The sequence below is a fragment of the Engystomops pustulosus genome, chromosome 7 (assembly GCF_040894005.1).
Source record: "Engystomops pustulosus chromosome 7, aEngPut4.maternal, whole genome shotgun sequence".
NCBI lineage: Eukaryota > Metazoa > Chordata > Amphibia > Anura > Leptodactylidae > Engystomops > Engystomops pustulosus.
Genome location: NC_092417.1, coordinates 151,868,983 through 152,013,161, shown reverse-complemented (window position 1 = coordinate 152,013,161; position 144,179 = coordinate 151,868,983). Strand labels below are relative to the sequence as shown.

The window sequence follows — 144,179 nt, the reverse complement described above, 5'->3', positions numbered from 1 at the left end:
AGTTGGTTGTTCTTAAGTAGGGACTACCTATTGTAGTATCATTGTTTGGTATTAGTATAGCGGGAGTATTTTTTGGGTTTGTCATGGACCAAAATTGGAATTGATGTAGTTACCGACTGGTTTATAAATTCCTACCTATCTAAAACTAAATATACCAATGTTTCTAAAATCTCTAGAGCTTGGGCTGATATTTGAAACAGTATAAGGCCATGTTCATGTGAATGTAGTCTAAGTATCTGGTATCTCGTTACAAATATTGTTTTGAGAGGGGCCCCGCATTGGGTGCCAAGCTGGGGGGGCCCTGTCCTAAATGAGGTGCTCCATACTGCTGGGACCCTTAATCTGGCCCTGCAGACACCTGAAGCTATTGCAGGTTCCTCCGTTTGCAGAGCTGCCATAGCAACGATCAGCGCCCCCCAAAAACGGTGCGGGGGGGGGGGGGGCTTGTGGGGGAAAGACCCCCCCCAAAGGCAAGTTAAATGCCGCGGTGTTACCCGGGGATGTCAGCGATAGGTGGGCCCCCAGAATCTATTTCACTGGTGGGCCCTAGGCCCCCCAGTCAGACCCTGGCACCACCGAGATGGCCGTGAATGCGTGGGCTGCCCTGTTCATCACTATGGAGCTGATGGAGATTGTTGGGCGCTGTACTGGCATAACTGATTGTTACCAGTGGATGTCTGTCCACAATCTCCATGTACCCTTACAGGACATAATGACAGGGATAGGATTGTCTCTATAACATGTTGTGTACCATATGACAATATGCATCAGGTCTTAATAGAAAGTTTGGAGGATGTAATTTTCCTTAAAGAGGAAATTGTGGGTAAAGATTGTGAGGTTGAACTCTGTGGATGAAACTAAATGGGAAGTAAACCTTCAAGAAAATAGGATCCCTGAATTTTACCAATTTCTCACTTCTGTTATTCCCCTTCCCTCGTATATCTGGATGGACTTAACATAAAACAAAAAAGTCTTTAATAGAAAACTTTAAAAGGTCCTGTGAACCACCCAATGTATATTCTATATCAGCCTTCTAAGACTTGCAACTTTACCTGTTAACCATAGGGGGCGCACTTTCCCTCATGCCAACATCTATTAATGATACTATAGCACAGTACCCTGCTCAGATTCCCCCCATGTTAACCCTTGTGTCACCAAAACACCAGCCCCAAATTAGGTAGTAATCATTGTCCCACTTCAGAGCCTATATGCTAGTTTGTAGCTGGCTCCAACCTAGGGCACACAATTTTGGAAATGGCACCAACATATTTCCTCTCTGTCCTCACATATGATAGAGATTCATCAGTGGTTAAGGTAAGATTATGACAGCATTAAATATGCCCTGCCCCCCACCAAATTGCATGGTTGAAGTATCACTAACTTGCTGGCTAGCATTTGCCCCGTTATTATTTTATATTATTTAAAGGGACATTCTCATCTAGACATTCACATTTTATTTCATTCATCTGTCATACTCAAACATTTCTTCAACTGGATGTTATTCAAAAATGTACCCATGTAGAGATAATTTCATATAAATGGAGTCATGGCCTTGGAAACGAATGATCTGTCCTTGGATACGACCCCCCTCTGCTGGTGTATTTGCACGAAGAACCAAATTGCTTTTACATATAAAATGGATATAAAATAGTTTTTACATATAAAAAGAGTTACAACCATCCTGTGGTAACTACCTTGAGATGGTCGGGCAGGGCTCAATAGCAGAATTCTGGTGACTGCTGCCAGACTGTGGGATTGGTCGTATCCAAGAACAAACATCTTGTTTCCGAGGTACAATATGGTGAGTTTTTACACAGGTACATTTTTTTTTTAACATGCAACATGAAATGTATGTAAATGACATATGAATTAAATAAAATATGAATGTCCAGATAACTAGATAACTATGTTATGTGGATTTCCCTTTCCTCCTTGTGGACTGCAAAAAGTTACAAGCAGCACAACTTTACAACTCTACTGGCTGATGCAGGAAGCAACACAGTCTGCAGTATGGAGAGAATTTCAGCTTGGCTTCCCCATAGCTTGCCTGTGGCGTGCCATCGGACCGAGCGTCGCATTTAACTTGAAAATTGTGTAGTATGCCGAATGTTAACCCCTTCCCGCTGCAGCCCTTTTTCCTTTTTGATTTATATCTTTCACTCCCCACCTTCAAAAATCTATAACTCTGTTATTTTTCCACATACAGAGCTGTGTAATGGCTTATTTTCTGCGTAACAAATTACACTTCAAAATGGTGGCATTTAATATTCCATGCCGTGTACCGGGAAGCGGGAAAAAATCCCAAATGCAGTGAAATTGGCCTTGTGGGCCTATGAATTTACGGATTTCACTGTGCGCCCCAAATGACATGTCTACTTTATTCTTTGGGTCGGTGCGATCACAGGGATACCAAATTTGTAAAGGTTTTATAATGTTTTCATACATTTAAAAAAATTAAAACCTTCTGTACAATTTTTTGGGGGGGGATTTTGCCGTCTTCTGTCGCCAATAACTTTTTTATTCCCTTCCCTTTAGCAGTGCAGAAACATATACATTAGGAATCCTTAGAATAGCATAGTAACTCAGTACCGCAATGGGCAGGATCATTGTCTTGAACTGTTCTGAGCTTTCCAGTATCGAAAAAGTTTTGATGCAACTCTAGTTAGAAGGGAAGCGGGGTGGGGGTGGGGGAGGACTATGCAGAAATATTTTGCTATGTCCTCAATTGACTCTGAAGAAGCAAAAAATTCAGGTAGATTTACTCATCTTTTGTGCTTTGTACCGTATTTTTCGGACTATAAGGCGCACAAAAAATCCTTTGATTTTCTTATAGTCCAGTGCGCCTTATATATGAACCCTACTTACAGACAACAGCCGCCTTGAGCTTTGCACAGTTCTGCCACCTGCTGGTCATTCATCCTTATAATCAGGTGCGCCTTGTATATGAAACTAGATGTTTTAGCAGGCATTTATTGATGGTGTGCCTTATAATCCGGCGCTCCTTATAGTCCGAAAAATACTGTAATAAGGTTACTTCTGGTTCATAATACGTAATGAGCTGGATCCCAATGTGGTATGTAAGTACATGTGTGTGGAGACTTATTATGGTGCTTTATATAAGTTCTGGTGACATATTTATTTTACCCTATTCATATACTGAGCTTAGTATATGACCTTGTCTTTTTGTCCTTTAATTCTGCCACTTTCTCTCTGCTGCCTAGAGTTAAGATTATTTACATGACACAGATAGGGGAGCAGAGCCCTTCTTCTAATGACCGGCACTTAGGAGTTAATAGGTATACATATTACTTTACTGACAATTTCAATATACAGTTTATATTACAAAACACTATCCTTCTTGGATTGCTACAATAAATGATTGACTTTATGGGGAAGGTAAAGCACATGTCATATAATAATTGCTGATAAGAGACTATCACATGTCCGCACTCACTATTATCACACTGTTCACAGTGAAAATGAATATATAATGTGCAGACACAGGATTAGGGAAGAGGAAATCTGAAACCTGGATTTGAACCTGGTGGACCTCATCACCTTGTCAACTATGCGATTATATAAGTAGTCATAAGAGAGTGATAGAAAAGTATATTCATTTTACACATCTATACCAATACATAAGACTTACCTTATATACTCGAGCATAAGCCTAGTTTTTCAGCACAAAAAAATGTGCTCAAAACCCAAACTCGGCTTATACTCGAGTAAAAAATATATAGGTTTTACCAGGTTTTTGTGGTAAAATTAGGGGCCTCGGCTTATACTTGGGTCGGCTTATACTCGAGTATATACGGTAGTACTGGAACTGGATATTGAAATCTTTTATTCAGTTTATTATTTATATTTTGTATGTTATGGACTTATTTATGTCTTATGATATGATATATACATACAGTACATAGTATATATATATGCACTGGAGATCAAAATTAAAGAACAACACACAATTTCAGGATCATTGTGTAATCCTATGTGAATATATCTCAAAATGAGTAAAATAGAATTATTTTAAGCTTATCCGTCCCTATTCACAGCACTGTGTATGGGGGCCGGAAGGTTGTCGAGTCCAGCGCTGCTCCGGCGGCCATGTTTGTTTACATGGCGCCCGGACCGGAGCGAGAGCAGCGCTCGATACCGGAGGGCACCGGAAGGTAAGTAGGACTTTAAGCAGCACCCTCCCGGCCTACCTTAGTTTTTTTTTTCAGAACTCGGACAACCCCTTTAATTAGATAATTGTAAAAGAACACTGGGGCAGATTTATTAAGCTGTCTAAGAGTAAGAATGTTCTTAATGGCCCATGGAAACCAATTACAGCTCAGCTTTCATTTTACCAGTGCTCATGAATATTTTAAAGGGGAGCTGTAATTGTTTGCCATGGGCAACTAAGAACATTCTTACTCTTAGACAACTTGATAAATCTGCCCCACTGATCAAGTGAGAACACTTTCAAATACCTGCAAGTTATTGGTGTTAATCTAACAACTGGCGCCTATTTCCTTAATTATCTGACAAATCTTTTTTAACTGGCGCCTAACTTTCCAGTTTTCACTTTGTAAAAATGATGTGCTGTTCCAAAGTTACTGAAACCCTCTGGCAGCAGGTTGTCCAGATGAAGGTGAAACAGGTGACCCTATCAGCCATCGCAAGAGAAGTTGGTTGTTCTAAGTCTCTGATTTCTAGAATATTGCATCTTAACAGCATCAAAAACTCATTCAAGTCCCCTAGAAGGCTGGTCACCCTTGAAAGACAAATCAAGAGAGAACAGGATAATGTAGAGAATCTCCATGGGTAATCATTTCAAAACTGCGGCTGGTATTACTTGTATTCAGTACTCAACAGGGTAAGAATCTGTCTTGTCATAAATGTTTAAGAGCATTTGGATGAAACCCCACTCTGCAGTGACCAAACATTACCAGACAGAATCAATAGGCTAGACTCACCTTTGCTGAGGAGCATGTTGTGTGGGCAGAGGAGAAGTGGTCCACAGTTCATCAAACTGGGGAAAGACTGAACTCAAAGTGTGTAAAGAAGTCAGTGAAAGGTGGTGGTGGAAGTGTCATGGGTTTGGGTAATGTTTTCTGCAACAGTTGGACCTCTAATACAGATACATAGATACATAGCAGAGTGAATGCAAGAGTGTATCAGAACCTTCTTCATGTGGTTCTTGTACATCAATCAGCCAGTAATTTTCATGTAGGACAAAGTCCCCTGTCACACAGAAAAATGGGTAAAGCAGTTACTTTAAAAAGAGAACATTGCAACAATTAAATGGCCACCTCATAGTCCTGATCTGAACCCAATAGAAAATCTCTGGAAAATCCTTGTTGTTATGGCCAAGAAACCCACGACTGTGGAAGAGACTTAAATTAAACCAGAGCAGTGTAAGAGACTAGTGATGACCCGTGGATGTGCTGAAGTTATTCGGAGCGAAGGCCTGTGCACTTCCTACTGATTGGTGACCATTGTGACCTTTGTGACCTTTAAATATACATGAAATATTCTTCACACTACTGTAACAGGGTGCATATTGTTTTCTTCTGAGTTGTTGTGACTCTTCTTCTCTTTGTTACCTGTTGTATTATAATTACTGGACCTTGGCTGACTACACTCCTGAGCTATCTTTTACAATACCACATATCCGGCCAAACTCAATTACTATTACATATACTTGGCTTATCTGAATACTAGCTTTTTGACCCCAGATACTGTTGCTATGCATGTTTGACTCTCATTATTGATTCCTGGACTTCCTGATTATGTTCCTGTTTCTATCACTTGTGTATCCTTCCTAGTCTGTTTTCATATCTCATATTAATCTGTTCCCACATCTTCTAACATTGGCAGGAAATGTAATCAAAAGTTTGAGACCCAAACTCTCCAGGAGCTAGAAGGATATCTCATGAAAAAATGGGGGGCTGCTGATCACTCTGTGCCATATGATTTGTGAATTGTGGGAATTAGAACATTCTAAGAATGTATATAGCGGTTGTGATATGTCCATCCTGGAAACCTTATTTGCACATTTCCCAGAATCCCCTAATGGAGAATCAATGATTATTAGTCTCCACGCGTCCGCAAGGCGACCTTAATCTCCGTAAAGAGAACTATTACTGACCATAAATATCTATGTAAAATTATGTTAAAGCACATGTAGTACGTGTTTAGTGATTCCAAATATGTGTACTTTGTCCAAATGACATACTTGCCATAATGTACCCTGGTCACATGATGCACTATAGAGCGCTTTCCAGTAGTCAGTCCCTAATTGGTCACTTATCCCCAATCCTTGCTTTCAACATGTTTTTATATGTATTTGTTAATAGTTATCACATATGGGTCTTGTGTTTGATGAGTGTTGCTCGTGTTTTACAATTAAAGGGGCATAAAAAACCCAAGGCAGTTTCCCCCCTTTTCTGTCAATGTCATGTGTATTCTAATGGGCAGCAGGTTGTGGCTCTAGGTGGATCTAAGTTTGGCCTAATGTTTCCCAGAGAGGTTATCTATTTGGACCTATGGGCATTCACCCTTTTACCCATGCATAGGTATCTGGAATATGGTCACCAGGTCATTATCATATGGAGGAATCCCGGTGTAGCTTGTAGCTGACTTTACTGATCATGCCAGAGTGAAGCAGCAGGGGCCTAACTTCAGGTGTAGAAGCCATAGCAACTGCTATGGGGCCCGCAGTGACAAGGGGCCCCGGAATCTATTTATCTATGTTGAACGTGTGTCTAGTATGTGTTTGGCGTGTACATACTGCGTGTGTATATGCTCTATGTCTGGATATAGTGATGCGTATATGGTCAATGTGTGTGTGCATATGTGATGTGTATGTGCTGCATGTCTGTATATGGTGCTGTATGTATGTGCTGTATGTGTGTAAATGGAGTTTTTATGCTGTATGTATATAAGCATATAAATGTGTGTATATATGAGTGTATAAATGTGTGTGATTGTAACTCACATGTGTGAACGTACAAATATATATTTTGTAAGGGGGAAGGGGAGCCCCATTCAGAAGTCTGCTATGGGGCTTTGCCTCTCCTAGTTACACCACTGTGAAGCAGTAGTAGTAGTCAGGAGCAAGCTGGGGTCTGTGCAAGTGGAAATAAAACATAATCATCAGTCAGGTTGACGTAAACAAGCAAAAGTGTGGAGTACATTTGCGAGATACGGCCATGAATTTATACTCCTTCACCTACCTATAGAGTATAACCATGATCTGCTGGACTGTTGGGGGTGGTGGATGACCTAGATTGCTCTCGCTATTAAAATACAGATGATGTGCAAAACTACACATTAGAGTACAAACACATATTTAAAGGAAACCAATCACCTCAAAAACATAAAAAAAAACATGTTGGGAAAGGGAATTGACGTCATGGGAACGGCGTGAATTCACCTTGCACTCCCATTTTCCCAGCATGGGAGAGAGATGGTGTATGTGCATAATTAACAGCCCGGAGCACCGGACATCTTGTCCCCACGCTCCATGCTGCTAATTAAAAACTTTCTTTTCTAGGTGATCCCGGCATGTCAAGAATAGCCACTGACAATGCCAGGATCAAGGTGAAGTGGAGTAAAGGGGAGTATTAATTTTTTTTTAATGTTTTTGAGGTGGTTGGTTCCCTTTAAAAGAGAAGATCAAGCCCACAGGGTAAGCGGTAGACTTCCTGCTATGGGGTCCAGCAATTTAAGCCGTTTTCCAGGTGCCTGGTATGATGACCTATCAACAGCTTACTTGGGAAACTCTTCCATTAACTGATTTTTATCTTTAGTCTGTCATCAGTATTGCAGAGAATGAACAGTGAAGACGGATCTCTTGTAATTTGCACCAAATTTGCAAAGGGGGTGTAGCTTTGCCAGAAAAAGTTTATGTGCCAAAAATTATGCTAATGGACCTGAATTGTGGTGCAATTTTCCGGTGTAAACTAAGCCGAATAATAGGAGGTGAATAATACAACTAGATTGTGTAAGAGTAACCCAATAATCAGGCAGAGAGTAATCAATTAAATAAATCAATCGGACGATAACATAGACAAACGCAAAATATTGTTGTATCCACGGAGATCTGATCTAGACCTCTGTGTATCTTTATTTTATACCCTTTTCAATATAGGAGGGTTCATGGTTACTGCAAAAATCATTTTGGGTGGTACATTACATAAAATTTTGAAATCACAGTTATATAATTACATACAACATATTGGAAACATCATAGGCGTGTAAGTCAAACGTCTTATCATGGGAATTCAGCTAAAGTTCATTTTATTGTTATTAGACCTAAAACTGGACATCTGGATCCTGATATTACCAGAATAGATTATCAATTTCCAAAAAGCTTTTGACCACATCAATTTCTCAATGTCAACCATTGTATTTTAAATTGAGGAGTTCACTCCCACATCCCAAACTTCTAACAATTATACAATACCTGTGGAATGTCTTCCACTAGCCAGGATGTAACGAGCCTGTATCTTGTTATTTTCCGTAGTGGAGAAGATGATAAGTTCATCCATAGCAGACAGAAAAGGAGTTGTGCAAAGATAACTAAATGACTTTAACAGTCATTTTAAATTTCACCATATACATATATATATATATATATATCATATATATATCTCATCCAGCATCAGACCCTTAACTGTGCACCCTTCCCTTTGCCTTACCTCACAAAACTTTTGATTAATCTGTCCCGGAGAGTTAAAAGTTAGACCAGATAGTCTTATTCAGCTCCAGATGTATCAAGTGGCATAGTTTAAAGGGAACCTACTACCACGATTCTACCTATAAAGATAAAACAGGTGGTAGGTGGATATATGGAACGTGAAGATAGCGCTTTTCAGAGCTAATCCACACGTCCCCACTATCTTTTTCAAATCTTTAATACCCTAATATGTAAATTTTCTAAAGCGGCTACTGGGACGTGGAGTAGCTGGACATGAGGCTACACGTCGCGGCTACTCCACGCCCCAGTAGCCTCTTTTCTTCTCCTACCCTGACATCTTCGTCGCGCAGCTCCTGGTGGCTGTCCGCCCTCGTCTGAGAAGCCGGCGTTCTGCGCATGCGCAGAACGACCAGCCCGCAGCTCCGAGGCCACTGCTCCGAAGCCGGAGCTACTGCGCATGCTCAGAACGCCGGCTTCTCAGATGAGGGCGGGCAGCCACCAGGAGCTGCGCGCCGAAGATGTCAGGGTAGGAGGAGAAAAGAGGCTACTGGGGCGTGGAGTAGCCGTGATGTGTAGCCTCATGTCCGGCTACTTCACGCCCCAGTAGCCGCTTTAGAAAATTGACATATTAGGGAATTAAAGATTTTAAAAAGATAGCGGGGACTTGAGTATTAGCTCTAAAAAGGGCTATCCTCATGTCCCATACATCCACCTACCACCCATTCTACCTTTATAGGTAGAATCATGGTGGTAGGTTCCCTTTAAGTGTGTCTAATATAACATTGCGCCTGAGTTGGCCTAGTTCATGCCATAAAATTGAGAACCCATGACCCCCTTTATGAGGCCACAACCCTCACTACAGTCATAAAAGTGTCTAAAGACTCTCAAACCCATAGAAATATGGTGCGGACAGCTTTTTGGTTCAGATCAAGACATAATGCAGTTGTAAACAAATTCATAAATCTGCCCCTATTTGTTTTTTCTACATGATCTATTACATCACTGTGTGCTTATTTTTCTATAGTATAACATCATAGGGGCAGATTTATCAATCTACCCTGTATCCCCTGAAAATAAGACCTAGTACAATTTTGTTCAGGCTTAGAAATATAAGGCCTCCCCTGAAAATAAGACCTTGCAACAGTCATTGCAGCAGCTCCCCCATACATATATTAGTATTAGGAAATCTTTTAGATGTTGCAGAAGATTGTGACATGGGGAAGAATTCATGGAAGTAAATCACAGGCTGTTGTGCTGCAAATGTGATACCAGCAGCTTCCAGGATAAGAAGGGGTCATTTATGGAAAGTGCTTTTACTTAACATGAGAGATTGGGGCCAATGATTCCTATAGAAATGGAGTCACAAGAAATTCAGCATGAAATTCAGAGTTTGGAGAGTTATAAGGATGTTAGAGAAGTTCATTTTTTGTTCAACGATAAATGTAAATTCTTGTTCATGGAAAAATAAGATATCCCCTGAAAATAAGACCTAGTGCCTCTTTAGGAGCCAAAATTAATATAAGACACTGTCCTATTTTCGGGGAAACAGGGTATGTACAACACTTTTAAGTCCTATCATGTGCCAGGAATAATTAAACAGATTTACAAATAAAGTACGCCAAAAAGAAGAATAGGTTACTACTTGCTCAACACTAGAAAGGGCATGGCGTTATAGCGTTGGGTAGATTTACCAAGATACAAGTAAAAAAAACTTTAATAAACTAAGCCAACTAATAGAAGGTGCAAAGTAGAACTAGAAAGTCTTACGCTGTGACAGATTTGTCATCCAGCATTCGACACAATGATACATTTGGTGTAGCTTAAGACTTTCTAGTATAACTTGCCACTGTAGTTACCTTACAAACAATTATGTTTCCCAATGTGTATTTATTTTTTATTAAGACCACAGTCTACACTTTTTATTGTTGTGCTGTGATATTACATTGTCCATTGTTAGTTAGAATGATGTAAAGTAAAATAAACTATAATACTTTTGTGCTCTCTACTTGCTACTGAAAAGTGGTCAAATTAGAGTTAGGTCCCATTGCAAATTTTTTTACATCCAATGGTTTCCCTAATGGTTATGTAATGGCCCTTGTGATGGGGCATTACGAACCAAATTATCTCCAGTTGGCTTAGTGGCAGGCTAACAGAATGGTGCTCATTTACTAAGGGCTCCGCATTCGCACTTTCGTCAGGTTTCTTGACTTTTTCCGTTTTGCAACGAATTCTGCTGGGAATTCACGTGACAGAAATCGGGGGGCTTGGCCGTTGGAAAACCCAACGGATTCTGAAAAACCGCGGAATTTAAAAAACGAAGTGTGTCGCAAAATCAAGCACTTACATGCACTGGGGAGAAGATGGTGAACTCCGGTGTACCTCAGCGCAGCAGCGACACCTGCAGGAAGTTGGACGCACGAGCTTGCTGAATCGCTGGAAAACATGAATCCTCGTCGGAGAACGCGCCGCTGGATTGCGACAGGACCGGGTAAGTAAATGAGCCCCAATGTGTCTGGCTCTGTTAAGCCTAGAGATTTTATCTATTTCCACTTGACACCTTCCTTATCCTATACTACAGTGATGGCGAACCTTTTAGAGACCGAGTGCCCGAACAACAACCAAGAACCACTTATTTATCACAAAGTGCCAACACAGAAATGTAATTTGTGATTTATACTCGCTTCTCTGTCACAGCTTTCATTGATACCAGCCCCCTGAGGACACCAAAAAAGCTGAAAATAGAAGAAATTTGGATGATCATTGTAGCTTCCCTCCAGGGTCCCATAAACAGGAAGAATTGTCAGGGCCGGAGCAGGAGCTACAATGATAATCCAGATCTGTCCACACTTCCCACTCCTCCAGTAGTCCCAGTTAGCACTGTCACTTTAAAATAGCTCTATGCACAGCAAGTCCTGGGCTGTCTGGGACTGCAGGAAGATACCTGGAGTCATCTCTGGTGATGGCCTGAGTGCCCACAGAAAGGGCTCTGAGTGCCACCTCTGGCACCAGTGCCATAGGTTCGCCACCACTGCTATACTACAATCAAGTTGTGCCGTTTTACATAAGTTGTGCCTGAGTATTAGAGATTTAATGTTCACACTGTTTATATTAAATGTTATATTTGTACTTCTTCCTGTAGAATCCTCAGGCACCCATTGGTTGGTAAACCCAGACTACCTAGCAATGAGCTCCTGCTAAAGTTTATAAAAGGAAACTCATTGCAAGACTCTGGGTCAAGTTCTGGGTCTTTTAATCCTTTCATACAGTGCAGTCTTTACTCTTTACCTGAGTATAAGCTATATCTAGCCCCTATCTACCGAACCATGGCTAAGATACTCTCCCAAGCTACAAATCCAACCAATCCACTGTCTTGTGGAAATCTGCAAAGAGGAAGCTTTACAGCCTGTTACTTGCTGCTGCGTTGGACTGTCTGCCTAATAAAGAGACTCCTCATCAACCCTGTCTCCATGTGTGATCCCTGGCTGCTGCTCCTAACACCAGGGGCCTCCCCTTTAGCATCTGCCTGGGGATCCATCACTACACATATACTGGGAGTGCCCCCTGGGGACCCCCCACTACATTGTGCTCTCCCCTACTCCCTTCGCTGGTCCGAACAGGTGTGAATGACGTTTGTTCACCTGGACCAAACCACCCATGACATATTCTGGTGCTAGGCCTTACTACAAGCCAGCCACGCAGGTCTCAGAGAATCCAGCTGCCCCCACACTGCGGTCAGGCCCTGGTGGGTGGACATTGCAGTTACCATATATTATGCTGATAAAAACCTAACTCAACTCATACTCGAGCCACTAAAAAAAATCAACACTGTACTTGCCTTTCCGACGACCCCACAGGTCCTCTTCTCGCTTCCAAAGCTCCGGTGCCTTCGGGTTCTCTTCGGCTCCTCTTCGGGTCATTCGGCTCCTCTTCGGTTCCCCTTGCAACGCCAGTGACTTAAAAACAATTACGTCAGCAAGTGTCCCAGCACAAAGGCCTGAAAAGAGACGAACGACCCGAAGAGGAGCTGAAGGACCAGCAGAGGATCCAAAGAGGCTCTGAGCATTTGAAGCAAGAAGAGGACTTGCAGGGGTGTTGGTAAAGTGAGTACAGTGTTCATTTTTTTCAATTAAAGTCTTGGCATATTTGGAGAAGAGGCTGGTCGGCTATATACTGGGGGGATGGGCTGGCTACATACTGTGTGTGGCTGGCCGGCTATATACTATGGGGACTGGCAGGCTATATACTGGGGGAGGGGCTAGCAGGTTATATACTATAGGGGCTGGCAGGCTATATACTGGGGGGACTGGGGCTGGCAGGCTGTATACTGGGGGCAGGGGCTGCTGGCTAGAAACTGGGGGACAGGGGCTGGCAGGCTGTATACTGGGGGGACGGGCTGGCAGGCTATATACTGGGCGACAGGGGCTGCAGGCTATATAGTGGTGGGCGGGGACTACAGGCTATAGACTGGCTGGAGGCTGTGACCAGTGCATTTTCCACCCTCGGCTTATACTCCAGTCAAGATGTTTTCCCAGTTTTTTTGTGTTAAAATTAGGTACCTCGGCATATACTCGAGTATATATGGCATTCATTAAAAAAGGTTACTTTTTTACACATCTGCAGGTATGTTTCTTGAGATTTGCTGCTCATAACTTGATCTCTAGGACGGCTTCATAGATATCCTAATAGATTCATTCACCGTCTGGTTAACTAATAATCTTTCGGATCAAAGTCTTGTGGTTGAATGTAAAGTGAACTCAATAAGCTGTTATAAAGCACAGTCTTATGATACAGGATCACATACATTTTAGCATGTTCTGCAGTGTCCTGAGCCCTTCAGTATTTTACCTAATTGTGAATGGTAGTGTGTAATAAAACTTAACTCCGCCCTATAATAAATACAGTGATAACTATATTCTGATTGGTTTACCAAGGGGCAAAGGCCAAATTTTGGTCCCCATGACTCGAAAACAAATGCGGCAGAGTTGTAAACTGATAATATGTTACTTGACCTATCTTATATGGTGTGAAGGCATGTTATGTTATCTCAAGACAAATCTAACCCGAGGTCATGATAAGATAATAGCTGTATAAAAGGTTCGGAGAAAGGGAGTTCTTCCTCTTTTGATTGTTGATCAGCAAAGAACGATGAATCTGTGGAAGATACTTGGTGGTGTTTTGGGGGGAGCTTTGATATTAGCCATTGGATTGCTCATTGGACACTTTGGCATCTCAAAGTCTCCATCGTGGGTCAGCGACCTTTCTCAAGATGTCGATGAAAAATTCATTAAGGAATTCATGAAAGAAGTTGACAACAAAAGAATAAGGGAAAATCTGAGGTAAGGTTTTGTAATATATATGTCTCTACCATATCTGTTATCAGTGATCACCAGTTATTGAGAAGCATGTGCAGACTGGGTCACTCTTGAAACTGATCATTTTAAGGTTGAAAAAGACTTGTTTCAGGCAAGTGTCAGGCAAAAAACTTTCTATCGTATGTAAATATATCCATGTGACTAAAATATTTGACAGATAAGGGACATCATTTTTCTAATACATTCAATTTAAATCTTTAAAAAATTGTAAAATAATTTAATGTTCATTGGATGGAAGACAACAATTTATTACCCTAGATAATACACACTGTATATCTGGTTATATTAAAATTTTGCCAGTACAAAATTCGACTAGACAGGCTAAAACATATCTCAATGGATAATTGTAAATGATAAAACTGCATCTTTAGCAGATCTTTAAAAGGGGTATTCTCATCTGAGCATCGATATTTTATTTAATTCATCTTCCACATATATTCCCATCTGGGCATTCCCAATTTCATGTAATTCATCATTGTCATATTTTTACAAATTTATTCAATTTGATGTTATTAAAAGAAATGTACCAGTGTGAAGATTATTACCTTGTTTCTTAGAAACAAGATATCTGCCCTTGGATACGACCCCCGCTGCGGGAGTGATTGCACAAAGAAAGAAATATTTTTTTCATAAAAAAATTAGCAAGAGTTACTGAATGCTCGGCAGCCATCCTATGATAATGAACACTGCGTTTAGATGATTGGGTAGGACTCAATAGTGCATGCATAGACACTGCTAAAAGAGTAGACAATATAACCTGGGATGGGGAGGTGGGGAGCGGAGCCCCAGTGCCCCAAACAAGCAACAAGGCAAGGGAGCAAGAGGAGAAGGAAAACTAGCGCAGCTATCGTGTGATATTGTCAGGTGCGATTATAGAAGCATTGTTGTAAGTCAGGACTCTCACCTGATCTCAAATGGTAACAGCGTGTAGAAATGTGGAGAAATCCAGCTGCCACTCCTAGACGACCACGTTCACCGATGGACCAGGATTCCGGAACAATGTGGAGGATGTGTCACAACCCGAAGGAGATGTCCGCGTGAGTCTTAAACACGGCGCCGTCCTGACATCTCCTTCGGGTTGTGATACTGCTAAAAGAGTGCGAGTTTTTTTGCGACATTTATGGGAAATTATCTTCACAAAGGAACATGTTTCTACTAACATCAAATTAAAGAAATGTATATATATATTTATAGCAGATGAATTAAATGAAATGTTAATGCCCAGTTGGGAATACCCCTTTAAGGAGTTGTGCAATTTTTGAATACACAGCAGCTTTCTTCCGAAAACAGTTGAGCTACTATACCAGAACAAACCATGATCAGGTGTGGTGCTGTTTTTGGAAGAAAGCAGCTATGTTTTCAACCCCTGGAAAATACATTTAAACTAACCACATAATAAAGGTACATTCCATGTATGTTTTAACCAATGCAAATTAACCCCTAAGTGACCGCCCATATGGATTTCTCCCTCGGTCACTAAGGGGCTTTCGGGCCAACAGGTTTCTCCATCAGCCTAACCAACTGTCTGCACGGGCCCCCCATGCAGGGAAAAGCAGTGCCCAGCTGGGAACCCTGCTCTAACTGTCCGGAACGGAATGAGTTCCGATACGGCCTGTTTAACCCGTTAGAACTACATACCTTACTGCATCCCTCCCGCTTCTCCCTCTCTCCTCCGTCGGACAGTCGGGGACCTAGTAAAGATCCCTGGGTCTGTCATCGGCATCTGCCTGTTCATTATGCAGATGCAAAGGCTGACACTTCAAATGCACTGCAATACTTGGTTATTGCAGTGCATTAGTATGAACTAATGGTCACATGATCACTAGTTCATATGATAGTAAAAATAAAAAAAAGTTAAAAAAACCCACAAAAAATAAAAATTAAAAATAAATTTCATTAAAATGTCCCAAAAGTCCCTAACACATATAAAACAATAAATAATAAAAAAAAAGTCAATAAACACAACATTTTAGGTATCACCGCGTCCCAAAATTTCCAATCTATAAAAATATAAAAACGGTTATTCCCGACGGTGAACCCCATAACGCAAAAATGCTCTTAAATGTCCGAATTGACACTTATTTGCCGTTTCGCAAACACATAAAAAATTTAATAAAAACAGGTCTAAAGGTTGCAAAGTCCCCAAAATTGAAGCAATGAAAATGTCAGCTCATGCCGGAAAAAATGACACCTTAACCATTTCCGTACTCCTAAGTATGAAAAAGTAATTGGAGTCAGAATATGGGAAAAGTAATAATTGTTTTTTGGTACAAAAGGTTTTCATTTTTTATCAAATCTATTTACACCTAATAAAACCTATATAAATTTGGTATCCCTGTGATCGTACCGAACCAAAGAATGTATAAGAGATGCCATTTAGAATGTACAGTGAAAGACGTAAAAACAGAGCTCACAAGAAAATGGCGCAAATGCAGGTTCTTGTCAATATTACCAGATTTTGAATTGTATTTCCACTTCCCAGTATAGGTGATGGAATATAAAATACCGTCACTAGGTAGTACAATATGTTATGCAGAAAACAAGCCCTCATACAGCTCCATACATGTTATTCAAAAGTTATTCATTTTTGAAAGTGGGGAACGATAAACAGAAAGTAAAATGGAAAAAGCCCATTAGGGACAAGAGGTTAAAATGCCCCAATTCCACATGATAAAAAAGTTTACAAATTTTCTGGGATAAGGATTTGTGGTACCTGAGGCCACGTTCACACACAGTCTTTTGGTTGCATTTCGAACCACAGTCCAAATGCTCCACTCGTGATCACATATTTTGGTAACATTCGGGCAGATTTACTTACCCGGCCAATTCGCGATCCAGCGGCGCGTTCTCTGCGCTGGATTCGGGTCCGGACGGGATTTATGGAGGTAGTTCCTCCGCCGTCCACCAGGTGGCGCTGCTGCGCTGAAAAGCATCTGAACGCGCTAGAATTCACCGAGGCCGGCTGAGTGATGGTAAGCGCAAGCTTCGCGACACATTTTCGGTTTTTAAATGCGGCGGTTTTTCCGAATACATCGGGTTTTCATTCGGCCACGCACCCCCGATTTCCGTCGCGCGCATGCCGGCGCCGATGCGCCACAATCCGATCGCGTGCGCCAAAATCCCGGGGCAATACAGGGAAAATCGGCGCAAATCGGAAATATTCGGGTAACACGTCGGGAAAACGCTTAGTAAATGACCCCCAATATGTTAACTAAATGCAAAGTAAATGCAATCTTACCGCAAGATATGATCGCAGATGGAGCCTTTGGATTCCATTGCAAAACGCAACTGAAATGCCACGTGTGAACGTGGCCCTAGGGGCTCTACAAAACATGTTATGGCACCTGAAAACTATTCTGCCCTACAAAAGTTTAATGGCTCCTTCTCTTCCGCGCATAGCCAGGTTCCCTGACAGTGGGTTACATCCACACTTCTCTTACTCGGTAAAAAATGCACAATATTATATTTGTTGATCCGATTTCTACTTTTATTCAGTTTATGTGGGTAAATTTTGCAGCTAAATGAATGTATTAATAATAAAAATGTGTGAATTCCAACTCAAACCTTCATTGTGTTTGAATTTCTGTTATATACATAAAGGGTTAACAAGCTTACTACCTGCTGTTTAAAATAGTTTGAGGAGTGAATAAAACGGGGTGATATGTGGGGGGTTTCTATTAACAGAACTTCCAAAACCGCTATAGAAATTAGATGGTCCCTAAAATAATGGATTCTTAAATTTTCTTGAAAATTTGATAGAATGCTGTTTGATTTGTGATCTTTCTAGCGTCGAAATAAAACATAAAGGACATTTCTAAAATGACGCCAATACAAAGCTGAGATATGGTGAATGTTAGTTAGTAACTAATTTGGCTAGTATGAAAACAGAACACTTTGAAGCAATTTTTTTCAAAATGTTTACCAAATTCACTTTTTTTTCATTAAAAAATGCTAAATATATCAACCAAAATTTCACACTAACCTGAAGCACAAAATGTCACGGAAAAACTCAAAAACACTTGAGAAAGTTTAAGCCTTCTAAAGTTATAACCGGATAAAGTGACACATGCTGGTTTTTTAAAAATAGGCCTTGGTCATCAAGGGCAAATGAGCTTGGTCACTAAGGGGTTAAGCTACAATTCAGATGCATTTCACATACATGCACAGTAGTTAATCTTCCCCCAAGTGTTTTGCAGAGATGGTACATAAGGAGGTTAATAAGGAGCTATTCATTGCTGAGGTTGATGTGACTGTTGTGACATGTGCTCCTACAGGTCTGATTTATGACAGAATGATGTTGTAAATGGATTGAGAAATCTGCCCCTTTGGTTCTACACCTATGTTCAAATTTTCTTGAACTTGGACAGGGGTTTCTTAGTAGACAGTGGGAAGAGCTGCAATATGCAGCAAACACCGGTGCTGTATGGGGAGGGTTCAGTCTGTGAGCCCCCTCCATACTCCCGCCAACCTACTGTTATGGTGGATGGCAGCAAGGGGTTGATGTGACAGAATTGGGTTTTTGTTTGTTAGTTACTGTGATCAGTAACTCCCCCTTAGTTTTATTAGGAGGCGCCTACACAAGTGCAGCCCCCTCCATATTATGATTATATGGACATCACTGGTTTAAAAGAATCTATAAAAAGCTCTAAATAAATCACACACCACGAAAAAACAAAAAAGATTCCCCCTTCTTTCCCAAGAAGCTTTGTTCTGGTACCGTATGAAGGCAGTAAATGTGGGGAGCCCACTATTTCCATAGTAGTCTCATGTCCTATCATTCCCCGTAATACGGCGCCGTTCACCGTACATCGCTGTGCTCGCGGTGCTCACCTCCTCCTGCTCTCCCAGGTGCCGACGTGTGCCCGCCATGCTACGATACGGCTGGCACACATTCGTGTGGATGTAGCCTTAATCTGCCCACTGTTATAATTCACCTTGACCAATCCTTGTCATTTCTGTGATCAGACTAACATCCGCTATCCTTCCCTTCTGTACAGGGAGCTCAGTAAGTCTCCCCATTTGGCCACAAGTAAGGGAGATGAAGAAACAGTAAAGTTGATCCTTGATCGATGGAGAGACAAAAAATCTGGACTTGATGAAGCAAAGGAGGAGAGATACCATGTCTACCTTTCATTCCCCAATGCTGACAAGCCCAACAATGTTCAAGTTGGTAAGATAAAAGATTCTTGTACCTTGTTAGCCAGTGGTTAAATAGATAAAAGTTGAGAGTCCTCAGTAGTTGATAGATAGTAGTTGGACATGATAGAAATAAAGACACAGAGATCTTTAATACATAGATTTATATTCTTAGCTTACACACTGACACAGGGAGAGTTGTCAATCACCGTGTGTGGGCGGAGTAAATGGGACCCTCCCTGTCAATCACTGTGTGTGGGCAGGGTAATCAAGACTCTACCTGTCAATCACTGTGTGTGGGCAGAGTAATCAGGACTCTCACTGTCAATCACTGTTTATGGGCGTGGTAGTCAAGACTGTAACTGTCAATCACTTTGTGTGGACAGAGTAATCAGGACTCTCACTGCCCATCACTGTGTGTGTGCGAGGTAATGAGGACTCTCACTGCCCATCACTGTGTGTGTGCGAGGTAATGAGGACTCTCACTGTCAATCACTGTGTGTGGGCGGATTAAACAGGACTATCACTGTCAATCACTGTGTGTGGATGGGGTAATCAGGACTCTCACTGTCAATCACTGTGTGTAGGAGGAGTTATCAGAACTCTCACTGTCAATCACTGTGTGTGGGCGGAGTAAACAGGACTCTCACTGTCAATCACTGTGTGTGTGCGGGATAATGGGGACTCTCTCTGTCAATCACTGTGTGTGGGTGGGATAATGAGGACTCTCACTGTCAATCACTGTGTGTGGGTGGGGTAATCAGGACTCTCACTGTCAATCACTGTTTGTAAGCGGAGTATTTAGGACTTTCACCGTCTCTCTTATGAGTTCAGTCAGAAATATTGCTCAAAATGATATTATGTAGAGATTGTCCACTATTTCCTAAAACATCTGTAGAGATTTATGATAGAGATCAGCCTTTTGCTTCTTTAGGATACATTAACTATTCACTAATCAAATATTAATTTTTTTTATTAACTCAATAGTTTCGCAAAGTGGCATAAAGCAATTAGAAACAGACCACACTGAAAAAAACCTTACAGATGATCAGAAGGATCCTGAGGTAGTAAAGCCATATGCTGCCTATGCTCCTAGTGGAAATCCTAAGGTAAGTAGAAGAGATTTGTAATACTCTTACATGACTTTCAGGGCCTATAATGAAATGAACTGGAAAACAATATAATTTGACCACTAACATTGTTGTTATGCAACTCTTTGGGGTACATGTATCATAGTTTCAGCTAGGCAAATAGTCAAATTTTAGTGAATTTTTTTGCGACTTTTAACTCTGTTCTTTTTCAATTACGCCTTGTCTGCACCTTTTTACAGTGTGCCTCATGTATCATTGTTTTCCAGATGTTCCGTGCAACTTTTGCAGTTTTTGCGTCATTTTGCGCCTCTTTTGGCGCAATTCTGCACCTGGTCCAGGGCAGGTGCAAAGGAAGTTTTTTTTTCATGGACCCGATTTTAACATGTAAATTGGAATTATTTCACATGCTTTAACTGTTTAACATTTTGCACAGTAACCTCTTTTGTCAAAATTTTTTAATTTTTTTTTTTTTATTGGTTACTTCTAAGGGTGAGGTCACACGTAGCTGTTTAATTGCTAATTACAACAGCTGAGGATAGGTGATTTGCCTTTTTTTCATGTACTGTTTACAAAACGCAATATAAACACCACATTAATGTATGTGTTAACATTGCGTTTACTATGCGTTTTGTACATTCAAATATTAACAGTAATGTAATTAGAAAAATCACCTCTCCTCAGCTGTTGTAATAGGTTTCAAAATGCAGTAAAAATGGAACATGTTAAATCCCAAATTAACAATAGTGTCCACTCCTGTATATATCCCCCTTACGTGGCTTGTGTCCCTTCCTTTATTTAACCTCTTCACGTGGCTTGTGTCCTCTCCTGTATATAACCCCCTCTTGTGGCTTGTGTCCACTCCTGCATATAACCCCCTCACATGGCTTGTGTCCACTCCTGCATATAACCCCCTCACATGGCTTGTGTCCACTCCTGCATATAACCCCCTCACATGGCTTGTGTCCACTCCTGTATATAACCCCCTCACGTGGCTTGTGTCCACTCGTGTATATAACCCCCTCACGTGGCTTGTGTCCACTCATGTATATAACCCCCTTACGTGGCTTGTGTCCCTTCCTTTATTTAACCCCCTCACATGGCTTGTGTCCTCTCCTGTATATAACCCCCTCACGTGGCTTGTGTCCTCTACTGTATATAACCCCCTCACGTGGCTTGTGTCCACTCCTGCATATAAACCCCTCACGTGGCTTGTGTCCACTCCTGTATATAACCCCCTCACATGGCTTGTGTCTACTGCTGCATATAACCCCCTCACGTGGCTTGTGTCCAATCGTGTATATAACCCCCTCACGTGGCTTGTGTCCACTGCTGTATATAACCCCCTCACATGGCTTGTGTCCACTCCTGTATATAACCCCCTCACATGGCTTGTGTCCACGCCTGCATATAACCCCCTCACGTGGCTTCTGTCCATGTGGATTTGAGACATTAGCAACAAAAGTCTCAAAAAGAAGCCGAAATCTGCGCTTGCCAGGATAGGAAAGACTGAACATATATCACAAGTAAAAAGCCAACTAGCCACTGCTCCGATCATAGCCGTAGGGTCTGCAAGTGTATTCCACTGTGTTAGGGGAAGAAGAGCTTGAGCAAGCCAACCTGTAAAAGTAAATAGAAAAAGTTGAAAAAACACTAAATAAAAACACATTTTAATTAAAAGAATTAATTAAATAAAGTTAAAGTCCCCTAAACACATACATTCCCTGTACACATCAAATAAAATTCAAAAAACCCACAAAATCGCCAAAAACCCCCACATATTTGGTATTGCTGCGTCCGTAACAATCTGTACAGTAACTCAGAAACATCATTGGACCCACTCGGGGAACGCCGTAAAAACAAAACCCGAAAAACTCGCCAAAAATGTAAATTTTTCAGAAAATCCCTTCACAAAAATGATACAAAATGTGGTCAAAAAAATTTACGTGTGCCAATATGGTACCACTGAAAAGGACAACTCAACACGTAAAAAATAAGCCCTAAACTAGCTCTGTCAAACAAAAAATATTAAAGTTACGTCTCCGAAAAGATGGCGATGCAAAAACAAATTAGATTTCCTCTGTATTAGTTTTTTTCCAGTAAAATTGTAAAAATATATGAAAAACTATATAAATGAGGTATCACCGTAATCATAGTGATCTATAGAATAAAGATAATATAATATTTTTAGTGTAGGGTGTACGACCCCCAAAAAATACAAAAAGAAAGGAAACCAAAATTGACAATTTTCTTTTCACCCATATATTCAAGAGTTCATAAAATCTCATCAATAAGCTAATGACCCACTAAAATGAAATATTTGTAAAGTGCATCTCATGTTGCAAAAAATAAGCCCTTATATGTTCAAATTGCCAAAAAAATAAAGATTGTATAGCCAATAAAAAGTGACAATCCATAATCTGCTCTAAATGGCGCAGCTTCCCCTCCATGCCCTGGCGTATGCCCATACAGCAGGTTACCACCACATATGGGGTATTGTTATACACAGAAGAGATTGGGTATCAAATTTTGTGGAACGTTTTGGTATTTTATCCACTGAGAATTTGTACATTTTATGAAAAACACATTCATTTAGACAAAAAAAATGTTACTTTCAAAATTGCATCCGATTTTTTTTTAACCCCTGTAAAACAATTAAAGGGTTAAAAAACTTCATAAAAGTTGTTTTATGTACGTTGAGGAGTGTAGTTTCTATAATGGGGTAATTTATGGGGTTTTATTTTTATTTAGGTCTCTCAAAGTGACTTCAAACCTGAGCAGGTCCCTCAATAGCAGGATTTTGCAGTTTTTTTGTAAAAATTTGAAAAAATTGCACCTGACGTTCAAAGCCCCATAACATCCTACAAAAATAAGAGTATGCATAAAAAACCATGGAGGCATAAAGTAGACATATGGTGAATATTAGTTATTAGGTACATTTTTTTGTGGTTATGACTATGTGTGGAAAAAGTAGAACATTTTGAAGTTTGAAAATTGAGAATTTTTCCAAATTTTCACCAAATATCTGATTATCTCATAAATAAATGCAAAACATACCACCAAAATTTTTCAACTAACATGAAGTACAAAGTGTCACGAGAAAACAATTTCAAAATCACTTGGATATGTTAAAACGTTCCAAAGTTATAACCACTTATAGTGACACAGGGCAGATTTTTAAAAAATGGGCCGTGTCATGGAGGTGCAAAGTGGCTTCGGCGTTATAAAAAAAAAGGGAGGATTTTATTGGAAGTGTGGCAACGTTTCCTCACTTTCAATAAAATCCACCAATTTTTTCAACCTGGAACCTGGAGTGCTATCTGCATTTCTACATAAGCATATTCGATAGATAGTCTAAATGTCCAAGAATTTTTCCATAGTGAGAGCGGTGAGATATTCCATGGAGCACCAGTCTCTGATCCGGGTATAAAGATCCAGCATGGAATGCGGAGCAGTTTGCCACCAAAATTGAGATATTAAACTGCAAATGCTAATAGTAACAGCTTCAGGAACAAAAAGGGCAAATGTAAAAATCAAAATACAACAGATTACAAAGTAATTTCTTGGGAATTAATACATTTAAAGGGGTTGACCAGTGATAGCAAGTTAGGTCCTCGTCTATGTTTGTCAGCTCTATCGAGATTTACAGAGCAGCTGGCGAAGGCACAACTGGCCGCTCCGGACATTTTGGTAGCAACAGGGATACAGGGTCCCCGTTCTCTTAAACCGTGGGGGTCCTATCACTAGATAGGACCTTACTCACTACCACCGAACAACCACTTTATGTAGTTGCTTATGTAGAGTCAAAGCCGTTCTTTCAACGTATTGCACACATCCACATGTATTTCTATGGGATCATGCATGTCTGTCCTTGTTTACAGCTCGGCCAGTCTTTTCTTCTGTCATTGGAGCAGGTCCTAGGTCTGTCCTTGTTTACAGCTCGGCCAGTCTTTTCTTCTGTCATTGGAGCAGGTCCTAGGTCTGTCCTTGTTTACAGCTCGGCCAGTCTTTTCTTCTGTTATTGGTGCAGGTCCTGTTTCTGCCCATGTTTACAGCTCGGCCAGTCTTTTCTTCTGTTATTGGTGCAGGTCCTGTTTCTGCCCATGTTTACAGCTCGGACAGTCTTTTCTTCTGTTATTGGTGCAGGTCCTGTTTCTGCCCATGTTTACAGCTCGGGCAGTCTTTTCTTCTGTTATTGGTGCAGGTCCTGTTTCTGCCCATGTTTACAGCTCGGGCAGTCTTTTCTTCTGTCATTGGAGCAGGCCCTACAGTATGTCTGTCCTTGTTTACAGCTCGGCCAGTCTTTTCTTCTATTACTGGTGCATGAGTGGACCTCCCACACTAATGGCACACGGGCCAAAATCAATGGACCATGGGTCTCCTTTTTGTATCGAATAGCAAGTGTTCTTGTAGCTTAAGATTGAATGATGTGTCTCCCTTAAAGGGGACTTAACCTGCCCAACAAGTCTGATTCTTTTTTTGCCTTATAGGGAAAGCTGGTGTATGCATATCAAGGTAAAATGAGTGACTTTGATACCCTTAACAAAACCATCGATCTAAGGGGAACCATTGCTATTGTGCGTTATGGAGGAGCTGGCAGATCAGCTAAGGTAAGTCACCCAATAGGTCATTTACTCGAGAGCAGTGGGTTCTTCATACTAGGTTTTTTATCTGCTTAATATAAAGGTTTGGTGGAAACATTTTTAGTAATTTCTCATCTCCATGGCATTTGACAATTTCAAATTGCATGTAAGTTACGTGGCCCAAATTCTTTAGCCAGTAGTACCCCTTGTGTAAATAAGGGATGTTCTGCAGACAGCATGCAAAATATATAGAGAGTTCATAGAAAAATAACATGTGCTTACCTGGATACCTGGATAAAATGTACTTACCTGGATACTGCATTAAAGCGGTTGCCTGTTCATGCCACTCCAGGAGGTGTCGGGGGACATGGCACCCAATGCCCTCAGCAGTTTCTGCTCCTAATCATATCACCCTCTAATTCTCACTGCTCAGCATCTCTCTAGGTAAAATAGCAGAATTCATCTGACAGTTCTTCCTAAATGTGATATACGTTTGAAGACACACCTTCTAATTAGTTTATTACTTACAGGCCATAAATGCTGCCAAATTTGGAGTGATCGGCCTTATTGTGTATACAGACCCCAAAGACATTAATGATGGTAATGCCGCGGAGTCTCAGACATATCCTCATTCTTGGTACATGCCCCCATCTGGGGTAGAGCGTGGAGCCTATGTGGAGGACTTTGGAGATCTGCTCACTCCATATTATCCTGCTAAAGGTAAGAAGATGTAATGGTAAACCTGTGTTATATGTACTATCTTATATATAGTAGATAATTGTTATCAGATCCTAGCAATTTTGGTTGGATGGACTGATGTATCATTTGTACTATGATATTTTGATTCTTTTCCCACATAAGCCACCAAAAAAATGTGTCCGCAATTTAATTCCTCCCTGTTAAATGTCTATGGGGGGAAATGGGAATTATAGATATGAGGTGAATGAGGACTCAATCATCTGTAATCATGTACGGCCATCCTTAGACAATTCTTCCTATTTATATAATTCCCTAATACTGTTTTTATAATACGGTATTTTTAATTCTAAAAATGTGTTTAAAGAATTTTCCTACAGAATAAATGAGAGCGACATTGGAGGGCTTCCCCCAATCCCAACTCAACCAATTGGATTTGGGGATGCGGAAAAGCTTATATGGTAAGAGGGAGTATTGCTCAAAATATAATTTAATAGCCACTTTAAATATCTTTTAGTATCTCACTTTACATACATCAATCAAGTAATACTGAAAGAGCTGCAGATAGTAGAGATGTAGGTGCTGTGCAGAATCCTTAGAGTAAAGGATTTTTCCAATATACTTTCTGTATCAAGTCCTCCTGGTTTTGGAGATCTCTGCTTGCTATCATTCTATTGGAAGCTTCATTGTGGATTAAAAAAACAGTCCCTGGTCATGTGATGTCACACAGGTGTACGGCTTATTATATCTCTGATCATGTGATGTCACACAGGTGCACGGCTTTTTATATCCCTGGACATGTGATGTCACACAGGTGCACGGCTCGTTATAACACACAGCTCTAATTACTCTCTGTGATCGTGCACAAGTCGTGCATCTGCGTGACATCACATGACTAGGGATATAACCAGCCGTGCACCTGTATGACATCACATGACCAGGAATATAACGAGCCGTGCACCTGTATGACATCACATGACCAGGGATATAACCAGCCATGCACCTGTGTGACATCACATGACCAGGGATATAACAAGCCGTGCACCTGTGTGATATCACATGACCAGCGATATAACACGCCGTGCACCTGTGTGATATCACATGACCAGGGATATAACGAGCCGTGCACCTGTGTGACATCACATGACCAGGGATATAACAAGCCGTGCACCTCTATGACATCATACAACCAGGGATATAATGAGCCATGCACCTGTGTGACATCACATGACCAGGGATATAACAAGCCGTGCACCTGTGTGATATCACATGACCAGCGATATAACACGCCGTGCACCTGTGTGATATCACATGACCAGGGATATAACGAGCCGTGCACCTGTGTGACATCACATGACCAGGGATATAACAAGCCGTGCACCTCTATGACATCATACAACCAGGGACTGGTTTTATCCACAGGAAGTAAATAATGAAGCTTATTATAGAATGACAACAAGCAGAGATCTAGAAAAGCAGGAGAAATTGATATAATGAAAAATTGTATAACTTTTCATTACACAAACAATATCAGATACTTGCTTAAAGTGAACAACCCATCTTAAGGCTACCTGCTCACAAACTTGTAGTCCGTTGTTTGCTGCCTGTGTGGCAGTGGCATGCAAGGTTTGCTAACATGCTACTCACAGAAGAAAAGACTGCCATTGTATGAGCCGACTGCTCAAGCCACACATTATAGAGCCGGTCCTATTCCTGCCTCTGTTTGCGGCTCAACAATCGGCTCCTACTCCTGGTTGTGGAAACATATAGGCCCAAATATACTAAAGCCCTTGCGCCAGTTTTCTGCACGTTCTTTCATGTGCAAACTGCTTGCACAGGTATTTAAGAAGTGTCTGAGAAACATTTGTGTCGCATATGACCCTTTTGTGTCACCGCTGCACTAGTCTTCACGCAACACAAATTTCTGCACTGAATTGGCGTTCCGGTCTACAGTGCGCCACATTTACCATTCAAAGTCCGACAGAAATGTGTTTCACGTCCTATGTTAAAGGTGCACCAACCCAAAAAATTGTGCACTCTGTCAGAGCAGAGGACGCCAGATTCATGCAGAACGGATGCCAGAAATCCTGAATCTGGCGCCCCCTGCACACTACACAGACAAACTGCACATAGTACAGATTCCACTGTTCTTAGTAAGTCTGGGCTATGCAAACAAGAGCCAGCACATGTCCCATTTATAAACGTGATGTATCGACCACCTTGGATACTGGTGCCCAGATAATTTCTTTGCTTCCCCATAAGCTACACCACAGTGATACAGGACATATTACCCTCATTTATGCAATTTTATATATTATGATCAGAAGAATCAAACTGCATCTCACTTACTACAACATATATGAGATCTCCTATACGAGGCTTGTTTGATGGGTGCAGAATTTCAGGCGTATTTATGTTTTGTGCAATAACTTACATGCAACCCATTTTCTCATATATTTTGCCTCCTATTCCAACAGTCAACTAGGCGGGCAAGAGGCTGATAGTTCCTGGCAAGGGGGTTTATCATGTAAATACAACATAGGGCCTGGATTTCGCGAAGGAACTTATAGCGGCAGGTAAAATTTTCTTATTTTACAAGATATTATGGTATTTCCGGATTGTAGTAATAAGATGAATTCCTTGAAAAGAGTGTTTATTTGTTACCATGTTTCTGCCAGGACATTATTACTAGCATAAGTAAGACATCAGGTTATTTTTTTTATTATGTAGGTTCTCCATACATCTCTTATCCTGCGAGAAGAAACACTATTTTTACTTGTCAATTCCTGCTTTGTAGCAGGTGACTGGAACCTCTTGTAGTTGGTACTGTCTGAGGCAAGAGGCTCAAGTCGCCTCATGGGAACACGTTGCCTTAAACTCTGACCACCAGTTGGCACTTGCAACACTAATAACACTAACGTTAATAATTGTGACATAGCTCTGACCTCACATCTCAGTCAGTCCAACATACGTAACACAGCTCAGCTTTAGGCTGCATTCACACTAACGCAAGGGGGGCGTATATACGGCTGATATACGTCCCCCATAGACGGCAATGGGCGCACGGCCGTTGCCCACCGTGCTACGGTGCGGCGGGCAACGGTCTTACTTATATTAACACTTGGTGAGGTGGAGGGGGTGCAGAGTTTAGGTTACCCCTGGTTGTAACCATCATGTTAGTTGCCTCATCTGAGAACTTTGTAATTGCTGAATTTGTTGCCTCCTTACTACAAAAGTTTTTTCACTTTTGTGTCTACCTATTTAAGAACATCAAAGGACACAATAAAATATGTATATCCAATGAAAGTTATAATACTGGTATCTTCTTCTTTTTTCCACCAGCGATGTTGTGGTCAATGTATATAATCATGCAGAAGTTAAGTCTTCGGCAAATGTGATGGGCATTATCAGAGGAAGCGTGGAGCCTGGTAAGAGAATTAAGACTGGACCGCCTTCATAAATAGAACAAAGGAATTAAGGTTTTGGCAATGAGGAAGAATCTGAATGAAGCTATGTTTAAGCAAGTATCATATAGTCTATGATACAAACTAGAACAGCCATCCCCTGTGGTTAGGTAATACAAAGGATCCAACAGTGCCTTGTCGTACTATTCTATCATCCTGTCATACAGTAGGTGTGTGACAAAGTTTAGTATTAGAATGCAAATAATGTAGCATGTTGTGGTGGGATGTCTCTTAAAACAACAGATCCCCTATTCCGAGCACCGCAGCTTTAATGGAGAGTCAGCTGTGCATATCCTCTATTCCAGTGATGGCGAACCTATGGCACTGGTGCCAGAGGTGGCACTCAGAGCCCTTTCTGTGGGCACTCAGGCCATCAGCCCAGGACAGAGTTCACCAAACAGGACCAAATCCATTAAATTTTCCCACAGTCACAGGCAACTTATAAGATGTTGCTCTCAGCACTATTTTACAGCGACACTTCATTGACTGTTTGGAACTGCTTGAAAAGTGAGAAGGTGTTGACAGAACTGCATTATCTTTGGAGCTCATTCTGCTGGACCTAACATTCTTCCTGTACAGAGAGACCCGGGAGGGAAGCTACAATGATAGTCTGAATTTGCCCTCCTTCTTTCAACTGTATTGGTGGCCTCAGGCGGCCGATACAATTAAAGAAGTGGAAGAACAGGTAGCAATAAGTTACTGCTTAAAATGGCACGTTGGCACTTCACGGAAAATAACTGGACTTTGGTTGTAGTTTGGGCACTCGGTCTCTAAAAGGTTTGCCATCACTGCTCTATTCCATTGAAGATGTAGTTGTATCTTCATTTGTCCCCTAGGGGGAGATTTATCATACACCAGTGCCCGTGCCCTGGGGTATGATAGTGGCCGTAGCCGCCAAGCAAAACTACGCCAGGTCGCCAAAAGAACTCAGACACAGTTTGAAAGAACGCAGGCACGGGGTGAAAGAACGCAGGCACGGGGTGAAAGAACGCAGGCACGGGGTGAAAGAACGCAGGCACGGGGTGAAAGAACGCAGGCACGGGTTGAAAGAACGCAGGCACGGGTTGAAAGAACGCAGGCACGGGTTGAAAGAACGCAGGCACGGGGTGAAAGAACGCAGGCACGGGGTGAAAGAACGCAGGCACGGGGTGAAAGAACGCAGGCACAGGTTGAAAGAACGCAGGCACGGGGTGAAAGAACGCAGGCACGGGGTGAAAGAACGCAGGCACGGGTTGAAAGAACGCAGGCACGGGGTGAAAGAACGCAGGCACGGGGTGAAAGAACGCAGGCACGGGGTGAAAGAACGCAGGCACGGGGTGAAAAAACGCAGGCACGGGTTGAAAGAACGCAGGCACGGGTTGAAAGAACGCAGGCACGGGTTGAAAGAACGCAGGCACGGGTTGAAAGAACGCAGGCACGGGGTGAAAGAACGCAGGCACGGGGTGAAAGAACGCAGGCACGGGGTGAAAGAACGCAGGCACGGGGTGAAAGAACGCAGGCACGGGGTGAAAGAACGCAGGCACGGGGTGAAAGAACGCAGGCACGGGGTGAAAGAACGCAGGCACGGGGTGAAAGAACGCAGGCACGGGGTGAAAGAATGCAGACACGGGGTGAAAGAACGCGGGCATGGGGTGAAAGAACACAGGCACGGGGAGGCAAGGCCCCATGCATGGAGCCCATCAGGCTCATTTGTATAATTTAAAGCCTTTTATTCTTAAAAACAAGGGTATAAGAAGCTAAAAGAAGGGCGGATCCTGCCAGAGGGGGTGCACACCAGTATGTCAGTGTGCTTGGTTTACAATCCTTCATCCTGGTGGTAGATGTCCTTTAACATATTCAAATACGACACAATAATCCTTTAGCAGTCGCATGCAGTGTGAATATCTTGGCAGGACAATCGCTCTACTTCACAGGTAGGAGACTCCAGCACAATCACGTTGGATGTAGATAAAATTCAAGTTTTCTTTATTCCAACATTAAAAGCTTAGTCACAAGAAGTATGCAGCAAATGGACAGTGGTAGACAGACCTACGCGTTTCGTCTATTCAGACTTAATCATGGGGAGTTGCCTACCTGTGAAGTTCAAGCTTGTTCGTGTATGTCTTACATGTTTAATCCGGGCACCTGGAGGATTGCTACAGGAGCCTGAACGGTGAGCTGGCGTTTTCTTTGTGTGTTTGCGACAATCGCTCTACTGCCTTGCAAATTTCTAGAGGGAACATAATCATAATTATAGTGGGTCTCAACAGTCGGACCCACGCTGAAGTACACGATATATGTGCATCAATCTGATGCTGTACAATGATCTGTAGAATAATCAACATAACACAGAATAATGGCACAGTGTAGCTAATATTTCAATACTTTGTGTTCTTACAGATAGGTATATCATGTACGGTAATCACAGAGACAGCTGGGTCCACGGAGCAATAGACCCCAGCAGTGGTACCGCAGTCATGCTGGAAATTACACGGGTTCTTGGAACAAAGGTCAAACAAGGTAAAAGTTTAACATCATCAAAGACTTCACTGTTATATGGAGTCTACACTTATCAAATTCTGGAATGAACTAGGGTACAGAGAACTCAATGTTTCTCATTGTTCTTTCATATCAGGACAATCTGATAATTGAATTTTATAGTGTATGATAACATGAGTCCAGGATGCGGGGTGGACTTTGAGGGGTATCTTCTGATATGATATCTTGCATGATTAATAAATGTATTTCTACAAGGCAGTAATTAAAGATATAAAATCTTGGTATAAAATACTATTGTGCAGCGGGCAACAGCAGTGTGAATGTAGCCTTATGTGGGTCCCCCAGGAACCCTGCGCCCTGGCACTTGCCCAGGTATGTCCAGTGCTGGTGCTGGCCTTGACTGCTATATACATGTCCTTCACTCACCCACTTCTGCCAAATTCTCAAAAAAACGTATTTACCGTCCCTTCAATGCAACCTACATGTACATGTATAGTCACCAGTACAGAATTAATAGGGGTTGTCTATATCATATGTATTACCGTATATTACGTATCTCATGATATTTAATATTAATAGGAAAATGGCGCCCACGCAGAACCATTATTTTCGGAAGCTGGGGAGCAGAAGAATTTGGTTTAATTGGATCTACAGAATTTGCAGAGGTAAAAATCTTGTGTTGTCTCTTGCCTAGCAATGATATTAATCTGAATATTGAAGGACTTTAGGAGCATAATACACAACAAACAAAAGTGCAATGATATTTGCTTATCCACATTTGCCTAAATCCTGTCTGCAGTTAAAGAGATTGGCATCAGAATTCTATTTACAAGGGCTCAACATGGGGACCCTAAAATAATAAAGTTTCTTACCACCCCCCGATTCGTTGCCACTCCCATTCCTGCTACACACCACTTACACAGTATACATCGCATCTAGCAGGAAACACAGAATGGATAGACAAAGAAAGCATACTGTTTTCTACTGCTGAGCGATGTAGGCCATAATAGCTTATGGGGGACGGATGCAACAGTGTTGCATCCACCTCCGGCCTCCGCTGAGCATATGGTGGGTGAGGTTTTCAATGATTTAACTGAGCATATAAAGACAGTTACATCACTAGGGAAACAACCTGAAGATCAGTATCAGCCAATGTAACACCTCCTCCTTCTTTTAGGGGGGAGAGGTGAAATAATCCAACATATTCAACTCTATGAGAATACAGTGGGATCCGGGTTAGTGCTTATTTGGATCATGCGCCACAATTCTGTCTGACGTGCGCCAAAATTGTGTCTGCGCAACAATTCTGCAGCATGAACAAAGTGCAACAAAAAAACAATGGTGCACACTTCCCAAGCAGTGCGGGGGGCGCCAGATTCATGAATTTGGGGAACCCTGCACACTTCACAGGCAAACAGCACATAGCACAGACAGCACTGTTTTTGATAAATGTGGGCCTTTGTGTGTTACATTAACAGACAACTTTCCTTCCTTTCCTGCATAGGACTACTACAGCAAACTAAGGGACAGGACCGCTGCATATATCAATGTGGACATTTCTGTGTTTGGTAAGGTGCAATTACATGATGGTTACGGTCAACATGTTTTAGTATATTATAGTATATTACTGTGCAGCAGCAGCATCATAGAAAATATTAAAGTATAAAATATTAAAAGTATAACAAATGTAATACAATAAAACCAACTTAGAAGGAGTCTACCACTTACCATTGCACCCAACAAGTAAATTCACCATTTTACGGGGCCCTTTATAAATGTTCCTGTTTCTAAGTGTCCAGTCCGTAAAGGACATCGACCACCAAGACGAAAGACTTATGCAAATGAGCATGAGGGGTTCCAGGTTCCATTAACACCTATGGAACTTGAAGCCCCTCAGGCTCATTTGCATACAGTCCTTCACTCTGGGGGTAGATGCCCTTTAAAAATAGAAACCAGTTTGTATATGGATGGTCCCATCACCTGGGGCATCCATATTCTTCTTCTATACTGACAAAAGGCACCATCTCTTTACACTAATATTGACTCCCCTTCATTGATGTAAAAACCTTTGTTTGCATAGACCTCAGTTGTGCATAGACTTGTTCCTGTGTCAGATGAATGTGACAGCTACTGAAATCTTCTGTGTGCGCAGAGGACACATACTTCAGTTCAGTTTACTAATGTTTTCTCTTATTCCCGTCTCTAACCAGCAAACGCAACCCTAAGAGCTCAAGGGACACCGCCAGTGCAGAATGTCATTTTCACTGCTGCAAAACAGGTAATGTTACCTAACTTAAGCTTAAAGGACATCTACCACCAGGATAAAAGATTGTATGCAAATAAGCCTGAAGGGCTCCAGGCTCCATTAACACCTATGGAGCCTGGAGCCCCTCAGGCTTATTTGCATACAGTCCTTCACCCTGGTGGTGGATGCCCTTAAAAAGGTGTTTTCCAGGAGGTCTGAAAAATTGTGCAGGAAGGGGGGCCAGAATAAAACAAAGTGTATTTACCCTGCACCAAATCACAGGTCACTCTGGTAATTCCAGTTTTAGCGCATCCAACCAGCTTGAACTGCAATGGGGTCATGAGATCTGGTTTAGCCAATCAGTGACCTCCTCCTTCCACGGGATATCACTTATGATGTAAGAGGAATGCTGGATATACCCTTTAAGAAGGCATTATGTCATAAGATGTGTTACCATGTGTGCAAAATACAAATATAGAGTGTTAACTGGTCATCACATAATAGTAGAGGTTAATATGTAATTTATTTTGCATTGCATAATATATCATAACATGTAATATAACATAATGGCACACATTTATGAAAGTGTTTGCACCAGTTTTCTGTCTGACTTTGCACTATAAATAACTTGCAAACTCCTTGCACATGTATTTATAAAGAGACTGCGCAAGTTTTGATGCACGGCTGCCCGGTGTCCGAAAGACAGTAAAAAATGTGCACCTAGAGGGGCTGTCAATGCTTTGTCGGACGTATGCCACTATTCTGCAGCATGAACTAAGTGCACCAAAAAGAAAAAATGGTGCCCACTTCCAGAGCAGTGCAGGGGGCGCCATATTCATGAAGACCGTGCACCATGATTCTGGCGCCCCCTGTACACTCCACAGGCAAACTGCACATAGTACAGTTTGCACTGTTTTTGATAAATGTGGGCCAATATCTTTTTCTGTCTACAATCTTCATAGGTGGCAACACCAGTCAGCTCATCTCTGAGCGTCTACGACAACTGGATCCGTTATTTTAACCGAACCAGCTCGATCTACAATGGGTTAATACCTCAGTAAGTCCTATAGATTATTGTATGTATACATGTATTCAGATATCTAGTATCACATCAGATTTGTCTTGTTGTGTTGTTGCCTGAATAGTGTATGCTGTGATATCATAGCTAGTAAGGGGAAAAAAGTCACACAGAAGATCAGTCGAAAGATTTAATGGGGCCGTCTGGCTAAAACAGAACTGGTTCTTGAGGTTGCATTTAGAGGTCCAGCATTCTAGTCCCTGCAGACTTGATGCTTGATGACATCTTCTTGTGACATTCTATTCGGGTCCCAACTACAGGTAACACCCTTGCACCCAATGCACAATGGGGCACATTTACTTACCCGCTCCAGCGAGTTCCCCAAAAGTGACAAAAATCACTAAGATCGTGCTAATATCCTGCATGTGTCGCTTCCCCACTCAGGTCTGACAGAGTTCACCTTCTTCTTCCCAGTGCATGTGAGTGCTTGATCTTGCGACACAATTTGAAAGTTAAATCCTGCGAACAGTCCGAATCCATCGGTACGTCCGCACCCCCCCCCCTGTATCTGTAGCATGAAAGCCAGCGTAGTTGCGAAACAATCCCAGCGCAGACCCCTTTTAAATACCTGTCAAAGCCGAGCAAACCACAAAAACAGCGCAAAGTCCAACGACCTTAGTAAATAAGCCCCGATGTGTTCTGCTGGTGCTGTTTGTTTTCTTATGACAATGAGGCCACTGATGGTCTTGAGTGGTGACTTGAAAAGAAACCGGTCAAGTGGAGGAACACCAGATTTATCAAGCTGTCTAAAAGTAAGAATATTCTTAGTTGCACATGGTAACCAATTACAGCTCCCCTTTAAAATATTCATGAACACTGGTAAAATGAAAGCTGAGCTGTAATTGGTTGCTCATGGGCAACTAGGAACAGTCTTACTTTTAGACTACTTGATAAATCTGCCCCAGCTCTTTCCGTCAAAAATACTGGAATCTCAAAGGGAAAGATTGACTTCAGAGTTCCTTAGGTTATCCTTAAGCTGGATTTGTTCTATTTTGTAACTGTCAGTGTTAACAAGTAATAAAACGTAACATTTTGGTAAATTCTACTGCCATACAATTATATATTCATCACATCACCTATGTTTTATCTTATAGGTTGGGTACGCTGGGTGCTGGCAGTGACTATGCTCCCTTCATTCATTATTTGGGCATCACTTCAATGGACCTTGCATACACCTATGACAGGGTAACTGAGACACACTGATCAGAAAGATCATTTAGATTGTTCTTAGCACTAATTCTGAGTAATTGCATATATGTATGTGACCACTTGGATTCTGTCCCTCTCGGCAGACATCAGGTCTCTTGCAGTTAGATTTAAAAGTGTCGCTTTGAAAAAAATCTACCATCAAATTCCAGGATGATAATCCCGGGACACATACTCATAGATCCAGGCACCGTGACTGTGGTAATCTTCTTATATTTGTTATCCATGGCCTCCTTCCTTCTAAAAATCAACTTTTAAATGCTAATAAGTCTGTAGGGCTCCGGGGGGCATCACCAGAGCCACATAGTGCTGCAAATTCACAGGCTGTGACAATGAGCGGTACATGTCTAACCCGTCCCTCTGCTCTCTCCCTTCTCCCTCTGCCTGTGTAAACTAGAAGCATCAGAAAGTTCAGGGGGAGAGGAGACCTGCTCATTGTAACAGCCTGTGAAGCTACAGTACTAATGGGCTCTGGAAACTACCACCAGTGCCCTTTTGGATCATTAGCATAATTACAAAAGTTGTTTTTTGAAGGAACACATTTATGACAATTACCGCAGTCACTGTGCCTGAATCTATGGGTTTATCATGCTGCATTTTGATGGTAGATAACTGTCTGGAGGCAATCTAGTCGGATCCCTGGTTATTCTGTGGGTTATACAGAAAAAATAATTTATCAATATCAGGTTAGTGGGGGTCGGACACTCAGCATTGTAGATCTTTTTGAAGCAGATACAGCCTTTCATAGACCAATGACCTCATGTTCACTCATCACTGGTCCTGGTTGTAGGATGGTCTTTCTCACTGTGATACTCCCCTTTAAGGCACTTTACCCCCACTAGAAATTGCTGAGCATAAACAGCACCTTGAGCTATAGTTTGCTGTTGGGTGTCCAGACCATGGCTGGCTTGTTACCTTTTTTTTTTAATGTGTGATGACCCAAGGTGTTTGTTTTTTTTTAAATAAACAAGTCTTTATTAAATACATATAATTCCAAAATCATTTTACATAATTCAGATCGGCATACATAGTAAGGTACAACATACAATATACTCCCCATTTCTACACTATAGAGCTGTATGATTCACATGGAATCTCCCAACTTTTCCAGTTAAACTATAGAATTTGGGATCTAATCATCGGATAAGACTACCCCTCTACCAACGCACAGATGGTAAAAACAAAAAAAGCATCAGATTTTTTATATGTAATTTTTATAAATTAAAACCTTCTGTACAAAGAAAATCTTCATTTCGCCATCTTCTGGCACTAATTATTTTTCTATACTCCTGGATACGGAGCTGTTTGAGGTGTAATTTTTTGTGAGATGAGATGATGCTTTCATTGCTACCATTTTGAGGACTGCAGGGCCTGTTGATCACTATTTATTATTTTTTTTAAAATAAACAAGTCTTTATTAAATACATATAATTCCAAAATCATTTTACATAATTCAGATAGTACATAGTAAGGTGGTTTAAATCTAAAACTAATAGTCCTAACCGTCGACTTCATGATAATTCTGGCTGCTTGTTATACTTAACCTTCTTCTGCCCCCTGGTGCTCCGCATCGACATCTCTTTAACAAAGCAGCGTAGCTACTGTAATGTACCACTTTTTGAGTCTTTTTTGTATCAGTTGATATTTTATGTCTCAATGAAGTAGTACAAGAAACCGCAAAGTGGTTATAGATTGCCCCCAATGTAACAATGCCAGTAATCCTATAATCTCTTTATGGTAATTCTTGTATGATTCTCGTAATTCTCTCCACAGAGCAAAACTTCGGCCCGTATCTATCCAGCTTATCACACTGCGTTTGACACATTCGACTATACAGATAAGCATATTGATCCAGGTAAGAATATCATTCCCATATCCCACATAGAGGCATTTAAAGGGAATGTAGCAAGTTTTTAACATGTCATCTATCCAGTTGAGATGTGATGTCTAAATATTTAGGGTCTACCATCCATTGGTCATATCAACCAGCTTGAGCCAGAAAAAACGCAGAAAAAAGAGGCAGAAAAAACGCAGCCAGCGACTTTTCACGTGTGAGAAGTCGCCGGCAGCAGCGAGTGCGCACTACTGTCCCGCCGCGCCCTCCGCACGGCTGGCCGCGCCCCCCCCCCCTTCACGCCCCACTGGCGTGAAGTTGGCGGATTGGGGCACCATTGAGTAAGAGGCTCCTCTAGCCCTGCACAATAATAACACTTTGCAGTTACATAATATGGTAAGTATCTGTAATATGGGACTGTAGGAGAATGTTATAGGACAGTGGTGGCGAACCTGTGGCACGGGTGCCAGAGGTGGCACTCAGAGCCATTTCTGTGGGCACTCAGGCCATTGCCCCAGGACAGAGTTTACCAAATAGGACCAAATCTTCCTGCAGTCCCAGGCAACTTACGCGACACTTCATCGGCTGTTTGGAAAAGTGAGAAGGTGTTGACAAAACTGAATTATCTTTGGAGCTCATCCACTGGACCCACCATTCTTCTGCTACAGAGAGACCCTGGAGAGAAGCTACACAGTCTGAATTTGCCCTTCTTCTTTCAACTGTATTAGTGGCCTCAGGGGGTCGATACGATTGAAAGATGTGGAAGAACAAGTAGAAATAAGTTCCTGTCTAAAATGCCATGTTGGCACTTCCCGGTAAATAAGTGGAGTTTGGTTGTAGTTGGTTGTAGATGTCTCTAAAAGGTTCGCCATCACTGATATAGGAGATAAATGGTAGGTAGATTGATGATAGAAGATGAAAAATATAGATTGATAGATGGATGATAAATTGATAGATGCATAAATATAAAGTAGATTATACATAGATAGATGATAAAAGAAAGATGGATATATGAGATAGATAGAGTAGAAGAGAGATAGAAGATTGAGTCATTTTTAGATGGAAAGATAGTTAGATACATAGATAAATAGAAAAAAAGCTAGATCGATAAATGGTTAGATAGGCAGATATATAGACAAATTATAGGAGATAGTTAACTAGACAGATAGAGGATAAGCATATTCACCCAGGCTTTCAACCAAGGGGTATTAAAGGAGCAATACATCCTCTACCCACAATAGTCCACATGGAGGGGGCCGCTTTAGGACACTGGGCAAACGCCCAGTTTGTCGCCCCCTAACACAGGCCCTAAGTGGTTGTATTTATCCTTTTTCTTCACCCGGATCCATCCTTGTACAGTGTAGAGCATGATCTAGGATGTCTCCTTCTGCTTTCCACAGACTCATATCTTCTACATTTCTCTTAGGATTCACCAGTCACCAGGCAGTGGCCCGCACAGCTGGTAACGTTCTGATACGACTTGCAGACAGTCTCATCCTTCCACTGGGGCCAAGAGATTACACAGAAACACTGGAGAACTTCTACAACACTGCTGAAAGGGAGTTTACTACCCAGCTTTCAGCCAAAAACATCACTCTGGGTAATTAGGATTGATACCTGTATAAAAAAAAATGTGCATTTGTTATACGGATATACACTAGATAGGGGGAGGTACAACGTACAATATACTCCCCATTTCTACACTATAGAGCTGTATGATTCACATGGAATCCCCCAAACTTTTCCAGTTAAACTATAGAGTTTTGGATATACCGTACTTGCTGGATAAGACTACCCCTCTATTAACGCACAGATGGTAAAAAAAAAAAAAAAAGCATCAGATTTGATTTTAACATGGTAATTTTTATGAATTAAAACTTTCTGTACAAAGAAAATCTTCATTTTTCCATCTTCTGGCCGCTCATTACTTTTCTATACTTTTGTGTACAGAGCTGATCATTTCTAGGAATGGGGGGGGGGAATTGAAATTTTTACGTATTTTTATTTTTTTCCTTTTTTTAAAAAAAAAATGCCTTTACTATTTTTCAGACCCCCTAGGGCAATTTAACCCTAGGTTGTCTGATTGATACTATTATATATTTCCATTCTACAGTATTGCAGTATATGGGGAATTTACTGATCCTTTGGCACATTGTAACAAATGGGCAGAGAACATACAGCCTCTGGTCTCACAAAGACCCGAGATTGTCATGCAGACAGATCGTTGCTTTTTACCGCATGCGGCAGATTTGCCCGTGGCAATGAAGGGGTAACACCTGCGGTGATTTCTGCAAGGGTTGGTGTTTGCTGCCCAGCATATTAGACTAGTTCTGGGAAGATTTTGAGGGGTTAAAAAGTTGTCTTATACGCTGAAAAATATGGGATATGGAATGCTGAGTAATAATAAAAATTTGGGTTCTCTCGTCTGATTTGTTAAGGGGGAGGAGTAGGTTATTCATGTCATTCTGTTTCCTCTCATATTGATATATATAATTAATCAGCTGTTATTAACTGACTAAAGTTAGTCCCCGACTTAAAGGGAAACTGTCATCACAAACAGGCACAATAAACCTTACTCACCCCCACTTCCTGTCTGCTTAGGCCGAGATTTGAAGAAACACTGAGTTGTCAATCAAAAGAGGGAGGTGTGGCTCACTGGCAGCCTGGATAAAACATGAGTCTTCTCTTCAGAAGCTGACTCATGTCTACTCATTTGCATATCATAAAAACAGCTAGAACTAACAAACAGTGTCTCGGTGGCAGATAATTTTAGGAGCTATGGAGAGGTCTTTTCACCCTTTACCAGTAGGTATGACTGGTGTGAGCGGTAACATTCTGGTGACAGGTCTTACAAACAAATCCTAGTAACAGACAGGCCTCTCTGTCCACTGTAACCTCTAGTAAAGGTCTCTGGATGCTGGTAATTTACTGATCTTTAGCTTCAGCCTTCAATCATCAGCATAAATCATCAAAGGTCACTAGAATGAAACGGTATTAAACCTTGTTCACATAAAAGCCCAACATTATGAAAATCCCATTTTCACAGGTGAAAAGGTAATTTGTTGGGAGTTACACTTACAAAATATACCAGTTCTGACTTACATACAAATTCAACTGGAAAGGAAATGTACCATCATGATCAAGCATGGTAACTAGGGGGGCTTACTTAAAGATTATGAAGTTCATTTTATAAGGAGGCCATTCACGGTGCCTGGATCTATGAGTAAGTGTCCCTGGTTTATCATGAAGGATTTCGATGATAGGTTCTGTAGATTTCTTATTAAAGGAAATCTATCTTGTGCATAACTCGAGGACTGCCTGTATCTGTGTTTCAGAACCATTAAAGAATGCAGTCGCAAGATACAAGAAATTTTCTGAGGAGCTTGTCAAGACAATTTCAGAGCTGAAAAAAGGAGAAGAGACGTAAGTGACTTCTGAATGAGGTTAAATCATTATAGGAGGCAAGTGAATAAATATTTCTTAGAGTAAAATAAAACTATTAATACAAAGAAATGGGGGGTACCGCACAATCAGTTGTCAATAGTGGGTATATGGACACCGTACAGACATGTAAACTCACAAGAAAAGATGTGCCATAACAACCCAAAAATAAATATCAAAGTTACTTTATTAATTTACAAACAACAAAGACCAGACAAACAATATAAAAGCAATTAAAAGGTATAGTAACTACACCAAAAACTCAATGTGGTGAGTATGATAAACTCACCAACAACCATCCCTGGTTCCACTGGTCATAAGGGTTACTGCTCAAATGCACACAGAAATGGGGTAAATGTAGGCATCCCCAATTCATGTAATACAATAAAGTGCATATGGACAAACAGTAATATTAAAGTAAGTATAGTCAATACAAGTACAGACAATATATGCTCAGCATAGCCAGGGCATAATAACCACATTGACCATCCTAAATGCAAAACCTGAAGTCAGCACGGCTGTACAAGAAGGAGCAAAGAAACCCAGGCAACCAGGGAATGAGCGTGTCCACCCCACGCGTTCCGTCACTCACGGTGACTACCCCTGATGAAGTCACCGTGAGTGACGGAACGCGTGGGGTGGACACGCTCATTCCCTGGTTGCCTGGGTTTCTTTGCTCCTTCTTGTACAGCCGTGCTGACTTCAGGTTTTGCATTTAGGATGGTCAATGTGGTTATTATGCCCTGGCTATGCTGAGCATATATTGTCTGTACTTGTATTGACTATACTTACTTTAATATTACTGTTTGTCCATATGCACTTTATTGTATTACATGAATTGGGGATGCCTACATTTACCCCATTTCTGTGTGCATTTGAGCAGTAACCCTTATGACCAGTGGAACCAGGGATGGTTGTTGGTGAGTTTATCATACTCACCACATTGAGTTTTTGGTGTAGTTACTATACCTTTTAATTGCTTTTATATTGTTTGTCTGGTCTTTGTTGTTTGTAAATTAATAAAGTAACTTTGATATTTATTTTTGGGTTGTTATGGCACATCTTTTCTTGTGAGTTTACATAAAATAAAACTATTGATATTTCAAAACATTTTCCGATTTTAATACATTATTGCCTGTTAGTGTTACACTCACAGGTATTCTATACATCTATACGTCTTCATGGTCTTTATTAGGTTTTTAGCGTAGCTTTTTTATTAAACAGAAACAGCTGATACAAGAGAAAGATTAAATACCAATTATCAGAAGGAGGAAGACAAACCACATTATTATTGGTCAGGAAATTCTGTTGGACAGCCACTGTTAGACAATCGCAATAAGTTTTCTATAGGATGCGAGTCGCTTGCTTATGCTACTGACTGTAGGATCTAAGGGGTTGGATGGTCAAATCAACCTGAGTGAAGTTGGCCCCCCCACCTTGTTCAAATCAAACAAAATTGGTGTCAAACGTTTGTGCTACGTTTGTGCTGGTTTGTGCAGCAGAAATTTTTGTTTGTGCCGCCATCGTTTTCGAGATTTTAATGAAAGTTTTCAGAGGTCATCAGAGGTCAACCAGCCCCCCCACATTGCCCAAATCAAACAAAACTGGTGCCGAACAATCCTGCTACGTTTGTGCTGGTTTGTGCTGCGCAAATTTTTGTTTGTGCTGCTTTTGTTTTGAATATATGAACAAAAAATTAAAGTTCAAAAGTTCAAGCAGCCCCCCCACATTAACCGAATCAAACAAAACTGGTGTCAAACGTTAGTGCTCCGTTTGTGCTGGTTTGTGCAACGAACATTTTTGTTTGTGCTGCTATTATTTTTAAGGTATGTTCAGGTATTTGAGGTGTTTAGGATGAACTGGTAAAAAACAAACCTAGTGACACTTCCCTGGTTTGATCACCAGGGGGAGCTAGCAAACACATTGTACTTTGGAAGAAATGAACTCTGATGACCTCTGCAAAAAAGTATGAATATATTAAAAATGATAGCGGCACAAACGAAAATTTTTGCTGCACAAACCAGCAAAAACGTAGCACTAACGTTTGACATAAGTTTTGTTTGATTCGGATAATGTGGGGGGGCTGCTTGAACTTTTGAACTTTAATTTTTTGTTCATATATTCAAAACAAAAGCAGCACAAACTAAAATTTTTAAGAATTGTTCGGCACCAGTTTTGTTTGATTTGGGCAATGTGGGGGGGGGGGGCTGGTTGACCTCTGATGACCTCTGGAAACTTTCATTAAAATCTCGAAAACGATGGCGGCACAAACAAAAATTTCTGCTGCACAAACCAGCACAAATGCAGCACAAACGTTTGACACCAATTTTGTTTGATTTGAACAAGGTGGGGGGGGCCAACTTCACTCAGGTGTCAAATCAGAGTAATTTCCAATGCCAACCATTAGGCCTAATTTAGTAGGTTCGGTTAGTTCCACGGATGCTTCACAAAGCCATTGATTTCTATTGATGTTTTCACACTGGCTTCTTGTCCGTGGAAAAAATTATTAAACATGTTCTATTTTTTTACTAGAAGGCAATAGAAGTCTATTGGTCCGCAAAAAAAAAAGGTTGAAACATCTGTTTTTTTTCACGTATGAGGCTGAAAAACCAGGTGTGATGTTATCAAAGCAATGTTACACCTTCTGTTTTTTTTGCAGACACGGAGACAATACTGATCTGTTGTCAATGCACACGCAGCACCAATGTCAATGTGAAAGAGCCCTAATATGGATGTATTGTACAATTATTAGAGCTAATTCAGACAGTCCGTAATAGGTCTTAAAATCCAGACAGCTGAATGATCAAAACTAGCAGAATCATAAGGGTCTGTACATAATGGGGCAGATTTACTTACCCGGTCCTGTCGCGATCCCGCGGTGCATTGTCCGACGAGGATTCGGGTCTGCCGCGATTCACTAAGATCGTGCGCCCGAGTTCCTGCATCCGTCGCTTCTGCGCCGAGGTCCGCCGGAGTTCACCTTCTTCTTCCCGGTGAATGTGAGTGCTTGATCTTGTGACACAATTCCTTTTTTAAATTCTGCAGTTTGTCCGAATCCGTCGGGTTGTCCGATGGCCACGCCCCCGGTTTCTGTTGCATGCAAGCCAGCGCCGATGCGCCACAATCCAATCGCATGTGCCAAAAACCCGGGGCAATTCAGCGCAAAACGGAAATAATCACGAAACTCAACGAAAGTGCGGCGTTCGGACCCATAGTAAATGTGCCCCAATATGTGTGATAGTCTCAGAAAAAAAATACAAAAAACGATACGGGTGCCACATGTGTAAATTCTGCATAGATTGTTTACACGTATCTAAAAGGCAATTTTGTTCACCTTGTTTGGTTGTGCGATCGGTACAGCACGTTTTTAGGTTTCAGAAGTGGTCCGAGCAGTTTAGGCAGCCTCTCCAAGATTTCCTTGCGGGTTTTGCCAGGGAAATGCTAAGCCGTGGTTGTGAGTTCCCAGGATGTTCTTGGAGCCAATCACTCAAAGTTGCAGCTTTGTATCAATCCAACTTCTTTATTGGTTTGCTCAGTAAAACTCGTTTCGAAGCCAGGTCCAGGTTCTTCATTAGTTACATAAAGCATGTGGAGTGGTTTGAGTGGCCGTGCAGCTTATATACATAATTGTTTGGCAGAATAACATTTTTTTTTAAATTGCGTCAGCTTTATGCCACTTGTTAACAAGCAACATTTGTCGTAGCTTTCATTGATAAAAAATAGTTGGAGTGGGTCGTTGACTGTCTGTAGGATAAAGTTTTGTTTTTTTTAAATTAAGTCACTTGTTTTTGCCACTTGTTAACAACGTCAGCTTGACATTCTAATCTTGCATCTCGATCCTGGAAGATTACAGTACAATACTTCGGTTTGAGCCCCACAGGCCTCCGTAGCCCTCACGCTATGCAATATAGTTTAGATCTGCGCTTCACATCATTGTAGCAAGAGAATAAGAATAGGCATATTCCGCCCAAAGAGTATTTCCTACCTCATGCACACTACAAACAGGAACAACACAGTTTTATATCCTTGTTATTTTAAATATTTTAGGTCTTTTATGTTTGTATACATATTTGTCATTATGAATTTATTTATCTTACCATAAATCTGCTATTGATATATTAATGTTTTTATCAAGGAACCGCACGCTGATTGTAAAAATTACAGACAGTCAACGACCGGCTCCAACTATTTTTATCAATGAAAGCTACTACAAATGTTGCTTGTTAACAAGTGAGATAAAGCTGACGGAATTAAAAAAAAACAAACAAAAAAAAAAACTTTATCCTGCCAAACAATTATGTATATTAGCTGCTGATGAAGAGCCCTGGGATCGAAACGCATTTTACTGAACAAACCAATAAAGAAGTCTGATCAATACAAAGCTGCTACTTTGGGGCTTATTTACTAAGGTCCCGCAGCCGCATTTCCATTGGGTTTTCCAATGTTTTTCGGGGATGGCGCTGGGGATTGCGGTGCACGCGATCGGATTGTGTCGTCACGCGACACAAATCGGGGGGCCTGCTGCGATTCAGATTTAACATTTAAAATTGTGTCGCAAGCCAAGCACTTACATGTACCGGGAAGAAGGTGAACCCCGTGGACCTGATCGGGGAAGCGACAGATGCAGGATATCGGGCGCACGCTGGTAGTGAATCGGGGACAGGTAAGTAAATCTGCCCCTTTGAGTGATTGGCGCCAAGAACATCCTGGGAACCCCCATCCACTGCTTAGCATAATATGTGTGAGTCAGACAAGTTGTTCATTGGAGTCTCTCTGGACTATATTTGTTGTTTAAGTCTGTGGTTTAAGATTTTTTTTTATATTCGGGGGACACTCCCATTAATGGAATAAGTAGGTTGCTGCCTTGTGCATTTGCCTTGCATTTAAAAATGTAAAAGTTTGATACTAAAAAGCTACTCGTGGGATGTTCTATGGAGGTGGCAGGGAATAGGGATACAAGTTCAAGCAGCTAGCTCTCCATCCACCAGCTCAAGTCAAACTAAGAATCAAAACCTAAAGAGGGAAACATTTCTTTAAAGGAACACTCCTGCCAAAATTCATTGAACAATACCTGGTGCAGGGTCTGAAGGGAGGAGCAGGACTCATTTTCATTTCTAACCTTGTTAGAACCTGGAGTCCTGCTCCTCCCTTCAGGCCCTGCACAAGGTATAATTCATGAATCTGCTGTGACTGGAGTGTCCCTTGAAATGCAGAATAATAATTGTCCTTGAACTGTATTTCCTTCTTTCCATTTAGGCCACTTAGAATTCGCATGATCAATGACCAGCTAATGCTGGTGGAGCGCGCTTTCATCAATCACCTTGCCTTTCCAGATAAATTGTATTACAGGTAATGTATTTTATACACCACATTTAAGGGGGTTCCAGTTTCACTCACTATTATGTTCCATTTGGATCTTTGTTAAGGCAGCGATAACCATGAATCCAGTCGTACACGCTGTCCATAAATTATAGTCATTTACCTGCTTACACCCATTTCCTTCATCCCCGCAGTCATGTGATCTGGGCATCCCGGAGTTCAGGTTATGCCACTTTCCCAGGAATTGCAGATGCATATGCCAAGGCAATTTCTACAGGACTGAAGGAGGACTGGGACCACGTGCACCACCATATCACCGTGGCTACTACGGCAGTGGATAACGCGGCATCAACCCTGGAAACAGCTGCATCTCTTTAACTAGAAGACTAAAATCAACTGCGCTCTGCATTAAGGCTCTATCCCTGGGATCATTTAAAGTTCATTACAACTGTACTATAAAGTTACGTATGAGGCTTCTCAGAGACAACAATAGCTAGTTGGAAAACATTCAGAAGAATATTTAATGCCCTTAAACAGTGCGAACCAAACACTTATATATAAGGCATAAGCCCCATCTCTTTCACTTACTCTGGTGAAATTAAAAAATATGTCTAAAACATAAAATGAAAGTGGTGCACAGCATGTACATTTTTGGTGCAAATTATGGCACAAATTGTAGCTTTGTGACCTGCCCCCCATTGTTCATTTTGCTTACAATTGTTTTAAAAAGCATAAAAAGTTTAAATGTACATTGTAGCGGTAGAGGATTTGACTACAGATTATGTGGTTGAGGTCTACATAGATCTTAGTGTTCCTTACACAAGTACTATGGATGAAACCAAAAGTATAGGATGTTTAATATGATTTTAAAGAGGTTGGCCACTTTACCTCATGTTTTTTGCATACAGTCCGAAGCACCGCTTCGGGGGAACGTGGAAAAGATTCTGCTTCTATGCCACGCTCGTCGGGAGGTAGAAAAGTACACAAGCCAGAAGGTGATCATTTGTACCACTGTCTTAAAGCAACATTGGTACAATTGATCCAAGGGCCCAAGTGGGCCCCTCCAGCACTCCAGGGCCCGGCATTTGCCCGGGTTGGCCGGGTGCTGGCGCCAGGCCTGCTTGATTGTATAGTAAATTTGCACCTAAAAAATGTTGGTGCACACATCCCGACCAGTGCAGGGGGCTCCATGATAATTGAAGACTGTGCACCAATATTCAATAATCTGCAGCACTCTGCACATTGGAAAGACAAGCTGCATGTAGTACACTGCTTTTGATAAATCGGGCACAGTATGTCAGGAGATTTTTTCAGCATAAACACAAACATTATAGAAAGCCATATTCTCTACAGAAACAACAGCTGAGATATCAAGTTCCCAGTAAAGTCTTTAAAGTGACCCTCTGGGCAAATATTAATGACGCTATATTGAACCGATTTACTAAACAAGTAACAGCCGTCGTTGCTGTTAGCAACCAATCATATCACCGATTTATTTCATATTATTCTTTTACTCAACTGTCTGTGATTGGCTGCTACGTGCAACAAAGACCATTTTTGGTTGGTCAGTCTTTTAAAACTGCCCCATAGTTTGTTGCCACTAGCTAAGAAAAGGGCATCATTTTTTGTGGTGCCACTACAGGAGAACCAAATTGGCTTCTCTTAAAAAAAACAAAAAAACAACCTTTAATAAACAAAAATCTTGATAACTATCAGAATTATTGTGTAATATGAAAATTTAAAGACTTACAACTTTCACTGTATGACCAGCTAAATTAAAGTCTATTTCCAACAAAAATAAAAGTCCTCTTCTGTAATCTAATATAAGGAAACTTGGTAATAAAGAGGGTTATTTATCATAGGCTGGTGCTAGTGCCCCACCGCCGATAAGGGTCCTGCTTAGCGATTATCTCTACACCAGACACTGTCTAGCATAGAAATAAGTGCATATGAAAAATTTGCCGGCTGCAGCGAGTGCCCAGGTGCGGGGACAGGGACGTCCTGCCGACCGTGCCCCCCCTCTCGGCCAGGCCCGCCCCCCCTGGTGGATAGGAGACGGATTGGTAAAAATAATCTAGTGCTATCAATAAGGGCTTCTATGCTGGCGTCTAGGCGCAAAAAAGTATTTATTCACCCATGGGTTAGAATGGGTTCAACAGCTAACACACAGAAATATGCTTTTCCATGGGCTAATACACACTGCGCCCCATGTCCCCGTGTGTGAGGTGGCTGTTAGAGAAACAAATGTACAGCAGGTCCTATTCCTGACCTTGTTTGCGGCTTGACCAGTATTTTCTATGGACATCAGCGCACAAGCGGACCTCGTACCTTGATGACACAAACCGCAAACAATGGACTATGGATTGTGGCCAAAATTGTAGTCATTAATAATCAGGTAGTCAAAGGCTACATGCACATGAATGTTTAATCTTTGCGAGTCACAAACAAAGGAGCGTGATCCATTGTTTGAGGTCCGTCTGTCAGACAAACAGTTCTCGGGCCACAGACGGGTTGGGATAGGACCTGCTCTATCTTTTGTGGTCCAGCCCAATGAATCATGCATGGGACAGTGGGATGCATAGCTGTTTGGATGAACCCATGTAAAGTGTTTAGAAAGAGATTGTACATGAAGCCTTAGGCCTTATTCACATAGCCGTGTGCTTGCTCGGGCTGCATCCCGGGCGTAACACACGGCAGGGAAGAGAAGGGAGGATGAGTGAGCGCTCCTCTATCCCCTCGATTGAAAGTCCAGCAGCCGTGACACAAATCCTGCAAAATGTAGGACATGTCCCATATTTTGCAGCTGATCCGCCTGGCTCGTTCACTGTTCGCCAAGATACTGCGTGCTCACTGCAACTTGACTTGGTGCCATAGACCTCTATCTTAGGGTGATGTAAAAAGCCATAATATATGGCACATTTATATCATTCCTAAATCAAGAATAGCACTTTTTATTAGTTTATGTACGATTCAGGTATTTTGCACTAGAAGCACAGCTTCTGCTGTGATACTGAACAGTACAAATCTACGTGCACCTCATGATTATTACATGGAGCCTTAGAGGGGTTGTCCAAACATAGATGACATACTGTACATTCAACCGCACAGTTGAAAAAAGATGGGTGAGGAGGCCTATGCTGGAATAGCAGGTTTAACATTTTTGCCATTTCTCCCGTCTTGGATGAATACAGGCAGTCCCCGGGTTACATACAAGATAGGGTCAGTAGGTTTGTTCTTTAGTTGAATTTGTATGTAAGTCGGAACTGTATATTTTATCATTGTAACCCCAGCAAGAACTTTTTTTGGTCTCTGCGACAATTAGATTTTAAAAATGTTGGGTTGTTATAAGAATCAATATTAACAATAAAGCTTCATTACAGACACCTGTGATAACTGTTATAGCTGCTTATTGTAGCCTAGGACTAAAGGGCAATAAATTACCAATATCCAGAGGTCCGTTTGTAACTAGGGGTCGTATGTAAGTCTTAAGTAGGGGACTGCCTGTATTCTGGAATTTTGATGAGTCACCGACCTCCTCCATTGCCTCGCAGAGAAGCAAGTGGAAGAACAGAAACTTAATCCTATTATGACCCGTTTTTTTTTTCCTTAGGATAAACTAATCATGTGTGGTGGCTCTTTGAGTTTTGGGTCACCAATATTAGAAAGTTGGGATTGCAAAATTTCTCATCTATTAGCACAGAAAAGTGGCAGCAGAGCTTCACTAACCAGAACTTAATGGGAAATCATTTACTTACCTGGTCCAGTCGCGATCCAGCAGCACGTTCTCCGACGAGGATTCGGGTTCTGCCGGGATTAACGAAGGTCCGTGCATCCGATGTCCACCAGGTGTCGCTGCTGCGCTGAGGTCCGCCGGAGTTCACCATCCTCTTCCTGGTGCATGCAAGTGCGTGTCAAGAAACAAATTCTTTCTTTAAATACCGTTTTTTCTGAATCCGTCAAGTTTTACGACGGCCACGCCCCCGATTTCCGTCCCGTGCAAGCCGGCGCCGATGCGACACAATCCGATCGCGCGCTCCAAAAATACGGGGCAATTCAGGGAAAGACGGCGCAAATTGGTAATATTCGGGAAACCCGGCGATTCGGCCCCTTAATAAATGAGCCCCAATATATCACTGCTGCCATCCATGTCACGGTTTAGGTGCCACACCATTGATACACCCAAAGACCAGTAATTTCCTAGAAATGTTCCAGAATCAGGTACTTACTACATAACACGATACCCATCAATGACATCCCACAAGATCACCATACCAGCTCCCCTGGGTATCGCAATTTTTGGAATTTTTTTTGCGTGAATCCGTTTATTTGAAGGAACACATTCTAATAGTTGTCCATCTATTCTACACAGGTAGTTATAGGCTTTCAGCCTGTCTACGTATTTTGTTTGCACAACCAAGTTTTAGTTACGCTTGTATTTTTTCATTTGGGTGGCAAAAAAATACTTGTTCCCTTTCATCTTTTATATTCTTATGAAGATTCACGAGTTCTCCGTACCCCACAAAGAAAAGGATATACTAAAACTTGTGCAAATATTTTTAGACAACATTTTCTATAGAGCATTCACTTTTTCAAAGTATATTTTTTTCAAAAAATGTACACATTTACTAGTACATTAGATACGGTAAGGATGACAGGTTTGAATTTCTCAGAATAAAACATAAAATAATTATGCAATGTAATGACTTGTTCAAAATGGCAGATTAGAATATGGGTGGTATGGATGGCCAAAGACTTCCAGACCAATGCATGGAAGAAGATCAGAAGTTTGGGGTTAGGGTCTTCCTTTGGACAAGGAGTGTCCTCCTCGTACCTCGGGCTGTACTAAGTGTCCTCGGGCTGTACTAAGTGACATCCGGTGATCATTAGCTGAAACTGGTCCAGTGACAACCCAGAACTTCCATCTAGGTGCAGGCACTAAAAACCATAAGTACTGGAGCAGCACAGGCAAAAGAGCAGGATTCCCACTTGGTTTTCCAGAATTCCAGGAAACCCCTTTAAAGTTTTTTTGCATTGAATCACAGCTTTGTGCAGAACCATAAGGCTTCACAGAGATTCATTTCTGAATCAGTGATACATTGTTACAACCCCTCATTCCGGGTGAGAGTTATAAAGACATTTAGCGGGTAAATGTAAGAGATGCACATTGTGCTTTCATCACTCGGTTTTAGCAGCAATTTACCAGGATCTTCCTGTTATGATACAGACAAATATTATCAGGTAAACTAAAATTACATTGACATTAACATCAAAGAAAATTGTGAGAGGAATGTTCATTTTTAGCAGTTGCTTCAGAAACTTTTTCTGTGGAAAATTGAGAAAAAATAAAAAAGTAATGTAAAAGTAATGGAAGCACTTGGATCAAGATTCCTCTGAGGAGCAAGGGATCCTTTGTTCTCGGTCAGATAGAAAGTGCACAATGACCATTGTGGCAAATTTCAATTACTTTTATAGTCACTTTGTACCAGATCCTGGATCTTCTGTGCTACAATGAGAGTCAGTGCTCCCACCCATGTGATCCTGGAAAATTTGTTCTGCGTGATGAAGATATTCTGCTGTTCTGCGCCTCACAGCATCTCGCCTGTCCGGACAGCGGTCATCTGTGGGAGAAAATAATACTGGCAATAAATAGTAATATACATTACTCTATATTCCAACAGTGCTCCATTGTTAAGGGAAAGATCATTTTCTGTCACATGCCAATAACTAACATTTTTATGGGCCCTGCATTACTACGGCTTTGGATTTTAGTTTATATTACCAATATGCAATATGTTTTGCAGCATTTTTCTAGTGTTTTTTCCCCCACAGGCTTTTTTATAGGGCTTTAACCCTTTCTCTGCGAGGCGATGCTGGAAATTTTGTTACGTTATTGACCAGAGCAATTTTGACAAATTTGATGTTTACAAATAAAACACTTGCCCCATTTATAAAATTGCATTAAAAGGGGTTTTCCCACAGGGGGTATTCACAGGATAGGGCCCAACTTGCTGATCGGTGGGGGTCTCAGTGATGAGACCCCCACAGATCACGAAAATGAGGGATCCGATGGGGTCCCAGTTACCTCAATCAGACCCCTCGTTGCTCTGGGAGAGTAATGGAGCAGGCGGCCGCACATGACGGTTCGCTCCATACATCTCAATGGAGCCGACGGAAATTGCCGAGCGCGGAGCTCTCCGTCCCCATCAAGGAGGACCCCACCGATCAGCAAGTTAGGCCCTATCCACAGGACTGACTTAGATTTGTGGGAAAACCCCTTTAAGGAGTTTATGGACAAAGGCACCTTTGTGCGATTAATAAATAACTTTAAAAAATGCATAAAAATTTACTTTGAATGGCAAGAAATGGGCCCCAAACAGAAATGATTTGATTCACAACTCCTAAATGTAATAGATGAACAGGAGTAGAGTTCATAGATGCGTCCTAGTCAAAAATACATCATCATAAAATCACTAAAACTGAAATAACCAAAAATCTAGTGATTAAACAGATTAAAACATAAAGGCACCCTTAAAACGTATATATATTTTTTGAAAGTCTTGATTAACAGTTAACATCCTGGACCACCATCATGCAACTTTGTGAAAAAAACGAATTATTATTTAAAGAAAAAAATGCATTAAAAATGCAAAGAACACATACATTTTTACATAAAAATCACATCAGGGATATAAAATTAATAGGTGAGTAGATTCATATATACCACAAAACAAAACATCAACAAGAATTTACCCTCCCAAGAATGCTAAAACAAAAGTCTATGCAATATTTGGATGCAATCTACAAATGGGTTTAAAAGATATGGCGAAAACATAAATAAAATACATGGCGTGATATGGATGGCCACCCAGGACAAAAGACTTCCAGGCCAATGGAGGCATAAAAATCAGAAGTTTGGCCAATGAGTGGCCTCCTCAACTATGAGTGAACCAAGTGATGTCATGTGCACCCAGGGGCCACTCCTTGGCTGAAGAGGTTCCCTTGACCACCACTTACCCCTGCACCCCCGCCCCCCCTCCCCCCAGAAACTTACAGGTAGATCGGAAGTTCCAGTCCAGTACAAAGTGTTCAGTCCATGAAATCTGACCAGCGCATGTGCTTTTAGCTATGAGCCTGTTGCCCAGGAGGGAGATTGGACTGAGAAACTCACTCTGTGAACTTACACAATTTCCCAAAGCGGATCTCGAATCCCTGAACTGTGCTCCGTATGTTGGTCCAGCAACTGCTGAATCCATATTTATGGCGCGCATAATCACCAGCCACCGGGGGAAGGGAAGGGTTTTGGGGAAAAGAGGGGAAATACTTGATACTAATCTGTATCACGACAGCTTTTGAATTGTTGAGGAAAGCCAAATATGTAGTGATTTTGTAATGGAATTGTATATTCGCTGTGTTTATTGCTGTTATGGCAATTCTGAATTTTATGTCTATGTATTTTGTATAAGATGATTTGTTTAAATAAAGTAAAATTTATGGGAAAATTGTTGGTCCAATTCAGTGATTTGGTCAGTGAAATCCCGCAGGTGCACAAAGTGAGTTTCTCGCTTTCTGGCATTTCACCCATGCGGAAAGTATCAGACCTGTGGCAATGGACTCCCTGGTCACATAGAACATGTATTATCAGACATAGGAATCCACAAGCTTTCCTTCATATTACACCGGTCTATATTACTTGTCAAATCCTTATACTAACCTTTCACTCCTTTTAACAAGATATCCACAGCATTTCTGAAGAGTCGGAATGCTTCCGGGTATTCTCCCGATGACTCCCTCTCCATTGCCCTCTGGACTTCAGCTGTTGCCTGTGACAGATACAATCCCCCGTCATCTCCTTCAAGGGGAAGGTCAGGTGTCGGCTGCTCTCCATCACACCTCAATGACAGCAGGTTCAGAGAGGACTCTGTCTCCAGGGAGGCACCATCTACATTCACCACAGTACAACTGATTATAGACAGTACAGTATATACATACATTTATCCATTATAGTCTATGCATTATTTTGCTGGTATGTAATGGGTGTGTATACAGAGATCAGAAGAAGAATGAAGAAATCAGGCGATACCTTTTTGAGGCTAACTGAGTATATTTGATGGTGATACAGAGATCAAGACGATTGGAAATGTTACATTTACCTGTAGGTTTACAAATATATGCACAGTCTTACAAATGAAATATATGTATACATCAAATATGAATGAACTAAAAGGTTCTTGTTACTCGCTTGTCAAATACTATTCAAAATTTAATACATTTTTTACCACTAGGTGTCAGCAGTTTCCTGTAAAAAGATATTCACTCATCCTAATACAATAAACTAATATACCAGAATATACAGGACATGGAAAGAGTTATACAAGTGGAGACGTGAGATGACTACTGAATATACAAGCATCTTGGTGGGCCATTCAGTTATTCAGTGGGCCACTAGTGTAATATATATTGTGATAGTCCCAATTATTGGTTTACTGATTCTGTTGTACTAAGACTAACAGCAGGGTCGGCATTAGGAGGCGGCAAGCTGGGCATTTGCCCAGGGCCCACTGTCCTAAAGGCATGTGGACCTTTGTGGGCAGTGGATGTATTGCTCCTTTAGTACCCCTTAGTTGAATGCCCGTGTAAAGATACTTATTATCATCTATCTGTCTAGTTATATATCTTCTATAATTTATCTATTTCCCATTTATATACCTGTCTATCTAACCATTTATCTATCTTTTTGTCTATATATCTTCTATCTACTATCTCCTATCTATTATTATCTATCCATCTATGAATTGATCTTCTATCTCTCTTCTACTGTATCTACTTTATATTTCTGCATCTATAAATCAATATAATCAATCTCCTACAAAAAATTTTCACAGATCTTCATAAACTTTGAATGATCTGCAAAAAATGGTTCTAATTAGTAGATATTCTACCTTTTAAAAAAAGTGCTGTCAGCCCAAATCCATTAAAGGGAACCGGTCAGCAGAAATTGACTAATAAACCACTACCAGCATGTTGTCAAGCTGCTCAACACCTTCTAGATCATGTCTATTTTATGGCCCAATGTGGTGGCATCGTCGAGAAAATCAATTTTGAAGTGAGATGTAATTTGGCTGTATAAATTCAAGGAGGCGAAGAATTTAACACTGAAGTCAAGCTTTCCTCACTTCAGTATACCCTCCTCACTGTAATTGATGGCCCTGCATGCAGACACATCTCCTTCATTCTGAGTCAGGGAGAGCTTGACTTCAATGCTGAGCTCTCCTCCTCCGTGACTTTATACAACCAATGTACTTCTCACTTCAAAGTTGATTTTCTGGATGATACAACCACATTGGACCGTGAAAGAAACGTGATCTGGAAGGTGTTCAGCCAGCTGGTAGTGGTTAATTAGGCCAATTTCTGATGACAGCTTCCCTTTAAGAAATATTGTATTTAGTGAAGACTTATGTTGTCCGGTAGATAATAAGTCAGAAACCTAATTTCCTCTGATATCTGGTGTCAGGGATGTGTCTGGATGAAGGTAAGAGAACTACAGGATCATCCGCTGGGTCCAAACTCTGGCCCATGGTCCAGCAGCAGATCAGCCCATAAATGGTCACCTCTAAATGGGTTTATTAACAAATATTATAACTTTCTAGGTAATTAGGGATAAATCCTACATGGACATGTACAAGTAAAGATGAAGGGTGAGCCCTCAGCATCATCCTGGGTGGACCTCAGCACCATCCTGGGTGGACCCAATGTGACCTAGTCTGACATAAATCAAATGACTGCATATACAGACACATATCAGAGAATTACTGTATATGAAAACTCCTATATTAAAACAACAGGCTAACCAATGCAGAAAAACCATTTATAGCATCCAGGGCATAGCATAATGTAACCAGTGCTGTAATCATAGATACCTTCTGCATAGCAAGGGTCAAAGAGCGCCAGGTCATTGGGAGCCAAGGTTTTTGGTGCTATAGTTGGATTTGTTGTCTCTTCTTCTCCTATCAGCTGGCAAATATCCTCCGTCAGATCAAAGAGTAAATCAAACTGACTGGGTTCTGCAAGAAACAACATGTTCTAGGGTTATCTGGTTCAGGTACAGGAATCTGTCACCAGGTTTATTCTGGCAATGGCTCCCATCATTTGGTGGGTAAATAATGTAAAACAGAAAATAAAAGTAATTTCATATGAAATTCAAGAAGTTGTACAATTTTCCAATTTCTTCATTGTTTTGAACTTTTCATCAGAGAAGAAAGCAGCCATGTTTATTCAGCCTCCAGAAAACCCCTTTAACTTTGGTTACATTTTCTGAATCTCAATCGTCCATCAACAGAAAGTGCCCTAGTAGGTCTGTGTACTTTGCTACAATACCCTTTACACTACTGTGCCCACGGTCTACAGTAGGTGTCAGATGTTATACTTACTTGTTAAACCTATAAAGACTAATGCTAAAACCATCCCTTTAAAAGACCATTTTTCTGGGTGGTCTACTCAAAAGGAGGATTCATTACACAATAGGGAAAAATGTGTATCTGAAAGTCTTCTCAAGTTACTACAGAGCAGATAGATAAGGACAGGAGGCTAAGGATTAACTCTTTCCATAAATCTAGAATAATTCACTGAATGATTATGCTTTGTAAGGAGATAAGCTTCCCCAGTGGATTTTGATTTTTAAGGAAAACTAGCACTACGGATCTACCTTTTAAGGTAGAAAAGGTGGTAGGTGCATCTAACGTATGTAAGGATAGCCCTTTTTAGGGCTAATCCTTTACTCCCCTCTATCTTTTCTAATCTTTCTAATCGGGGAATATACAAATTTTCAAAGAGGCTACTGGGGCGTGGAGTAGCCAGAGTCGAGGCCACATGGTGCGGCTACTCCATGCTACAGTAGCCTCTTTGATCCTCCTACCAGTTAGCTTCAGTCCGCAAAACCGGAGTTCTTCGCATGCGCGGTAGCTCAGGCTTCGGAGCCCAGATTGCGCAGCCGCCGGCCTGCGTTCTGCATATGTGGAGAACACCGGTTTCACAGGCGAGTGCGCGCAGCACCTCGTAACTGCGCGCTCAAGCTATCTAGTAGGAGGATCAAAGAGGCTACTGGGGCGTAAAGTAGCCGCACCGACTCCATGCCCCAGTAGCCTCTTTGATCCTCCTACCAGATAGCTTGAGCGCGCAGCTACGAGGTGCTGCGCGCACTCGCCTGTGAAACCGGTGTTCTCCACATATTCTCCAATTAAAGATTAGAAAAGAAAGAGGGTAGTAAAGGATTAGCCCTAAAAAGAGCTATCCTTACATACGTTAGATGCACCTACCACTGGATCTACCTTAGTAGGTAGAGCCGTGGTGGTAGGTTTCCTTTAATATACCAATACTGTGACCGTCCCTGTAAGAAATCAATATCAAGTTCACAAAAGGACAGCCAACAACTAATAGAAAGGATTTTGGTAGACAATGCCAGAAAACTCGCAAACAAGCCCTGATAAATGTCCCCCCAATAGCGTATGCCAATAGACTTACCGCTACTACTGATGGTCTCTTCCACTTCTGGCAAGACTTCTGGCGAGACTGGTGGCTCTGTATCCTCAAAACTATCTAACTCTTCTTTTACATCGGCTACTTCTGTAGAGGAGCTTCTTACTGGTTGTGGGATTAATGGTGGAGGTAACACTACTGTATCTGCAGAGTCCGGACCATCCGATCGCATAGTAACGTCTCCTGTCTGGTTAGAGGACATGTGCACAACCACTCAAGTAGTAAGTACATAGTAAATCACTAGCAATGGATTATTAATTAAATCCTAAATCACTTACCCTGAAAAACTCTTTCAGCTGTGGACTATTATTGAGGGCCGGGATGTTTACGGTGAACCTCAGCATATCTTCTGCGGCTTGCCTCCGCTCTTCTATAACCGGGGCTTCAAAACGTCCTGCAAAGTACAAACACTATTATATACTAGATCATGAAATAATATATCAAGGGGCACTTGGCAATGCTGTTAACTTGTAACTTTTTCCTGCCGAACACTTACAGATAAGCAATGATGTCCCCAGGTCGTGATAACGATGCACCAACTCTGGTCCATGTGGTTTCCCCCTCCCGAGGCGCATCAATAGATCATGTGACTGGGAGCATGCAGAGATGCGCATACGTCTTTAGGGACACAGTACTGTGACTGAGGGGACTGGATCTCCGCATTACAGCAGCTTGAATCCAGCCCCCTCAGTCACAGCACTTTGTTCTGAGTCGTCTAATTTCGCATGGGCATCTTTGTATGCTCAACTGTAGTTCTTGACGGGAACAGATTCTAACATTTGGAAATGCTACCATGCAAATGGGATGAAAGCTGCAGTGCCCTGGCACCAGGACTTTGATATTGATGACCCATCCTCATGGGCAGATCACTGGCTGTTTGACACCTGGAACTAGGAATAACATGTGCCAAAACTACACAGTAAATGGAGCCAGAAGTCAACAGCTCTGTCCACACCAAACCTAACAAATAATAGAACTGAATGGGGGACAAACAATTGCAGTGACATCCTCCTCCATACAGGTTGCACTTAGCCATGTTAATGGGAACTTATCACCAGATTTTACCCCATTCAACTACCAGCCCCAGCTCAGGTAGGGTATGAAATGACCTTTCTAGAATTCCCTCTGAAATATCACACATTTACCTAGAAAAAAAATCTCTTCCAAAGTAAAAATGAGAACAGTCATGTGAGATGGGCCAAGTTTAGAGGCTGTAGGGAGAGAGTCACTTCAGATGACCCTATGTCCTGTTCTATAGTAGGTAGAGGATAGAAGCTACAGATACAAATTCAATCCCCGCCTTTCTGGTTCTGTAGATCAGTGATTTTCAACCTTTTTTGAGCCGCGGCACACTTTTTATACTTAGAAAATCCTGGGGCACACCACCAACCAAAATAGCAAAAAATTACACTAAAACAGTCATAAAAGGCCTCCCTTTACTAATAAAAACCTCTAGCGGCCTCCCTTTGCTAATTAAGAGCCCCTAGCGGCCTCCCTTTGCTAATTAAGAGCCCCTAGCGGCCTCCCTTTACTAATTAAGAGACCCTAGCGGCCTCCCTTTACTAATTAAGAGACCCTTGCTGCCTCACATTACTAATAAAAAGCCCCTAGCGGCCTCCCTTTACTAATAAAAAGCCCCTAGCGGCCTCCCTTTACTAATAAAAAGCCCCTAGCGGCCTCCCTTTACTAATAAAAAGCCCCTAGCGGCCTCCCTTTACTAATAAAAAGCCCCTAGCGGCCTCCCTTTACTAATAAAAAGGCCCTAGCGGCCGCCCTTTACTAATAAAAAGGCCCTAGCGGCCTCCCTTTACTAATAAAAAGGCCCTAGCGGCCTCCCTTTACTAATAAAAAGGCCCTAGCGGCCTCCCTTTACTAATAAAAAGGCCCTAGCGGCTTCCCTTTACAAATAAAAAGCCCCTAGCGGCCTCCGTTTACTAATAAAAAGGCCCTAGCTGCCTCCCTTTACTAATAAAAAGGCCCTAGCGGCCTCCCTTTACTAATAAAAAGCCCCTAGCTGCCTCCCTTTACTAATAAAAAGGCCCTAGCGGCCTCCCTTTACTAATAAAAAGCCCCTAGCGGCCTCCCTTTACTAATAAAAAGGCCCTAGCTGCCTCCCTTTACTAATAAAAAGGCCCTAGCGGCCTCCCTTTACTAATAAAAAGGCCCTAGCGGCCTCCCTTTACTAATAAAAAGGCCCTAGCTGCCTCCCTTTATTACTTAAGAGCCCCTAGAGGCCTCCCTTTACTAATTAAGAGCCCGTAGCGGCCTCTCTTTACTAGTTAAAAGGCCCTAGAGCCCCCCCTTTACTAATTAAAAGGCCCCAGAGGCCTCCCTTACTAATTAAAAGGCCCCAGAGGCCTCCCTTAACAAATAAAAAGCCCCAGCCTACCTTTACTAATAAAAAAAGACCCTAGCTGCCTTCCCTATACAAATAATAACATTATATACTTACCCTTGATGTCTTCTTCCACGTACCTTCACTCCTAATGGCGATCCGCCCATCTTCTGTAGCTCCTGCACCGCGCGCCCCTGGTCACGTGACTTACGTGACCTGACGTCAGGTCGCGTCAGTCACGTGACATGGGCCGCGCGGTGCAGGAGCTACAGAAGATGGGCGGATCGCCGACGTGGGGCTTGGAGGTAAGTATGGGCGCAGAAATACGGGGCAGCTCTACACAGGGGCAGCGTAGTTCGGGGAACTTTCCCCGCGGCACACAGGTTGAAAATCACTGCTGTAGATCACAAAATCAATAATTAATATGACACCAAAGCATCTTCTGAAGTGACAATCCTCGAGTAGCCCAGGGGCAGCACCACAGCAGCCGCTATGGGGCCTCCAGTGTCAGAGGGCCCTGGTATCTGAGGTATTGGGTGTGTATCGAGTCCGAATATCCTGTATGTGTGTGTATATACTGTATTTGTATGTACATACTGTATATGGTATTGTATGTGTGTGCACATTCGGTATGTCTGTGTATATGTGAGATAATGGGGCACATTTACTTAGAAAGACGGAAACTGCACTAAAAGTGCTCTTTCCATGTATAATGCTGGGTGGGACACATTAATTAAGAACATGCGCCAGAAATCATGAATCTGTCGCTTCCCCCCACAGGTCCGACAGAGTTCACCAACTTTTTTGTGGTGCACCTATAACATAGGGCGTGTGACACAATTTGCAAGTTAAATACGGCGCTTGAGAAAAGGAACGCCCCCTAATTTATGTCGCATGGAGGCTAGCACAGCAGTGCCACAAAAGGGTCGCGTGTGACACAATAGCGGCGCAAACAGTTCTTAAATATCTGTGCAAGCAGTTTTTCCCTACAAGAACGTGCACAGTCCAACAGAAGTGCGGCGCAAAGCCCTTAGTAAATGTGCCCCAATATCGCTCATGGATTGTAGTGCTAAAGTAGGGATTCTCACTACAACTTTAGTAAGTCATAAATCCCAGCACACGTTTTGTAATATGCAAATTTATAAATCACACTGCATATTACCAAACGGGTGCTGAATTTTTGACTTACTGTGTGAGTATACACTCACCGGCCACTTTATTAGGTACACCTTTCCAACTGCTCGTTAACACTTAATTTCTAATCAGCCAATCACATAGCGGCAACTCAGTGCATTTAGGCATGTAGACATGGTCAAGACAATCTCCTGCAGTTCAAACCGAGCATCAGTATGGGGAAGAAAGGTGATTTGAGTGCCTTTGAACGTGGCATGGTTGTTGGTGCCAGAAGGGCTGGTCTGAGTATTTCAGAAACTGCTGATCTACTGGGATTTTCACGCACAACCATCTCTAGGGTTTACAGAGAATGGTCCGAAAAAGAAAAAACATCCAGTGAGCGGCAGTTCTGTGGGCGGAAATGCCTTGTTGATGCCAGAGGTCAGAGGAGAATGGACAGACTGGTTCGAGCTGATAGAAAGGCAACAGTGACTCAAATCGCCACCCGTTACAACCAAGGTAGGCAGAAGAGCATCTCTGAACGCACAGTACGTCGAACTTTGAGGCAGATGGGCTACAGCAGCAGAAGACCACACCGAGGTGCCACCCCTTTCAGCTAAGAACAGGAAACTGAGGCTACAATTTGCACAAGCTCATCGAAATTGGACAGTAGAAGATTGGAAAAATGTTGCCTGGTCTGATGAGTCTCGATTTCTGCTGCGACATTCGGATGGTAGGGTCAGAATTTGGCGTCAACAACATGAAAGCATGGATCCATCCTGCCTTGTATCAACGGTTCAGGCTGGTGGTGGTGGTGTCATGGTGTGGGGAATATTTTCTTGGCACTCTTTGGGCCCCTTGGTACCAATTGAGCAGCGTTGCAACGCCACAGCCTACCTGAGTATTGTAGCTGACCATGTCCATCCCTTTATGACCACAATGTACCCAACATCTGATGGCTACTTTCAGCAGGATAATGCACCATGTCATAAAGCTGGAATCATCTCAGACTGGTTTCTTGAACATGACAAGAAATGGCCTCCACAGTCACCAGATCTCAATCCAATAGAGCATCTTTGGGATGTGGTGGAACGGGAGATTCGCATCATGCCGACAAATCTTCGGCAACTGTGTGACGCCAACATGTCAATATGGACCAAAATCTCTGAGGAATGCTTCCAGCACCTTGGTCCAACCTGTTACTAGCATGGTGTACCTAATAAAGTGGCCGGTGAGTGTATATGGTACTGTAAGTATGTGTGTATATGCTGTATGTATATATGGTGTGTATATACTCTGTGTGATTGTAAATATATATGCATTTTTTTTTTTTAGGGGAAGGGCCCCCATTCAGAATTCTGCTTTGGGGCCTTGTCTCTCCTAGTTACGCCCCTGGAGTGGCCTATAAACAAATATGACTCTTCTCTGCTCATTTTCACGTGACTTTGGGGGGAGATATTTTATAGGTGAGCAGGTGAGATTTCACATAAAACAGCACAATTCTTCCTGATATATCCGGCGCTCCAGAAGGGCTGGGATTTCATAATCCGCTGGCGCACCTATGGTTTTCAGATCATGACACTCCATTGTTTGGTGAACAGAAACTTTTCACTACAACTCACCAAAAACCTGAGCGCGGGGAAATGGTGGGAATTCCTGAGTGCGCTGGAAAAGATTCCTATGAGTATATGAGAGTTCTCCATGAAGTTTCTTAAAGTCGCTGTACCGTTTCCAAGCTACAATCTGAAAAAACAATGTTTCATCATATAAAATAAGGAAAATAAGAATTTAATGTGCTGTCATGGCTGAAGTGTTCTACTAGCCAATAATAACTCTTTAAACATAGAATATTTATACAGTACTCTTTATAGATTATATCATACTCAGAGTCAAAATACAATATTGTTAAACCTGAGACTTTCTACAGCCGCCTATGACAATGCACATGGACATCAGTATCAGTATTTGTACACTAAAACCCAGTATGAGTCTATGACGAGACGATTTATACATTTTTCTATTGTGTTTATTTACTTTTTGCAGAATACACCTATAGGTTGTGACTTACAAATACTCATAGAATATACTGACCACAATACTGCAGTGTGAAAGTGGCATCCAAGATACACAGACAATGCTCCGAAAACTTCCTTTTTGCTTCCGCCTGCTCAGTATATGTTGCGTCGTGCAACAAACACTGGAGGAAAACGTGCAGCATACTGCACGTAATCATCCTGATTTCTGCTAAGAGCGCAGTATACGCTCATCGGAGGCCAAACTGTTTGGCATCCATCCCCAGCCTAGGCTGAGCTTGCTCTCTGGGAACCAGTAATTTTACCAGTAATGTAGGTGACCATTTAAGGACAGTTACGTCACTTGGGAAATACCCTGAACATCAACATCAGCCAATCACTGTCTACAGCTGATGTTCACTCCTCCTCCCACTTTCAGGGGGGAGGGGCCAACTTATATGACCCCAGAGTGGGATACGCTACTGCCCTCTTTTGTAAGGATAAATCAGGAATCCTCTGAGAACAATGTGATGTAAATGTAGCCGTACATGCATGAGTTACATGTGAGGACCATATGTTATAAGAGTATATAAGTGACAAAATACCTCTTTAACATCCTGAGGGTTCTTCTTTGATATAAACTGTAGACAAATGGAAAGATAAATAAAAAGATTGTATATAAATAGTAAAATAATAACAGTATTTGTTTTCTGGGGTCGTCTGCAGTGTGGCCAGCTAAAGTCTGGGTGGAAGGGACAAATTGATTTTGCTCTGTCACTGGCCAGTAATGTGATTCTCTGCTGAGGCTTCATGGGATTGATAGCAGAGCAGAGAGGGTTAAAAAAAGGGGAAAATCTGAAAAAGGATTGGAGTCTTTTTAGGATAAGAGTAGACCAAGTTACTTGTAATCCAAGGTTCTGCTGTAAATAGTGATGCAGGGGAGGAGTCGATATTTTGATTAAATATGGTTATTTCTGCTGCTTGTTTTTACTTTTGCAATGCAAAGGGTACAACGTATTAGGAAACATCAAGTCATCTACTGTTATCCTGCTGCTGGATCAACTGTTCACATATTCCAGTAGGGACAGTAATATGGCATGAATAGGGTCATGTGCTGCTTGTCATCTCCTTCTAGCATGATCTACAATGACTGCTCATGTGAGAGGATCAGCATTCCTCACCTCACACTCTGAATGACATGAGCTCAAGAAAGAATACAAGAGAGACGTCATATTTACAAGGAGTCGGTCACAAGGAAATTTACCATATATATTTATACTTGAATCACAAGTTGGACCACAAACTGGTATAAATATATAGTGAAGGTAAGTGTAATTTTCGCGACACATTTTTTGTTTTAAATGCGGCGGTTTTTCCGAATCCGTCGGGTTTTCGATCAGCCGCGTGCATGCCGGCGTCGATGCGCCAAAATCCGATCGCATGCGCCAAAATCCCCGGGCAATTCAGGGAAAATCGGCGCAAATCGGAAATATTCGGGTAACACGTCGGGAAACCGCGAATCGGGCCCTTAGTAAATGACCCCCATTATGTACATTCTGCTCCGCTCCTCCTGCTCCATAACATACTTCATGCAGAAAATAAACTATGTATAATTTGCTCAGCTCCACCAGCTCTATGACATGCTGCCTGCAGAAAGGAAACTATGTGCAAACTGCTCATCTCCCCTGCTCTAAAACATAACTACCTGCATCATTTCTAGTTTTCTATGTGCAGTTGATTTATCAGGCATGTTGAGTATATGGAAGAGTCCTAATAGAATGCCAACAGCTCCTCCTGCTCTACAACATGCTGCCTGCAGAAAGGACACTATGTATAATCTGCTCAGCTCCTCTTGCTCTATAACATGCTGCCTGCAGATAGGACACAATGTTTAATCTGCTCAGCTCCTCTTGCTCTATAACATGCTGCCTGCAGATAGGACACTACGTATAATCTGCTCAGCTCCTCCTGCTCTATATCATGCTCCCTGCAGATAGGACACTATGTACAATCTGCTCAGCTCTTCCTGCTCTATATCATGCTCCCTGCAGATAGGACACTATGTACAATCTGCTCAGCTCCTCCTGCTCTATAACATGCTCCCTGCAGATAGGACACTATATACAATCTGCTCAGCTCCTCCTGCTCTATATCATGCTGCCTGCATCGTTTCTAGTTTTCTGTGTGCAGGTGATGCATCAGGAGTGCTGGTATATGGGAGAGTCCTAATAGTGATAAGAGTGGCAGGAAGGAGGCACTCTTTTTATTTACCTGCCTCCTCCTCCAGGACTAGTGTCAGGAATCACTCTCCATACAGATCCATCATACACAGCAGTGGGAGGAGGACAGGCACTGACAGCTATGTCTCAGGTGTCACTTACTTCAGCAATGACCTTGTACTCTGTGAAACCCTTCGGGTGAGTTCGGGTCTCGGTCACGTGATACCTCCGGTCATACTGGTCCCGGACAGCCCGGGACATTATAGATCGATGTCGCTGTCACTTCTTCCTCTTTAAGAAAGCCAAAGCCCCAGGTGATGACAGTGAGCATGCGCACACTTGCCAACCAGTGAATACGTATCAGGGACCAGTGCTCGCCAAGCGGAAGAGCTTCTGCCAACCAAAGGCGTGCGCGCATGCGTATATTAGATATCAAGGCAAAGCCTGTAAAAATAAAAACGGTGTAAATCTGGATTTATGTGCATCCTGCTGTTGTAAATATAGTAGGAGGAGAGTAGATATGCCGTGATTATGAGGGATTATAACGCGGGAAATTTTAGTTTCATTGCAGTTCTGTATGGCGGGGGCGTGGCTTGGTCATATTGACAACTTAAACATTGTAATGCTGTGTGACTCCATAGAATGGGGCTAAAACTACAGTATGTCAATCCATGGCAGAAATATGTGAGTCACCCTCTTGTTTCAGCAACAAATTATGAGATAAATCTTTTCTGACAGAAATGTGCCTTCTACACATTCCCCACTGGTACCTGTACACATGTAAATACATTTGCAGTCAGAACTGCATTTTTTTTTTTAGGAAAGCCACACCCAAGGTCTCATGTACATGAATGTGTTTGATTCAGCAGCTAGCACACTGCCCCATGTATTTCTATGGGATCATACACAGTTGTGGTTTCCGTCTCCTTGTGTATGAACCAAGCTCCTACCCATGTTTTTGGCTTGGCAGTCTTTTCTTCCCATCATCAGCACATAAACGGACTTTGGGCCTCAATCAGACGGTCGTTGTGCTGACGTACACTCACCGGCCACTTTATTAGGTACACCATGCTAGTAACGGGTTGGACCCCCATTTGCCTTCAGAACTGCCTCAATTCTTCGTGGCATAGATTCAACAAGGTGCTGGAAGCTCCTCAGAGATTTTGGTCCATATTGACATGATGGCATCACACAGTTGCCGCAGATTTGTCGGCTGCACATCCATGATGCGAATCTCCCGTTCCACCACATCCCAAAGATGCTCTATTGGATTGAGATCTGGTGACTGTGGAGGCCATTTGAGTCCAGTGACCTCATTGTCATGTTCAAGAAACCAGTCTGAGATGATTCCAGCTTTATGACATGGCGCATTATCCTGCTGAAAGTAGCCATCAGATGTTGGGTACATTGTGGTCATAAAGGGATGGACATGGTCAGCAACAATACTCAGGTAGGCTGTGGCGTTGCAACAATGCTCAATTGGTACCAAGGGGCCCAAAGAGTGCCAAGAAAATATTCCCCACACCATGACACCACCACCACCAGCCTGAACCGTTGATACAAGGCAGGATGGATCCATGCTTTCATGTTGTTGACGCCAAATTCTGACCCTACCATCCGAATGTCGCAGCAGAAATCGAGACTCATCAGACCATGCTCAGAGATGCTCTTCTGCCTACCTTGGTTGTAATGGGTGGCGATTTGAGTCACTGTTGCCTTTCTATCAGCTCGAACCAGTCTGCCCATTCTCCTCTGACCTCTGGCATCAACAAGGCATTTCCGCCCACAGAACTGCTGCTCACTGGATGTTTTTTCTTTTTCGGACCATTCTCTGTAAACCCTAGAGATGGTTGTGCGTGAAAATCCCAGTAGATCAGCAGTTTCTGAAATACTCAGACCAGCCCTTCTGGCACCAACAACCATGCCACGTTCAAAGGCCACAAATCACCTTTCTTCCCCATACTGATGCTCGGTTTGAACTGCAGGAGAGATTGTCTTGACCATGTCTACATGCCTAAATGCACTGAGTTGCCGCCATGCGATTGGCTGATTAAAAATTAAGTGTTAACGATCAGTTGGACAGGTGTACCTAATAAAGTGGCCGGTGACTGTATGTGCAGATAACGTTTTTTCTCATGGGAAAAATTTATTCTGCATTTATTGCGGATGTTTCCCTTTGTATTATAATTTACCAAGTACACACGTGGGTTATCCATGCTGTTATATACCAGTATGTGTGCCCTAAGTTTTATCTAAGATATTTATGACATTTCCACAGAAACACATATTTTACCACAACAAATTCTCTACAGAATAACTTACCCTGAACTATATGTCTACATCATTATTAACATGATGAATGTTCATGTGTTTTTTTCCCCATTTTCTCCTTATCTTCCATTTTGAACCGTAGCTGCAAATGACGCATGTGCTGACCACCTCTCCATGTTCACTATAGGCCAGTCTACTAATGCTTCTGTGACTGCTTTACTACTGCTTGACGTGCTCTACCTCTAATCTCTTGTTGCTTGTATATAGAGGCGCAATATTCCTATTTAGATGCACTGCATCAGCCAACCCCAAGCTTACGGTCACCAGGCATTGGCCCACAAACCACATTTATCCACAGAATAGATAAAAAAAATAACATGTTCTCTGGTGGTCCACATACTCTGTTGGAATAGACTGCTGTGTGCATGGAGGACCGACTCTCCATTGACTTGTATGACACTGACAGATCACAAAGCAGGGCACTCCATCAGTACAGGAGTGGTGGTCATGCATACACACTACATCTCCCTTTACAAAGGGATTCTCAGATCTACGTTCAGATGTTGGATTTGTTCAAGGGCCAATCTTTTTCGGACCTGGTCATAAATGAATCTAGTAATTTATTCAGTGAAGCAAAAACACAAATAAGATGTTCCATGTGCATTTTAATAAACCAGTCATGAAATGGTTGGTACTTTCAGAAAACTTATTTTTTTTGCCTGATTACGTTTTAGGTTTAATAAATATTAGGCGTTAGTTGTGTCAATCCTAGTCCTTCCAGGCAGAGCATGGCTGAGAGTCATGTATTTCATCTTGTGGCCGTCAGGTTGTCCTGGGCATGTAGCATGGACATTATTGGCATCAGTAGGCACAGGCTAGCAGGTCTTGCAGTAAACGTTAGGTGTTAAGAGGCATCATTTCTTAAAAAGTCCCTTCATCCAAATTCCAATTTCTGCCCCTTGGTTGGCTCATCACGTCATTGTGTCTGACCGCCATGGACATGTTAGGAATTGTATCAGTAAAGGTAATAAATAATAGGCCATAGTTTCCACCTTCCCCTTCACTCCTTATTATTTTTCAGTCTGCTGTAAAAATACGAGAGGAGATATCATCCAGTAACCAGTCTATTCCTATAAGGAGGTTTTCTCCAGTCACTGCACTGCATCCTTGTATGCACCAATGATGTGTCTTTATGTTATCCAACTCCAATGCCTACAGGATAAAAATAGAGAGTAACAATAAGATTATTTCCCAAAATCACATCCCATATCAAAAAGTCCCAGTTATACACTTGTGTTTATGATAATGTTCATACACACATGATAAAAAGAGACTGTCAGAGACTTCCAAATTAGTATAAGTGCATCTTCATCCTCCATTATACAGCCCAGATATTGTCACTCTCCAGGCTTCATCCAACAATAGGGCACATGTAACAAACCTTTTGCTTGCCTTTTTCTTTAATTTTTGAGACTTTTCATGGTGCTTGTGCTCATTTGCGACTTTTTTTGCACCTAAGGCCCGTTCCACACTTGTGATGCTGAGTTCAGTTCCGGTTTGCAGCGTTCAGGCCGGGAGATCCGGGCAACACATGTTGCGAGTGTGATACTAGTTCATCGCATCACACTAGCAAGTGTGGAACGGGCCTAAGACAGTCTCCCTTTGGCAGTTGGCAAGGACTGATTTTCTGCTGTGTTCTCCGAGTTATCACCCAAAGCCAGATGTGAAAGTTGTGCCTTTTAAAAAAAAAGTCAAATTTTGGCGCAGCTCTATGGCTACCCCTGACCAGGCCTACAAATTAGCTTAGAAATAATTGCGATTGGATACTTTCTGCAACTTTTGTTGTGAAAAGCCGCAAATTCACTAAAGACCAAATACCAAATGTATCAATAAGGAAAAACTGCTAAGATACATCTGACCAGCAGAAAAGTCCCCAAAACAGACGAAGCCGACCTTACAATGTGCCCCATGTTTTGGGTTAATGGTTTAAAGAGGACCTGTCACCCCCCCCCCCCCCCCACAGAAATGTCGCTGCCGGCTCTTTGCAATACGGCTACAGAGGGGCTCATTCACAGCGCCCTCTGCGGGGGTATCGCAAAGAGCTGGCAGCGATTGCACAATATATGCGCTGCTGCCGGCTATTCTTACAGGTCCCCGCTGACAGGGGCATGGAGAGGGTGTGTCGGTCAGCCCCCTCATGAATACGGCCAACTGCCAGGGGACAGGATCCAACCTCTCATTTGGTAAGAGGTCGGATCAATTAAAACTAACTTTGCCAGCCTAAATGTAAAAAGAAAATGTCATTGCTAGAAAGGGGCTGGGGGAGGATTATGGGGGACATATTTGGTGGGGGGAGGGGTGACAGGGCCTCTTTAAAGTCCATTTGTGCAGAAATGTTTTACAAACACATTTTATACTTTGAAAACCCGTGAAGTGGTCTCCCAATAGTCTCCCGTTGCTGGACCTGCTTGAGCCAGGCACTAAGCCGAGTGGTTTCCGGAGAAATCATTTGCAGTAGAGTAAGTGACGTCTCAGAACCAGTCCTGCGGCCCCTGGCAGTGTTGAAGAATATGAAACCACAGAAAAGCTGGGACCAGGAGCCTTCACAGGGCAAATACAATTTTTTTTTGTTTCAGGAGGGTATTTCAGGATTAACAATTTTACATTATGAATTACTTATATGCAAATAAACCAGATGACTTGTATAATACTTATTAGTTAACTATAGATGTTCTGGGGGACTATACTCTACATAAGAAATCTTACCTCTCGGATGGCATCTTTGGACAGTGCACCAGGCAAATCTTGTTTATTGGCAAACACCAATAAAGTAGCTCCAGCCAACCTCTGAATAAGGAAAAAAAAAAAAAGACCTGATCACAACCGGTATCGTGACAGTATATGGCTAATATGAACCACTGCGACTCTTTTCTGCAGACAGTGAAGCCATATGGAATCTGAATTCTTCATAGCTTTTCTGCTATCTTTACCTTGTAATACTGCATGAATAGCAATGTATCCCGATACATCAGTTTTAGAATTTACCCCTTAGAAAACAGGGGCTTATATGTCAGAATATTTAGGGTAACTGCATATGCTCGCAGAATGGCTGCAGCATCTATAACATCTGTAATCTCACAGCCATTCCACAATTGGCTTGTTTCTGATAAGGATTATGCCGTGGTTGGAGAGACAGAGGTCAACTCAACCGCTGCATTCCAAAGGTACATTTCCACATTGGTATCTGCATTTTTTTTTTTTTTTAACTGCGAATGAGAAATTTCCATGACAGATTTTTTTCCCCACAATGTGTGTATCAGATTGTAATCAATCCCACACACAATTCACAATTCTAGTGCATTATGCTGCAGATTTGATGAAATCACACAAGGAAGAAATATCATCTTTCCACCAAAAGAGGTATAGGACAGATTTTCATTCACTGAAATTTCGGCAGCATTTAGACAACTGTAATGCATCCTTATTGTATCCATCATATTACATCCGCAAATCCTGTCCATCTTATATCATAAATGATATGATCTTCAATCATTACAAATCCCTAAAAGTCTGGTAGCTTGTGTTATCCGACAAAGATTCGAAACATTGCAGTTTTTTCATGCCAGTGTGAATAAAGATTTATCACCTTTTTCATCATATCGGATGCTGTGGCCTTTTCCTTTCTACATTGGACTTTGGATCCTACACACCAGGACCCAGCTGCATGCATCACCCAATTTAATAACTGGTAACTTTTTGGTTGCTGTTTCTTGTCTGCTTTTCCTTGTGTTATCCGACCCACGATCAGGACTTGTAGCTGTGATATGGCTCTTTGATATGAAAGTATTATTCCCGTTTGGTTGGGACCTTAACACGCAAGCGTATTGCAAGCCAAAACCAGAGACCAGGTACAAAGCTTCCAAAATACCTGATCTCTGTATAGTCTCTACTTATGGTTGTGGTGCTCAATAACTGATGCAAAAACCTGATGTGTGAATAAAACCTTAAATTGAGGTTTCACAAGATTTTCCAACTTTCACCATCAATCTTCAGCTACTATCTCAGGGAATAGAGGTGTTACATGCGGATTATTGCACTTGTGTGAACTCCAACAATCAATGATATGTAACCCTAGCTGAATGTGTAGGAAGGGACAAGACCGTGCACATTTTCTTACCTCTTCCAATAAAAGTCCAGCTAGTTCTTGCGCACAGTCTTGTAAACGTGCACGGTCTGCGCTGTCTACAACCCATATCAATCCATCTGTGCTCTCAAAGTAATTCCTCCAATACGATCGCAAGGATTTCTGGCCTCCAACATCCCACATGTTCAGTTTAAACCTATAGGAAAATACACATATAGCACAAGAATAAGTAATGAAAAAAGGAAGAACAAAAACACAAGAAAGAAAATTTACATGGGGACATGAAAAAATGTAACTGCAGCTGTCGTCAAAGTGGTCACATTGGGGCTTATTTACCAAGGTTCCCGCGGCCGCATTTTCGTCGTGTTTCCCGACTTTTCAAAGAAGGCGCCGGGATTGTGTCGCAATGGCGCCGGCTTTCATGCGACACAAATCAGGGGGCGGTCCCCTTGGATGATCCGATGGATTCGGACTACAAGCGGGATTTCACAATTCAATTTGTGTCACAAGTCATGCACTTACATACACCGGGAGGAAAATGGTGAACTCCAGCGGACCTGATCGGGGAAGCGACACATGTAGGAAATCCGGCGAACGATCTTCATGAATCGCGGCAGATGGCCATTCCGGCGGACATTCCAGATCGGGGATCGCGCAGGGACCGGGTAAGCAAATGTGCCCCATTATGTTGGCCCTTCCACGTACAGTGATTAAATCCACTGTGGGCGACTTTACAGCACAGTGTAACTGAATGTAATAATATAAGAGGTCACATAAGTAGTCCGAGGTCACATTGGTTTCATGGGAAAAAAAAATCTAAAATTACAACTGAATCACTATTATGGTACTTTACCCTCTGTGCTCCAGAGTTTTGATGTTGAATCCCAGAGTCGGTGAAATCGTGTTGATATCTTCACCGTTGAATTTCTTCAGGATCGTGGTTTTACCAGCATTATCTAGACCTCTAATATGGGGTTAAGGAAGAAGGATGGAAGGAATGCGGACTACGACTGTACACACGAGAAAAGTAATGACACAGATTAGCCCTTTTAATATTCTTTACTTTTTATATAAATCAGAAATCTGATCCATTTATAGGAAATGGCTGTAGCATTGCATCCATGCGTTTGACCTCTCCACATTTTTATCTTACTATTCGTGGCGACTTTTGTGAGCCCATCAGTCAACTGTTTTGGCGGGCAGAAATACATAGCATTGAGCCAGAAGCAGTTGGCTCTGTGTAATGGCCTTATTTCATGTTTATACTAATTACCTTCAGAAGCTACTCGGAGTGTGGAGTAGCCTCTGTGACCTCAGGGGCTTAGACTACTGCACTTCGGGACACGGCCCACGCTAGGTAAAGCCAGCAGAGGACAAGGAGCTTCTGCACACTCAAAGGTGGTATGGACATGCAGGGGGTGCTGGTCCTCCGGGGCTCCTCAGGTTTTGGAGTAGTCATAGCCCCAGAGTTCACAGAGGCTACTCCACACCCAGAGTAGCCTCTGCAATTAGTTAACATAAACGTGAAATAAAGTTTAAAAACAGATAGGATACATTTTATAAAATTAAAAAAAAAAAATGTATAGGGAAAGGGCATATTAGGGGAATCTACTGCCAGGAAATAGATGCCTGACAGTAAGTTTCCTTTAATGGTTTGTCCAAACCCTGATTTGTAAATAGGAACGAGGGACTTGTAGGATAATGTGGTAAGTAAAGTCAGCCAGTCTTTTTTATTTAAGACATTACAAATCCGCTGACAACTCTCCACCTATAAATCGACCATCTAATTCCATCATGATAAACCAGGGACTCTTACTCATAGGTCCAGGCACCGTGACTGTGGTAATCTTCTTATATTTGTTATCCATGGCCTCCTTCCTTCTAAAATCACCTTTAATAATTATGCTAATATGTCTGAAAAACTAGTGGGGTGGTTCCCAGAGCCCCTCTATGCTGCACATTCAGTTTGCAAGGAGCACTTCCCCCTCCCACTGTGTGCTGAACGGGAGTGCCAAGCAGGTGCAGAGGGGGAGAAGGAAACAGTGTAACAGCCTGTGAATCTGCAGCACGGGGGGTTCTGGGAATCGCCCCAGTAGCCTTTCTGGCTTATTAGCATAAAGTTGATCTTAGAAGGAAGGAGGCCATGGATAACAAATATAAGAAGTTTACCATAGTCACAGTGTCTGAATCTATGACTAAGTGCCCTGGTATATCCATGCTTGATTTTGATAATAGATTCCCTTTAAAGGGGATGACCCAGAATTTAAACCTATAAACAGGACAAGCAGAAAGTGTCTCATGGCAAGGGCTCTGACCCCAGTATGAATGGAGAAGAGATGTCAGAGGCGGACTGGTATTGATAGCTGAGCAGTGCAGGCTGCTTCTCTTCCCCAGTCCTGTAGAGATGAATAGAGCGATAGAGGGGAGGTTTATCAGAAGTGTCTGAGAGCAAAACTGTTCTAGTTCCCATGGAAACCAATCAGAGCTCAGCTTTCATTTTGCCACAGCAGCTTATAAAATGAAAGCTGAGCTCTGATTGGTTGTTTTGAGCAACTAGAACCGTTTTGACACTTGTGATAAATCTGTGTGACCTGTGCTCCGCGGAGCCCCCAGCTCTCACGATCAGGGCTCCCACCACTCACACATTTATCACCCGACACGTGAAGAGGGGATAGGGTGTCTCCTCCTCCTGATGCTGCACACATCTCCATTCATTTAGTAGTCACCCGCTCCCATAGGATACAGCATAAGCAGCCGGACCTCCCGCTCCTTCTGCTTCATCTTCTTCAGGATGGTCAGCAGCCCCATGTTGCCAAAAGATGGATATCCTGACAGTCGTGCGAGAAATAAAACCAACCAATCACATGCAGACCGACGAGCACGTGATCAACCGACCGCTCTACTTCCTAGACTGCGAGGACCAATCGGATAAGCCGTTATCATGGAGACGGAAAGTGTTTTTTTCTCTCAATAACTTTATGTGTAAAGAGACATTTCACTCTAGGTTCACCAAAGCTAAATTGTGCCGTGGCCATAGAATTTCTCTGTAGAATTGTATATAGTTCTGATAAATCTTATATATTTTTTCTCATATAAATTTAACTTGTTGTTTGCCAGGTCACTGGGAAGCCACTGTGGTGACTTACCTTATACCCTGCAGTGTTCTATGCTATTACCCACAGTGGCAGATAGTTGGTGACTGGCTCGGAGATATGGCATGACCTGAGTGCCTCAATAGTAATTAAAGCGTTCATGTTCAGATTTCAGGTTCGCCTGCGCAATCCAGATAGATTGACGTATTGGCGGCCGAACAGCCAATACGCCAAATTGATGGCTATGATTGGCCAGGGGTGTTCTGGTTCTGCCACCAATCCGGCAATATGTCCAGGTCGCGCAACCAAACCCCAACATTTGCCTCTACTCATAAGTTGCCATAACAAGAATGTGGCAATAAATCATCAAGTTTACTTGTATTTCAACCACCTTATTGTATTTGTGAGGCAAAGGCATCCACTTTCATAATATCAAATTAAAGGGATTTCGCCTATTTATATTAATGACTAATGATGATGTAGAATAGGTCATCAGTAGCAGGTCAGAGGTTGGAACTCAGTTCCCCCACAGACTAGCTGATCCTAATGGCATAATCAATACTTCCTAACTTTTAGGAGATGGAAGGGTTGAAAAAAAAACAGTTCCTATCTGTAAGTAGCTACCATATAGAATGATGGACATTAGCTGTTTTGTCCCCTCTCATGGCCTGCAGTCACACCCATAACATAATGCACCACTCACTTTTACCCCACAGCCCATAAAGTCAGTAAAATTTAACACCATTCCTTCTTCCCTTTTTATTTCACCAGAAGCGGCACTGGGTTGATGGTGGAGCAGGATGCTGATGGTTCAAAACTGTGTTCTGCTCCGAGGACACAGATGAAGTTGCCCGCACCCAGAACAGTTCTGCCAGAATTAAAGGTAAAGTGGCGTATAGACTGCATTAGAAAACGAATCACAGCAGGGCGCCTGGTGTTCTTACCTCTCCAATCTCATAATTCATAACTTTCATATCTGCATTGGTGGGGACCCTGATGACCCATCCTCATCAATATACTAAAAACCAGAAATGAGGAGAACGTCACAGTGATTACCCAGGGACCACACTGATTTGGGGGTGAGTGCTCTTTCGGTAACGTATATAAAAGTACATAGAGTGGTGATCCCCCTCATTCACTAGCACTCTGTTCACACAGTAGACTTTAGGATCCCTGTTTTTGTGACAGATAGGGGTCAAAGTGATCAAACAACCAGAAGTTATTTATCAGCTATAAATATAAAGCCCAGTTCACACTTGCGTTCTGACTTCCATTATTATCTTCCTTCACTAAGATGATAATAACAGAAGTCTAACGGATCCATTGAAATTTGTATTGATTTCAATAGACCTGAAAAAGACTTTGGCTTCGGTGAGTGTGTGTCTGTACCACTTCCGTTAGGAATCCATTAAAGGCAATATAAATAAATGGACATTTTAACCCATCCGTTTTATTGGTAGAAGATAATAATGGAGGTCCGCACACAGGTTTGAAATGGGCCTTACATGGATGATAACCCTTTAAAGGTGATGATGCAGTTTTTGTGGAGGGACGTTATATACCAATTACCTGGTAAAAATTGTGGGGTTGTCTGTTATGACATAAGTGTGTTATTGTTCCTCACCACAAGCGATGGGGCCAAGCGTGTAACTTAAAGAGGTGCAGAGGGTGCAGTCACTCCCGGACCTAGGAGCCTTAGAACACTCATAAAGTGTCTCTGAAAAGAATAGTATTATAAATAATACATTATCGTTTGGGGCCTGGTTCAGATTTTCCATCAAGGGCCAACATGTACAAGTTATGTCTCCGGCTGCGGAAACCCTAATATTTAGGGTAAGTGTGCGCTAAACCCTAAAGTGGTCAACCTATTACATCACTGGTTGTCCATGCAGCCATAGAATAAAGCTAGGGCTACTTGATGACTTAGCAAAAATAAAGGTTCATCTTTATTTTAAAGGCGTTGCCCCAAATTCTTTGTTATTCCATATCCACGGAATCGCCGGTTCATGAGTATGAATACCTCTTGACCAGGTGCTCCATCATTTAGTGAGAACAGGATCCGACACTTACGAACCACAGGGGTCTGTTCTCGTAATAGGTGGCGAACACCTCACATTGTTATAACCTATCCGTTATAAGGATGAAATCTGGCCCAAACTCTTTAAAGGGGTTGGTCACTTTACCATGTAATGTAATGTGTGTGTAAGTGACGAAGAGCAGGATATTAGGTAATTTACATACATACACACATATATACATACACTCACCGGCCACTTTATTAGGTACACCATGCTAGTAACGGGTTGGACCTCTTTTGCCTTCAGAACTGCCTCAATTCTTCGTGGCATAGATTGAACAAGGTGCTGGAAGCATTCCTCAGAGATTTTGGTCCATATTGACATGATGGCATCACACAGTTGCCGAAGATTTGTCGGCTGCACATCCATGATGTGAATCTCCCGTTCCACCACATCCCAAAGATGCTCTATTGGATTGAGATCTGGTGACTGTGGAGGCCATTTGAGTACAGTGACCTCATTGTCATGTTCAAGAAACCAGTCTGAGATGATTCCAGCTTTATGACATGGCGCATTATCCTGCTGAAAGTAGCCATCAGATGTTGGGTACATTGTGCTCATAAAGGGATGGACATGGTCAGCAACAATACTCAGGTAGGCTGATGCTCAATTGGTACCAAGGGGCCCAAAGAGTGCCAAGGAAATATTCCCCACACCATGACACCACCACCACCAGCCTGAACCGTTGATACAAGGCAGGATGGATCCATGCTTTCATGTTGTTGACGCCAAATTCTGACCCTACCATTCGAATGTCGCAGCAGAAATCGAGACTCATCAGACCAGGCAACGTTTTCCCAATCTTCTACTGTCCAACTTCAATGAGCTTGTGCAAATTGTAGCCTCAGTTTCCTGTTCTTAGCTGAAAGGAGTGGCACCCGGTGTGGTCTTCTGCTGCTGTAGCCCATCTGCCTCAAAGTTCGATGTACTGTGCGTTCAGAGATGCTCTTCTGCCTACCTTGGTTGTAATGGGTGGCGATTTGAGTCACTGTTGCCTTTCTATTAGCTCGAACCAGTCTGCCCATTCTCCTCTGACCTCTGGCATCAACAAGGCATTTCCGCCCACAGAACTGCCGCTCACTGGATGCTTTTTCTTTTTCGGAACATTCTCTGTAAACCCTAGAGATGGTTGTGCGTGAAAATCCCAGTAGATCAGCAGTTTCTGAAATACTCAGACCAGCCCTTCTGGCACCAACAACCATGCCACTTTCAAAGGCACTCAAATCACCTTTCTTCCCCATACTGATGCTCGGTTTGAACTGCAGGAGATTGTCTTGACCATGTCTACATGCCTAAATGCACTGAGTTGCCGCCATGTGATTGGCTGATTAGAAATTAAGTGTTAACGAGCAGTTGGACAGGTGTACCTAATAAAGTGGCCGGTGAGTGTATATTGTAAGTTCTCCACCACTTTCTTGATATATAAAGTGAAGTCTCCTGTCTTTTGCCTTATCAGCCAGAGATACTTGACCATAAAATGGCTGCAGATGGAGGGTCATGTGGTCTCTATCTGTCCATGAGCAATTACCCTGGCATGATGCTCCATCTGCTGCCATTTTATGGACAGGAATCTCTGGCTGATGAAGTAAAATACAAGAGGCTTCACTTCACATATCAAGAAAGCGGAGCATAACTATTAAAGGAAACCTACCATTTAGAATGGTAGGGGTAAGCTGTGAGTACCGAGCACCAGCTCAGGGTGAGCTGGTGCCGGTACTTACTTTCGTTAGTGTTATAAACCGCGGTATGTGTTTTAACACTTTTTAAACTTTAGAGCAGAAGACGCTTCGGCGCTGCGCGCGACCATGCGCGCGCAACATCTTCGCTATTTCCTATGGAGGCGCGCGCACGATCGTGCGCACGCAGCGCCGAAGCGTCTTCTGCTCTAAAGTTTAAAAAGTGTTAAAACCGCGATACCGCGGTTTATAACACTAACGAAAGTAAGTACCGGCACCAGCTCACCCTGAGCTGGTGCTCGGTACGTACAGCTTACCCCTGCCATTCTAAGTGGTAGGTTTCCTTTAAAAGGGGGCTGTATGAAAAGCCAAAAAAAAAACCTTGGAGGCTGGGAGGGGTCTGCTTTAAAAAAAATAAGCATTTAGTTATCTTTGTGGTCCCTCCTGGGGTCCCGCGCTGCTCCTGTTAACGACTAGGGGCACAAAACCTGTGATGCCTTTAGTTTCCAATGCGGGAGGAGTGAGTGTGACCTGCCACCTCGGCCGGAAGCTGAACGCATCGCAGAGATGACTACAGAGGGTGCCGGGAGGGACCGCAGAGTTCCTGGCCACCAAAGTGTTTTTTTTACGGTCTCAGACAACCCTTATGACAAATATATTGGTAAATTACCTAATATCCTGCCCCCCACACTTGCAAAAAACATAAGGTAAAGTGGCCAACCCCTTTAAGTAATGAAATTAGAGGTGGCCCTGTTGCGACACAATGTTCACAAGAAAGCCAAATCTTTTTGGAGAAGGTTGCATCATGTTTTCAACAATTTGCTGAGCCACCACATGACCCTATTTAATTTCATGACTAAAGATGAATGTACATATTTGTGATTGTGTGACTTATGTCATGACCATAGTTTCTGGGTAAGTGCTGACCCATGTATTTGATAGCATGGCCACCAGCGCCCCAGCCCATAGATGTGAAAGTGAAGGAGTGCAATGTGTGTAAGTGGAGAACTCCATTTAGGAACTTTATTTAGGTGAATTAGAAAGCGTCGAATAATTGAGTGTTACATGTTGAGGTAACTGAGCCTGAGCGGTTTCCCGCCCGCCGCCCGGTCACGTGACTCGGGGCCGCGCGCTGCCTGTAAGGTAAATAGAAGAATCAATGAGGCCGCACGGCGTCCATCAGCCGGGTACCGGCAGCCTGTGATTGGCTGAGCGTTGCTATAGAGATGCAGCGTTGCCGGCGTGTGACCAGGCTGCCCGGCCATCTTTTGTGTGTCGGATTGTGTGGAAGCGCTGAGGAGAAGAGGGAGCGGAGGAGCGGGTGAGTGATCCGAGGGGAGGGAATCTTCCCGTCACTGTGTGCCCCAAAATGAAGCCGTGTTTAGCGCGATGCCAGTGTGAACAGGAGACAAGCCGCCATGGCGTCATGATGAAACGTAGGAGACACAAAGGAGGCGGCGGAGCTGGCAGAGGGGGGGATCAGGGCTGGAGAATTACACCACAAAAACTTAGGATCGACACAAGGACGAGCGGCGCTAGAACAAAGGAGGGCGGGGAGCTGCCAGGTATGGATGGGAGGTGGGCACAGGGCAATGCCAGGACAGCATGGGGATGGCTGGGGCATGTTCACACCTAGTGCAAATGCCGCAAAAGAGCAGATGAGATGTACAACACATCATCAACATCACAATCGGGAATGTGCAAATGAGAAAGTCAAAAAGAAGAACTCCAGCGCTGTACTCATCAGTTGTAGGGGGGGGGGGGTCTTGTTATTTGCAACAATTTTAATGCTTTTTAATTTCTGTAAAAGAACATATGAATATCTATTCAGTGTTTTTGCTTTAACCCTTCCAGTTTTTTTTCCCCCATTTCTGTTTTTCTCCCTCTCCCCCCCCCCCCCCCCTCCTTCTTAGATTTTTCTGTTTACAAAGACATAAGGTGGGATGGTCAGCACTGTCTTGGGGCACCATTTAATATCCAGTGCCAGTGCCATGAGCTTTTTTTTTTTTTTTTTAACATCTTTCACAGTGAACTCCAAAGTTAAGCCTCCTGCACACATGTTTTTAGTCCGGGAGCATGTCTACAAACTACGGCTGACACATGGCCCCATTACATTCTTTGGGCATGGTGCAGCGCATGTACTACAAGGCACTGTGCATCAGCGCATAGTGATCGCCTGCACCATGAAGTTTAGGGGATGTCAAATTCCTGCCCATGCAATGGACCTTGTCGGGCAGATGGGCCCAAGCAACGACACAAGGCCCTTTACTTGGAGTGCGTCAAATGTGCATGTTTATGCGCATGAGGCCTACCCGCAACAAATGCTGCAGATATCTGCCCTGTAAGAAGAGGGCTCAGCTTGTGATCACTCTCTATACCACCTTGATGACTAACTGATGTGATTTTACGTTGACTGGTTACGAAAGGTTAAAAAAAGTAAATACAGGCGGTCCTTCTTAAGAACACCCGACTTACAGGCGACCCATAGTTACAAACGGACCTCTGGATGTTGGTAATTTACTGTACTTTAGCCTTAGGCTACAATAAACAGCTATAACAGTTATCACTGGTGTCTGTAATTAAGCTTTATTGTTAATCCTGGTTCTCATGACAATCCAACATTTTTAAAAACCAGTTGTTAGAGACCAAAAAATTCTGTCTGGGGTTCTAATTATAAAATATACAATTCCGACTTACATACAAATTCAGCATAAGAACAAACTTACAGAACATATCTTGTACGTAACCCTGGGACCGCTTGTAGCCGCTGCGGACGTAGTGTAAATCAGCTGATTTAGTTACTGCCCATTACTGTCATGACTGAACTGTGCAGGACTGGGGCGTCACAGTGTCTTTAACTGCCGCATTTACCCTGGGCCTGAAGAGGTTTTCCAGAAAAGGGGAAAACCACTTAAAAAATAATATGTATTTATCAGACCCTGTTCACACTGTCATCAAGTTTATTATGTTTCATTTCCATCATAGATAGACAGGTTCATCCATGAGACGGAGAACAATAGTATCTGAGGAGCTCTATTGACTTAAAGGGAACATGTCACCACATTATCACAAATACTGAACATTAATGGGGCTCTTTGGGAATCAAAATGCCGCCCTTCTTATACCTCAAATCCCCATTAAATTAGCCTTCGTTTTATGTTACCTGGCATCAGGGAGGTGCTTCCTGCTTGGCCAGTCCCTCCCATTTACTCCTCTCCATGTCTTATGCCTCCTCACTATTCAGCACTTCATGTCATGTGACCAGGGTGATCTTATCTAAGGTACTTTTCCCACTAAAATTAACAATTTCTACCTTATGTATCTGATCACATCAAATCACAGTAGCCTCCACGGACTTCTGGTTCTCCTCATCCTCCATGGAGGCTGCTGTGATTTCATGTGATCCGATATGTACAAGGGATTGATATGACAAATTTAAGGACCTTAGACGCCATCATTCTGGTCACATGACATGAATGTAACATGAGGGCACCGTGTAAAACAATTGACACAATATTTCCTATAAGTTAATACAGCTTTGTAGCGGAATATTGGCAGATGGTCTCTGAGTACTAGATCCATACAGCAGCGTGTCCTAGCAGTGAGACCTGTCAATCAGTAACAAGGAGGAAGGGCAGTGCCTGAGATTTGAAGAAACACAGAGCTGTCAGTCAAAATAAGGGGGCATGGTTCACTGGCAGCCTGGGAGAAACCCAAAATCATATCCAGGATAAGAGTCAAGTATACTAATTTGCATATCAGAAAACCGTCTGTAATTAAGGTACCACCGGTGGTTCAGTGTCTGAAATTGCCCAAAACAAATATACAGATCAATTTGGAACTGTAAACAACAGATCTATTCAGACATGTAGTTGGTTTAGGGTCCCAAATAGATTGACAGGTCACATTTAAAATTGGGGTATGTATTTTATATGGTATTTATGTAAATTACTGCCACATGGGGCACCATTTTTCATGTCAAAGTTGATGCAGTATTCCACGGAGGTTGTGAACAAAGCCTTAATTTCTCTAGTAGTACAAATGGCGGGTTGGTCTTCTTTTTCCTATGGTGCTGTTAGATCTAGTTCACACCTAAAAGTCCATTGAATCTAAATAATTTTAAATTTTGATGAACAAATAAGGAGGATCTCAATATTCCCACAGGATCCAAGGTGGCAAAAATCTTGTGATATGTTTAGGAATTTGGTTTGAAATAAAGTTAGAATACAGAAAATGTTATTGTTAATCTTGTCGGTTAAATTTATATATTTGTTTTCTTTGTTTCTAACTTAAAGGGGAGCAAAAGTATTGGTATATACCTGAACAGAACCCCAAGCCATGGTGAAGATTTTTGTGGGTGGTGTATCACCATCTGCTTCCCCCGAAGAACTAAAGAAGCTCTTTGAGAGGTACGGCCAGGTAAATGAGTGTGATATCCTCAAAAATTATGCCTTTGTTCATATGGAACGTGAGCAAGATGCCCATCGTGCCATTGGTGAGCTGCATAAGCAAGAATTTTATGGTTCTCATCTCACTGTGGAATATGCAACATCAAAGATACGGAACGCCACCAAAATATACGTGGGCAACGTGTCTAGCAGAGCTACGACGTCACAAGTAAAAGAGCTGTTTGAAAAGTTTGGCAAAGTGGTAGAGTGTGATATCGTCAAAAATTACGCTTTTGTACACATGGCCAAAGAGAGGGAAGCCATGGATGCCATCTTGCACCTTAATGACACTCCCCTGGAAGACCAGAAGATTTTCGTCACCCTGTCTAAGAGTAACAATGCTCCAAAGAACTCCAAACTGTCTTCTGCAACTGTGGTGGCAGCTTCATCTGCGGCCCCCCCTCCACCTCCCCCACCACCACCGGCTTATTATTTCCACCGGGGACGCATACCACCACCCCCAGCGACTTTTTCCCCATTCCCACCTCGTTCATGGTATGAGAGGGAGTACTATGAGAGGTACACATATGACTTCTACGACAGAAGCGGGCTCGGTGCTCGGGCTACATATGACAGAACCCTGACTCCAGCCGCCGTGGTGGCTGCAGCAGCTGCAACCCTGCCCACTGCCCCCGTAGCAGCCGCTCCTCCAGCACCAACATCAATCAATGCAACCTTGGCTCCTGCAGCATACAGGGACAGAAGTCCTGTAGGGAGAAGAACAGCAGCAGCCGCCGCAGTCATGGCACAATATACAGATCCATACGGTGCATCTCAAGCCTACAGCCAGAGCTACAGCCAAGCCTACGCATCTGCATTCTCCCAGTATAGTCTGGGAGCAGCAGGTTACAGTCCCGCCGAGTACTACGAGAAATATGCTAACGGGTATGCAGGCCAGTACAGCCAAACTTACTAAGCCACACCAATCCACCCCACACCTTCTTTTCCCAGTCTGCTTCTTCCTTTACCCCCAACAGAATGAGAGAAGTCTATAACCAATGGGATATTATCCTGTGTCTGCTCATAAGAAAGGGGCGCAGCAAGTGGGGAAATGGCTCATATAGTGTTTTAACGATAAATCAATTTTACTAGTTTCTGTACTCCACAGGTTAGAGAAACTAAAATAGTAGCATGTTTCTCCAGAATAAGGACCTATCAATTATCAAGCAGTAGTGACGTGTGTGTATATATATATATATATATATATATATATATATATATATATTTGTTGTGTGTCTTTGTATTAGGTATACAAGTTTAGGAAGGATTAGGAACCAGGGCACATGGGAAATGCTAATTAGGTATTACATATGATTTATTAAGCTTGGTATTAACAAGCCCCGAGGAACAGATGAGAGATTTGGTTCACGCAACCAGAGTTCCATATTTATAGAGTGCGCTGCTCATAAATAATGAGTCGGAGTCTAATATTTCAGATTGTATAGAGCTAATATTAGCACATTATAAATTTCGGGCTTATTTTTATATAAGACACAAGAATGTAAAAAAAAAGTAAAACACACATTTTGAGTCTTTGATATGTCTTAGCTACTTAAAGAGTAATGATGGAAAATTTCTAGTTATCCACAAATAGGAGGAATCAGATCCTATAATGACATATAGAGTATAGTAATCATCAGTATGGCATCAGGCCACAACATATGTAATATATGTGACATGAAAATAGTGAAGTTTTAGTCATCCAGGTCATGGTGTAGGAGTAGTAAGCCAACATCGACTGGACTGACAACCTATTTCCAAAGGCCTATGCTAGTTATAGAGCGGGGGCCTCCAATCTTATACCCTCCCAAAGTATACAGCCACTAGGTATCGAGTCCTCCACATTGGCAGACTTGGTTCATCTGTCTAATACCATGCTTCATTACAGAAACTGGGATGAATGAGGGCATGTTGTATACTACACACTGTGAGACATTTCAGTGAGCAACATTATACGGTAGCATTGTAATGCAATTCAATGGTTGAGCTCTGCCCCTGTAGGCAAAATTGCAGGATTATAAATCAACCCATTTTGTCTGGCTGTGGTATCCATTAGGGTAAATTCTGCAACTAGTACACAACATGTGAATATCCCCTGATATGACCCACCAACTTGCATCATTTAATTCTGCGTGAATTTAAAGGCGATACCTACCAATCCCCATTACAACCCCTTAAAAAGCTTATTGGACGTGTGTATACACCGCATTGTAAGCTGCAGGATGCCGTTCACTAGCCAAACTACAGTTTCCTGCCTTTTTTTCTTTACTACGGAACAATTTTCTAACCTGATTTATTCAGCAAAAATCAATAAAGGATTAACCATGTAAATACCTGATGATCTGGGTCTGTAACAATAAGAACCGCTCTTTATGACCCAACTGCAAAAAGACCCTTCATTTTTCTTTTTTTATGAAATAAGACTGACCCTTATTAATAGAATAGCTGAGAAGTCTCCCCTGATACTAAACAACACTTTAGTCTAGTGGATTTTGGGGTTATTACTGCTAAAAAAAAAAAAAAAAAAAGACTGTTACTTATTTTTCAGAATTGTAAAATATATATAAAAAAAATAGCCAAATAATATAAATGCACTGAAGCACTCGGCAGGGTAAAGTGGTCCTCAGTCAGTAGGCGAATACTTCATCCTGTGAGGAAGATACTTGAAACCCTCTAATCTCCATTAATTCCAATGTTATCTGATCTCCCTGTAGGTCATAGTAATGGATGAGAAGAGTCTTAGGCGGACAGTATAGAAACGACTTTCTGGGTCTTCATTGAGCGCATTGATCCAATTGATGTCGCATTTGTCTTCGTTGTAGGAATTCTTTCTTTTCTTAGCATGAGCTTCTTCTGGCTTTAGAATCTACAAACCATTTACATGTTTGATTGCGATTAGGTTGACGCTGCTTTTACACATATGTTTTTTGCTGCAGGACCTGCACTTCGGTTTTTAACCGTAATCTGCTTTACAATTTTGGTTTTGGCCTAAAAATTTACAATAAATTCCACCATTACCCATTAGGAGAAATCAATTTGGTAATACGGTAGTACTGTTTTTTTCCCAAAATTGGAATATCAATGATTCCATCAGCCTGAATAAGATATAGAGATATCATAGGTTATGTAATTTATACATATATTCTCTGGCAAAATCTTGGGGCCTGTTTTTCATGGAACTCATTATGGAGGTGCCTCAGTTGTTCCTCTTGGAAATCTACAAGTCACTATAAATCAATGTGGCATGTCGCTGCATACTAGGATGTGCATATACATTCTCAGAAGGAATAACAGAGGACTAAATTCCATGAGAAGATTCTTCAGATATTTACTTATATCAAAGTGAAAGCCTCCAGGTTCTCCGGGAATAATTCTAGGATTGCTACTAAATGTATTATAGATTATAAAGGGGTTTTACAGGAATTAAATTTAGTGTCCTATAGGCATCCAGTTACTGGCCAGACATGGGATTTATGGCTGCAGTTACAGCTTGCAGCCACTATATAGAACAGTGGTTAACCTGGGCCAAAAACACATGAATGTTGCAAGAGGTGGATCAGATATTAATGGCCACTTAAATTAATTCATGGACAACCCCTTTAAGTTCTTCATCCACATTAATAGTTCAGGAATAACTCTCATGATTTACAGAAATATTCCATTTTGGAGTCTGTCAGAGCCTAAGAGGCAGATGCACAGGACCATTAAAAATGCTGTGTGACTCCTGTTTGTTTTTACAGATGACACACAATTGCACTAAATGCAATACTTATTATTAGAGATGAGCAGACTGCATTTGCCTTTGGGTTCGGCCACACGACCTGGACATATTTACGAATTGGCGGGCAAACAGCCAATTCGTCAAATTGATGCCCCTAATAACTATCCATGGCTATTGCCCAGGGGCGTCCAATTCGGCGATATGTCCAGGTCGCGGGGCCGGACACAAATATTGGGTTTGCTCAGCTTCACTTATAATGGATTCAGGCAGATATCCGTTATTTTAAGGAAAGCAGTGTACGTCCTGATCAGAACCTTTTAGTGGATCACTGACAAAACTATATATTTTATGAGGATTCCTTAAAAGAAAACATTGTCAACCGATGCAAAACAAACGTTAGCTTCTGATTTTTGCAATGTTCATACGCTGGTAGCCTAAGGTTCCAGTTCTTTATTTATTTACGTCATAGACGGAAGAGGTTCCTGCCTTTTGTAAAATTCTGATGTGTCCTTACAAGTATTGAATTGACAAAACACTCTGAAGCTATAAAGCGGTTGTCCAACCCAAAAATTAAATAAAACACGAAGAATTTTCTAAAGTTCTAGAACAAGTCATGCAGATCATACCGATCTACTGCCGCATTGGGATCATCTTGGCTGGACAACCCCTTTAATTTGATTGTTTCTTTATCCGGAGGCCTCACTTACGCAGCTATAAGTGCAGTAGGTCTCTAGACATTAATGGTAGAAGCACATAGCACTCGCTACTTACTAAACAAGTTTCTGAATGTACAATCTACATACGGACAATTGTCGCTATAGTAGTCTATAAAGAGCATGCCAGCGGAGCGCACTATTTGCTCGCACAACAGTGTAAACTATAGTGGAACTATATTCCATTTTACAATGATATGACCTATTTTGATGCATCAGCACGACTTATTTCCTAGTTTGTGATATGTTCCAATCTACTGGTTGTTATAATATATAGATATCTAGTGTCGCATAAAATATGTACAAAGACGTGTAAGTCATATTAGCTTACTCAGAAACAAAACAAAAAAAAATATGATGATTTTATGTGTAGGAAACAGAATGCACATATATATTAAAGAATAACTATATAAAAATAGGGCAGATGTATTTATTAATGTCACTGTTTTGATGTGTTACATTGCCAGTTTTTTTCCGCTGAGTTGTTATATGAGTGAATAGATGTCTTCAGGGTAAAATTTCAGTCCAGATACAGGAATGCATTATTATTACTATGTAGTTTGTATAGTCCATGTGCTGCCATAAAACGCCAACCCCCCACTCCCTATTGTTTCATTTCAAGAGGCCGTTTGATAGGATACATTACCTAATGTCATGGCGGATGGACAGTAGTAAAGGAGACATCTTCTCTTATATTAGCCTGAAAAGCAGTATATAATTCATTGGTCATTCATCATGTTTTATTGCAGTGTAGGTCACCTGACAAAGCCTCACTAGTCTAGATATCATGTCTGTAAAAAAAAAACGGAACATATGCATTTCACGGACCAACCACAGTGAAGAGGATGGGACTCTGTGCATCATCCAATGTGCTGTGGTTGGTCTGTGAAATCCAACCAGCTCATGGTCCGTTTTTTCACACACTGACTACGACTGTAAAATGGACTTGCATGGCAGAATCTAGAAGTGATTGCTTAAAGTTGTAAAGAAGCAGAAAGTCTTTGGTAACTTTCTTCCACACCTGCTTGCAAGTTGTATCTGATATTGTAGCTCCATTCCTTACTCTAGAGCTGATCTACAATGCCACGCATGGTGCCCTATTTTCCTAATGTGGGTAAACTTTTTTTTTAAAAAGAAACCCGTCATCTCATTTATACTGTCAAAACTGAAAAGAAAGCATACGATTCTGAAAGGTTTCCTCATGGCTTTAGACCAGCGTAGCAATGATGAAAGGAGTTCCTGCTTCCCCACTGAACAGCAGAGCCAATGATTACAGTTTGGGAGTGCTGTTTTGCAGGGAAGCAGGGACTCCTTACATCGTATATATCACTATGATGCTCAGAGTCCCATGCTCTAGACTCTCTGAGAAGTCCAGGTGGCGCACAGTTTGTGATTCATGGACCAACTATGGCTGTGGGCGTAAAAAGAAGTGTAACCTGGTGAGATGAGTTACACCATCCTCACAGTATTGGGTATGACCGGTCATTCAGGCTGGGTGGTTAACCATGGATTTATCTCATTCGGGGCTTATTTAAAAAAAAAAAATAATAATAATTCTCTGTATTGAAGAACTCTGCTGCTTAGGGTTGGGGAAGCACAAACCTGAGGTTCAGTATAAAAGGGTTAAACTTTTGATATATTTCTTGTCCCCCAGATAGATAAAAACATGCTGATGTGTTGAGGTCGAACACTGAGACCCCCACAGTCATGAGAATGGGGGTCCTGTCACCTTAAAAGGTTAAGTATGTGCCCTGCTGCTCCTTTCTGAAGAAAAGTGTTGTAAATGGCCACAGCTGAAAGTCTCATGTACAGAGCATGGAGTGGTAGGTCCTTTAATTCAGGTGGGGAAACAAAACAGGACCCCTATTCTAGTGATAAGTTTGGGTCACTTGTTGGCTCATGTTAACTCCTATCCTAAGAATTAAAGATAACATAAAACTTTGGGCCGTTTAAGATATATATCGAAAAGGAGTTCATCCATGTTCACTTGTGTTTTGCAAAAAATCTGTTAAATTCTAGGCAGTATTAATGTATAATAATCAGAGCAGGTTGCCCCTATAGGCGATATTACTGATACTTCAATGTATACCCTGCATGCCCTATTTGTCTAACATCTTTTCTATGAAGTTATTGTCTCATTTGCAAAAATTTCCGGACTAACGGTTGCTTCCATCGTTGTTTGCCGAAAAAAAAAATAGTTTGCTTCCCCCCCTCCGTCTTTCCTCACCCTTATTTCTCCCTTGCCTTTCAACAACGGTTTTCCATATTTCACAAGACTCTGACGATAAAGATGCAATAAAACATAATTCGGAAGGACACCACACAGTGCTTTTCCTCTCCCGTGACGCTGCCTTGTATGAATATGACATTGCATCCGGTCTCTGTCGAACTTTCTGCACCGTTTCTCCTATAACTGGTTTTCCTCCCGTTCCTTTTTGCCTGTCAATGTGGAAAACAAAAGGCCATTCATTCTTACTCCAGAAATCGCATTGTCCAGTTCCCTACACAATGGTTGCCATTTATAACTAATCTTCTTCTACAAAATTATACTGGTAATAGTATGCCGTGTGCACAGCCCGGTGTATAACATACAAGAGCGGAGTGAAAATTACCCATTGTTACCAATCAGAATCCATCTTCTTATAAGAGTTGCAAGATAACAGAAGTGGTCTGATTGGTTGGCTGTGGTTTTCACTTCTAGTATATATTTTATACGTCAAATACAATCTAAATTTAGGTTAACCTCCACTAAAGGGGTTTTCTAGACTAATTTTTTTCTGTATTTTGGCATAAAATTTTTAAAAAGCAACCAAATGTAATTTAGGGGTATGGGAACTGGTTAGACACCCTTTTGAAGGAAAATTCCCTTCTGGACAACCCTTTAAGAAGGTTGAACAAAATGATATGATCCAAATTTATAGGTGTCAGTGTCATGAGAATTGGGATGTCCAGAAAATGGCTGCCTCCATCATGTGTATGGACAAGACTCGCTTCCAAATCTACCAATGTGTTCACACAGGGCACACGGTACTAGAGACTGTTAGAAACTGGGCCGGATCAACTTAAAATTAACACTTCTATTCTGAAAAACAAAAAAAAAAGATTTTTTACCTCAGAATAGTTTGGTATTTTTTCACTCTCACCCAGATTTTAGATAATATATACAGTACTGTATTTCCATCATAAATATCGGTAATGCAATATATATATATAAATGAAACGATGGGATTAAGAATGAATGGACCTTTATTGAATAACTTGGTCGTTGAATATCCTATGTTGAAGTTGAAGTGAAATGTGACAAATTGCTTTGTAATTAAATAGTTGAGTCGTGTACTGAACCGTGTTTGAGGATTCCGTGTCGCTCCTCACCCACACCCTTCCGCTCTTATTCCGCCTCGTCCACGCTTTCTCCGCTTGAAAAGATGGATGCAACAACCTACACCTTTGTCTTCTTTTGCAGACAAATCTCGAAACTTTTAAACCCCTTTGTCCCCCAAAAAATCATGGTTGAATGCGTGAAATAGACAGCAGATAAAGTTGGGTTCTAACAAGAGGGGGAAAGAGAGTTTGTGGGAGTCGCTGAAAGGTGAGTAAACAGGCCACTAAATCATTGAATTATCTGTATGATTGTATTATCACAGGTACAATGAATTGTATGACTATACCTTACAACAAAATCATCACTAATGGCTTTGCCATGCTGCCAGCTGTAAGGCCACATTCACACCCTGCGTTTAGAATTGCGTTTAGAAACACTATTCATGCAGAGTGAGGAGCTTGTTGTGATCGCAGATGTGTTTGGACCCTTTCATTCAGGAACAAGTAACATGTGTTTTGCATTTACAGATGTGTTTTAGTCCCTTCTTACCCTGAGGTTCCTGAATTGAGTTTCTAAACGCAATTCACACGGTGTGCGAACATGGCCTCTGGCCAGCTGCACTCCTCCATTACACTACAACTATAATAGTATAAAACATTTTTTACATTTTATATACAACTTGTGATGCAGATTTTGTTCAATCATGGCCTGTCTAGATTTTGCACCGGATTTGAACGTCAGAAAAAACCTCACCAAATTTTGGCAGTTTCCTTTTTGATATGGATCTTTATGTAGTTTCATCACATTCACATTATGTGCAGCTGGCCTAACAGTCACACTAGGTAGATTTGTTGTAGAAATATCCGTGGCTGAAAATCTGGATAAATGGTCCGGGAAGGCTGCCTTGCAGGCATGTAGAGACTTGCAGCCACTTATGCACCACTGGGGGATTCTGGGAAATATGCAAATATGTTCTCCAGAATGGGACAAGGAAAACAATGCCTCTTGACTATCTTGCAATGCAGCCCCCTTAAAAATTTTGCAGGAGGACTGGGGTGGACATTGAAGGGAACACTGTCTGGTCCCTCAGACAGTGACATGGCAGCTCCTCTCCAGCAACTTCCTGTCGGCCTGGCGGTTCCACATATCTCCTGATACAGCGCTGGGATATAGGGACGTTGGGTCCCTATAGGGTAGGGTAGCTGGAAGTTGCCGGAGCAGAGATGCTTTGCCCCTGTTTGTTTACAACAGACCGCGGTGTGGGACACTGGAAGTAAAGGTTTATTTTTTAGTAGGCCCCCTTACTAAATTTTTCTAATAGTCGACCAACATCAAGCAAGACTTTTTTGGAAAGTAGATAAATGGTACAGCCACAGATATGTCTCCAATAAGTCTATATCCTGGTGATACTACATAAAACATAATTGTTTACAGTGCGGTGACAGATTTCACTTGGCACATTAGCGGTGTTGGTATGATGCATCATATGAAGCACATTATAGCACATTAATGTGTCCAAAGAAAACAGTAGATAGTGCTTGGTCATGGATGAAGTTTTTATCCAGGACTACACCTACTGTAAAGGCTCAGAGGTTTAGGCCATCAGCCTGAAGGGCTTTACATTATAGTAGACCATAAACCGCAATAGCTAAGATGACCTTGGTCATCATGCAATCAGTGTACTAGGGCTCTATACAACACGATGCGTTGCGTTGCGTTTTTGACCCATTCCACTGGCTTCAGCCTTGATCGCATGCTGAGGTTACATTGTGTTTCCACTGCTTCTGCTAAAACGCAATGTAACCTTCGCATGTAATCAAGGCTGAAGCGTGAAAAACGCACGCGACGCAACGCATCGTGTGAATGCGCCTTGAGGGTGCGTCCACACGTTCAGTTTTTAAGATGCTGTTTTTGAAGCCAAAAGCAGGTGTGGATGATAAGGGGGGGGGGGGGGACTTTTCATTGAAATTGCTGCTTCTCCTCTATTTTCACTCCTGGTTTGGGCATCAAAAAACTACAGCTGAAAAACTGAACATGTGGACGCACCCTTAGGCCTTGTTCACATTTGTGTTGGGTGTTTCCATCATTTTCTTCATGTGAGGAGAATGTAAAGGAAACTAAGAATGGAAAGTCTCCATTCCCTATTGACTTCAGCATATGGAAGGTTGCCTTCCGGCACAATTTTGTTATGATGGCTGGAAAAAAAGACGCTGACTGCTGCGCTATTTCATAACAGAAGGGGGAAAGGAATCTGCTGATCGGTGGTGTGAACTGAGCCTTAGAAATCTATAAGCCCTTATGGTACCTCCCATATTTCACATTTAACATGATCATTAGAGTCAAAGGAGACAATCTTTACATAAAACATAACCACAGAAACCCCTCAGTGTTGGAGTTCACAAAGAACTTCCGGTCACTATGGTTTTCCATCACAACCAGAAGAAGCTCTGGTGCCCTACTCGCTCTTACACATAACAAGTGGGTTTTTATGTCTGACCCATAGACATCAATGAGAGGTGAATACAGGCCTCCTGTTGATATCTTTGTGCACTGAATACAGATCAGACCCTCTACAGCGGCCAAAATTCCTTTCATTATGTAAGAAGGGGAATGAGCCACCAGAAATGTTATAGTAAGAAAGGGCAAGAACAACCTATAGGGGTAAAGCTGCATGGTGTCACATGGCTGTGCATGCTATACTTCAGTATATACACTACTAGGGCCTCACCTTACATACATATCTAAATTATCATTTTATTACAAATTATCATCACAATTCCCCAAATGATGCGACCGGTTGCGTCATGGACCCACCATCTATTCATACCCTACGGATAAGTCTTCTTTCAGTCAGAATAAAGACCCATTGTAGCCTTTACATTACTGGTACAGGCAGTCCCCGGGTTACATACAAGATAGGGTCCGTAGGTCTGTTCTTAAGTTGAATTTGTATGTAAGTCGAAACTGTATATTTTATAATGGTAGATCCAGACAAAAAATTTTTTTGCCCCAGTGACAATTGGAGTTTCAAAATTTTTTGCTGTAATGGGACCAAGGATTATTAATAAAACTTAATTACAGACACCTTACAGCTGATTATTGCAGTCTGGGACTAAAGTAGAGCATTCAGAAAGCTTCATCAGAGGTCAGAGGGGTCTGTCTGTAAGTCGGGTGTCCTTAAGTAGGGGACCACCTGTATAACATACCAAATCCCCACAATTCTACCGTGCTGAATATATACATCACTATGCGTATATTGAGGATTAAGAAAGTGGTCCAGGTGTTGTATCTATAGTATGGTCTACATGACAGTTCTTCTTATCAAAGATTTCTCTGTGACCCAAACCTATCGCTAAAACAAATCACTGAGACTGCAGTAATTGAGGCGTCCTACAACTATTCAGTAATTAATAAAATAGGGCAATAATGTTTCCATATTGAGGTCATATACAAGGTTCAAGTTAGTGTACTGCTCAATATACAGGCCGTCCCCAGGTTACATACAAGATCGCTTCTTTGGGTTTGTACTTAAGTTCAAAATGTATGTAAGGTGGAACTGTATATTTTATAATTGTAGATCCAGACCAAATTTTTTTTTTTTTGCCCCAGTGAAAAATTGGATTTTCAAAATTTTTTGCTGTAATGGGACCAAGGATTATGAATAAAGCTTCATTACAGACACCTTACAGCTGATCATTGCAGTCTGGGACTATAGTAATACATCCAGAGACTACACCCGAGGTCACTGTGGGCAGAGGGGTCCGTCTGTAACTAGGGGTTGTCGTTAAGTAGGGGACCGCCTGTACCTGTAAACTTAGTACTGATCAAAACACTGTATAACACTTAATAATAAGAATAACTTTATTATCCCAAAGGGAACTTAAAGTGTCGCATCCGCAAATACACAGTACAACCAGAATGGCAAAAACAATAAGACGTAAATACAACCACATGCACGTGAGGGATCAGTTACCTATCTGGACACTTATGCTTTGGTGAATACTTAAGTTGTCCATAATATATACATATACATCTGACAATGCAATAGTTTTACCTTTTATTGTTGCTGCTTGCATTTCTTTTCCATCGGGCCCAGACTGACATGAGGACTTACCTTGACAAAACAATTCAACGTAACATGTCGTTCTTGACATGTTACGACCAAAATTAGACCCAGACCAGATTACCAATCCAGGCCTGCATTTAATAGTGACGCAGATGGGCCTATGTAAATATATATTTTTTTAATTTTCAAACAATCTCTGTAAAAAGCTCATTGGATGCCAAACACCTATATTGCAGAGCAATATACCTCCCTTACAGCACCAGACACCACAGAACAACCGCACAGAAGTAAATAGAAGCTAAATACTACCACTGTGCAGTATAACTAGCAGAAACATATCAAGGTAGGTCACTTTAAGTTTGTGTCTACCTCTTTAACAAGCTTTGGAAACATACGGCTTGACTACCCTGCCTAGGTATGTTCCAAGGCTTGCTGAGGGTTCACACATTGACCCTTAGGGTGAAGACACACATGGCGTTTTTGGGCCGTTTTTACTAAGTGCATTTTCAGATCATTAAAAACGCATGCGTTAAAAAACGCATCCGTTTTTTTAAAAACGCATGCGTTTTTGAAAACGCATGTGTTTTTGCCCGTTTTTCAGAAATTGCGCAATGAAAAACGGACAAAACCGCATGCGTTTTTAAAAAACGGATGCGTTTTTTAACGCATGCGTTTTTAACAATCTGAAAACGCACTTAGTAAAAACGGCCCAAAAACGCCATGTGTGTCTTCACCCTTAGGCTGTGTTCACACGATGCGTTGCGGCACGTTTTTTTTTACGCATTCCAAAGGCTTGAACTGTGGTCACATGCTGAAGTTACATCGCGTTTCAGCAAAAGTAGTGGAAACCTTAGAATGTGATCATGGCCGAAGCCTTTGGAATGCGGCAAAAAACGTGACACAACACATCGTGTGAACGCACCCTGAGGCTGCGTCACACGTTCAGTTTTTTTTCTCATGCAGTTTTTGATGTCCAAACCAGATGTGGAGGAGCAGCTTCTCTCAGCAATAAGTACTTACCCATCATGATCCACACCTGCTTTTGGCTTTGAAAACTGTATCTGAAAAACTGAACGCAGCCGGAGAGAAAATGATAGAAAAATGTTAGTACAGAGATGCTGAATATCATTCATGTCAAGGAAATCTAATATCCATATGTATTGTGAGCTAATATGATCTCAGTATAAATAAAGCACATACATATTTTATTACAGATGACAAAGGGCTGATTCAGCATTTTACAAAGCAAAAAAAAAAAACCCAGACAAACAACGGTGTAACATGAATGACTTACCCACTAGACCATATAGTCAACCTATTACCAGGGTACTAGATGTGATTGCTTTGATAGCTTTTATATACCAAGTATTTGTAGAATTACACAAGAGGTTTTTTTTTGTATTTTTTTTTTGTATTTCCAGTCAGATTAGATTTGAGGGGATCTAAGCAATGTACCTTACACAGTTGTGGCCGAAATGTCATCTACACATTGAAAAAAATGTTTAGAAGATTTAAAGGGGGTTTCCAGGGAATGGAAAATATATTCAAAAATATTAAATATGGGATACAAAGATTAGATATGCTCAACATATTCCTCATCATCACAAATGGGTGACCTGTGTGGCTTAGGGTGAAGACACACATGGCGTTTTTGGGCCGTTTTTACTAAGTGCGTTTTCAGATCGTTAAAAACGCATGCGTTAAAAACCGCATCCGGTTTTAAAAAACGCATGCGTTTTTGTCAGTTTTTCCGAAATTGCGCAATGAAAACCGGACAAAAAACGGATGCGTTTTTTAACAATCTGAAAACGCACTTAGTAAAAACGGCCCAAAAACGCAATGTGTGTCTTCACCCTTAGGGAGTCGCTACTGCAGTTAATAATGGCAATAAGAGGTGTTTTCTGTGTGTTCAACCTGAGTTGGGAGATCAGTTGGGACCTGAGCAGCAGAATATTAGGCCCCTTTCACGCTTGCGTTTTTCACGCGCGCTTTCTGCGCATGCTTTTGACGTGCAGAACTTGCATTGCACTCTGACCCATTGTAACCAATTGGTCTTTTCAGACTTGCATTTTTTTCACGCACACATGCGCTTTTTTTTTAACACGCCAAACCTGGTCTCCAGCTGAGGCCTGGATCATGTACCTCATGTGTCCTGGTCTACACAAGATGGCCAAGTTCGGACACAGAGCTTCAAAACCTTGAGATGAGAGCACAATACAAAAACGCCGCCCACACCAGAATTTTTTCACTTGAAAAAGGGGACCTCAGTTCCCCCGAAACGCGTTGTGATGATCTGTGACCTATCCTTTTATTTATAATAAACCCATTTGGAGAGAATATATGCCCGGCCTCATTGCACGCCTACCGTTTCTGCTATTCTCGATTTGAAAACATAAAAATGGTTATTCCTGGCAGTGAACCCCATTAGGGAAAATCACTGCAAAATGCCTGAAACGCCACCTTCTTGCCATTTCGCAACACATAAAATTTTTAATAAAAAGTTGTACAATCCCCAATATGGTAGCAATGAAAATGTCGGCAAAATTGCCCAGCAAAATATGACAAGTCAATACAACAATCGAACTATCAGAATATGGTAAAACTAAGACGTTTTTTTCAAACAAAAATTTTAAATTTTTAAACAGGTCTTATTAGGTTTTTGTAACTATGTAAATTTGGTACCTTCATGATCATACCAACCCGCAGAATGAATTAGAGGTGTCATTTGGTCACACAGTGAAAGCCTTAAAAAGAAGCTCACAAAATAGCTGCAGCAACCTGTGTGCCTGTGTCTCGGTCTCCTCATACATTCTTTCTCTTCTCCACACTTATCTGGCTCCCTATGCCTGTCCCCTCTTCCTGTCATGTGGATTTGAGCAGGGGAGGGAGGAGGATGGTATGGAGGAGAGGACTGAGAAACAGGCTGCTGCAGCTGCCCCCTCCCCAGGGACTCGCCACACACTTTTGGCAGGGAGCCAGATAATGTGAAATAAACTTTTTTTTTTTTATAATTGTATTTTTATTAAAAGTTTAACAAACAGTGTGATGACACATGTCAGCAAATAAACAGGCAGTAAAAGATTTTTTTTTTAACAATATAGACAAATAAAGAAAGACAGGATTTGTCGGGTCTGAGAATACAAGCTTGCAACAATCTGCTTCTTTAACTAGGGATTAACCCTTCATCAAACATAGTAATTATACAGCGATTCTCCGGTCTATGACCGTACAATATAAAATGTAAACAGGGCTGAGACCTGAACATATGCAACCAAGAACCACATATGGTGTCTGAAGTTGTTGGCCACATAGCTAAGGTTTGCAGACATATCCGCTTATGTGCTAGCACCTTCCTAGCAGAAGTCCTTATAAACAAGAAAGGAAAAAAGGACCAGTAGAAGAGACACAGGGACCTCAGTCATACCCACAAGGACAAAAGACAACATATAAATCTCGAGACAGAACCTCCCCAAACAGTTGGGCGCCCACTTCACTCCTCCCCGCGCCCCAGCTCCTCCGTCCAGAAGCGATCCCACTGTTCCCACACCTTATCAAAAGCCAAAATGCGATTATCCAGGGAGGCAGTTAGGGACTCCATAGTGCGGATACTTCTCACTCTGGAGAGGAGGTCAAGGTGGGAAGGGGGAGCCTGCCTCTTCCAGAACTGCGATATCAGGCATCTGGCTGCAGTCAGAATGTGTAGGCACATCTTTGTGGTTGTCTTGGCCAGGGGCTGGGGGAAACATTCAGTAGGTAAAATAGAGGGGAAAGTGGGACATCGACCGCTGTAACTGCTTGAATAAGGGTCTTCACCTCTTGCCAGAAGGGCTGTATGAATGGGCAGCTCCAGAAAATGTGCTGGAGGGTCCCGCCGGCGAGACCACAGCGCCAGCAAATATCGGGTGTGTCTGGAAACAGTCTATGTAGCAAGGAGGGTGTATGGTACCACTGCATCATTAGCTTGTACTGGTTCTCCTTGTACGTGGCACAACGAGACGTCTCCGCAGCCCTCCGCCAAATCAACTGCCAAGTCTCCTGCGTTATCGTCTCCCCCACTATGGTCTCCCACTTGGTCATGTATGGATGTGTGATCACTTCTTCTGGATCTGGGTGCAATAACACCATGTAAATGTCTGAAATGAGACTAGCCGTGTGGGTAGCGTTTTTACAAATGTGCTCAAAGTGCCTAACCCGCATGTAATATAAGTTGGCGGAGGGCGGAAAATTGAACTTATCTCGCAAGTTCTCAAAGGGTAAAACCTTCCTATCTCGGTAGTCCACAATATCTGCAAATCTGAATAGACCCTTCTCATGCCAGGGCTTGGAATCCTGTGCACCCCCTGGGCATTGCAAAGAAGGAGTATGTAAAAAGGACTGCATTGGGGAACACTGTGACACCAAAGGGAATTTGTTCATACAAGCTTTCCAGACTCTGATTGTGAAAGCAATGGGACCTAGCAAGGAGCTAGGTGTCGGGGGCGGTTTCTTGGACCAGAGGTAGGAGTTGGGATGAAAGGGGGCTAACCACAATTTTTCAATCTTCATCCATTTGGAGAAAGCCCACAAAGTGGACCAAGCCGGAATTCGTCTCAGGTGGGTCGCCCAATAATACTTAATTATGTCTGGGACTGACAAGCCTCCTCTGGATTTATGGGATAGCAAAACTGATTTGGAAATCCTATGTCTCTTTTTGGCCCAGATAAAGTGCAAAATCATCGCCTGCGGAGATCGCAGAACGCTCAACGTCTCGAAACTATAAAGCAGCTTGGGCAAGATGGTCATTTTGACTGCAGCTATCCTACCAAAAAGAGACAGGGGGAGGGGGTTCCACTTATCCAGCAGGGTTCTTATCTCTTGGAAAAGACCGGGGAAATTCTGCGTGTAAAGGGAGCCATAGGAAGGGGTCAGTAGTATCCCCAGGTATTTGATGGCATCTGTTTTTCAGTTATATTTAAAGGTCAATTTAAGGTTGTCCACTAGGGGTTGCGGTAGATTAAGCGGCAGAGCCTCCGTCTTGGAGGTGTTAACCTTATAACCGGATAAACGCCCGTACTGTAGTAACCGAGCTTGCAAATTGGGCAGGGAAATGAGGGGTTGGGTTATGGTAAGCAAGATATCATCTGCAAACAGCGCCAATTTAAATTCTTTATCTCGAAGCGCAATGCCGTGTATATTGGGATCTTGCCTGATGATGGAGGCTAGGGGCTCTATGCACAGTATAAACAGAAGAGGGGATAGCGGGCAGCCCTGTCGGGTACCATTTCGGATCTGCAGAGGTGGGGAAGATGCGTGCGGGAGCTTAATTTGAGCTGTGGGGTTTGAGTACAGCCCTTTCAACGCCTGGAGAAAGGGGCCCCGTATGCCTATTTGTTCTAGAACCTGGAACATAAAGGGCCAACTGAGGCGATCAAACACCTTCTCAGCGTCCAGGCTCAAAACTAATGCTTGATCACCCCGTTTGTTAACCAAATCAATAAGATCAATTGTTCTTCTGGTGTTGTCACCCCCCTGCCGACCAGGGACGAATCCCACCTGATCTTTATGGATCAAATGGGGGATCCACTGGAGGGTGTATGGTACCACTGCATCATTAGCTTGTACTGGTTCTCCTTGTACGTGGCACAACGAGACGTCTCCGCAGCCCTCCGCCAAATCAACTGCCAAGTCTCCTGCGTTATCGTCTCCCCCACTATGGTCTCCCACTTGGTCATGTATGGATGTGTGATCACTTCTTCTGGATCTGGGTGCAATAACACCATGTAAATGTCTGAAATGAGACTAGCCGTGTGGGTAGCGTTTTTACAAATGTGCTCAAAGTGCCTAACCCGCATGTAATATAAGTTGGCGGAGGGCGGAAAATTGAACTTATCTCGCAAGTTCTCAAAGGGTAAAACCTTCCTATCTCGGTAGTCCACAATATCTGCAAATCTGAATAGACCCTTCTCATGCCAGGGCTTGGAATCCTGTGCACCCCCTGGGCATTGCAAAGAAGGAGTATGTAAAAAGGACTGCATTGGGGAACACTGTGACACCAAAGGGAATTTGTTCATACAAGCTTTCCAGACTCTGATTGTGAAAGCAATGGGACCTAGCAAGGAGCTAGGTGTCGGGGGCGGTTTCTTGGACCAGAGGTAGGAGTTGGGATGAAAGGGGGCTAACCACAATTTTTCAATCTTCATCCATTTGGAGAAAGCCCACAAAGTGGACCAAGCCGGAATTCGTCTCAGGTGGGTCGCCCAATAATACTTAATTATGTCTGGGACTGACAAGCCTCCTCTGGATTTATGGGATAGCAAAACTGATTTGGAAATCCTATGTCTCTTTTTGGCCCAGATAAAGTGCAAAATCATCGCCTGCAGAGATCGCAGAACGCTCAACGTCTCGAAACTATAAAGCAGCTTGGGCAAGATGGTCATTTTGACTGCAGCTATCCTACCAAAAAGAGACAGGGGGAGGGGGTTCCACTTATCCAGCAGGGTTCTTATCTCTTGGAAAAGACCGGGGAAATTCTGCGTGTAAAGGGAGCCATAGGAAGGGGTCAGTAGTATCCCCAGGTATTTGATGGCATCTGTTTTTCAGTTATATTTAAAGGTCAATTTAAGGTTGTCCACTAGGGGTTGCGGTAGATTAAGCGGCAGAGCCTCCGTCTTGGAGGTGTTAACCTTATAACCGGATAAACGCCCGTACTGTAGTAACCGAGCTTGCAAATTGGGCAGGGAAATGAGGGGTTGGGTTATGGTAAGCAAGATATCATCTGCAAACAGCGCCAATTTAAATTCTTTATCTCGAAGCGCAATGCCGTGTATATTGGGATCTTGCCTGATGATGGAGGCTAGGGGCTCTATGCACAGTATAAACAGAAGAGGGGATAGCGGGCAGCCCTGTCGGGTACCATTTCGGATCTGCAGAGGTGGGGAAGATGCGTGCGGGAGCTTAATTTGAGCTGTGGGGTTTGAGTACAGCCCTTTCAACGCCTGGAGAAAGGGGCCCCGTATGCCTATTTGTTCTAGAACCTGGAACATAAAGGGCCAACTGAGGCGATCAAACACCTTCTCAGCGTCCAGGCTCAAAACTAATGCTTGATCACCCCGTTTGTTAACCAAATCAATAAGATCAATTGTTCTTCTGGTGTTGTCACCCCCCTGCCGACCAGGGACGAATCCCACCTGATCTTTATGGATCAAATGGGGGATCCACTGGATCAGACGGTTGGCCAGTAATTTCGTAAAAATTTTAAGATCCGTGTTCAAAAGTGCTATTGGCCTATAGTTAGCACACTCAGTCGCATCCTTCCCCGGCTTAGGGATGAGGGTAATATACGAGTGGGTGAGGGTCTCAGGCAGGGGTTCACCTTTAAGAAAGGTATTAAATAGCTTCGTCATTCGGGACAACAACACATCAAAGAAGGTCTGATAGTATAAGTATGTGAGTCCATCCGGACCAGGGGACTTCCCATTAGGTATTTCCTTTATTACCTCTCCTATCTCATCCGATGTTAATTCTGAGTTGAGAGCCTCGATCGCCTCCCGGGGCAACCCTGAAAGGGAGCAGGAATCTAAAAAATCCACCAAAGCCGCTTTCCTGTGATTTTCATCTCGGGGCAAGGTGTCTGGTAGGGAGTACAATTTGGTATAAAAATCGTGGAAGCGGGACGCTATAGCCCTTGGGTCATGTAGTAAGCCCCCAGCCGCGTCCCGTATGACATGGGGTACCTGATGATCTCTTTTTTCCCTCAACTGTCTCGCCAACAGGGAGTGTGGTTTATTGGCCTGCTCATAATACTTTTGTCTAGTAAGCACAAGTAGCTTCTCTACCGCTTGGGTTTGGATTTCCCGGAGCTGCTCCCTCGTCTCTGTCAGCCGGCGTAAGCGACTCCTAGTGGGCTTAGCCAGGAGTGCTGCCTCTTGTTTGCCTATCTCTTTTCGCAGTTCCCCTTCCAGGTGCAACCTGTTCTTTTTGAGTCTGGCCCCTTGCTCCATACAGTGTCCCCTAAAGACTGCCTTGTGAGCCTCCCATATCATAGGGATGGAGGGTATAGATTCCTCATTGAATTGAAAGTACTCTTTCAAAGCTGCAGTAAGCTCTTCCTTAATTAAGGGTTTTTTAAGAAGGGACTCATTTAAACGCCTATGACAAGCCCTGACTGAGGAAAAATCCTCCTTGAGTGCCAGATGGACAGGCGCATGATCTGACCATGAAATATCCCCCACCTCTGCAGATTGCATCAGCCGCAATATTTGTATATCCCCAAACCAGTAACCGATCCGGGTGTGCGTGCCGTGCGGAGCGGAATAGAAGGTGAAGGAGCGGCCGCCCGGATTACCCACCCTCCATAGATCATACAAAGCGAATCGTCGGATAACCCTACGAAAGGCCGTCGAGATGCCGTTTTGTGATCTTGCTGGAGGCGTTGGGTTAATTGCTAAGCGGTCCATAGTTTCGGAGAAAATTACGTTGAAGTCACCCCCTAACAGTAATGGCGCAGGTGGAAGTTTGGCTAATTTGTTCAGGACTTTGGTGATAAACCGAACCTGAGACTTATTAGGGGCATACAAATTGCATAAGAGAATTGGCGACCCAAACATTTTACCCTGAATGATAATGTATCGCCCATTGGGATCCGAGGTCACCGATTCCGGGACAATGGGGCAGGAAGTAGAGAATAAGATTGCTACTCCCGCTTTTTTATTGTCTGTGGAGGCCATATAGGAGACAGGATATAGGTGCCTCGCAAAGTTTAGGTTCCCTGTGGTGTCAAAGTGCGTTTCCTGCAGGAAAACTACATCAGCTCTAGACCTTTTCAGCTCATTGAGCGCTAGGCGGCGCTTACGGGCTGAATTGAGCCCCTTCACATTCAAAGTCAAAAACTGAACCATGATAAGCTAAACAGTTAGAGCATGGATATGGTGCGGCTGATACACCCTAAGCGGGTTTTACCTTAGACCGGTTTCTGACGGGCGTGGTCTATACACTGCTACCACTACACCTCCTTTAAGTGCAGAGAATGGAGTCCCGTGTGCACAGCACCCTAGGGCAACAGGGAGACAAAAAAGACACAAACACAGACACAACAGACACCTAGGAAGACAAACACTTGATCCGAACCAACAGGAAAGGGGAAACAAATAAAATAGAACGAATCCAAGAAAAAAAAGAAGGGGGGAGGGAAAAGGGACGGAAGAAAATAGAATAATCAATCTATAACTAGAGAGAGGAGGAACCTCCTGTCTCCAGTGTAGGCCTAATCAGCCGATCTACCCCTAAACTCGGGGAGCACTGTCGGCTGGTCCAGAATCCTTCACCACCTAGGGGTTAGTCTAAAAGACTATAAACCTTGTAATATACAAGTCGATAACCGCTTAAGAAAAAGATTAAACAACAGATTACAATAAGACATCACACTGGGAGAAGCACCCCAGCGCCTTAGTGCACTTATGTGGTTAACAAACTAAGAGAGGAAGTACCCCAGAGGTACACCCAGATAAAGAAAACCCCCCACCCCCTCGGACCAACATGGCTAAAGAAATTAACTTCAAAGGATATGTAGCAGGTCAGCCGCCCTCAATCACACAAGTCCCTAGAGAAGGTTCTATTTCTCGGTCTTCGTCGCTTCTGCTGGGGCTGGCTTCCCTCTTGCCTCTGATACATCGGTGGAGGGAGAAGGTCCCAGTCATCCATCTCCGGAATCGGGATATCCCAGACCTTGCAGAATTCCCGTAGATCCGCACTCGCGGATAGAGTGGTCGTGACTCCGTCTTTGGTAGCTGACAGAGCAAATGGAAAGTTCCAACGGTAGGAAATCCCGTGTTCACGTAGCACATTCAGCAAAGGTCGCATCATCCTTCTCTTCTGCAGCATAATTCCAGACAAGTCCTGGTAAAGCTGCACCTCTGCGCTGTTAAAGGTGAAGTCTCTCTTCCTCCTTGCCAGGGACATAATCCGCTCTTTTAGCTCGAAGTCATGAACACAGCAGATGATATCTCTCGGGTTCGCCCCCAACGATTTAGGCCTCAGTGCTCGGTGCGCCCTGCCAAACAAAGCTTGAAGAGTAGAACGGACATCTTCCTTACCCTCCACTTCGGAGATGCCCCTCACCCGAATATTGTTGCGTCTGTCCCTATTATCCAAGTCTTCCAGATGTCTGGCCATATCTTGTATCACAGAGGACTGAGTACGCAGGACTTGTTGCGTGTGTGAGACTTGGCGTTTCGTATCCGCTTGTTCAGCTTCCAGGTTCATCCACTCCACATTTAGGAAAAAAATGATGCAGTACCTTCTCAACCAGAGATTTTTGGTACTCACGGGGACAGTCCTTAGTCCATACCCAATGTCCTCAGCGTTGAATGCCCAGGGCATGAAAAATCCTCATACAGGATACGGTAGCTTAGCACGGCGTCCCTCTTGGGGATTCTCAAGGTAGCTCTTAGCTTCTGTGCTACTCCTAATTGTTCCCACCCGGGAACTTGTTCCTCCACTACTCGTTCCACTTTCTTTGTTCCTTCTTCTAATTACTATTTGATTTAGGAAGAGAAAGGAAAAGAACGATGGTGCAGTACTTTTTGGTCGTTTAAAAATGTTTTTAATAGTAATACTCACAAGAGTAAAGATTAAAAAGGCCTTATGGATAAAACAAACACGCTCAGTATACCGCCCGACTCCGAGTTTCGCCTGATATGGCTTCTTCCGGGGCTTACCGGCGTGTTGGGCTACGTGTCTTTTATATGCAAATTCAATTCATATGCAAAGCATTTCTCACAATTTTTTTCTCAAAATAAAATAAACTGTTTTCATGCAATTCTTTCAATAATGTTCGCATCAATAACAAAGTCTTATTTTGACAGATAGAGTTTCTAACAGTCCTATTTGTAAACTTTACAGTCATATTTGTAAACATATTTGTTAACACATTTGTTAACAACCAAATTTTGCAGGATGTTGGAAAGTTTTAAACGGGGGAAGCTACTAACTCTAAGGTAGTGAATAATAAAGTGCTAAAAAAGTTCATGTGAACCTAATTAAAGTGCTTAGTAATATTTTCAAGTATTCATGTAAACCCTGTTTTACAGTGCTGATGTATTCAGACAAAGTCTTATTTTAACAGATAAAGTTTCTAACAGTCCTATTTGTAAACTTTACAGTCATATTTGTTAACACATTCGTTAACAAATTTGTTAACACATCTGTCAACAACCAAAATTTTGCAGGATGTTGGGAAGTTACTAACTCTAAGGTAGTGAATAATAAAGAGTGCATGTGAACCTAATTGAAGTGCTTAGTAATGTTTTCAAGTATTCATGTAAACCATGTTTTACAGTGCTGATGCATAAAACTTTATAAACAATTTTTTATAAAAAAACACTTTATCTTGAGATCTGCATTCAATCCTAGTGGAATTAAAGTTTTAAGGTGGAAGATCCAAAATGATTCTCTTTGGCTCATTTTTTTAATAATGTCTTCCCCCCTCCAATGTGGTGAGACTCGTTCTATACTAAAGAAGGAGGTACCAATAGGGTTTTTTTGATGGTATCTCGCATAATGGGCTGACAGGGAATGATCCAACTTCCCTTTTCTTATATTTCTGAAGTGTTCATTCAGCCTAGTCTTCAATTTCCTTATGGTCCTTCCTATATATTTCAACCCACATGGGCACACTATCATATAAATGACCTGAGTGGTGTCGCAAGTGGCAAAGTGTTTTATATTATATGTGAGGGAATTGTCGGCTGCTGAAAAATTATGAATTCCTCCAGTTATAGTTCTACCAATACTTTTACAAGCTTTACAGTGTGTGCACCGAAAGAAACCAGTGTGTGTTGTCGGTTCACTAAGCTTTTTATCATTAATACTGCTATGTACTATGTGGTCCTTGATATTTTTCGCTCTCCTGTGTATAAATTTGGGTGCAGCAAGGGTGGGTCCTATCACCGGGTCATATGTCAGAATGTGCCAGTTCTTCTTAATGATTCGTCGGATGTGATAAGAATCTTCTGTATACTCCGTGATAAATGGGACAACAATTTGTTTTTTCTCCTCCTGTACATTTTTTAAAGGGGGCTTTTTTTACAGGTAAATGTGATGGCCCCAAAGAAACAGAGAGAATAGCAGACTCAAAACAAAAAGGCATCTTTAACCTCAGCAAAAAAACCCTTTCTGAGGGACATATTAGTTTGTTAGCGAAAAGCTTAAAATATATCGCAGATAAAAAGATGAATAAATTTGATATATACATTGACATTCAAAAATTTATAAGATCTATTAATCTAAAGAAATATTTTCTAACACATCCCTGTGAAAAGAATCAAAAAACAAGTAAATATATACATAGTGGTCTAAAGGAAAAATCCTCTTTTATTCCTAATTTATCTAATAATGATTGCATCAACTCCTTTAAGAGAATTGTAATAGAAGAATTAGAGCGTACCAATATTAGAAGGTTTAATCCCAATCTAACAAAAGGGGAGCGAGATGCCTTAAGAGACCTGCAGAAGGATACTTCTGTAGTGGTAAAACCTGCGGATAAAGGGGGGGGGGGGTAGTTATTATGGATAGGGATTATTATTTGGGTGAAATGAATAGGATCTTAGCAGATCCAACCACTTACCTTAAGTTGAAAGATAACCCTGTGGAAAAGTACAAGAGGGAGTTATTTTTGATCCTAGAGGAAGCAAAAAAGAAAGGTATAATTACTAACAAGGAATTTGACTACCTATACATTAGGTTCCCCAAAACACCTACCATATATTTCTTACCCAAATTACATAAAAACAAAACATCGCCTCCTGGACGCCCAATAGTGGCAGGCATAGACTCGATATCTAGCCGGATATCTGAGTATATAGATCTATTTCTGCAACCACTAGTATGTAACACACCGGCTTACCTCAGAGATTCGGGATCCCTTCTTGAACTCATTAAGGATATCACAGTAGACACAGACACCATACTCTGTACTTGCGATGTCACATCGCTTTACACATGTATTCCACATGAACAGGGCATAGCGGCCATTCAATCCATTTTTGAAGACTATAAAAATATAAGCAGTGAGCAGAAGGACTTTATCATTCAATTGATTAAGTTTGGTTTAGAAAGGAATTATTTTTGGTTCGAGGGGTCATTCTTTCTTCAACAATCTGGGACGGCAATGGGAAAGAAAAAAAGCCCCCTTTAAAAAATGTACAGGAGGAGAAAAAACAAATTGTTGTCCCATTTATCACGGAGTATACAGAAGATTCTTATCACATCCGACGAATCATTAAGAAGAACTGGCACATTCTGACATATGACCCGGTGATAGGACCCACCCTTGCTGCACCCAAATTTATACACAGGAGAGCGAAAAATATCAAGGACCACATAGTACATAGCAGTATTAATGATAAAAAGCTTAGTGAACCGACAACACACACTGGTTTCTTTCGGTGCACACACTGTAAAGCTTGTAAAAGTATTGGTAGAACTATAACTGGAGGAATTCATAATTTTTCAGCAGCCGACAATTCCCTCACATATAATATAAAACACTTTGCCACTTGCGACACCACTCAGGTCATTTATATGATAGTGTGCCCATGTGGGTTGAAATATATAGGAAGGACCATAAGGAAATTGAAGACTAGGCTGAATGAACACTTCAGAAATATAAGAAAAGGGAAGTTGGATCATTCCCTGTCAGCCCATTATGCGAGATACCATCAAAAAAACCCCATTGGTACCTCCTTCTTTAGTATAGAACGAGTCTCACCACATTGGAGGGGGGAAGACATTATTAAAAAAATGAGCCAAAGAGAATCATTTTGGATCTTCCACCTTAAAACTTTAATTCCACTAGGATTGAATGCAGATCTCGAGATAAAGTGTTTTTTATAAAAAATTGTTTATAAAGTTTTATGCACAATACCACCAAGCACTTTAATTTTAACATATAATACTTACTATACCCAAAGCACACTGTGCCGTTTAGGACCTTTTAAAAAAACTTTTCTATATTGGGATGCCGGTTTGGTAAAAGTCTTAATTTTCAATTTGGAGTACATCAGCACTGTAAAACATGGTTTACATGAATACTTGAAAACATTACTAAGCACTTCAATTAGGTTCACATGCACTCTTTATTATTCACTACCTTAGAGTTAGTAACTTCCCAACATCCTGCAAAATTTGGTTGTTGACAGATGTGTTAACAAATTTGTTACCGAATGTGTTAACAAATATGACTGTAAAGTTTACAAATAGGACTGTTAGAAACTTTATCTGTTAAAATAAGACTTTGTCTGAATACATCAGCACTGTAAAACAGGGTTTACATGAATACTTGAAAATATTACTAAGCACTTTAATTAGGTTCACATGAACTTTTTTAGCACTTTATTATTCACTACCTTAGAGTTAGTAGCTTCCCCCGTTTAAAACTTTCCAACATCCTGCAAAATTTGGTTGTTAACAAATGTGTTAACAAATATGTTTACAAATATGACTGTAAAGTTTACAAATAGGACTGTTAGAAACTCTATCTGTCAAAATAAGACTTTGTTATTGATGCGAACATTATTGAAAGAATTGCATGAAAACTGTTTATTTTATTTTGAGAAAAAAATTGTGAGAAATGCTTTGCATATGAATTGAATTTGCATATAAAAGACACGTAGCCCAACACGCCGGTAAGCCCCGGAAGAAGCCATATCAGGCGAAGTCGGGCGGTATACTGAGCGTGTTTGTTTTATCCATAAGGCCTTTTTAATCTTTACTCTTGTGAGTATTACTATTAAAAACATTTTTAAACGACCAAAAAGTACTGCACCATCGTTCTTTTCCTTTCTCTTCCTAAATCAAATAGTAATTAGAAGAAGGAACAAAGAAAGTGGAACGAGTAGTGGAGGAACAAGTTCCCGGGTGGGAACAATTAGGAGTAGCACAGAAGCTAAGAGCTACCTTGAGAATCCCCAAGAGGGACGCCGTGCTAAGCTACCGTATCCTGTATGAGGATTTTTCATGCCCTGGGCATTCAACGCTGAGGACATTGGGTATGGACTAAGGACTGTCCCCGTGAGTACCAAAAATCTCTGGTTGAGAAGGTACTGCATCATTTTTTTCCTAAATGTGGAGTGGATGAACGTAGAGGCGGAGGATTAATCAATTTTGTATTAACATTTTACTGGTTATTTTTTTTGATCTTTTTAACCTGTATCCTCCTTGCGCCGTTTTTTTTCCATTCTCTTTGCGAGTAAGGGTAAACTGAATATCGTTCTTCTGTTCAGCTTCCAGGTTGCCAATTTTCATAGAGTCATAGACTGGATATCGCGCCTCATCTCCGAGAATTCGGTTTTGAAAGTTTCTTTAACATCCGCAATCAGACATTTAAAGTCCTCTTTAGTGGGCAGATTCTGCAAGTGAGTGTGCCAGCTTAAGTCAGGGACTGGTGTTCTCCTATCCGCAGCAGAAGCGGTGAATTGTTGCTCGGGTGGGGACTCCCATTCTGGTGAGGGTGCCGCATAACGTGCCATAGCAGGGGTAGCACTAATGTCATCTCCAAATAACTGACAGCGGGACGTACGGTATTCCGGGTGTAAACACCCCTAGTTGCGGGATAGTAGGAGATCTGAGAGGCGGCGCCTTTGTTTGAAAGTCCTCCTGGTCTGATGCCGTGAGGGCCAAGCTGTCCTTGGTAGGCGGGAGATGGGTAACTTGGGAAGGTTGCTCACCTTCATGCTGCTGCCTGGGAGAACCCTGCTGTGACTCTTGGGTCGATGCGCCAGAAATTTGGCGCTGCTGCACCAGAGTGGAGTCCTGCTGTATTTGTGGCGCAGGGGCGACACGATGGCGACCGGAGCCCGCATGGTGCGGGGAGGCGTCCGTATGGCCTCATACCTGTGGCGGCGGCACGGTAGTGTCCGGGAGCTGCGTTTGCCTGCAGGAGCTGTGGGCGACAGCCTGGTCCCTGGAGAAGCTGATGGCGCCATTTTCGCTGGCATCCTGCTACTGGGTGCAGGCCCCGCCGGTGGTTCAGTGGCGGGAACGGAGTGGAGGTACCGAGTAAGTGCCGTATTCCCTCCTGATGCAGCTGGTTTTGGTCCAGGGGTCTTCACTCCCCTTCCAGGGGCCTTTCTGGGTTTGGGGGCCAGGGTAGCTCCTCTCTTTTGGGTTAAATCCGGCACCGGGGTGGCAGAGCTCTCTCAGTGTGCGGCCATCTTCCCTGAGGTCCAGCCACGCCCCGTGAAATAAACTTTTAAGAAGTACTGAAATGCTTCTGAATGCTGACAAAGGTGTTTTTAGAATCGGCATAGCACAGGCTACTGGAACCTGTCACCAGATAAAAACGACATTCCTGGAGACTGGTTCAATTTAAATATATTTACACAACCTGGATACTATAGCCTATATACTAGAGATCTGACACCAGAGGCAGCTGATTGGAGGGGTTCTAGGTGTCAGACATCCACTAATCTGACAATGGAGACTTATATTAAGGATAATATCTATAAATGGGTAAAACCGCTTTCTATATTATGCATTATCAAGACTTACTAGTATGGTAGAATTAAACCGCTATTATAGCAAAGTCCTCTGGTCCTTCCAATAATCCTACAGGCAGTCCCCGGGTTATGTACAAGACAGGTTCTTTAGGTTTGTTCTTAGGTTGAATTTGTATGTAAGTTGGAACTGTATCTTTTATAATTGTAATCATATTCAAGAATTTTTGATGTAATGGAAACAAGGATTGTCAATAAAACTAAAGTAATACATCCAGAGAGCTTCACCAGAGGTCACAGGATTCAGAGAGGTTCCTCTGTAACTCGGAGTCGTCTGTAAGTCGGGTGTCCTTAAGTAGGGGACCTCCTGTACTATATAACACTGTATGGCGTATGTAGTACTCTAGGATTGTAGGGAAATGTACTGTAATGACGCTTATCGGCACATTCCCTAACTTCCCACAGTATACACCCCACGGTTTCTTCAACAATCCACTTTTCTCAGCTTACACTTTAGTCAGCAAATTCCCATTCACAGCATCTCCACACAAACATTTATGGCTCCCTGTAGTAATAATCCACTCATTTCAACAGGACATTCTTATTCTACTTTTCACTCAGCAGAATAGTCACTCGGCTTCAATTCAAAGATGGTTTATCTATAATAATGTAGCACATGGAAGTTGTAATAGAGGAAGTCTTTAGATAATGATGTATTTTTAACCATATGGGTGAAAGTTAGGCTTTGTGCACATCTGTGTCGGCCTGTTCCACTGATCCGCTTGGTCATAGAAAATAAGACATAATACTTTACTGTTTCAATTCTGCCGCTTCACTGCATGGTCCTCGACCTTTCTCTTCTTCCCAGTCACCCTTGGCACACACAGGAAAAGCTGTACATCCAATCACTGGCCGTGGTGTCGTCCACTAGCTGACTTCTTCCTTCCATGCACTGCGCATGAGCCGACATTACGACCCTGCGGGCAGTGACGGAGAGTAGAGGACAGGGTGGTCCGGACTTCTTCCTTCCATGCACTGCGCATGAGCCGACATTACGACCCTGCGGGCAGTGACGGAGGGTAGAGGGCAGGGTGGTCCCAGCTTCTTCCTTCCATGCACTGCACATGAGCCGACATTAATAACCTCCGTCAGTAACGGAGGGTAGAGGGCAGGGTGGAGTGACGGTGTGGTGGGGAGATTTTGGTGAGATGCACGGCAGAGAGGAGGCGGGGGAGCATGACTGGAGCTGAGAGCTCTCCCTCTTCCTTGACTTGATAAAGTCATTAAAAAACAAGAAGAATAAGGCTACATTCACACAAACGTATGGGGGACGTATATACAGCGTATACACGTCCCCTATACACAGCAATTTATACGGGAGCTGTAAGGTACCGTTACATAGCCGGGAGAAAGATAGGACATGTCATTCTCAGGAGATGTCATTCTCTTAAGTAGGGGACCGCCTGTATATGAAAACTCTCCCAGGAGGAGGTGTGGATGAAGGTACGAAAAACAAAAAGGCCCTGTGCTTGACTAGAGATTCCTGAGGCGGCACAGGGCTTACTTCATCCAATGACTTGCTCTAAACAGGGGACAAGAGAGGAAGTCCCCTTGAAAATTACTTAAACTTTCCATGTCTGGAGAGCATTTTCATTGATGATTTAGCTCTCTAAGCTGTTTAGACTTTCCAGGGACTCTCTGTAAAGAGTCTAGACACTTAATCAGGTTCCTTTATCTCTCAGCTGTCAGCGGGTACAGGACAGAAAGCTGATTTACACAAACTGATTGAAAAAGGACAAAAGGCAGAGAACAAAAGAAGGACACTGTAATGGGAGGTAAGGACTTAGAGATGACAGACAGGACACTCAGCCAACAAACTGTCACTTTCCTAGTTACTCGGTGATACCCTAAATGGTGGTCATTAAATGGTTGATGTTCCTTCCCTATGGCAAAGTGAGGACACAAAACAGGACTCGCAAACAATGAATACAAAAGCGAGGTCAGGGGTCCAGGTCAGAACGAAGATAGCAAATTCAGCACAAAATCAGAGTCAAAAGGAATAGTCAAAAAATATAAATGGCAAGATTGGCAATCCAGAGATTTCAGAAGAAAAGAGGGCGAGCAGCTAACAGGAATCTAAGTTAGGATTATAACCCGCGCCGGACTAGCTGCAAATGGAAATATGTATAGATGGTAAAATCCTCTGCCCCAGATGACTGGAGCAGAGGTCTGTCCAATGCAGATAGTTAACCGGTGCAGGACCAGAGCTGAGCTGCAGAGGAAGCGGGTGTGGTGCAATCAGTCCTATTACATTCAGCAACATTAGTCACAGTTCACACACCCAAAAACACAGAGGAAAGTCAACACCTCCTAAGCCACATTTTGCAGACCATAGACAAAGTAAAAATAATATTTCCTGTTAAAAAAAATCTTTTTTAACCTCAAAAGATCAACTGCTGAGAAAGCCCCATTGATTTTGAAAAAAAACTTTGTCCATTGTAGGTTAGGCTAAGAAACAAAAGTCTGACAACTACAATATAAGGTACCAAAAGTAACACGGGTCAATGATGTACAAGGGTTGAAAACTTTGATATAGGGGCGACGGGCTGCACGGGATTTCTATTTACTGCTGTTTTTCCTTAACTCACTTGTACGTATTGTACGTTTCACATTCCTGGGATAGCTTGGAGATGCAGTCAGGCAAACAAGAAACTCCCTCCTTACAATACTGAGAGCGCGGTCATTTGCATGTGAGATTTTAAGACGACCCAAATGTCTGAAAACAGTCACTACCAGGAGTAGGAGACCTGACGGACTGATTCTCCTGTGTCCTCTGTAAATTAGGCTTAACCAAAAATTGCTTTGGGGAAAATCATATAAAGGTGAAGCTTCAGCTTGTATGTAGATGGAACGCAGCAATCTTTTAGACCCTGAATACAATGTTTTCCGCCTGAAACCACCCATTCAGCCCAGTGTGTATGTGCCGCTCTATCACTTACACTCTGCTTATTCTCATCCACTGAATGGATTGTCACCTCTTTTGTCTAGACCTCGGTGACACATCTAGTATGGGCAGAGGGGGGTTTTGCACAAGTTATTTATTTATTTTTTTTATTTGTAGCTTTTTCATGCTAAAATACAATAAATGTAAAGATTTAAATAGGTGTTGTAATTTCTTTTTATACAGTTGTTTTTGTGTGTATTATTTTCATGGTCTGCTAAATGTTGCGCTTTGTATGCTGTGCTGGGAGAGTAACACACGACAAATAGTGTATGTTAGAAGTAATTTCATGTGAATAAATCCTATGCTAATGAGGATTCATCCCCCGTTATGCAAGTACAATTACTTAATTGCTTAATAAAGCAGTGTTTAAAGAATTGTCTTGTAAAACGTGTGTTTGTGTGTATACTATATAAATATATATATAAATTTTAAAAAACACTCTCGCTACAGTTCCACCACTGGCTCGATCCCTAGTCTCCATTTTTTTATTTATTCCTTTATTTATATAGCGCACACAGATTTCTGCAGCGCTGCACAGAGCTTACCAAACCAGTCCCTGTCCCCACGGGCACACAATCTAATAAACCTACCAGTATGCTTTGGAGTGTGGGAGGAAACTGGAGGACCTGGAGGAAACCCGCACAAACACAGAGATAACATTCAAACTCTATGCAGACCAGCACTGTGCTCAACACTGAGCCACCGTGCTGCCCATTAGATCCCACTAGACAAAACAACAAACGTGTGAAAGCCGCTACAAAACATGTATTTTTATGGGCTGGTACAGGTGGAAGTTGTTTCCACTGTCCCGTATATGAGCTGACTGCCCGAGCTGTGAAAAATACAGATCATCCGTCACACAAGAGTCATCCATGTTCTGTTCATACACTTTCTCACCCCCCAATCCTGCTCCCTCAGCACTTCACTTCTCCTAAACAGTGTAACAGTCTGTGAAGCTGCAACACTGAGGGGCTCTGATAACAATGCCCAGAATTCTTCAGCTTTATTAGCATTTTGAAAGTTGAATTTAGAGGGAAGGAGGCCATGGATAACAAGAAGATTAACACAGTGACAATTCCTGGATCTATGAGTTAGTGGCCCTGGTTTATCATGCTGGATTCTGATGGTAGATTTCCTTTTAAAGGGCTTTTCCAGGAATGAGCATAATTCATATTCAAATGTGTCATTGAAATATGAGCTAATATTTAATTAGTTGTTATTTAAAAATGTTCTCCCCTTGGCAGAAATGTGTTGACATACACTGTAATGAAGCATTAATATGCCCTTTAATCAGTCCTGTGACTTTGTCCCTATGGAGAAGACACAGGACAGAAGATGGCCGCTGGTCACATGTCCACATCACATGTCCTGCACCTGCCTGGGCAGGTCATGTGATCACCACTATGTTTGGCTGTAGTTGGCTGGTTGCAGTGCATCCAGTATGACCAGTGTTGTGGTGAGACGTCATCTCATTGATGCCATGTACAATGATGGGAGTTACTCATCATTACTATGGTAACAGAACAGGACAGTCTGTTACATCATCACTGGGAGCATAAGAGAGGGAGGAGTTACTGCGAACTAAAGGATCATGGGACTTGTAGTTGTAGACGGCGGCCATCTTGGAGATAACTCCACCTACTTTAGAACACCCATAAAATTTTGTTTTACAGTAAACTATTTAATCTGTTTTGTGATTAATGACATTGAGTTTTGTTGTATTCATTTATTTATAGCATTATGGGTTTTCAGATGTTCATATTCCCAAAACACCCCGTGCAAATAATGCTTTCCCCAGGTTTGCAGCGCAAGTGAGGCTTTAATTTGGTATCCAAACAAAGCTAAGTATATTTCTATTTTCAGGTTTTTAGGAGAGGAAAACATTTATAGATTATCTTAAACTTTCCTTTTATATTTTCATAGTATTACTTCTAACAAAAAAAAACTTTATAGCAGAGCATAATCCTCTTCTCTCAGGTTTACAACCCAACCACATGTCTGCTTTTACCACTCTACAAAGTAATAAATATAAGCGGGAAAACATCTTTGAGGAGTGGTATTAGTGGTTAAAACTTAAAGGGGTTGTCCGAGTTGTGAAAAAAAAGTAAAGGTGGCCATTTTAAAAAAAATAAAGATCTACTTACCTTCCGGTGCCCTCCGCTGTCGCTCCGGTCCGGGTGCCATGTAAACAAACATGGCCGCCGAAGCAGTGCTGGATTCAGCTTCCGGCCTTCCAGCCCCCCATACACAATGCTGTGAATAGGGACGGATAGGCATGGCCAGCCACGGCCGGACGGAAGCTGAATCCAGCACTTCTCCGGCAGCCATGTTTGTTTAAATGGCGCCCGGACCGGAGCGACAGCAGCGCGGGACACCGGAGTGTGCCGGAAGGTAAGGGCTGCTATCCTTGATTTAACCCCTTAAGGACGCAGCCATTTTGTAGCTTAAGGCTCAGCCCCATTTTTTGGATTCTGACTTGTGTCAAAACGATTCTGAGATTGTTTTTTCCCCACATGTTGTTCTTCATTTTAGTGGTAAATTTTAACTGATAAGTTTTGTGTTTATTTACAAAAAAAAAAGAAAAAATGATGAATTTTTTGAAAAATCTGCCATTTTCGAAATTCGAAATCATTGCGTTTTCAGGCAGGTAGATTTACCACCTAAATAAATTGCTGAATAACATTTCCATATGTCTACTTTACATTTTCATCATTTTTGAAATGTCTGGATAATTTATGATTTTTGATGTCACGCGGCTTACAAATCGAATATCGGTTTTCAGAAATGACTATTTTGGGGATAAATACAGTTTTGAATGAAATTTTACATATTTAGCATATTTAACCAACCCATTTTCAAATGTGCACCCCACAAACTATCAGAAACAGCATTTACAAAGATTGTTAACCCCTTGAGATCTTCATAGTAATTTAATCAAAATGGCGGTGAAATTTAGAATGGTCAAATTGTGTCGGTTATACGTTCATTTAGCCCTAAAATTTACACATTTCCAAAAGATAAAAAGAGAAAACCCACCATACAATTTGTTCTGCAATTTCTCCCGAGTACAGCGACCCCCCCACATGTGGACATTACTTGTGTTATGGGGGCACAGCGAGGCGCAGAAGGGAAGGAGCAACCTGCAGCTTCCAGGATTTTAGTTTCCTCATTGGCCCCTTTTATAGGCTAGAAAATTTTCGATTTTTCGTTATTGGGGCCATACGACGGCAATTTTTTTGCGGGATGAGATGCTTTTTCCAGGGTTACCATTTTGGGGTTGGTATCCCCTATTGTTGACAATTTAGGAACTTTTTTTTGAGGGCAGGAGTAGAAAAACATCAATTCTGTACTGGATTTTTTTTTTTTGGTGTTCTTCGTATAGCCTCTGAGACTTCGTATAGACTCTGAGACTAATGCCTACCCTCCAAAGCTTCAAACGTGCTCTTAAAACCCATCTCTTTAGGCAAGCCTATCACACTCGCTAACTGCTTGAAATGTCAACTCTCCCTTTACTAATCCATCCTATGTCCTATCTCCCATCTGTTATCTGGCAAACAGCTGATATATACCAAGCTCCAGGCTTCTCTGCAGTCGTTTTCACCTAGGACCCTGTAAATAAGATGGCGGCTGATGGCTGGTCCAAGCAGCAACATCGTTGTTTAGTAAATTATTTATTAAATTATTTCATATTGTTCCCTTATAAAGAATGGCTGGACCATTATACAACCTCTTGTGTCACCCCCTCATCCTCATAGTCTGTAAGCTCTTGTGAGCAGGGCCCTCACTCCTATTGTTCCATATGACTGTTTGTTCTTTGTAATGTAATATAGTTGTATATGTCCCCTATGATTTGTAAAGCGCTACGGAATTTGATGGCGCTATATAAATAAAGATTATTATTATTATTATTATTATAGCCTAATAATCCTGTTATCTTTATTCTATGGGTTGATACGATTACGGGGATACCAGACATGAATATATTTTCTTACGTTTTACTAAATTTGTCAAATAAAACCCTAATGTGGGGGGAAATCTATCATTTTTGCATCGCTGTCTTCCAAGTGGCATAACATTGTTACTTTGTTAGCTACGGATCTGGTTGATGGCTTGTTTTTTTGCGGGAGATGTTGTACTTTGCACCAGTATCATTCTGGGGTACATATGTTTTTTTGATCACTTTTTATAGCATTTTTTGTTGGATTGAATAGTTCATAATAAAATCATAATTTTTGGTGGGTTTAGAACCGTTTTTTTACTGTGTTCATCATACGGGTTCAATAATTATTTAGTTTTATTCTACGGGTTGTTACGGACGTGGTGATACTATGTTGTGTTATGATTTAGACTTTTTTTGTCATATATTTGTTTATTTGTCATTTTGTTATATGGGCATTTTTATTGATTTTATTGAAAAACTTTTTTTTTTACTTTTTCCACCATGGGACATGAACAAGCAATCATCTGATTGTTTGTTCATGATAATACTCTGCAATACTGATGTATTGCAGGGTATTAGCAGTGTCAGCCTATGCACATGCATAGGCTGCCATTCTGCCTGTAAGATGATGTCAAAGACGCCATCTTACCGGCAGTGCCTGCAGGCAGTGCTGGGGATCAGATTGGACCCCAGCACTGCCATAACAAGGAGGGCCCCCCTCCCTGGAAAGACCCCCCAAAGGCAAGTTAAATGCCGTGACCATGTGACCATGGACAGATTTCTATCCACTGTAGTAAACATAAAAGCTTCCTATAGAATGACAGCAAGCAGAGATCTAGAGAACTGTACGGAATTGATACAGAAAGTATATTGGAAAATTGTATAACTTTTCCTCACACAAACCATATGAATTATTTGCTGAAAGTGGACGAACCCTTTAACGTTTAATAGAAACACATTAAAAATTCACACCAACAATAAATGTGATGAAATAAGTAAAAACATTTCAGCACCAAACGGAAACTAGTTAAAAAGTATAAAAATATATATTAACCAAAACTGTCACTAACTATGAGACTGAGAATTTCTCCATTGATATAATGATATTTCCTGACAGTTTGTGCTGGGATGGTGGGATATATAAGTGGGTAGGGTGGTCAACTGTCCCATAGAAGCACCTGATAGCTCCCGCCCTTACAAGGCCGTGTATCGTAAAGCCCCCCACACACTGACACGTTTCCTCGTAGGTTAGATTCATCAGAGGGTCTGAAATGTTGAGGCAAAAAATAACAGGGCTATCATCTGTAACCCAGTATGAGGTCTAGCTGGGTATTCCAGAGGCCTGCTATCCGCTGTGGCCCCAATTGTCACACGTCCTGCAGCATATGTAGACATATATTGGGGTACATTAACTGTGAAATGAACAAGACTACTAATTTTTACCTAAATAATTAGTACTAACTAGTTAGTAGCCTTTCATTTTCTCCTTACTCTGGTACAGATAGTCATACCAACTTCTCCTGAGGACAAGATAAATAAAATGTAGACTTTATACCAGATCCTCAAAATTAATTCAGACCCAGGGTTCATTAGAAATGACTCCAGTACCCCAAAGGGCCAGTCTGACACTTGTCCCTATCGTCCACCACCTAATGAGTAAGAAGAACGTGTAACTGTCTTAGGCTACATTCCCATGACCGGGGGGGGGGGGGGGGGGGGGTTTGTATGTACGGCCGCAAGCATTAGACCCACCATTTGTGTAAATGTAGCCTTATATATGTAGACACTATATGAGGGACAGGCACCCAGTTACAGTGAAGGGTCTCTACACTGAAGATGAGTCTATCCATGAATCAGTATTAGTGGTGTGTTGTTTTCACCTGAATTCTGGCATGTTGCAGAACTTTATGTAGAACCTGAAGAGACTTGTGTAGGTATTATTTTTATATAAATATTTTTATTTTTTATATATATATATATATATATATATATATATATATATATATATATATATATATAAACATTTTTTATTGGGTGAATTACATTTAGGTCATACATTCCAACATTTCTGTACAGGTAGGTATTATTTGTAAAGGGGTTTGTCACTCTTTTACATTAGTTGTCCATGCTCCTTCACTACCTTGTGGTTAATCCCTGAATGTTCCTTAAGTGATTCACCAGTCCTGCAACTTAATTTTGTACTGTGTTCAGGCGCTACGTGTTTCTTTGTTAACATGGTTTATACGGTTGAAAAAAGACACTTGTCCATCAAGTTCAACCCAGGAAGGGAAGGGATTGGATGAGGAAGAGATTTAGGGGAAACAATTCTATATAACATAACCATCAATGTTATTTAGGTGTAAAAAGGCATCTAGACCCTTCTTGAAGCTCTCTGCTGTCCCTGCTGTGACCAGCGCCTGAGGCAGGCTATGACATAACATGTTTGAGCTCAGATGAATAGGAGAAGCTGTAGCATCCTGCTCCCTATCCCCTTGTCCTGTGTTTGTCAGTGAGTCCAGACAGTGAAAAGAGAGACACAGTGGGAGATGCCATAAGGACGGGTTAGAGCAGAGAGAGAGAGGAAGCTGTGTATATTCGCTGAGGGCAGCATGGTGAGAATAGGGAAAGGCAGACACTTTCTAAGGGGGCAAAGACACAGATACATGTACATGCAGAGTCGTGTCTAATGCAGGAGCTTTATAGCAAAGTAACCAACCCCTTGAAGAACCTGACTATACCATTGTAAGCATTACAAGGGTAAGCATGGCGATTATGGAGATATCCCTGGATAGAGGTAAGTGGGTAGGGTGGTCAACTGTCCCTCAGAAACCCCTGATATCTCCCCCTATCAGGGTTCCTACAAGATGCATTGCCTTCAATCTGTCATTTGTCTAATATGTCAATTATTCAACTCATCAGACATGCAAAATAAGATTGTTTTGGTTTAATGCACATGTATTGCTATCTCCGAAGCTGAGATCCAAGTGTATGCCAGAGTTTGTTTACCTTGTCACAAGCCATGTGCATATGGTCACTTCATGACTGTGGATGTATATTACAAAAAAATTGGCGCATAAATGTGCATGTATTCTTACAATGATTGTTCACATGTTATGGGCGGCACGGTGGCTTTAGTGGGTAGCATTACTGGCTTGCAGTGCTGGGAACCTGGGTTCCAGTCCCAGAGTCAACATCTGCAAACAGTTTGTATGTTCTCTCCATGTTTGCATGGGTTTCCTCCAGGTCCACTAGTTTCCTCCCACACTCCAAAACATACTGGTAGGTTGATTAGATTTCTAAACAGAGGCAAAGCGCTATGTGTGACAGCATCCGTATGGCTGTTACAGGGAAATGCATTCAGTTGCTGTTTTTACTCCATCACAGAGGGTCTAACAACCCTTACTGTTGGTACATTTAGACACTTTTTAGGTTCTTAAAGGGTTAGTTCTTATAATAGACACTAAGTCTTTCCTAGCATAGCAGGATTCCAAGGTGGAGCAATCTTCATGCTACACTTTCACTTTTATTTTCACTTTTTATGAAATGAATATAGCCCTTACTATGAGGCGGAACATGGAATGCAACATTTGTCCTAATAGTTCTTTTACCTTGTAACAAATTAACCCATAGGGTGCTCTTTCAAAAATTCTACATGCAGTAATTCCCTGGGGCACATTGACACGTTGCAGTGGAGTAGTGGTTGAAAATCGCTTTAAAAAACACTTTTAACACATAAAGAAAAAGTTTTACCTATCATTAAAAACTCCAATTAACACATATCAAAGAAGACCACCTTCCTATTATAAAAAAACATACCCATGATCCACTATAACGGCTGTATTCTGGACATGGTCTAAAAAGATATACCCCCTCATCTATTCCTTGCTGGGGTATTCAGATATCCAAGTTCTCTTTTTGTTCCTGAAATAAAAGGGATCCTGGAAGTTTTGTCTTATCCTGTAGATACGTTTTTGACCTAGAGACTCAACAGCTATTTAGCCTCAATATCAAGTTAAATAGTAAGTGCCTCCAAACATAGTTTTTTTTACTTTAAACATACAGAACATATTAATCATATTAATCTGTATGTTTAAAGTAAAAAAAAACTATGTTTGCAGGAGAGTATATTTGTACATATTTTTAAAGATGTAACAATTTATTGTAAATAGAATAGTCTCCTAAAGAGAAAACACTTAACCCCATAGGGCTAAGAGATGGAAGGTAATAGTTAATTGGTTGCACTATTATTAGCACTTTTTCTGGAAAAGACAGGGGGATCAATACCCCTCTCTTTTAAGGTGGCATAAATATGAGAATATGGGAAGAAGTATATTTTTCTATAAATTGTTTGTCTATAAATTTTTGATACGTGTTTGTAGGGTTCATAAAATTGCACATAGCACTTTGGAATTGGCACTTTATATATTATTTTGCACTCTATGTAATATTGGAGATCACTGAGACATATATATTTGTATAATATTGACTGATGTTGGGCACTTTATTTTTTAGATGTAATGTGCATACTCGACGTCCCATTTCGGGATACATGCATGCATATTGTCACTTTCATTTTTGTTTTGACTAATAATAATCCCTTACGACTGATGTATCTTATTCTATATGTATTATTTCCTTACCCCTGACTGATTTCAATCCGGATGATGGCGCATGCGCAGTAGACATCTCTGGCTGGCTGACATCCCCCGCTGCCTTGGGCGCACTGCGCATGACCGGAAATCCGATAGCGCTGTCGGGTTCCGAGTGGGCGCACTAGCTCCCGGGCACCGGAAGTGGGGCATGTTAACACGCCGGAGATTGGTTCGAGGCGCATGCGCAATTCAGCTCATCCGGTCAGGTAAAACATATAAATTCCGGCTCCCCAGCGTCTGTTTCGTACACCCTGAGGAAGCGTGGGCGAAACGCGCGTTGGGGCGTCTGGGTGTTGTCCCTGCTTACACTACATCATGGGTAAGACACTGTTCTTATACTTAAAATTTCACCAAGGCTAAGATACAACACTTAAGTAGGTGTTCTCCAGGCATATATGCACTTTATTTACTTACTGGGGAAACAAGCATTAACTGTGATAGATTTATGGTGAACATACCCTGCTGTGAGTGTGGTAGGCAATTAACTCAGACCAATATTTTTGGATATCCTCCATTTAACATCCATTGTAATTAATTTTAATATATTAATGAAATAAAGACTTTATGTATTTTTTATTGGAGAATTGAGAGACTCCTTGTTTTTCTTATGGTATCTAATATGCTTGGGAGCAATTCCGTAGTTTGAAGGTGGAGGGCTTGATGCCTGGTCCCACTATGTAGCAAAATGAAGATGTGGTTTCTGATAATATTAGATTAGTTGCACACTAATCTCAGAGTTTAAAGGGCATCTACCAGCAGGATGAAGGACTGTATGCAAATGAGCCTGAGGGGATCCAGGCTGCAGAGCAGTTAATGGAGCCCGGAGCCCCTCAGGCTCATTTGCATACAGTCTTTCACCCTGCTGGTAGATGTCCCTTAAAGACTTGTGTTACAGAGAATTCTTTATGCTTTCTTTCTGTTATTAATGTGCCATATTTTCACTGTGTAAATATTCCACTAATCTTTACCATTACATTTACATTTCCCATCAAATGTAATAAGCAGAGGTGTTTCCTGTCAAAGACCATAAAGATAACCTATCATCCAATTTTATTACTGCCTGTCTTCTGTTGTTGAACCTTTGCCACTTATATTGAATGGGCTCAGAACAGGTTAGGCAAGCATGTAAAGAAAACCTTTAAAAAAATATTAAAGGAATAGCGCACAAGGGTATATAAGGACACTGAGGATTCTGCCAGATTGCAGATGATGACAACATTTGACTATAGCCAGTCACTGGCCTTAGCAGTGATGTATGCATTGGACTCAGTGGGGGGTATTTATTATACGAGCACCAGCGTATAATAGCCATGTTGCCACTCTGGGTGCAGCTGGACACATCAAGAGGCTCCCTGGCTGTGCAGAGTTTATTTCTAAGCCTGAGCTGAGACAGGAATGTCTCAGACAGACTGTTATATAGAATTACTAACGACAGCTATGTGAGCCTTTAAAAAGGCTGTCATTGTGTTGATCAGCCCCCTACGATGGCGTCACAGAGGGAGCCAACCAAAATTTAAAGAAGGTAGCATCCAGCTGAAGGTATGCGAGGTACCTAAAACCAGACTGGGGCACCCAAAAGGTTAATTGGTGCAATCAGTACCAGTGCTAACTGAGGCAGTTGCCAGCAGCTGTCAGCTGTGTAATGCAGCTGACACCCTCCGAATATGAAGACAGTTCGATCCGTGAGCCCTTCCATGCTACCCTTCACGATCGGTTAACAGTGCCAGGCACTTTCACTTTGCATGTATGGCTATACAAAGCACCTTCCTCACTAAATCTGTCTCAGAAGATTCCCTTAACCCTCTCATGCACAAGTATCCACTACAAGCTCCAGTAAGCACTGCACCTCAGCCACGCATCCTCCCATCCTACAGTAGATGTGCCAGTCTGTTACAGATAAATCCTTCTGCTTCTCTCCCTCAGCTCTGCTTCCTCCCCTCCTATCTCACAGCAGACGGCTCAGTCTGTTACAGCTAAACCCCCCTCTCTGTGTGAGGGTGATGTGTGTGGCTGAGGGAGAAGAGAAGCATTCTGATACAGATAAATCCTGCTGCTCCTCTTCCTCAGTCCTCCCTCCTTTTCTCCTATCTCACAGTACACTGCTCAGTCCGATACAGATCAATCCAGCTACCTCCCCTCCCTCAGTAATGCCTCCTTTTCTCCTATCTCACAGCACACTGCTTAGTCTGATACAGATCAATCACGCTGCTCCCCTGCCACAGTCATGCCTCCTTTTCTCCTATTTGGCAGCACATTGCTCAGTCTGAGAGAGGAGGAAAAGAGGGCAGGACTGAGGAAGTAGAGAAGCAGGATCACACTAGTGAACTGGATAATTAAGCTAAGCTCACTTCAAAGAGAAAGGTCTTCTGACTCCTGAATGGCTCCCTATTAAATATATTGTACAGAATTTCAATTGAGTAGGTGAACCACCGCCACGCCACTTTTTAACATTAAAAGAGGGGTGTGAATTCCATTTAAGGGGCAGGGTTTCTCATAAAGAAAGTGGAGTTGCCCATGAAAGAAGAGTGTGGATGGGACTCTCTACATGATCCCTGTAGTGCTGTGAGATACAGTGTGCTGACAATAGGCTTAGACTATTAGGGTCCACGGTTTATCTACACTTTTATTTAGCTTCTGAACATTCACTAGTATCTGACATATAGAAAGAGAGATGAGACAGATTAGAGATGATGAGATCCTTAAGATGGCTATAACAAACAATGACACTTCAGCTCTGCTACATCTTAGCTATAAAATATACTGTCAGCTCTGATGCATCTCGGCTATAACACACAAAGTGCCTCCTTCCTCTGGATAAAGACCTTATCTGTAGCTTGTATAGTAAACTCTGCACCTGCTTGCCTCAGGGAGTGCCTGTGTCTGAGCTGGTCTTGTAATCCAAGAGGAGTGGCTGGATGCAGAGAGCACTGCAGTGTGCAGACAGGAGAAGCCATTCATGAGAAGATTCTGGTGACGCCCAACCATAGTCAGAAGATTCATGTATGGATCCTGCAGTAGCCGGATTGTATACACCAGCACAGATAGAGACAGGTTGGACTTATATCTGGGAAATGCTGTATTTTTGTTAATAATAATGAATTGGAGAATGTGTTATTTTGTTATCCAGAGTATATTTAAGAAACTTGTCTACATGGGAATACCCCTTTAAGGGTAAAGGCATCGTTCATGAATAACCCATCACTAGTGACTAATCGCTCACAGTCTTTCCTCTCCCAGGTCTAGCAGTGGCAGAATATAAAAGATAAGAATCTTGTGATGAATGTCTCTCCCCACCGCAGTCTCTTTGTAGGACTAGGTCAGGGGATCAGAGGTGGAGCTGTGCATGTGCCTGTGCGATACAAACAGCAGAAAACATTGGACCAGTGTTACGTCCCATATCCAATACTCTGAATGTAGAAGAAGCTTCAGTTTGGAAATGATGATTAATTAATGCATGACAAGAAAATTTCAGTGCAAATTCCTCACTATTTTCTAGATCTCTGCTTGCTGTCATTACATAGAAGCCTCTATGTTTGCTTCCAGTGCACAGAAATCTCTCCATGGTCACACAGGTGCACGGCTCATTATAGCCCACAGGTCTGATTACTCTCTATGATACTAACGAGCTGATCACCTGTGTGAACCTGAGTGAAGTTAGCCCCTCCACCTTGTTCAAATCAAACAAAATTGGTATGAAACTTTTGTGCTATGTATGTGGGCTATGTTTGTGCTGCTCATCTTTTTGTTTGTGCTGCTTTTGTTTTGAATATATTAACAAAATTGTAAAGGTCAAAAGGTCAGCCAGCTCCCCCACATTAACCGAATCAAATGAAACTGGTGTCAAACGTTTGTGCTACGTTTGTGCAGCAAAAAAATGTGTTTGTGCTGCTATAATTTTTTATATATTCATATTTTTTTACAGAGGTCAGTAGAGTTTATTCCTTCCAAAGTACAATGTGTTTGCTAGCGCCCCTGGTGATCAAACCAGAGAAGTGTCACAAGGTTTGTTTTTTCGACAGTTCATCCTAAACACCTAAACTTATTTAAACACCTAAATATACCTTTAAAATGATAGCAGCACAAATAAAAATAATTGCTGCACTAGTTTTGTTTGATTCGGTTAATGGAGTGGGGGGGGGGCTGGCTGACCTTTTGACCTTTACAATTTTGTTAATATATTCAAAACAAAAGCATCACAAACAATAGTTTGAGAAGCACAAACCAGCACAAACGAAGCCCAATTATTGACAGAAGTTTTGTTTCATTTTGGTAATATGTGTGTGTGTGTGTGGGGGGGGGGTTGACCTCTGATGACCTTTTACTAATATCTTAAAAACGATAGCGCCACAAATGAAAATTTCTGCTGTACAAACCTGCACAAACGTTTGATACCAATTTTGTTTGATTTGAACAAGTGGTCAGATTTCTGTCCACTGGAAGTAAACATAGAAAAGCTTTCTATTTAATGACAACAAGCAGAGATCTAGAAAACCATGAAGAATTGATAAAGAAAGTATATTGGAAAATTGTATTGTTTTTCATTATACAGCAATAAAATAAAACACCCCCTTCAGTGTATCAGATGATATTACTATTTTAGTGATTTCTCTTGCACTAAGCCCAACACACAATCATGGGGACTGTTATGGGAATAAATGCAGTTAATGCAAAAACCCTTTTTATCACATACTGGAATATTACTGAACATGTGGCTGACACATTGCAGCTTTCACTTTCTGTGGATGTTCATTTATAAAATAAAGTCTATAACGGGACAATAATTAGACAATACAAATTTTTTCCAAATCAGGAGTCAGGAATGAATGGGGGAGTGGGGGAAAAAAACATGTGACTTCTAGTTCTAGTTATTGCAGTAAAGAAAGTGAAACTACATAGAACTAATCTTTACACTGTTACATAAGATCCTTTGCAGGAATCCAGTCAGTGCACATGTGTCAGGGCTACACACCCTCATTCTCTGCCTATACTCTGAAGAACTGGCACCCGGCTTCATTTCCTATATCAGATATGGCAAATCACTAACCCTGATCCATACATATAGATTTTTCCATTGTATTATGTGATCTGCAATAATACTCTGTTATTTGGCACCGCACCATATTGTTTAAAAAAATTTTCTTAATATTCGTTAAAATAGTATATAAATCTTTTTTTTTTTTTTAATGGAAGTGAACTTTAAGAAAGAAGACGGCTGCGAATGGATTGAAACAGCGAAGACTTGTGACACGTGGGATTGTGTAAGTGTGAGATTATTCTGTACTACTTGTTTCAGGTTGTAAAGTCGTATAAGGGATTTGCCAGGTTCTTATCTTTACTTTTAATGACTTATGTATAAGTATCGCTGGAGACCACATCACTGGGCTCCCTACTGATAACAAGGGGTTGCGCATGTGTGTTGCCTCTCTACCCGAGTCTATGGGACTGAGGCAAGTGTGGACTCACCTAAATTAGTCTGGACCTATTTCAGTCCCAATAGTTTAGATGGGGAATACTTGACCCTCATTCTCACGATTAGTTGCGTTCTTAACTATATCAGTCTTTGATCTGACACTTGTCAACTACATTGTGGGTAGGTAATCAGTTGCAATCATAAGACAACTCCAACAGTGTTTATCGCTCCTTGATAATTCTATAGTGAATATAATCTATCACAGAAATCATCTGCCTATACATTACCTGTATGAACTATGTCATACGTAAATAAGCTGTGTACACCAGAGTCACTTTTGGTGGGTAGGACCATGCTATGTTTTGAGCCCACTATTTATCGCATCATTACAGAACAACCTCATTACAGCCTATTTATTGGATCTGGCTCCTTTATTTTCACCTACGAACATTCAATGACCCTAAACACATAACTAAAATAACAAGAACATCTCTGTGACCATTGCTGACTGGCCCAGCCAGAGCCCGGACCTAAACCCAATTGTGCAACTCTGGAGAGACTTGAAAAAGGCATCAACCAACGTTCACCATCCAAGGAACTGGAGAGGATCTGCAAGGAAGAGGCAGAGGATCCCCAAATCCTGGTATGAAAAACTTGTATCATCATTCCCAAGAAGACTCCTGGCTGCACCAGCTCCAAAGCTGCTTCTACTCAACACTGAGCAAAGGGGCTGAATACTTATCACATGTGATATTTCAGTTTTTCTTGTTTAATAAATTAGCAAAAATATCTACATTTCTGTTTTCTTTTCTGCACATTAATGAGTAAAAAAAAAAGGATTTTTAACCTTAACATTTGGCTGCAATGAAACAAAGAGAAATAGACACTTGCACTGCATCTATGTATGTTTTATACAAGGTCCATTCAGGAGAGTAAAGGGCACTACTTGGTGTCTTATTCTTGTGAATAGACATGAGCCGTCAATATATAGGTCCCTGAAGTACTGTTCAATATGTCTGACCACGTTCATGCTTTGTATTAATGTACAGTGTTTTAACTGTGAAAATAACAATAGTCATCATGGGTGTGCCAGGATTTCATTAAAGTAACAATGCCATAAAATCTCATAAAAGCAACACACAAGTCCCTATTGCTCTATAATATGGAATAGCAGAGCTCCCATGAGCCTCCATGCTTTGTCTGTGCAAATGGCTTTGCCTTGTACTTGAGACTTGGTCCTTGTGCACATGCAATTGTTTTATAATGAAACTATTTTATGTAATTAAAACTATTGTAACTATTTAAAACATAGAAAAATATTCCAGCACTGCGTTAATATAAAATGCAATCTTCTTCATGTAAACATAACAGCTTTAAAAGATGGTCCAGTTCACAGCCTGAATTTAAAGCAACTCGATAAAGTTTACACTTTACAGACAGTCCCTGAATAGTCTTATCTCCTCAAAAAGCTGAATCATTAACAGAAATTTGCTCTAGGTACAGAAAGAAATTATCATTATCCTCCTTATTTCTCTGATGTTTACAGACATCTGACGGCTTTCTGAGACATTGCTCACTACAGGAGAAAGAAGTAGAACAAGGCACAAAAAGCAGCTTTACTTAACCACGTATATATTGAAAAGTTCACTATTATCACCCGCTCTATTTAAAACTCTATTTAAATGACATCTACCACCACATTTAGCAGTGGTAGACTGTCCACGAACAGATGCTAGTTACCGTAGGGGTGATGAGGGACTCCTGCTGGCATGCTCTGGGCCGTCTTCTATACCGAAATATGCAGTTATAAACTTTATGCAATTGAGCCGGAGGCGCTCACCTCTCGACTAGCTGAGCACCTCCTGGCTCCGTTGCAACATAATTTATGCACGCCCCCTCATTGATATACATCCATGAGGAGCAGATCCTGCCAGAGGGGGCACACACCAGCATGTCAGTGTGCTTGGTTTACAATCCTTCATCCTGGTTGTAGAAGTACTTTAAAGCTACAAATGGGCTCTCATGTTCCCTGCTCCCTCAACACTTCCCCCTCCCTCTACCTGCTGTAATCTCACACAATGGAAGGGAGAAAGTGCTCATTCACACTGTAACAGCCTGTAAAGCTGCAGCACTGAGGAGCTCTGGTAACAGCCCTCAGAGCCCTTCAGGCTTATTAGCATAATTTTAAGAGTTGTTTTTAGAAGAAAGGGGGCCAAGGATATCACATACAAGAAGATCTATGAGCGTGTGCCTCGTTTATAATGCTTCATTTTGATGGTAGATTTCCTTTATCCTTGTATGGGATGGATGAAGATAGCTTTTTTATTTTATGACATTCAATAAGATAAGAATCTGTCCTGGTCATGTATTGGACTAAAACTGAAATGTATATTTCAGGTGTAATTTAGTGAAATGTATCCAAAGCGAAGGTGAGGATGTAGGAGATAACAATAGCTTTGTAATGGCAAATGTATTACATATTTGTAGACTTAATACTTTCCATCAAATTAATGATAATAATTAAAACAACAACACATGAACCTTGTAAATGCAGGCGTGATCATCTATTCTACCATCCATTTTCCAGCAGGAGAAAAAAACAGACCTTCAAAAACTGAAAAAAAGAGAGAGAAACCGAACAGCGGCCTACAAGAACCGGCAGAAGCATACGGAGCGCGCGGACACCCTACACCAGGTACAAGGGGCACTTCACTCAGGGGGCACATTTACTAAATGTGTGGCACAAGTTCTGTTTTCTGGTGGCCGATTTTATTTAGCACTGGGATTTTTTTATTGTGCTGCACGGCCTTAAAGGTCCACAGGATAGGGTCTAACTTGTGGATCAGTAGGGGTCTCACTGATGAGACCCCCATCAGATCACGGGAACCAGGGGTCCAATGCACCCCCGTCAGCCCGAGTTGATCGGAGCAGCCGGACGAGCAATGGCTGGGCTGCCCCTTCATCTCTATGGAGCTGACAGAGAGATTGCTGAGTACGGCGCTCGGCAATCTCTGTCATTTCCGTAGAGATGAACAAGGCTGCCCCGACCGGCTGCTTTGCTCATCTCGGGGAGCGGCAAGGGGTCCGACATGGAGGTTTGTGATCTGTAGGGGTCTCATCACCCATCAGCAACCCCTTTAATGTATTTGGCGAATCACAAGAAAAACAAATGCTCTTCGGAAATGACAAACCACATTCATGAACGGCTTTAGAAGTGGTTAGACTTGTCTGATGATGTGACAAAAAAAGTGTCTGGAAACTAGAATTGCAGGAAATGTGCTTGAAAAAGCAGGTTTTTGTGGTGCCTTCACCCTGTAAATCTGTTGTAACAGTCCCAAAACCATGACAAAATGTGCCCCATTGTTCTTCATGTTGGAGGTATGTTACAGAGCAGGAGAAGCGGAGCCGACTGTACATAGCGTCCTATTCAGGCGGCATGTTATAGAGCAGGAGGAGCGGCACAGATTGTATATAGTGTCCTATCTGCAGGCAGCATGTTATAGAGCAGGAGGAGCTGAACAGATTGTACTTAGTGTCCTATCTGGAGGCAGCATGTTATAGAGCAGGAGGAAACGCTATGTACAATTCTTTTAAATCAACCTCCTCTGTGATATCTTGCTTGCTGAAAGGACACTATCCTTTAAATGTTCTATTAAGGAAGTGCATTATACCTCTGTATCACTTAATACCACAGTAAAATGGGCTCCTTATAGTAAACATCTATGAGGCCATCTGGTCATGGTGCCCGAATTTTAAAATGGAAAAATATCATCAGGCAAATAACTTTTTGTTTTGCCATAGATGTGAACATACGTTTTAGAATTATTATGACATTGGCCACTAGATGTCAGTAGAATTCATCTTTTTACACTTGAGCAGGAGAACCTTCCATGTGGTTTATAGAATGAGCAGCAGGAGCTGCAGCAGAGATGTCGTTGTATGACTCCTGCTGCCTGTCAATGGCCTCTGCTATGTTTACTTTATATTTTACATCCTCCTCTGTTGCGGGCCATAAGAATTTATGATCGGACAGAAATATGTATTTGACACTCTCATGTTTATACAATCACACACATTTATACACTTATACACACACACACAGCATATACACACATACTGCATATACATACATACAGTATAGACACCACATATACTGACATACAACATATACATACACAACATTAATATACTTATATACACACACATACAGCAAATACACACCATATACACACTTACTGCATAAACATACATAGTTTACACACTACATATACTTACATACAACATATACATACACACATTAATATACTTATATACACACACATACAGCAAATACACACCATATACACACATACTGCATAAATATACATACAGTTTACACACTACATATACTTACATACAACATATACAAACACATACCGCAAATACACACCATATACACACATACTGCATAAACATACATACAGTATAGATACCACATATACTGACATACAACATATACATATACACATTAATATACTTATATACACACACATACCGCAAATACACACCATATACACACATACTGCATAAACATACATACAGTATAGATACCACATATACTGACATACAACATATACATATACACATTAATATACTTATATACACTCACATACAGCAAAAACACACCATATACACACATACTGCATGAACATACATACAGTTTGCACACTACATATACTGACATACAACATATACACACACATACAGAATATACACACCCAATACTGCAGATGCCGGGGTCCCCTGACACTTCGGGCTCCATAGTGGCTGCTACCCCTGTAGTTACGACTCTGAGGACAGGACAAGACTCCCTGCATCATAGTGATATATCATGATGCATGGAGTCTTTCCCGCCTGCAAAATATTTCAAGTAGGAAAATAAATGGAAGCGCACAGGAAGAAGACTTTGCCTAATCTATATGTTTTCATTGACTTTGCTGCAAGGCTTATAGCAGCCTATTGTTCCATAGATTCAGCCGGGCCCATACAATGCAATAAATTTGCCATCCAATGGAATTCAGCTGATTTATGATAGAATAAGCCCCAACGAGGTCTGAAAACACTGTCCTGCGGTTTACAAGTCTCGTGGATTAGTGGTACTCTATTGAAATACACAATCACTTAGCAACACGGAGAAACACAGTGGGTGGATATTGCTTGAGTAATGTTAGTTGTCTCATCTTGTTCTGATACTTTAAAACTATCTCACCATCCACCCTATGGAAAAACAAGGGATACTGATGTCATGGAAACTTTCTTAGATTGAGTAGATGAAGGCTTCTTCCATCATTGTGTTAGCCATGGATGAAGTCAAGTCTTTACGGATGTGCATTCGCGTATCTAAGGAAGATGTACCCTGTAAACATTTAATTTGAACTCACCCAAGCACAATGACTGATGTATTCTTCTTATATTTGTCATCCATGGCCTACATCCTTCTAAAATCAACTTATATAATTATGCCAAGGAATCTGAAGGGCTTTGGGGTGTTACCAGTTCCCCTCCGTAATGTAGCTTCACAGGCTGTTACACTATGCAGGAGCACTTCCCTACTTCCTGTACTGCAGTGCGATTACATCAGGCAGAGGGATAGGGGGAGTGCTGAGGGCAGGCAGTGTAACAGCCTATGAAGCCAAAGCACGGAGGGGCTGTGATAATACCCCCAGGAGCCATTCAAAGTTATTACCATAATTTTAAAAGTTGATTTTAGATGGAAGGAGCTCAGGGATAATCAAATATAAGAAGATTTCCACAGTCACGGTGCCTATGAGTTTGTGACTCAGGGTTTAGACCCCAGACTAAACCCCCAAATAAATCTGAAATATGACCCACCTTTAAACTAACATAGAACTGCTGAACAGACCCCATCTAAATAGACCATATAAAATTCATTATAGTCCTCAGAGCAAACCCCTTTCACCATCTCTAACTTTTTGAGAACTTTAATAGTTGTCACTCCACAAATTCTGGTGCGGAAAAAAGTTTTCTTGTCTAATCCCTCCTGCTCCCCCATTGTTACTGAGCAATGGGTGCCAATAGTTTTGCCACAAAAGATGCTACTAAAGCTCCCTACTGTTGCCTGGCAGCTAAACAAATCCTGCTTAAATAATAATTCCTTTATTTATATAGTGCACACAGATTACGCAGCGTTTGCCAAATCGGTCCCTGTCCCCAATGGGGCTCACAATCTAAACAACCTAACAGTATGTTTTGGAGTGTGGGAGGAAACCGGAGGACCCGGAGGAAACCCACACAAGCACAGAGAGAACATACAAACTCTTTGCAGATGTTGACCTTGATGGAAGTTGAACCCAGGACCTTAGCGCTGCTAGGCTGTAGTGCTAATCACTGAGTGACCCTTGTCAATCAACTGCTTATAACCAATGCTATGGATATGGATGCCATTACCACTTATACAGCCCGGAAAGGGCCTGACATGTTGTATAGGCAACTACTTTGTTTTTTCTTTTAACCAGTGGTTAGTAACCTCATTTCAGAGGGGGGATTTCTGTATGAGGGGCAATACTAAGACAAGCATATCCCAATATTCACAGAATAAGGTTTTTTTTGTTGCATTTTATTTATATATTTTTACAATGTAACCTGATGGAGTGAATAAAAGCGAATTCCCCAAAATAATCCAGATCCCCTACATAAATTCAGACTTTACAACCCCTGAAGTGCAGTTTCCTCTCTGCTCTCACAATCTTTGTACTTAATGTTATCTATCCCATAGCACAGCATCACATTGGCAGCTATGGGAAGTACCATCTCTGCCGGAAAGGAGGGGGGTAGTGTAATAAACTAGGAAATAGGGTATTAAGTGACTAATAATATAAGAAAGCTCCACTTTCAGGACCTATAGAGGATATTTTGCTAATGGTAAAAACCATGATAAAACCTTCATATGAATCGCATTTTCGTTAGGTTTCCAGACGATTTACGTTTTGTGCCGAATTGCCCCGGGATTTTGGCGCACGTGATCTGATTTTGGCTCATCGGCGCCGGCTTGCACGCAACAGAAATCCGGAGGCGGGCCGTCGTACAACCCGTCGGATTCGGACAACGCGCAGGATTTAACATTTAGAATTGTGTTGTAAGACACACACTTCCAAGCACCGGGAAGAAGAAGGTAAACTCCGGTGGACCTTGGCGGGGAAGCGACAGATGCAGGAACCTGGGCGCACGATCTTAGTGAATCGCAGCAGACCCGAATCCTCGTTGGACAACGCACAGCGGGATCGCGACAGGACCGGGTAAGTAAATCTGCCCCAATGTGTCTTTGTGTTGCTCTATGAGGGAAATATATTGAGTATCTACAAGAAATTCACTGCTTTGCACTTCCATGCAAATTCTCTGATCGCCATGTTTTATTGTCTGACGCATCTCGATGTTATTTTTCCTCCAAAGGAGTTTGAGAGATTAGAGAAGGACAATGCCGCCCTCCGCAAAGAGATCCAAAAACTGCAACAGGAACAGATGTACTGGACCAGAGTCCTAGAGCGACATGAAGAAACCTGCATTCTCCTGTCCCCTGATATCATGATGGAGTTACTGACACCAGCGCCCCTGCTATCCCTCAGCACTATAGAGCAATTCACTGACTTTGGCATATTATAAAGCATAAAGGAGATGTGTCACCATACAATGACCTTTTTTTTAAGGCAAACTTATATGTGAAATATTAGGAATTTTGAATGATTTTTTATTTTGACAGTTCATACAGAAATATGCTAATTGTTTACCGCAGTTACCTCATTTACACCACAGACAAGACAGACAGGGTTAAAATAGAAGACAGAGGGGCACATTTACTAAGACAATAGATGATGTCACAGTTTATCCCCTCCCCCTCCCTGTACAATGACCTCTATATAGATAACACTGACCCATCATTACATCATTACTGACCATAGATGATGTCACAGCTTATCCCCTCCCCCTCCCTGTACAATGACCTCTATATAGATAACACTGACCCATCATTACATCATTACTGACCATAGATAATGTCACAGCTTATCTCCTCCCCCTCCCTGTACAATGACCTCTATATAGATAACACTGACCCATCATTACATCATTACTGACCATAGATGATGTCACAGCTTATCCCCTCCCCCTCCCTGTACAATGGCCTCTATATAGATAACAATGACCCATCATTACTGACAATAGATGATGTCACAGCTTATCTCCTCCCCCTCCCTGTACAATGACCTCTATATAGATAACACTGACACATCATTACATCACTACTGACAATAGATGATGTCACAGCTTATCTCCTCCCCCTCCCTGTACAATGACCTCTATATAGATAACACTGACACATCATTACATCACTACTGACAATAGATGATGTCACAGCTTATCTCCTCCCCCTCCCTGTACAATGACCTCTATATAGATAACACTGACCCATCATTAGAAATCATATTGAGAAATCATCATAAATTAAAGTTAACATGTTATTTACATTACATGGTAAACACAGGTAAAATATAAACTACAAAAAAAATTAACTGTATTATTTCCCTCCCAAAAATGTAATTTTCCTTTGTACATTATATACCCCAAAGTCATGGCATTAAAAAAAGTAGTTTTATGTACCAATAAACAAGAAAAATTGTCAGAAAAATTAATTTTTACCTTGGAAGGCAGAGGTTAATGAATTAATTTTTATAGAAATTTAGGCTTAAAGGGGTTGTCCAGAAATGATGCTTTTTTTAGAAATTGTAAATGAAGGTGGGGACACATCCGCACTTTGCAATGATCAACTGTTTGGCCCTTGATATTTACAGGGAATGGAACCAGAAGAGTCCTGTATAGTGGCCAGAAGCTGGAACTGCAGCCAGAGCTCCAACTCAAGTGAATGGGAGCAGCAGCTGTAGTTACAGCTTTCAGCCACTACACAGCATATGGAGCTGGTTTGTTCAGGGTCAGGTGTTGGTCCCCCTACGTTCAAATATTAATTTTACTGCAGTATAAATACCAGACAATCCCTTTAATAAAACCAAAACTGACTGCGGTAGTAAGTGGTTAAAAAAAAGGTGTTGAGTGAACTCCATGCGGTGCAATGTGTGAGCCCATACTCAATAAATAACACTAAATGTATAAACAACTACATTAAAATAGAAACCTAAGTGGAAATCTGCAGCTGTATAAAGCGTACAATAGTCTTTTGCATTATTTTACATATTCCCGGGGAGCGTGACATTAACACTCGGAGGATATTTGTGTACTGGAGAATTACAAGGTGTTATTTTTTTCATGATTGAACTTGAATTCGGGGATTTACATTATGGTGTGAATTAGGATTTAGAAGTGTTAAAGGGCATTATCCTCTTCTCTGGGATCAGCTTTGTTTTTATATGCTTATTAAATCCTATTACCTTTAATGCTGTGAAGGATTTGGCCTTTACAACATGTGAAAACACCTAGTTACAAATAAACAGTAGAGGATTCTGTATCACTGCTGTCGTCCTGATGCTCCACATTCTTTTCGGATGTATTATTTATAGTGTTCTTCTATATCCTGTAATCCATCAAAAAGAATATATTTATTAACATTGAGCCATGGTCTAATGATGTGACAAAACTCTGAAACCAAAAAATGAAGGAAAGCTCCATATAGGAATTAGCCAGCTCCCGAAACCAACACACGGGTGATATCCCCTGTGCCCCTATATATGTATGTTATGTATAAACAGTAGCTTCCAGTCTAATGTATTCAACCTCATATTATAATAGAATAGAAAGTAAAAGAGGTTAATATCATTCAGGTCGGATATATTAGATTGGTGCATTTTCAGCACCCCCCACAGATCAGATGTAGCATGGAACAGGAAGTAGACAGCGCTGTAGTCAGTGTAGTGGTCAGACCAGGTCACTACAGATTTATTTGAATAAGAGCTAAGCTGTAGTGATCAGCGGCAGATTAAGATTGTCATGGGCCCTGGGCTGTACGAATATTATAGCCCCTAGACCAGCGGTGGCGAACCTAGGGCACGCGTGCCAGAGAGGGCACGCAGAGCCCTCACTTCTGGCACGCGCCCCATCCTCCCAACCACTGCCAGGTGCGCTGACACTGCCTGCTCTGTCACACTGATCACTGCAGCGCACAGGACGGTAAAGCGTCCCAGCGCTGGCAGCATAATGATGTCATTACGCTGGCAGCGCTGGGCACCTTACTCCGTGTGCGCTGCTGTGATCAGCCGGAGGAACGCGGAGTCTGAGGTGAGTTTTTTTTTTTAATTCAGGGCATCCACAGTGCATAATATATCAGCAGTAAGGCTGACTTCCTGCCCGCTCCCGCACCTCCCATAAAACTCCACCTGCAACCGTCCCGAAACTCACGGCACAAACTGTGCCCGCTACCACAAGCATCCCCCCCCCCCCCCGCGCCCGAACCCCAGCCCGCTCTGCCCGCTATCGCAACTCCCCCCCCCCCCGCCTGAACTCCGCCCACTACTGTGCAATTCGCCCGCCCGAACTGCCCCCCATGACCCCCTCCCCCGGAACTCATGTCTCATAACCCCACTGCCCCGAATTCCAGATGCTGCATTACCCCCCCCCCCCCCAGCCCTAACTCTGGCCGCCCACCCTCTGCCCATCTACCCTACCGACCCCCCCCCCCCCCCCCCCGGAACCACAGACACCTGAACTTCTGCCCACCAGCATGGCCGCCACCTTGGACAACCAAAGAGCAAGTAACATATGTATTTCTATGTATGTATTTATGTATATACATATTATATTATATATTTATGTGTTAATTTATATATAGCTGTGTGAGGCCTTATTTTTTGCGTAACATATTTTACTTCTCATTTATTATTCCATGTCATGTACTGGGAAGCTTGATTTTAATACTTTAGCTGTGCGCTCCAAATCATTTGTCTCCTTTATTCTTTGGTTTGGTAAAATCGCAGTGATACCAGATTTGTAGGTTTTATTGTGTTTTAATACTTTTTCAATAATTAAAACAGTGTACGAAAAAGAAAATAGTTTGTGACGCTAATAACTTTAGTGTACGGAGCTGGGGAGGTGTGATTTTTTTTTTGCTTAATGAGCCGTTGTTTTCATTGCTACCATTTTGAGGACTGCGTGACCTTTTGATAACTTTTTATTACTCTTATGTGATGTAAAATGGTGTAAAAGTGGTGTTTCAGTGTGTATAGGACTGCTGGAATCCGAGCTCAGACAGTCCTGCCGTACTGGCACTTTGCGATAAGTAATTAGGTTTTGGGTTGCAGTTTGGGCACTCTGTCTCTAAAAGGTTCGCCATCACTGCCCTAGACATACAGAATTTACTTACTACATATGGTACTAGAATCAAGCTTTTTGGGGAATGAAGGATTCAACCCCTTTTCCTACTATCAGTCTTCAGTTTTGGGACCCTTGGAGGACCTTCAAAGGTCCTCAAATGGTTTCATGGGTGAAGCTCCAACTGAATATAAAATCTTATTGGTGATTTGGGTGCCCATGGGCCCCCTAGAAGGCTTGGGCCCCTGGCTACTGCTCAAACCGCTTATAATCCACTACTGGAAGTGACTCCATTTATCCACCACACAGACGATGCTTCCTGCTTATTCTCTATTTATAGCTGTGGAGAACAGTTGATCTTAGGCGGTTCTGGATGTGGGACCCCAATCCACTCTTACATTTTAGATATAAATAAAGATTATTATATTATTATTATTATTGGATGGGTCATCGGTGTATTTACCCAGAAAACCCTTTAAAAATCAATATTCTGTTGTCTTCTACTCAAAAGTATATTTCTCATGCTTTTAGTAATCTATCTCCCTTCCCCACTCTTTTTTTTACATTCTATATTTTTGGAACATTCTAAATCTTTTGGAAGTTCCATTGTCAAAATAATCCCCTTTCTTAGTTTTCCATGAGTGAATACTTTCCAAGGACTAAGATAAAAAGCTTCCTCCAAAACCACAGAATGTCACAAAACACCATCCACCTGCCTCTCACACGCCCTGCCCCATGATCAGAAATTTCCTACCCCTAAGCCCATCACGGAAAATTGTAAGGCCAAAAATGTGTGCAATTTTTAATTTTGGTTGTAGATTGTAAAAGATATTTTGGTTATTAGATTAGAGTTAGACACAAATTAGAAAGCTTAGCAGGGTGTAAATACAATACCCTAAGAGTGGTCCTATTAGGGTATTGTACTTACCCTGGTAAACTCTTATTTGTGCTCCAACCTTTTAAAGGGAAACTGTCACCAGATTTCACCTACCAGCCCCTCAGGTAGGGTATGAAACTTAATTTCTATAATTTGATCATTTAAGTGAAATCTCACCTATTTTTCTATGAAAAAAATCTGCTGAGCTGCGGGGGAGGGTCATTTCCGGTGCCTCTATCTACAGTTCTATAGTACCTAGAAACATGATGGATGAAGCTGTCTACCAGGGGGTCCTGATCCATGCCTGGCAACAAGTACGGAGACTGAAGAATTTGGTATGTATAATTCTACATTGATTTACTTTTGTGAAAAAAAATATGAAAAGTTCTATAGCAGTGGTTTTTGGAAGGTGTTTTGAATAGTTTTTTTGATTGTTTTATTTCTGATGTACATTGTATTATGCTTGTGAGTGCCCCGATACCCTGATGATGCTCGTGCATGTGTTTTAAAGAGTATTGCTAGAGGCTGCTTCATAAGTGTCAATCGCTGCAGAGATACACTAGGAGTATATACTGATTGAGGGGAATTACTTTCCCAAAAGAAATTTGTTAATAGCAGCAGCCCCAGCAATCGAATTTTAACATTGTTTTTGAGTGAATTTAAGCATTAATTTCTTTTAATTGTGAAACATGATTAAAGGTTAAGTTTTAGGCCTGACCGATAAGGACAGTTTGTAAATAGAGATATTGTCGCCTTGGCAGTCCTAAGAGGGCTAGTGAGTTAGTATAATGAGAATTATACTAGACTTTGCTTCTGCAGGGCCTTATAGAATTATAAGTATGGCTGACCTGGGGACCTTCTTTAGGCCCCAAATGCTTTAACAAGTTAGGTTAGGTTCCAGGATTATTCAATTACAGATTAGGGCAGAGGCAGGAGGAATCTACCATCAGATCTACTGCTGATAGTAGATTCCTCAAGGTAGGTTTCCTTTAAGCCCATGTGTCATATATGGATGAAGGGATGTAGGAGGAACTTCTCCGCAGACCCATATACTGTATGTACGAAGGATTTGGGGAAACTGTATAGTGAACAAGCTTCTAAGGCACAGACTATGGCCCCTTTCACATGGATGTTGTGGGACATATATTTTGTGGGGGATATACGTCCTGTTAGGTTCAGTGGATCCTCTGGACCACCGCGGGAGATGTAACTAGCCAACACCCGGAACCGGAGCCTAGCGGCACCTGGTTTTCACCAGAGCCCGCCGCAAAGCGGGTTGGACTTGCTGCGGCAGGATACCACTAGGACGTTCCCAGGTGTGACTAGCCCACGGTGGCAGCCGAGGTCGAGGTACCTTAGCGGATGACAAACTCGTAGTCGGGTCCAGGCACAGGGTCAGGGCAGGCGGCAGAGATGCAACATCAGGTTCAAGTCCGGGGTCAGCAACAGGAGGTCCAGGCAGGAGGGAACGGGAACACAGGCACACAGCAACAGGGAGGAACACAGGTAACACGGCAACACAGGACTCAGGAACGGGAACACACAGGAATACAGGAATACGCAGGAATACAGGAATACGCAGGAACACAGCAATACTCGCTAGGAAGCTTTCTCTAAGGCTAAGAGGCACAAAGATCCGGCAGGGAATGATGGGAAACAAAGGGTTATATACAAAACAGGAAATGACCAATACTAATCACCTGTGCGCTGGCCCTTTAAATCTTGAGACCGCACGGGGCCGCACGCGAGACCTAGTCCGGACGGGAGCGGGAGCCAGGAGAGGTGAGTGCCCCAGAGCAGGACCGGGCAGCGGAGGGAGGCACGGGTGCACCCGCGATCTGCGATATGGATCGCGGGGGTGCCCGCAACGGAGGCACGGGTGCGCCCGCGATCCGTGGTATGGATCGCGGGGGTGCCCGTGACAGTACCCCCCCCCCCCTTCGGCCTCCCCCTCTTCTTCTTGGTCCCAAGAAACCTCTGGAGGAGAGTCCGATCAAAAATATTCTCTTCAGGCTCCCAGGATCTCTCCTCAGGCCCGAACCCCTTCCAATCTACAAGGAAGAACCGCTTACCCCTTACGAACTTCATGTCCAGAACCTCCTTGACTTCATATACATCTGGAGAATCAGCCTCAGGAGCCGGAGGAGGGGATTGCTGGGTGAAGCGGTTCAAGACGACTGGCTTCAGGAGGGATACATGAAAGGAGTTCGGGATGTGCATAGATGGAGGAAGGCGGAGCTTGTATGCCACTTGATTAATGCGCTTGATTACCTCAAAGGGGCCAAGGAACCGGGGCCCAAGTTTATAGCTGGGTATCTTAAAGGAAACCTACCACTTGTAGTGGCAGGTTTCCGATGGCAATATCGGGCACCAGCTCAGGGTGAGCTGGTGCCGGAGCTTATTTTAGTTAGTGTTTTAAACCGCGGTATCGCGGTTTAAAACACTTTTTAAACGTTGTAGCCGGCGCAGGCAGGTACGCGCTCGGCGCTTACCGTGCACGCGGCTCTCATTCACTTCCTATGTAGCCGCGTGCACGGTAAGCGCCGAGCGCGTACCTGCCTGCGCCGGCTACAACGTTTAAAAAGTGTTTTAAACCGCGATACCGCGGTTTAAAACACTAACTAAAATAAGCTCCGGCACCAGCTCACCCTGAGCTGGTGCCCGATATTGCCATCGGAAACCTGCCACTACAAGTGGTAGGTTTCCTTTAAGCCTGACGTATCTGGAGGATAGCCATACTTTGTCACCAGGAGAGAAGACAGGAGGAGCACGACGTCTTTTATCAGCCTGGGTCTTGGTACGGTCTGAAGCTCGTAGAAGGGACTGGCGGGTCTGGTCCCAAACAGCCTTGAGATCTTGCACCAGATCCTCCACCGCAGGGACAACAGAGGGGGTAGACAGCGGGAGAGGTGGGCGAGGAATACGTCCATAGACCACGAAGAACGGAGCCGAACCAGTAGATCCCGAGTCCAGAGAATTGTAAGAGAACTCAGCCCAAGGTAGAAGGTCAGTCCAATTGTCTTGACGGGCTGAGACAAAGTGGCGCAAGTAGCAGCCCAAAGTCTGGTTCACCCTCTCTACTTGACCATTCAACTGAGGGTGGTAAGCAGAAGAAAAGTCAAGGATGACCTGCAGTTGGTTACATAAAG

The 144,179-nt window shown here is 42.1% G+C and overlaps 5 protein-coding genes across 5 annotated transcripts; 3 read left to right on the top strand and 2 right to left on the bottom strand.

The window, feature by feature from the left end:
- Positions 1-13,756: 13,756 nt before the first annotated feature.
- NAALADL1 (N-acetylated alpha-linked acidic dipeptidase like 1) lies at positions 13,757-47,007 on the top strand. The gene is made up of 19 exons (XM_072114339.1): positions 13,757-14,025; positions 19,059-19,231; positions 20,185-20,306; positions 24,776-24,895; positions 25,399-25,588; positions 25,932-26,025; positions 28,042-28,140; positions 28,907-28,992; positions 31,408-31,527; positions 32,086-32,171; positions 33,011-33,074; positions 33,717-33,784; positions 34,714-34,808; positions 35,924-36,014; positions 37,809-37,890; positions 39,296-39,469; positions 41,205-41,292; positions 46,567-46,659; positions 46,824-47,007. The coding sequence occupies exons 1-19, from the start codon at positions 13,835-13,837 to the stop codon at positions 47,005-47,007; spliced, it is 2,220 nt and encodes a 739-aa protein (XP_071970440.1). The 5' UTR covers positions 13,757-13,834.
- A 3,886-nt stretch (positions 47,008-50,893) lies between these two features.
- On the bottom strand, positions 50,894-66,189 carry SNX15 (sorting nexin 15). Its single transcript, XM_072118303.1, has 8 exons — positions 66,003-66,189; positions 64,227-64,262; positions 63,232-63,352; positions 58,440-58,555; positions 58,147-58,348; positions 56,547-56,690; positions 54,341-54,568; positions 50,894-52,247 (listed from the first exon to the last, which is right to left on the bottom strand). Exons 1-8 carry the CDS (start codon positions 66,099-66,101, stop codon positions 52,102-52,104), a joined length of 1,092 nt encoding a protein of 363 aa, XP_071974404.1. The 5' UTR covers positions 66,102-66,189; the 3' UTR covers positions 50,894-52,101.
- Positions 66,190-68,756: 2,567 nt separating this feature from the next.
- On the bottom strand, positions 68,757-75,179 carry ARL2 (ARF like GTPase 2). The gene is made up of 5 exons (XM_072118302.1): positions 74,999-75,179; positions 73,109-73,219; positions 72,289-72,451; positions 70,878-70,958; positions 68,757-69,323 (listed from the first exon to the last, which is right to left on the bottom strand). The coding sequence occupies exons 1-5, from the start codon at positions 75,061-75,063 to the stop codon at positions 69,189-69,191; spliced, it is 555 nt and encodes a 184-aa protein (XP_071974403.1). The 5' UTR covers positions 75,064-75,179; the 3' UTR covers positions 68,757-69,188.
- Positions 75,180-80,243: 5,064 nt separating this feature from the next.
- On the top strand, positions 80,244-91,324 carry LOC140071058 (uncharacterized). Its single transcript, XM_072118301.1, has 2 exons — positions 80,244-80,422; positions 83,397-91,324. Exon 2 carries the CDS (start codon positions 83,440-83,442, stop codon positions 84,463-84,465), a length of 1,026 nt encoding a protein of 341 aa, XP_071974402.1. The 5' UTR covers positions 80,244-80,422; positions 83,397-83,439; the 3' UTR covers positions 84,466-91,324.
- A 184-nt stretch (positions 91,325-91,508) lies between these two features.
- Positions 91,509-138,450, top strand: BATF2 (basic leucine zipper ATF-like transcription factor 2; the record flags this gene model as incomplete). Its single annotated transcript, XM_072116604.1, has 4 exons — positions 91,509-91,572; positions 128,627-128,694; positions 131,434-131,541; positions 136,296-138,450. Coding segments are annotated over 4 exons (450 nt in total), but the record flags the coding sequence as incomplete, so codon positions are not given.
- Positions 138,451-144,179: the final 5,729 nt, after the last annotated feature.

What these genes read in the sequence shown, in the direction of transcription:
- NAALADL1 (XM_072114339.1), top strand. Translation starts at nt 13,835, where the DNA reads ATGAATCTGTGGAAGATACTTGGTGGTGTTTTGGGGGGAGCTTTGATA. An exon ending in CTCCTAGTGGAAATCCTAAG is followed by an intron (nt 20,307 to 24,775) that starts GTAAGTAGAAGA and finishes TTTGCCTTATAG; the next exon opens with GGAAAGCTGGTGTATGCATA. An exon ending in GATGCGGAAAAGCTTATATG is followed by an intron (nt 26,026 to 28,041) that starts GTAAGAGGGAGT and finishes CTATTCCAACAG; the next exon opens with TCAACTAGGCGGGCAAGAGG.
- SNX15 (XM_072118303.1), bottom strand. Translation starts at nt 66,101, where the DNA reads ATGTCCCGGGCTGTCCGGGACCAGTATGACCGGAGGTATCACGTGACC. An exon ending in AGTACAAGGTCATTGCTGAA is followed by an intron (nt 64,263 to 66,002) that starts GTAAGTGACACC and finishes ATTTGTCTACAG; the next exon opens with TTTATATCAAAGAAGAACCC. An exon ending in AGAGACCATCAGTAGTAGCG is followed by an intron (nt 56,691 to 58,146) that starts GTAAGTCTATTG and finishes TGTTTCTTGCAG; the next exon opens with AACCCAGTCAGTTTGATTTA.
- ARL2 (XM_072118302.1), bottom strand. Translation starts at nt 75,063, where the DNA reads ATGGGGCTGCTGACCATCCTGAAGAAGATGAAGCAGAAGGAGCGGGAG. An exon ending in GAGGTCCGGCTGCTTATGCT is followed by an intron (nt 73,220 to 74,998) that starts GTATCCTATGGG and finishes ACCCCATATTAG; the next exon opens with AGGTCTAGATAATGCTGGTA. An exon ending in CTGGACTTTTATTGGAAGAG is followed by an intron (nt 70,959 to 72,288) that starts GTAAGAAAATGT and finishes TTCCTTATTCAG; the next exon opens with AGGTTGGCTGGAGCTACTTT.
- LOC140071058 (XM_072118301.1), top strand. Translation starts at nt 83,440, where the DNA reads ATGGTGAAGATTTTTGTGGGTGGTGTATCACCATCTGCTTCCCCCGAA.